Genomic DNA, 144,179 nt, shown 5'->3' with positions numbered 1-144,179 from the left:
TCCATGCCCCGGGTTGCTGTCCATCTAGGAGAAGCAATCACATGACCCAGCCTCAGCATTAGTGAGGTTGTCCACAGCGATCATATGTGTTTGTCACATGATCGCATAACCAGAAAGTCGTCAGGGCACTTGCACAAAACGGTGCCGACGACAGCGGGCGGAGGAGTGACAAAGGAAGGTGAGTATGGTGAGTTTTTCATTTTATTGCTTATAAGGGACAGTATTACCAACTGAATGGGGCAAAAGGGGAATTACTACTGGCAAATGGGGACAAAAAAGGGCATTATTATCAACTGGGGTAAAAGGGGCAGTATTACTGGCAAATGGGAACAATATGGGGTATTATTACCGGACGGGGCAAAAGGGAGCATTACTATTGGTGAATGGGAGCAAAAAGGGGCATTATTATCAACTTGGGCAAAATGGGGTAGTATCCCCAGCAATCAGCTGATTTTGCCGGAAAAAAGCTGCAGCCAACCACACTTATTAATAGACGTGGGAGAAACAGAGTTAAGAAGTAAGAAGGGAAGGAAATAGAGTGGATAAGTAAATTAAAAACGCTAGCCCGTAATGCAGTGCTTACCACCTGGAGTGCTGCAGTTCCCAGGCTGGGAATAACTCAGTCGACATTAAATGGGTTTTCCAGGATACCCCACAGCTCCAACACCTCTGTAGTGGTTGGTGCTTGTAATTGCAGGCACAGCTCTCATTAAAATGAGCAGGAGCTTCACTTATAATTGCAGGCTGGGTCTCCTATTGATTTCAATGGGAGCTGTGCCTGCAATTACGACCGCCAGCCACTACATAGGGGTTGGAGCAGCGCATCCACTCGGACTATTCCCGCAGGCGCTGTCTGGAACACTCCTTTGGGCTGGGTCCACATGGGGCAGATTTGCCACAGAATTTCCTTGTGGACCCTCCACGGCATTAACAATGGCAGCAGAGTGAATGAAATTTTGAAAATCGTGTCCACGAGCTGCGGAAATAATCCCCAAGACCCGTGTGAAAATAGACATGCGGTGCAGAATTTAAGTCCACAGCATGTCAATTTTATTGAGGGGTGAACCCCACACAAAAATACGCAATAAAACCCGCACCAAATAGGGTGGGTGTTGAGTCAGACATTCTGCAGCAAATCAGCCCCGCGTGGACCAGCCTGAGGGTACGTTTACGCTGCAAAATCTGGAGAATTTCCGCAAAAGACACAGAGCCAAAATAAGGTGTGGATTTTGACTCGAAATCCGTGGCGCTTCCGCAGCTGATTTCAGAAAATATGGCTCTCCCTCTCACCTCTAAAGTCTTCGTGCTCCTAGCGCCTTCTACCGTGTTTCCCCGAAAATAAGACAGTGTCTTATATTAATTTTTGTTCAAAAAGGTTTAACTTTTTTTACATGTATAGCTGCCTGGACACTATTTAAATTGACTTTTTAAATTAACTGTTAGCAGGGCTTAATTTTGGAGTAGGGCTTATATTTCAAGCATCCTCAAAAAGCCTGAAAAATCATTTTGCATCCTCAAAAATTCTGAAAAATCATGCTATGTCTTATTTTCAGGGTATGTCTTATTTTCAGGGAAACAGGGTACACTTATATTTTGAGTTCCAGTGCTGTTTCATTACTCCAGCTCTCTTCCTCTGTAGAGAAAATGTAGTATTCTTGGACAGTTATTCACAAATGAATGCCCGTCCTCAGCTACAGCCTTAGGTTAGATGGCACCCTGTGTGGAAATTATTATTGCCCCCCCATCATGATAAGATAAAATGATATATAGTATATATTACACTGATATGCAGTCTGCCTGTATTCTGCCTGTGGAGACAGACGTTAGTAGCATACCCATCCCAGAACAGCTCAGTGAACAAGTACTGTACCAGAACCAAGCTCATAACATAAATACTGCATAAACCACCCAAAATGCATATATAAGTTGCCAGAAACAAACTCACAACATAAATGTAGCCTCATAACCAATCTCAAAACTTCAATCCAGTGCCATAACCAAGCTCGGTATAATAATACAGCATCAGAAACAAGCTAAGTGCATTAATACAGTCCCAGAAACAAGCTAAGTGAATAAATGCAGCGCCAGAAATAAGGTCAGTACATAAATACAGCCCCAGAAACAAGCTGAATGTAAGGTCGCTACTCATGTCTGCTGCCCTCATGCAGTTCCAGGCAGCTGCAAGCATCGCTCTTCTCTCCCTGTCTGCTTTCGTCCAGCACTGCGAGAGTTAACCAGCTCTCTGGCTCTCAGCTCATCTGTGGGGTTAAATAAGCGTTACTCCTCTACTTAAGCTGAGCTGTGGCAATTCCTCTGGACCTCAGAATTTGTGTGTGTTAGGTTCTGACACTCAGCTTTCTTTGGTCACCTACTTCTGTCTGAGTTCTGTCTGTGCTGTCTCAGTTCTGCTCCGCTCTCTAAGTTCTGTGTTTGTAGTCTGAGTTCTGTCTGTATTCCTGAGTTTAAGTTTGTTTTGAATTCCTGACTGATCTGTGTCTTGTCAGTCTCCTTCAGCCTCCCTGTGTTGGGTCTGTTCTAGGCCTTCTGATCTTTCTGAGGCTTCTTGTCCTTTCCTGCATCTGTGTGCTCCTCTGTCTGCTGTCAGTTCCTATGCTTGTTACCCCATCAGGAAAAATCAGACCCAGGTTCCAGAGCAGGGCCGCCCTTATCGAGGCGATCGCCTTGCTTATAGGTAGGGGCCTTTCATTTTCTCTGCAGCCAAAGATCAGTCTCCCTTTCCCTGGCAACAGTCCCTTTATCTGAGTAGTCAACTGCCAATCACTCCAGGACTGGTCTAGGCTTGGTTGTTTGGTCCAGTAGATCTACAATCCGTAACACTGACAAGGCCAGGAGGAGGAGGATTCATGTCTCTATTATGTAAGTTCTCCTTCCTGTATTATTATCTCAGTCCGCAACCACGAGTTGTAAACCTCGGCTAACCAATCCAGGTCCTTTGGCATAGTGCTTCCTTATACAACAGGCCTGTTCTTCCACTATTCTCATGCCTAGTGTTGTACACACTTAACATTAGAATTGAGGTTGGCCTTACTTACAGTATTGTCGGCTGGGAATCATGACTGCTACCGACTCCTGCTTGTCTGAAATGGGGAACACAACTCTACCACACTATCCTCCACAGTCTCTTGTCACCATCCAGCTGTCCCCCACCAGGTCAGGGCAATAACGCAGCTGCTATGCTCCTCTCTGCAGAAGATAACCTCTGGTTCTCAATCACAGTGCTCTAGGTGCTCTCCAAGCAGTCCTCTCTCAGTCGATTCTGCTGCCCTCTCTTAAACAGGCATCAGCTTCCTGCTGGCCATTGCGCCTCTTTCCCCACCTCTTCAGCAGCACCTCCAGCTCCCTTACATCCTCCCTGCGCTCTGCTCTTGTTCAGTAAGACACAGTTCTTTTAATCAATAACTGCCCCTCAGGCATGCTCAGTTTTTCCGTTCCAAAATTTGCGCACATTTTGACACCCATGCTAATTTGGTGCCCTTTTTGATGCACCACCATAGCAAGCTTTAAACCCTTCCAGAGTGACGCACAGTGGAAAGAGTAAAAAAAAAGTCACCTACACCTATTCAATATTTCCAATGCTGATGGTTTCCCTTTAACAATTGACTATCTCAATAAAAGGGGTTTTCCCGTTACTTAAAGGGGTTGTCCCGCGCCGAAACGTTTTTTTTTTCAATAGCCCCCCCGTTCGGCGCGAGACAAACCCGATGCAGGGGTTTAAAAAAAAAAACCGGATAGTACTTACCCGAATCCCCGCGCTCCGGTGACTTCTTACTTACCTTGCGAAGATGGCCGCCGGGATCTTCACCTACGGTGGACCGCAGGTCTTCTCCCATGGTGCACCGTGGGCTCTGTGCATTCCATTGCCGATTCCAGCCTCCTGATTGGCTGGAATCGGCACACGTGACGGGGCGGAGCTACGAGGAGCAGCTCTCCAGCACGAGCGGCCCCATTCAGAAGGGAGAAGACCGGACTGCGCAAGCGCTTCTAATCGGGAGATTAGACGCTGAAATTAGACGGCACCATGGAGACGGGGACGCCAGCAACGGAGCAGGTAAGTGAATAACTTCTGTATGGCTCATAATTAATGCACGATGTATATTACAAAGTGCATTAATATGGCCATACAGAAGTGTATACCCCCACTTTGTTTCGCGGGACAACCCCTTTAAAGTTACATCACAAGCACTCTGTAGTTCCTGGTTGCTGCTGACCAGGACATGTGACAGCAGTGACCTTCTAAAGGCAGTGATTGGCTGCAACAGTCACATGACCTGGTCAGCAGTCAGAGTGGTTGTGTAGAAGTTGTAGGTAGTGGAAAACCCCTTTAAGAACATACTTGTACAAGATGGTCGCTTCCTGCTGTTTAATTTCTGCACTTTTTGCTTAAAAGATTGCAATTATACAGATGTAAATGATCATGTTGCCAGGCAACATTACGGGTGAAAGGAAGTTTGGCATAATTGTCTTAAAAAATAAAGCCAACAAAAACACAATAAAACCTGCCTAAATGTAGTAAATCTACGGGTGACGCATCACAAGAAGCATTAATTCTATATATAAAATCATAAATTTATTACGTTTAGTTCGACAACAATTGTTTTATAGAGTTTCTGGTTTCATTTTAGATTTATTTTGCCCGAGTCTCCGTATATCTGCAGTGCTCATGTCGTACCTAGCATCCCGTCCTGGACAAACCAAAATTGCCACATCGCTTCTCGGACTACCTCGAAGTCTCACATACTACAGGCTACGCTGGTTGGCCAGTGCTGCTCACATGACCAGCACTGGCCAATTAGAGCAGTGTACAATGTCTTTGACTACCAATGCAATACTAATACACTGTGTACAACAAGTAGTCAGAGAAGCAGTGTGGCCATCTTGGTTTATACAGGACCAGAGAGTGGCTTTAAAGGGGTTATCCAGCTAGGCAAATAAATGACCTATCCTCAGGATAGGTCATGGCTACCTGTCCACCCAGGACCCTCACTGCTGTTTGCCGGGTCACTGTGTCAGTGGTACACAGTGGTCCAGTGGTTTAGCATGGCATTGCAGGCACAGCTCCCACTGAAGTGAATGCAAACTGTATTTGGTAGCAGACTACCTGCCAATCAGCAGGGGGTAAGGTTGCCATCTTTGTCACAGAAAAGTACTGGCTAAGGTAAAAGGAGGTGTGGTTAGGGGTGTGGCTTATCACAACATATGTTTTTAACTCTGTTACTCTAGAGGCCCCAGCTAGTAATTGTGCCCCAGTAGCCCCAATAGTAAGTGTTCCCCTTAATAACCCCAGTAGTAATAATGACACTATTAATAGCCCCAATAGTAATAGTGCCTCCAATAGTGGCCCCAATAGTAATAGTGCCTCCAACAGTGGCCCCAGTAGAAATAGTGATCCTGTTAATGGCCCCAGTAGTAATAGTGACCCTATTAATAGCCCCAATAGTAATAGTGCCTCCAATAGTGGCCCCACTAGTAATAGTGACCCCATTAATGGCCCCAGTAGTAATAGTGCCTCCAATATTGTCCCCACTAATAATAGTGACCCAATTAATAGCCCCAATAGTAATAGTGCCTCCAATAGTGGCCCCAGTAGAAATAGTGATCCTGTTAATGGCCCCAGTAGTAATAGTGCCTCCACTAGTGCCCCACTAGTAATAGTGACCCAATTAATAGCCCCAATAGTAATAGTGCCTCCAATAGTGGCCCCAGTAGAAATAGCGTTCCTGTTAATGGCCCCAGTAGTAATAGTGCCACCAATAGTGCCCCACTAGTAATAGTGACCCCATTATTGGCCCCAGTAGTAATAGTGCCTCCATTAGTGGCCCCAGTAGTAACAGTAACCCCCTTAGTGGACCTCCGGCCAGGCAGCAACCTGACACCATCAAGCATTTACCTACTCAGTCTGTAGCTCCGGTCCGGTGGCCACTGCTGCTGTAATCAGGCTGTGACCCCTGACCTCTCCACCTGGCATCTGCATTGTATACAGGATGGGTCTGCATGCAGGAACACAGGATGCCAGGGGGTCATGGGTCACCGCCTGATAACAGCTGCTAGACCAGAGCTACAGACAGAGTAAGTAAAATGCTTGAGGGCGTCTGGTTGCTGCCTGGCCGGCTGGAAGCTGACAATTATTTATATTTTTTTACCAGCTATTAATATGGCTGGTAAAAAATATACAACGGCAGCAGCCTTCAGAAACAATAACCGGCCAGGTTGGTGACTAACTAACCCGGTGACAACCCTAGCTATTGACCATCCTGAGGAAAGATCAGCAATCTTCAGAGCTGGATGGCCCCTTTAATTCCATTAAACTATTGAAAAGAAAGAAGTCTAGAGTAGAAGAACAGAGCAGGGCCTAGGCCAGTGGTGGCGAACCTATGGCACGCGTGCCAAAGGCAGCACGCAGAGCCCTCCCTACTGGCACCCGTCGCCATCGGCCGCTCACCACTCCTAAATCCCGGCAGGGGCCGCGGCTTCCCTACCGGCATACACCCAGCTGTGCTTCTGATTGTCTGGGGGAAGAGGACTGCGGCAAGGCTGAAAACGGCAGGCCCGAGGCTTGGAGCGCCAGAACAGGCAGCACAGGGCCTGGCCAGCGGCCCCGGCACAGAGGACAGCGGCAGAGGCTGAGCCGCAGGAGGAGAGCGCTCCACAACTGTGAGTGACTGAGTGGGGGGTGGAGAGGAGGCCGCTGTGGGATGTCACTATTACTCTGGGGGCCACCATGGGATGTCACTATTACACCAGGGCCGCCATGGGGTGTCACTATTATACTGGGGGCCGCTGTGGGATGTCACTATGATACTGGGGGCCGCTGTGGGGTGTCGCTATCACACTGGGGGCTGCTGTGGGGTGTCACTATTACACCAGGGCCGCCATGGGATGTCACTATTATGCTGAGGGCTGCCGTGGGGTGTCACTATTACGCTGGGGGCCACCGTGGGATGTCACTATGATACTGGGGGCCGCTGTGGGGTGTCGCTATTACGCTGGGGGCCGCTGTGGGGTGTCATTATTACACCAGCGCCGCCATGGGATGTCACTATTACGCTGGGGGCTGCCGTGGGATGTCACTATGATACTGGGGGCCGCTGTGGGGTGTCGCTATTACGCTGGGGGCCGCTGTGGGGTGTCGCTATTACGCTTGGTCGCCGCTATGGTGTGTCGCTATTGCCGCTAGGGGTGGGTGTGGGGTATCGCTATTACCGCTGGGGGCTGCTGTGGGGTTTCGCTATTACACTGGGGGCCGCTATGGTGTGTCGCTATTGCCGCTAGGGGTGGGTGTGGGGTATCGCTATTACCGCTGGGGGCTGCTGTGGGGTTTCGCTATTACACTGGGGGCCGCTAGGGAGGGGGTGTCACTATTATCGCTGGGGCTGCTGTGGGGGGGTCCCTATTACTGCTGGGGCCACTGGGTGGGGGGGGGTTCACTATTATCGCTGAGGCCGTGGAGAGCGGGGTGGTGTCACTATTACCGCTAGGGTATGTTTACATGTGGTAGAAATGGGCAGGGCTGTTTCAAAATAGACGGGGTGCGGATTTTGACTACTTTTTGGACGTGGAAATGCTGTAGAATTTTCCACAGAAATTTCCGCTGATGACATTTTGCAGTATTTCCGCATCCAAAAAGCAGTCAAAATCTGCACCCCGTCTACTTTGAAGCGGCCCTGTCCTTTTTATAATGACGGGGGTAAAATCATACGTCGTGATAAGCCCCGCCCCCATGACGTGTTGGCACTTTGTAGTAAATAAGTGGGTTTTAGGTTGCAGTTTGGGCACTCGGTCTCTAAAAGGTTCCCCATCACTGGCCTAGGCATTTCCACGCAGTCTGGGTGACTAAGTGGTCATAGAGCCATCACTGGTAAAAATGGCGTCATGTTAGCTACTTCTACAAGAGATCAGACTGACATGGAAGAAGGCGGCGCTAGAAGAGTGCACAGCTTTGTACATGCGTGGGGTAGGATATATAAGGCCTCCTGGCCGAAGCGGTAATATTCTGCTCCTCTCCGCACGGTCTTACGCTTTTAAAAGCCCCTCATCTTCTTATTCAAATAGTTCCATTTTCGCTCCGGTCGGTTTCAATAATTCATGTGGCGCATTGTCTTTAAGCTATTTAACTTTATAATCAAATCAGCTCGGCTGCGGTTCGCTTCTCTGTCGCTCAGAAGCGCTTCACTGCGGCTCCTGTCATTTGTTGTAACCGGCGAGACTAATTAGCAATCTTATTAGTAGCAATCAATGAATCAGGCTTCTACTGATGGAGCATTTCCAGTGCAGCAGAGTTCTGGAACTTGTATATCCTACTGCAGTAAAGCCTACGAAAAGCAATGTAAGGTCTACGCTAAAACATGGGTGATTTCTAGTATGAAGATGCCCGGGTTATACCAGCGTGGTCTACATCACTATATATAGGATATGCATAACATATACCAGCTGTACATATATATTCATATACAGGTGATACCTGGGTTATACCAGCATACTCTATATCATGATATACAGCAGATGTATACCTTATACCAGATGTACATATATAATTATATACAGAAGATACCCAGGTTATACCAGCATTCTCCATATCACTATATACAGGATGTATAACTTATACCAGCTGTGCATATATAATTACATACAGGAGATACCCAGGTTATATCAGCATGCTCCATATCACTATAGACAGGAGATGTATAACTTACACTAGCTGTAAATATATAATTATATACAGATGATGCCCACACTATGCCAACCTTCTCCATATCACTATATACAGGAGATACCCAGGTTACACCAGTACGGGCCATATCACTATATACAGGGTGTATAACTTATACTAGCTGTACATATACAATTATAAATAGAAGATACCCAGGTTATATCAACATCCTCCATATTACTATTATACAGGAGATTTATACCAGCTGTACATATATAATTCTATACAGAAGATGCCCAGGTTATACCAGCATAGCCCATACCACTCTATACAGGATGTATAACATACCAGCTGTACATATATAATTATATACATGACATATCCAGGTTATACCAGCATGCTCCATATCACTATATACAGGATGTATAACTTATACTAGCTGTACATATATCATTATATCCAGAAGATACCCAGGTTATACCAGCAAGGTCCACATCACTATAAACAGGGAGATGTATAGCTTATACCAGCTGTACATATATACGTATACAGGAAAAACCCAGGTTATACCAGCATAGTTTATATACAGGAGATATATAACTTATACCAGCTGTACATATATAATTATCTGCAAAAGATACCCAGGTTATATCAGCATGCTTCATATCACTATATACAGGATGTATAACTTATACCAGCTGTACATATATAATTCTATACAGGAAATACCCAGGTTATACCAGCATGGTCCATATCACTATATACAGAGAGATGTATAACTTATACCAGCTGTACATATATAATTATATACAGGAGATACCCATGTTATACCAGCATGGTTCATATCACTATATACAAGGAGATGTATAACTGATACCAGCTGTACGTATATAATTATATACATGAGATACCCAGGTTATACCAGCATGCTCCATATCACTATATACAGGGAGATGTATAACCTATACCAGCTGTACATATATAATTATATACAGGAAATACCCAGGTTATACCAGCATGCTCCATATCACTATATACAGGAGATGTATAACTTATACCAGCTGTACATATATAATTATATACAGGAAATACCCAGGTTATACCAGCATTCTCCATATCACTATACACAGGATGTACAACATACCAGCCATCTCCGGCCCTCTATGAGGGTGTTCTTAGGGTGAACTTGAGTGATGACTGTAGTTGCACGTTACATCTCGCTCGACTAGAGACTAGAACGTCTATGATCCTCTTCCTGTCACTTCGGCTGTTTGTAGCAGAACACTTGTTATACCCTTGAGATATTAGGGGATATGAAGAAAACAAGTGGATTGAGAGAACGGTAGACATAACACGACGCGGGGGAGTGTCACCCACACCATGTGTGTTTGCAAGTGGAGAATTCTGTAAAGTGGCCGAGTTTGTTCTCTGCAGGACGGATGAATGAAAAGAAACTCTCAATGCTGATATTCCAGCAGGGAACGGACTGCACAAAACTCAGCAATTCTGTGGATCTTCTACACCGAACCGTTATTATTGTTCAAAGAATGGTTGGATCGTGCAAAATCACACGCTAATCGTTCAGTGTAAACACGCTAAAGATTCTACATGGGTTCATGCTCTTTCTGTTCGCCGTTAATTTTATGCAGGCCTGTTTGCACATTTTTGCGTTTAAACAGCGATCATCCAGTCGTTGGCGTTCTGGTACAATGATTTGTGAGTAGAGATGAGCGAACCTACTCGTTTCGAGTAATTACTCGATCGAGCACCGCGATTTTCGAGTACTTCCGTACTCGGGTGAAAAGATTCGGGGGGGCGCCAGGGGGCGTGGGGAGGCGTGGTGGAGCGGGGGTAGCAGCGGGGAACAGGGGGAAGCCCTCTCTCTCTCCCTCTCCCCCCCCACTCCCCGCTGCAACCCCCCACTCACCCACGGCACCCCCCGAATCTTTTCGCCCGAGTACGGAAGTACTCGAAAAACGCGGCGCTCGGGCGAAAAAGGGGCGTGGCCGAGTAGGTTCGCTCATCTCTATTTGTGAGCGAACAATTTATCTGCCTGTTTAGACAGGCTGCACTCCGCCATCGTTTGCTCGTGCGAACCATAAATCGCTTTGTATAAAGGGAGCCCAATACGTACGTATATAATGTGCTGTACAGAGGAGCGGGTCACCTATGGAGATGGCAAACTGTTCCAGGAGCAGAAAACTGCCTCAAAGTTATCCATAGGAGACACCAGAAAAACCAGGATAGTTGTCCACTGTTGGCCAAAAGCCATCTTTCTGGAGTCGCCCAAGAAGATGCGTATTGACCCTGGCCAAACATAGAAGATATTTAGTTGTGGATGTGAGATCAGTGGCCGCCAGACTCATCTGACTCTGCTTATCTGTTGGGGAAAAAAAATCTGCAATTGAAATTTAACATGTCCAGCCATTATTTCCACAGTAGAAGATATTGGGTGCAGTGGTGTAATTATAAGGGGTCACAATTGCAAGCGAGCCCCTAAGCCAGGGAGCCCAACAAATGTCTCCTTTTGATCAATGATTAAAATCAGCAGGAGGGCTCCAACATTATCTACTGTTTTCTAAAGGCTCATTTACACGCAAAGACAATCTTTCAAATGACTGGAAGATTGACAATTCTAGGGATCGTTTTGCACAAAAGTACTAATGGGCACTAATGCCCAGCAGCACTTTATCAGCTTTATTTGCATGTAAATGAGCCTCCCAGAGCTGCTTGCGGAGCACAGCAGGTGGTCTGAGCTCTGCAATCAGCTCCTTTGTTCTCCTATGGGCTGTCAGCTAAATACAATGTAATCAGCTGCCCCCATGCAGAACACAGCATGCGGTCTGTGTTATCTACTCTCTGGATGAAAGCTCACTTTAAAATTATCCTTTACCAGAAGAGTGAAGGATAGTAGCATTTACACACAACAATTATCGCTCATATGCCATTGTTTGAACGAATTTTGAGCGATAATTGTTGCGTGTAAATGTGGCTTAAAATGTTGTTGTGGCAGTTACTATGCCCCATTGTGGACCAGCAGACCACACTGCTCAGCCTTGTTACAAAGAGAAGTGTCTGATTGTTTCACCTCTCTATAAATATTTTTGGTTTCTGCAGTGCAGTGCGGTTGATAGCTGTGACGTGTTCCATCTTGTTTTCCTTGTTCTAGTTCTAAGTACCTAGTTGCATTTGTATTTTCACTGTGTCACTATGTGCTTCGTATCTATATTTTTTTTTTTGCAACGTCCAGTTGCTACGCTGTCTGGCCCAAATGTAAGTCCTGGGAACACACTGTTAGTACTTAAGAAAGGTGTCTACTAAAGCAGATGCTGATTTCTGCTATTTGGCATCCAGCTGGCACTGTGACACCACCATCATGTTACCCCAGTAATACTTCTGACTTTTCTGGCTGTCTTAAGGGCCCCGCAGAAGGCTTAATGAAAGGGGTGCACCTGTGCCCTCTAGTTCAGTCCAAGGGGCCCTTTAAAACATTAACGCGTACCTGAGTTTTCAACAAGTTCTCTAAAGTACACCAGGTTCCACTTACCCACATTTGCTGCTATTTGCATCCTGTTTCATGTTTGTAGGTTCTGATTTGCAGGTGGTTTCCCCATTTTTCTGTTCTGCTGTTTGCAATCCAATTGCAGAAAGGGGACCTGTAGCAAGCCTAGCATTCTTCCATAAGTTCACTGTCTTGCACTTTCTTGCCCTTACTTCCCATGCTGCATTGCTTATTCTGTGGTCCAATCAGGAAGATGACAGTATCTGAATGCCCATCCCTCTGCTTTCCCAGGACAATTCAGGCATTCTGGCCAAATGGTGAGCAAACCCAATGTAACGTGCATACACACAACCAGGAGACTCAGAGATTGTTATCACAATGTCTGCAGATCTGTCAGCCTGCAGCGTCTAAGTGCATAGGAGCTGCCTGTGAAGATAGCAATGGGGGAAGGAGCTAAGGAAAAGGAACTGTGTCCTACAAGCTACAGAGGCTCTAAACCTAACAACAAACAGTGGATTGCAGAGAAGCTGGAAGAGAGACCCCCTAGTGGCAGCCACTTCAAACATAATTAGTGGTAAAGCAACAACATTTTTTATGCAAGTATATTACAAAAATGATGAGATTAACACAAGATAGTAGATGAGCAGAAGTTGTCTGAAAAGTTATAACAGACAAAGTTAACAAGAAGGGGGTGGAGTCAGGACTAATATTTTGTAGGATGCAGATGTAGTTTCAGCTTTAGTTGGTCTATTGAATGGACTGCATCATTAGTTTGGGGTTGAAAGGGTATCTGTGAACAACGACTCTTTGGCACTATCTGGTTGAGTGTTGGGGCCACCCCTAGTCTTCCACACAAAAAGATACTGTAAGTGGTTGTCAGGCTTTGAAACCCCCATTTTATGTTCAGGGCCCCTTCTGGATACTGTTTCTACTAGGAGCAACATCCCCACCAATATGGCCATAACATGAGCTCCACATTTTTGAGGGAGCCCTACACCAAGCTCTACCGTCTCTGGGGCTCTCACCTTGTTCCTTCGAAGGACCACGTTACCACAACACCCCCGGGGAATCACCAAAGTCCTAGTAACACCTACTCAATCTAAATACACCCGCAAAACACCCGCTGTGAATGATCGAGAAAAATATTTACCCGAGTGAGGGGAAAAATGATTAAAAACACGCAGCTGACACAAAAATATGTAGCGGTGCCGGAGCTATGTTGACATTTAAAGGGTTAATATATATGTATAATTATGTTGATATTGCCTGACATGAAGCAAACAGGATCGGCATACAGCGGGGCACCTGTTGCCATGGAAACAGAAAGCTTTCGCTCCCCTCGCTGGGAGATATACTCAGTGTAATCATAAAAACATAAAAACAACATTTTTTTCTGTTGTGATAACAGAGAGCGCTCGCCTGGATATACAAAAGGACATTTTTACCCCCCCCCCCCCCCCCCCCGTTTAATTGGTAGTCTGCCCATCTTTGTTCACTCCGACACATATTTTATTTATACAGGGTTTTTTGGAACTGGATTTTTGGTGCCCAAAAGAAAAATAAAATAAATCAATAAAAATGAAAAACAAAAAACAATGAAGGCCAAAACCCTCCTCCTCCTCCTCACATCTTGTGTTTACCAGAAAAGAGAAGAAACATTAAAAAATACTCCATTTTTGGAATTGCTTTTTGTTTTTTTTCCGACAAATCTGTCTGTCTCATGGCTGAAGGTCCGGCCACCACCGCTCCCGGCTGTAGACGGTACATTACGGCAATGCTCTGGATTTGCTCCCTTTACTAACGGGCGTAATCCAAAAAAAGGGAACAGAGAAAATGAATGGCTTGTTGTTACTTGGTCTCGGCAGGCAAATGTCAGGGCCCACAGGACTCGAGGCCCAACGCTTACCTCCCAACTTCTGAACAATGAAATGGGGGGCACTGTTAGTAGTGCAGATAGTGGGGCATGGTAAATGCTTTTGTTAGGACACACACCTTTTAGGCTAAGCTATTCCCTTTGTGTACCCCTCACAGTAATAGTGCTCATTAGTGACCCTCTCACAGTAATAGGGCTTTTTAGTGAACCTCTCACAGTAATAGTGCTCATTAGTGACCCCCTCACAGTAATAGTGCTCATTAGTGACCCTCTCACAGTCATAGGGCTTATTAGTGAACCTCTCACAGTAATAGTGCTCATTAGTGACTCCCTCACAGTGATAGTGCTTGTTAGTGACCCCCCTCACAGTAATAGTGCTCATTAGTGACCCCCCTCACAATAATAGTGCTCTCTAGTGACCCCCTCTCAGTAATAGTCCTGGCTAGTGACCCTCTCACAGTAATAGTGCTCATTAGTGACGCCTTCACAATTATACTGCTCGTTAGTGACCCCCCCAGAGTAATAGTGCTTGCTAGGGACCATCCCACAGTAATAGTGCTCATTAGTGACCCCCTCACAATAACAGTGCTCTCTAGTGACCCCCTCACAGTAATAGTGCTGGCTAGTGACCCTCTCACAGTAATAATGCTCATTAGTGACCCCCTCACAGTAATAGTGCTGGCTAGTGACCCTCTCACAGTAATAATGCTCATTAGTGACCCTCTCACAATAAGAGTGCTCTCTAGTGACACTCTCACAGTAATAGTGCCCGTTAGTGACCCCCTCACAGTAAAAGCGCTCATTAGTGACCCTCTCACAGTAATAGTGCTGGCTAGTGACCCTCTCACAGTAATAATGCTTGTTAGTGAACCCCTCACAGTAATAGTGCTCATTAGTGACCCTCTCACAATAAGAGTGCTCTCTAGTGACACTCTCACAGTAATAGTGCCCGTTAGTGACCCCCTCACAGTAAAAGCGCTCATTAGTGACCCTCTCACAGTAATAGTGCTCATTAGTGACCCTCTCACAATGATAGTGCTCGCTAGTGACCCTCTTACAGTAATAGTGCTCGTTAGTAACCCCCTCACATTAGTAGTGCTAGCTAGTGACCCCCTCACATTAATTGTGCTAGCTAGTGACACCCTCACAGTAATAGTGCTCGCTAGTGACCCTCTCAAAGTAATAGTGCTCACTAGTGACCCTCTCAAAGTAATAGTGCTCACTAGTGACCCTCTCAAAGTAATAGTGCTCACTAGTGACCCTCTCACAGTAATAGCACTTGCTAGTAACACTCTCACAGTAATAGTGCTCGTTAGTGACCCCCTCACAGTAATAGTGCCCATTAGTGACCGCCTCAAAGTAATAGTGCTCATTAGTGACCACCTCACAGTAATAATGCTCGTTAGTGACCCCCTCAGAATAATAGTGCTCGTTAGTGACCCCCTTACAGTAATAGTGCTCGTTAGTGACCCCCTTGCAATAATAGTGCTCATTAGTGACCCCTCCCAATAATAGGGCTCATTAGTGACCCCCTCTCAATAATAATGCCCGTTAGTGACCCCCTCAGGGTAATAGGGCTTGCTAGTGACCATCTCACAGTAATAGGGCTTGTTAGTGAACCCCTCACAGTAATAGTGCTTGTTAGTGATTTATTCACAGTAATAGTGCTCATTAGTGACCCCCTCACATTAACAGTGCTCTCTAGTAATGCCCTCATAGTGCTGGCTAGTGACCCTCTCACAGTAATAGTGCTCATTAGTGACCCCCTCACAATGATAGTGCTAGCTAGTGACCCTCTCACAGTAAAAGTGCTCTCTAGTGACCCTCTCACAGTAATAGTTCTCACTAGTGACCCTCTCACAGTAAAAGTGCTCGCTAGTAACGCTCTTACAGTAATAGTGCTCGTTAGTGAGCCTCTCACATTAATAGTGCTAGCTAATGACGCCCTCACAGTAATAGTTCTCACTAGTGACCCTCTCACAGTAAAAGTGCTCGCTAGTAACGCTCTCACAGTAATAGTGCTCGTTAGTGACCCCCTCACAATGATAGTGCTAGCTAGTGACCCCATCACAGTAATAGTGCGCGCTAGTGACCCTCTCACAGTAAAAGTGCTCTCTAGTGACCCTCTCACAGTAATAGTTCTCACTAGTGACCCTCTCACAGTAAAAGTGCTCGCTAGTAACGCTCTCACAGTAATAGTGCTCGTTAGTGAGCGCCTCACATTAATAGTGCTAGCTAATGACCCCCTCACAGTAATAGTTCCCATTAATGACTCCTTCACAGTAATAGTGCACATTAGTGACCCCCTCACAATAATAGTGCTCATTAGTGACCCCCTCAAAGTAATAGTGCTCGTTAGTGAACCTCTCACAGTAATAGTGCTCGTTAGTGACCCCCTCAAAGTAATAGTGCTCGGTAGTGAACCTCTCACAGTAATAGTGCTCGTTAGTGACCCCCTCAAAGTAATAGTGCTCGTTAGTGAACCTCTCACAGTAATAGTGCTCGTTAGTGACCCCCTCACAATAATAGTGCTCATTAGTGACCCCCTCCCAATAATAGTCCTGGCTAGTGACCCTCTCACAGTAATAGTGCTCATTAGTGACCCCCTCACAATAATAGTGCTCGTTAGTGACCCTCTCAGAGTAATAGTGCTTGCTAGTGACCATCTCACAGTAATAGTGCTCACTAGTAATGCTCTCACAGTAATAGTGCTCGTTAGTGACCCCCTCACTATAATAGTGCTTGTTAGTGATTTATTCACAGTAATAGTGCTCATTAGTGACCCCCTCACAATAACAGTGCTCTACAGTAACGCCCTCATAGTAATAGTGCTGGCTAGTGACCCTCTCACAGTAATAGTGCTCATTAGTGACCCCCTCACAATGATAGTTCTGGATAGTGACCCTCTCACAGTAATAGTGCTCACTAGTGACGCTCTCACAGTAATAGTGCCTGTTAGTGACCCCCTCACATTAATAGTGCTAGCTAGTGACCCCCTCACAGTAATAGTGCTAGCTAGTGACCCCCTCACATTAATAGTGCTCGCTAGTGACCCTCTCACATTAATAGTGCTAGCTAGTGACCCCCTCACATTAATAGTGCTCGCTAGTGACCCTCTCACAGTAAAAGCGCTCGCTAGTGACCCTCTCACACTAATAGTGCTCACTAGTGACCCTCTCAGTAAACGTGCTCGCTAGTAACGCTCTCACAGAAGTAGTGCTCGTTAGTGACCCCCTCACATTAATAGTGCTCGCTAGTGACCCTCTCACATTAAAAGCGCTCGCTAGTGACCCTCTCACACTAATAGCGCTCACTAGTGCCCCTCTCACAGTAAAAGTGCTCGCTAGTAACGCTCTCACAGTATTAGTGCTCGCTAGTGACCCCCACACAGTAATAGTGCCCCTTTGTGACCCCCTCAGAGTATTAGTTCCCATTAGTGACTCCTTCACAGTAATATGGCCCATTAGTGACCCCCTCACAGTAATAGTGCTCATTAGTGACCCCCTCACAGTAATAGTGCTCATTAGTGACCCCTCTCACAGTAATAGTGCTCGTTAGTGACCCCCTCACAATAATAGTGCTCATTAGTGAACCCCTCACAGTAATAGTGCTCATTAGTGACCCCCTCACAGTAATATTGCTCATTAGTGACCCCCTCCCAATAATAGTCCAGGCTAGTGACCCCCTCACAATAATAGTGCTTGTTAGTGACCCCCTCAGAGTAATAGTGCTTGCTAGGGACCATCCCACAGCAATAGTGCTCACTAGTGACCCTCTCACAGTAATAGCGCTTGCTAGTGACCCCCTCACAGTAATAGTGCTCTTTAGTGACCCCCTCACAGTAATAGTGCTCGTTAGTGACCCCCTCACAGTAATAGTGCTCGTTAGTGACCCCCTCACAGTAATAGTGCTCATTAGTGACCCCTCTCACAGTAATAGTGCTCGTTAGTGACCCCCTCACAATAATAGTGCTCATTAGTGACTCTCTCACAGTAAGGGGTCTTTCACACGACTGTATATCAGCCGCTGTTTTCACGGCTGGCCTATATATGGTGCATTCCATGGTAACGGACAGTACACGCACATGCAAATTTTTTCACATTTTTTATTTTTTTAAATATATTTTTGTTTGAAACTTTAAAAATAGCTATAGGTAGTTAAACTATGCACTGTGACAAATGTATCTATGTCATACCTACCTCCCAACTTTCTTTCAACTCTTAGTAAATGACATGTGACTTTTAGTAACAGACAGGACATGCAAATGAATAGCAATTGCAAAATGCTTGTTTTTTCCAAAATTTCTGTTCTCCTAGTTAATATATAACCAAGACTCTTTCGCATTATTTTCAGTATAGTCTTAAGAGATTGTCTGTTTTGTACTTGTTCTGATCTGTTTGTTATAAACACCCCTAATTTATTTTTTCATATGGTAACAGACAGGACGTACAGGTAACAGACAGGACGTGTTTGAATGTAAACTTACTAAAAATAAGAAGAATCATTTTTTTTAGATGTTTTATTCAGTAACAGGTAACGGCACTATATATGAACCTTATAAGACTTAAATTAACACTGATACATTTGACAAAATTTTTATTGAAAAAATAACATATGAGGAAGTTTCTAAACATTTCTCAAATACGTAACGGTCGCGACGTAGAACTGGTGTATCAAGGTTTTGCAAAACGTTCTCTTTTGCTTCCCAGCTTTTATCCTTAAAGGGGTTGTCCCGCGCCGAAACTGTTTTTTTTTTTTTTCAATAGCCCCCCCGTTCGGCGCGAGACAAACCCGATGCAGGGGTTTAAAAAAAGCAAACGGATAGTACTTACCCGAATCCCCGCGCTCCGGTGACTTCTTACTTACCTTGCGAAGATGGCTGCCGGGATCTTCACCCTCGGTGGACCGCAGGTCTTCTGTGCGGTCCATTGCCGATTCCAGCCTCCTGATTGGCTGGAATCGGCACAAGTGACGGGGCGGAGCTACGAGGAGCAGCTCTCCAGCACGAGCGGCCCCATTCAGAAGGGAGAAGACCGGACTGCGCAAGCGCGTCTAATCGGGCGATTAGACGCTGAAAATTAGACGGCACCATGGAGACGGGGACGCCAGCAACGGAACAGGTAAGTGAATAACTTCTGTATGGCTCATAATTAATGCACAATGTACATTACAAAGTGCATTAATATGGCCATACAGAAGTGCTGAACCCCAACTTTGTTTCGCGGGACAACCCCTTTAATGTTAGGATGCCCGACCACAGTGCCATTTTGATCTAGCTTGCGTAAACAGTCTACTTCATATTCTTCCCCATCAATATCTGTGATAATAGCGCAGAACACTTTGCTCGACTTGTCTGATCTGAAAGTTACTTTAACAAAATCCCCTACCTGAAGCTCATCTGTGGAATTCACAACAAAAATTGGAAGCATTTGGTACGTTGTATTCTGGGTGCAGAGAATGATATGATTCATTCACAGACGAAGAATAATACTTCCATTTCACAATGTATCTATCTGTCATTCAAGAACTTAGTATGTGTCATATTTAACTAAAATAGTCTTAATCGTTAGACCAAAGTGCATCCGAAATTTCTCATGATTTTCTTTCTTGCATTTGCAGTAATTTACAGCAATAAACATTATCCAGGTAACAGACAGGACAGAGCCAACAGTCCTGTCTGTTACCATTAAATTGTTGTTGCAGCCGTTCTGAGGTTCCCACCTTGCTTTCAGGCCAAACCAGGGTTTAGCAGCATTCCTACCTCTCCTGGAGCTGAGGGGTGTGGAGGTTGCAAGATTAATGTCAGTCAGCACCTGGCGCTAAGTAGCTCTGCTGCTATTTAAGCAGGGTTAACTGTTACTCCTGTGCTGGTCAATGATTCACTGCAGTTCTATGTTGGACAGCGACGGAGCAACACAGAGTGGTGGAAGCTCTGCTGGATAAGCTAAGTTCTTTGCTGTTTGGTTTGGTTTTGTTCTCCTTTTATTTTGCGCTAGGGCTCCCAGTTAGGGACTGGTTAGTGGCCCAGGTTCGAGTGCAGGCTCGCACTTATCAGCGCGGTCAGTCTGCTGAGTAGGCAGGGTCCCCTCCCGGGTTAGGGGACGATAGGGAGAGCATTCCCCTTTATTTTTTGTTTCCTATTGCACGGTCGTGCCTTTGATTTATGTTATTGAGGCTGCACGTTCTTAGGACGCAACAATTGTCCTGTCTGTTACCCCATAACTCACTTGCCATTTAACACAAAGAACTGATTTTTTTTTTTTTGCAGAAGTTTGTCTTCCTGCCATCTTAAAGAATAAGAACTTTTGTTGTAAATTATAATGACCATTAACTAACAGAACGATTAATTACACTTTCTTGGTAACAGACCGGACATCTAGTTGGTGGGCTATTGATTCTACTATAAATTACATAATATAACAAATATAATTTACATTACCTCACTGGCTTATTTTTGGTCACATGTGTTAGTTAAAAACATCTATTCACTTCTATACTGAAATGCAGACTGAATAAATCTTTCTCTTCAATCTGTCAAAACTTGTGGAAACACGTGGAAACTTGCATGGTCAGTATTAGATATGATTTTGTTAGAAGAAATGTTTGAGAATAGTAAAATATACTCTCTAAGGGTGCATTCCCACGAACGTATATCGGCTCGGTTTTTACGCCGAGCCGATATACGTTGTCCTCGTGTGCAGCGGGGGGAGGATGGAAGAGTCGGGGGCAGGAACTGAGCTCCCGGCCCCCTCTCTGCCCCTCTGCACTATTTGTAATGGGAAGAGGCGGGACGGGGGCGGGGCTAAGTTCCGAGAATTAGCCCCGCCCCCGTCCCACCTCTCCCCATTGCAAATAGTTCAGAGGGGCGGAGAGGAGGCAGAGAGGGACGGGAGCTCAGTTCCTTCTCCTGGCTCTTCCATCCTCCCCCCCCCCCCCTGCACACGAGGACAACGTATATCGGCTCGGCGTGAAAACCGAGCCGACATACGTTCGTGTGACTTCACCCTAAGAGTCATAAAAACATAAATCATCCAAAAATATTAACATAAATATATTTTGATTTTTTTTTTTCAAAAATTCCCTCTTTAAATGGAGTGAGCCATATGCTACGTGACTGCTAAACTCCCTCCCCCTTCCCTCCTCCCCTCTGGCTGTTTGCAATGGAAGGGGCCGGACGGCTGTGCCATTGCTGGCTGCGGACAAAGGGTGGGGTGGGGGCTTTGCAAACAGCTGGAGAAGAGAGGTGGTGAGCCGGAAAGGGGGAGATAGCTAAGCTGTCTCCCCATGCCCAACGGCATTGTGGCCTTGGCATATATGCGCCGGGGCTGTGCTGTCTGAACGGGTGCACAAACGTTAGATTTGTGTGCCCGTTCACGTGTTTTTATGGCGCCGACGGGCGCTCATAAAAACGCCAACGGCCGTGTGAAAGAGCTCTAATAGTGCTCGTTCGTGACCCCCTCACAATAATAGGGCTCGTTAGTGGCCCCCTCACAGTAATAGAGAATGTTGGTGACCTTCACAATATACTACCCGCTAGTGAGTCCCTTACAGTAGTAGTGCCTAATGGTGACCCCTTCATAGCAATAGTGCCCCTTAGTGACCCCCTCACAGTAATAGTGCTAGTTAGTGACTCTGTCACAGTAAGGGTACCCCCAAATGTCCTCAGTAAAAGTGCCCATTGGTGACCCCCTCAAAGTATTAGTACCCCTTAGTGACCCCCCTCACAGTAATTGTAATTTTCACACAGTAATACTGCCAATTAATGACCCCCTCACAGTAATAGTGCCCATTAGTGACCCCTCACAGTAATAGTGCCCATTAGTGACCCCTCACAGTAAGTGCTCATTAGTGACCCCTCCCCACAGTAATAGTGCTCATTAGTGACCCCCCCACAGTAATAGTGCTCATTAGTGACTCCCTCACAGTAATAGTGCCCATTAGTGACCCCTCACAGTAATAGTGCTCATTAGTGACCCCCTCACAGTAATAGTGCTCATTAGTGACCCCCTCACAATAATAATGCTCATTAGTGACCCCCTCACAGTAATAGTGCTTGTTAGTGACCCCATCACAGTAATACTGCTTGTTAGTGACCCCCTCACAGTAATAGTGCTCATTAGTGACCCCCTCACAGTAATAGTGCTCGTTAGTGACCCCCTCACAGTAATAGTGCTCATTAGTGACCCCCTCACAGTAATAATGCTCATTAGTGACCCCCTCACAGTAATAATGCTCATTAGTGACCCCCTCACAGTAATAGTGCTCGTTAGTGACCCCCTCACAGTAATAGTGCTCGTTAGTGACCCCCTCTTAATAATAGTCCTGGCTAGTGACCCTCTCACAGTAATAGTGCTCATTAGTGACCCCCTCACAATAATAGTGCTCGTTATTGACCCCCTTAGAGTAATAGTGCTTGCTAGTGACCATCTCACAGTAATAATGCTCACTAGTAACCCCCTCACAGTAATAGTGCTCGCTAGTGAGCCTCTCACAGTAATAGTGCTTGTTAGTGAACCCCTCACAGTAATAGTGCCCATTAGGGACACCCTCACAGTAATAGTGCTCGTTAGTGAACCCCTCACAGTAATAGTGCTCGTTAGTGAACCCCTCACAGTAATAGTGCTCGCTAGTGAGCTTCTCACAGTAATAGTGCTCGTTAGTGAACCCCTCTCAGTAATAGTGCTCGCTAGTGAGCTTCTCACAGTAATAGTGCTCGTTAGTGAACCCCTCACAGTAATAGTGCTCATTAGGGACACCCTCACAGTAATAGTGCTCGTTAGTGACCCCTTCACAATAATAGTGCTCATTAGTGACGCCCTCCCAATAATAGTCCTGGCTAGTGACCCTCTCACAGTAAGGCTGCATTCCCACGAACGTATATCGACTCGGCTTTTACGCTGAGCCGATATACGTCGTTCTCCTCTGCGGGGGGGGGGGGGGGGGAGGATGGAAGAGCCAGGAGCAGGAACTGAGCTCCCGCCCCCTCTCTGCCTCCTCTCCGCCCCTCTGCACTACTTGCAATGAAAGGAGGCGGGGCAAAGTTCCTAGAATTAGCCCCACCCCCGCCCCGCCTCTCCCCATTGCAAATAGTGCAGAGGGGCGGAGAGGAGGCAGAGAGGGGGCGGGAGCTCAGTTCCTGCTCCTGGCTCTTCCATCCTCCCCCCCTGCACATGAGGACGACATATATCGGCTTGGTTTTCACAGAATTGTGACTGCAGCTCTGCAGCAAAATATAGTAACTATTTTGAATTAGTACAGGATAAGTAATGTATGTACACACCGATTCCACCACCAGCAGAATAATTAGTGCAGCTCTGGAGTATAATACAGGATGTAACTCAGGATCAGTACAGGATAAGTAATGTATGTACACAGTGACTCCACCAGCAGAATAGTGAGTGCAGCTCTGGAGTATAATACAGGATGTAACTCTGGAGCAGTACAGGATAAGTAATGTATGTACATAGTGACTCCACCAGCAGAATAGTGAGTGCAGCTCTGGAGTATAATACAGGATGTAACTCAGGATCAGTACAGGATAAGTAATGTATGTACACAGTGACTCCACCAGCAGAATAGTGAGTGCAGCTCTGGGGTATAATACAGGATGTAACTCAGGATCAGTACAGGATAAGTAATGTATGTACACAGTGACTCCACCAGCAGAATAGTGAGTGCAGCTCTGGAGTATAATACAGGATGTAACTCAGGATCAGTACAGGATAAGTAAAGTATGTACACAGTGACTCCACCAGCAGAATAGTGAGTGCAGCTCTGGGGTATAATACAGGATGTAACTCAGGATCAGTACAGGATAAGTAATGTATGTACACAGTGACTCCACCAGCAGAATAGTGAGTGCAGCTCTGGAGTATAATACAGGATGTAACTCAGGATCAGTACAGGATAAGTAAGGTATATACACAGTGACTCCACCAGCAGAATAGTGAGTGCAGCTCTGGAGTATAATACAGGATGTAACTCAGGATCAGTACATGTAGACTAATCCCTGTATATAAACTGTAAATTCCTTAAAGGTGGACATGCCCTTTAAGTATTCAGTAGGGTGGAGCCTACTTAATGGCCAATGATGAGTTTAGTTTTGTCTACTAGACATGTCTGCACAAGTCCCTGGGACGGAGTTACTCCAGGCCTTCTGCCGTTGCTATGGGCATCTTATAAACATCCTCGTCACATTACATCTTCTTGCTTTTACACACGGGTCAATTTTGGGACAATAAAGGAGTAATCCGTGGTAAGTGGGCACAAATGTCCCCCATTGTGCTGTCTATTTCCCCAAGTACGAGGTTGCTGGTTTTCCTTCTCACACGTTATCATTCACCATTAGAGAAATGTCATCAACATCAAAGGAGAAATTACAACTCCTTATGAATATTCCTTTTATAAAAGCATCAAAGCTGCGAGAATCAGACGGGTGATGCAGTAATTACACCTGAGCTGAATGTCAATTTAACTTCTTCTGAAGCAACCACCAGTACGCATCCATAATACACAAGAACTGAGCCATGTAACATGGATCCCCCATAACAGTGTGTCCTCCACAGATCCCCATAACAGTGTGTCCTCCACAGATCCCCATAACAGTGTGTCCTCCACAGATCCCCATAACAGTGTGTCCTCCACAGATCCCCATAACAGTGTGTCCTCCACAAATCCCCCATAACAGTGTGTCCTCCACAGATCCCCCATAACAGTGTGTCCTCCACAGATCCCCCATAACAGTGTGTCCTCCACAAATCCCCCATAACAGTGTGTCCTCCACAGATCCCCCATAACAGTGTGTCCTCCACAGATCCCCCATAACAGTGTGTCCTCCACAGATCTCCATAACAGTGTGTCCTCCACAGATCCCCCATAACAGTGTGTCCTCCACAGATCCCCCATAACAGCGTGTCCTCCACAGATCCCCATTACAGTGTGTCCTCCAGAGATCCCCATAACAGTGTGTCCTCCAGAGATCCCCATAACAGTGTGTCCTCCAGAGATCCCCATAACAGTGTATCCTCCAGAGATCCCCATAACAGTGTGTCCTCCAGAGATCCCCATAACAGTGTGTCCTCCAGAGATCCCCATAACAGTGTGTCCTCCAGAGATCCCCATAACAGTGTGTCCTCCAGAGATCCCCATAACAGTGTGTCCTCCAGAGATCCCCATAACAGTGTGTCCTCCAGAGATCCCCATAACAGTGTGTCCTCCAGAGATCCCCCATAGCAGTGTGTCCTCCACAGATCCCCCATAGCAGTGTGTCCTCCACAGATCCCCCATAACAGTGTGTCCTCCACAGATCCCCCCCTAAGTGTGTCCTCCACAGATCCCCCCCTAAGTGTGTCCTCCACAGATCCCCCCCTAAGTGTGTCCTCCACAGATCCCCCCCTAAGTGTGTCCTCCACAGATCCCCCCCTAAGTGTGTCCTCCACAGATCCCCCCCTAAGTGTGTCCTCCACAGATCCCCCCCTAAGTGTGTCCTCCACAGATCCCCCCCTAAGTGTGTCCTCCACAGATCCCCCCCTAAGTGTGTCCTCCACAGATCCCCCCCTAAGTGTGTCCTCCACAGATCCCCCCTAAGTGTGTCCTCCACAGATCCCCCCTAAGTGTGTCCTCCACAGATCCCCCCTAAGTGTGTCCTCCACAGATCCCCCCCTAAGTGTGTCCTCCACAGATCCCCCCCTAAGTGTGTCCTCCACAGATCCCCCCCTAAGTGTGTCCTCCACAGATCCCCCCCTAAGTGTGTCCTCCACAGATCCCCCCCTAAGTGTGTCCTCCACAGATCCCCCCCTAAGTGTGTCCTCCACAGATCCCCCCCTAAGTGTGTCCTCCACAGATCCCCCCCTAAGTGTGTCCTCCACAGATCCCCCCCTAAGTGTGTCCTCCACAGATCCCCCCCTAAGTGTGTCCTCCACAGATCCCCCCCTAAGTGTGTCCTCCACAGATCCCCCCCTAAGTGTGTCCTCCACAGATCCCCCCCTAAGTGTGTCCTCCACAGATCCCCCCCTAAGTGTGTCCTCCACAGATCCCCCCCTAAGTGTGTCCTCCACAGATCCCCCCCTAAGTGTGTCCTCCACAGATCCCCCCCTAAGTGTGTCCTCCACAGATCCCCCCCTAAGTGTGTCCTCCACAGATCCCCCCCTAAGTGTGTCCTCCACAGATCCCCCCCTAAGTGTGTCCTCCACAGATCCCCCCCTAAGTGTGTCCTCCACAGATCCCCCCCTAAGTGTGTCCTCCACAGATCCCCCCCTAAGTGTGTCCTCCACAGATCCCCCCCTAAGTGTGTCCTCCACAGATCCCCCCCTAAGTGTGTCCTCCACAGATCCCCCCCTAAGTGTGTCCTCCACAGATCCCCCCCTAAGTGTGTCCTCCACAGATCCCCCCCTAAGTGTGTCCTCCACAGATCCCCCCCTAAGTGTGTCCTCCACAGATCCCCCCCTAAGTGTGTCCTCCACAGATCCCCCCCTAAGTGTGTCCTCCACAGATCCCCCCCTAAGTGTGTCCTCCACAGATCCCCCCCTAAGTGTGTCCTCCACAGATCCCCCCCTAAGTGTGTCCTCCACAGATCCCCCCCTAAGTGTGTCCTCCACAGATCCCCCCCTAAGTGTGTCCTCCACAGATCCCCCCCTAAGTGTGTCCTCCACAGATCCCCCCCTAAGTGTGTCCTCCACAGATCCCCCCCTAAGTGTGTCCTCCACAGATCCCCCCCTAAGTGTGTCCTCCACAGATCCCCCCCTAAGTGTGTCCTCCACAGATCCCCCCCTAAGTGTGTCCTCCACAGATCCCCCCCTAAGTGTGTCCTCCACAGATCCCCCCCTAAGTGTGTCCTCCACAGATCCCCCCCTAAGTGTGTCCTCCACAGATCCCCCCCTAAGTGTGTCCTCCACAGATCCCCCCCTAAGTGTGTCCTCCACAGATCCCCCCCTAAGTGTGTCCTCCACAGATCCCCCCCTAAGTGTGTCCTCCACAGATCCCCCCCCTAAGTGTGTCCTCCACAGATCCCCCCCCTAAGTGTGTCCTCCACAGATCCCCCCCCCTAAGTGTGTCCTCCACAGATCCCCCCCCCTAAGTGTGTCCTCCACAGATCCCCCCCCCTAAGTGTGTCCTCCACAGATCCCCCCCCCTAAGTGTGTCCTCCACAGATCCCCCCCCCTAAGTGTGTCCTCCACAGATCCCCCCCCCTAAGTGTGTCCTCCACAGATCCCCCCCCCCTAAGTGTGTCCTCCACAGATCCCCCCCCCTAAGTGTGTCCTCCACAGATCCCCCCCCCTAAGTGTGTCCTCCACAGATCCCCCCCCCTAAGTGTGTCCTCCACAGATCCCCCCCCCTAAGTGTGTCCTCCACAGATCCCCCCCCCTAAGTGTGTCCTCCACAGATCCCCCCCCTAAGTGTGTCCTCCACAGATCCCCCCCCCTAAGTGTGTCCTCCACAGATCCCCCCCCCTAAGTGTGTCCTCCACAGATCCCCCCCCCTAAGTGTGTCCTCCACAGATCCCCCCCCCTAAGTGTGTCCTCCACAGATCCCCCCCCCTAAGTGTGTCCTCCACAGATCCCCCCCCCTAAGTGTGTCCTCCACAGATCCCCCCCCCTAAGTGTGTCCTCCACAGATCCCCCCCCCTAAGTGTCTCCTCCACAGATCCCCCCCCCTAAGTGTCTCCTCCACAGATCCCCCCCCCTAAGTGTCTCCTCCACAGATCCCCCCCCTAAGTGTCTCCTCCACAGATCCCCCCCCCTAAGTGTCTCCTCCACAGATCCCCCCCCCTAAGTGTCTCCTCCACAGATCCCCCCCCCTAAGTGTCTCCTCCACAGATCCCCCCCCCTAAGTGTCTCCTCCACAGATCCCCCCCCTAAGTGTCTCCTCCACAGATCCCCCCCCTAAGTGTCTCCTCCACAGATCCCCCCCCCTAAGTGTGTCCTCCACAGATCCCCCCCCTAAGTGTGTCCTCCACAGATCCCCCCCCCTAAGTGTGTCCTCCACAGATCCCCCCCCCTAAGTGTGTCCTCCACAGATCCCCCCCCCTAAGTGTGTCCCTCCACAGATCCCCCCCCCCCTAAGTGTGTCCTCCACAGATCCCCCCCCCCTAAGTGTGTCCTCCACAGATCCCCCCCCCTAAGTGTGTCCTCCACAGATCCCCCCCCCTAAGTGTGTCCTCCACAGATCCCCCCCCCTAAGTGTGTCCTCCACAGATCCCCCCCCCTAAGTGTGTCCTCCACAGATCCCCCCCCCTAAGTGTGTCCTCCACAGATCCCCCCCCCTAAGTGTGTCCTCCACAGATCCCCCCCCCTAAGTGTGTCCTCCACAGATCCCCCCCCCTAAGTGTGTCCTCCACAGATCCCCCCCCCTAAGTGTGTCCTCCACAGATCCCCCCCCCTAAGTGTGTCCTCCACAGATCCCCCCCCTAAGTGTGTCCTCCACAGATCCCCCCCCCTAAGTGTGTCCTCCACAGATCCCCCCCTAAGTGTGTCCTCCACAGATCCCCCCCTAAGTGTGTCCTCCACAGATCCCCCCCTAAGTGTGTCCTCCACAGATCCCCCCCTAAGTGTGTCCTCCACAGATCCCCCCCTAAGTGTGTCCTCCACAGATCCCCCCCTAAGTGTGTCCTCCACAGATCCCCCCCTAAGTGTGTCCTCCACAGATCCCCCCCTAAGTGTGTCCTCCACAGATCCCCCCCTAAGTGTGTCCTCCACAGATCCCCCCCTAAGTGTGTCCTCCACAGATCCCCCCCTAAGTGTGTCCTCCACAGATCCCCCCCTAAGTGTGTCCTCCACAGATCCCCCCCCTAAGTGTGTCCTCCACAGATCCCCCCCTAAGTGTGTCCTCCACAGATCCCCCCCTAAGTGTGTCCTCCACAGATCCCCCCCTAAGTGTGTCCTCCACAGATCCCCCCCTAAGTGTGTCCTCCACAGATCCCCCCCTAAGTGTGTCCTCCACAGATCCCCCCCTAAGTGTGTCCTCCACAGATCCCCCCCTAAGTGTGTCCTCCACAGATCCCCCCCTAAGTGTGTCCTCCACAGATCCCCCCCTAAGTGTGTCCTCCACAGATCCCCCCCTAAGTGTGTCCTCCACAGATCCCCCCCTAAGTGTGTCCTCCACAGATCCCCCCCTAAGTGTGTCCTCCACAGATCCCCCCCTAAGTGTGTCCTCCACAGATCCCCCCCTAAGTGTGTCCTCCACAGATCCCCCCCTAAGTGTGTCCTCCACAGATCCCCCCCTAAGTGTGTCCTCCACAGATCCCCCCCTAAGTGTGTCCTCCACAGATCCCCCCCTAAGTGTGTCCTCCACAGATCCCCCCCTAAGTGTGTCCTCCACAGATCCCCCCCTAAGTGTGTCCTCCACAGATCCCCCCCTAAGTGTGTCCTCCACAGATCCCCCCCTAAGTGTGTCCTCCACAGATCCCCCCCTAAGTGTGTCCTCCACAGATCCCCCCCTAAGTGTGTCCTCCACAGATCCCCCCCTAAGTGTGTCCTCCACAGATCCCCCCCTAAGTGTGTCCTCCACAGATCCCCCCTAAGTGTGTCCTCCACAGATCCCCCCCTAAGTGTGTCCTCCACAGATCCCCCCCTAAGTGTGTCCTCCACAGATCCCCCCCTAAGTGTGTCCTCCACAGATCCCCCCCTAAGTGTGTCCTCCACAGATCCCCCCCTAAGTGTGTCCTCCACAGATCCCCCCCTAAGTGTGTCCTCCACAGATCCCCCCCTAAGTGTGTCCTCCACAGATCCCCCCCTAAGTGTGTCCTCCACAGATCCCCCCCTAAGTGTGTCCTCCACAGATCCCCCCCTAAGTGTGTCCTCCACAGATCCCCCCCTAAGTGTGTCCTCCACAGATCCCCCCCTAAGTGTGTCCTCCACAGATCCCCCCCTAAGTGTGTCCTCCACAGATCCCCCCCTAAGTGTGTCCTCCACAGATCCCCCCCTAAGTGTGTCCTCCACAGATCCCCCCCTAAGTGTGTCCTCCACAGATCCCCCCCTAAGTGTGTCCTCCACAGATCCCCCCCTAAGTGTGTCCTCCACAGATCCTCCCCTAAGTGTGTCCTCCACAGATCCCCCCCTAAGTGTGTCCTCCACAGATCCCCCCCTAAGTGTGTCCTCCACAGATCCTCCCATAACTGTGTGTCCTCCACAGATTCCCATAACTGTGTGTCCTCCACAGATTCCCATAACTGTGTGTCCTCCACAGATTCCCATAACTGTGTGTCCTCCACAGATTCCCATAACTGTGTGTCCTCCACAGATTCCCATAACTGTGTGTCCTCCACAGATTCCCATAACTGTGTGTCCTCCACAGATTCCCATAACTGTGTGTCCTCCACAGATTCCCATAACTGTGTGTCCTCCACAGATTCCCATAACTGTGTGTCCTCCACAGATTCCCATAACTGTGTGTCCTCCACAGATTCCCATAACTGTGTGTCCTCCACAGATCCCCCATAACTGTGTGTCCTCCACAGATCCCCCATAACAGTGTGTCCTCCACAGATCCCCCATAACAGTGTGTCCTCCACAGATCCCCCATAACAGTGTGTCCTCCACAGATCCCCCATAACAGTGTGTCCTCCACAGATCCCCCATAAGTTACTTCCACAGATCCCCATAACTGTATGTCCTCCACAGATCCCCATAACAGTGTGTCCTCCACAGATCCCGCATAAGTGTGTTCTCCACTGATCCCCCATAACAGTGTGTCCTCCACAGATCCCCCATAAGTTACTTCCACAGATCCCCATAACTGTATGTCCTCCACAGATCCCCATAACTGTATGTCCTCCACAGATCCCCATAACAGTGTGTCCTCCACAGATCCCCATAACAGTGTGTCCTCCACAGATCCCCCATAACAGTGTGTCCTCCACAGATCCCCATAACAGTGTGTCCTCCACAGATCCCCCATAACAGTGTGTCCTCCACAGATCCCCCATAACTGTGTGTCCTCCACAGATCCCCCATAACTGTGTGTCCTCCACAGATCCCCCATACTAGTGTGTCCTCCACAGATCCCCCATACTAGTGTGTCCTCCACAGATCCCCCATAACTGTGTGTCCTCCACAGATCCCCCATAACAGTATGTCCTCCACATGACGAGTGGTCCGTGTATGAGGCGCGGTGTGTATCTACACATGTGATGTATACCGGCCGCTCCCCACCACCTCACACACTAGTGATGGGATTCCTGTGTGTTTTCTGCCGTCTCCAGATGTGATAGGAGGTCAGCGTCCTCGCAGACCTAATTACCTCGTTACCCAGCGGCATCCTCCTACCAGCCCCCGCTGACAAGTAGCCACTGCTCTGGGGGCCATGTGGGGAACTGCGGGACCACAACCCACACGGGGGGCTCCCTCTGTAGACAATATACCATACCGGCCTGGATTGGCCCCCGCTGGGCCCTGAGCCAGGAGTGCGCCCCCAGGCCCTCCGCACTGCACTCACCACCATATATACTGGGGGGCAGACTACAGCGCCTTACACCGGTAATACATCCCCCAGTCCGATACTGATATGCCCCACCTGTATCTGCGGTCACTCGCCATATAGGTCGGGCTCAGACAATCAATATACGGCCGCCTTCGAACGGTCGCGTTGCGGGGAGTGTGATATTGGGCGCAGAAACCCAGAACGGTATCACACTTGCAAAAATGTAAAAAATAATTGCATCGACCTTGCGTGATGATGCGATTTTTCATGATTTTTATTTTCACTGTAGATATAACGTGGTTTTCCCGTGTTTCATGGATGTTACAGCGGCACGTGCAGAGATGGGAGGCGTTTTCTTGCAAAATACATTGCAATCGCGTGGAAAAACGCAACGCGATACCAGTGCAAATATCTCTGACCGATATGCGGACGTGATATCTGCGATAGCGATCCGGTCAGACATCAGGCGTGCGATTGACCAACGGATTTACATTCACACAAGCGATTTCGCACTCGCCCATGTGATGCGTCCAAAGGGGAGGAGAAATGATGACACAATGTAACATGAAGTCTCCATACAGAAAGCCCTGTCTATGTTGATCTCCCACCAGTCCGGTGGAGCGCCCCCTAGTTTGTCTTTCACCTGAAGTTCTGGTCTCAGCTGTAGCTTAGGGCGAGCCAGGCTTGTGACGTCACCAGCGCAGCTGGACACGTGGTATACAGGGAGACACTGGATAGCTCAGCGGGCGGATGACGTCACTTCCGGAAAGATGGCGGCGCCCACAGAGCGCTCCACGCCGGCCGAGTCCTGAATTCTAGCGTGTCCACCTATAGCGCCGCCACCTGGGAGACTGCAGAGTGTGTAACTGCATGCATACGGTTATTACTGCTCCTTCTATATGTGTCCCGTCGTTATCATTACTGCTTCTGACTTCCATGTATATGTAAGATTGTCTCTGCCTGCTGACGCTTTCCTTACACACAGCGGATTCCTTCCCCCGCCTGCTGACGGTTTCCTTACACATAGCGGATTCCTTCCCCCGCCTGCTGACACTTTCCTTACACATAGCGGATTCCTTCCCCTGCCTGCTGACGGTTTCCTTACACATAGCGGATTCCTTCCCCCGCCTGCTGACGCTTTCCTTAAACATGACAGATTCCTTCCCCTGCCTGCCGACGCTTTCCTTAAACATAGCGGATTCCTTCCCCTGCCTGCCGACGCTTTCCTTACACATAGCGGATTCCGTCCCCTGCCTGCCGACGCTTTCCTTACACATAGCGGATTCCTTCCCCTGCCTGCCGACGCTTTCCTTACACATAGCGGATTCCTTCCCCTGCCTGCCGACGCTTTCCTTACACATAGCGGATTCCTTCCCCCGCCTGCTGACGCCTTACTTACACACAGCAGATCCCTTCCCCCGCCTGCTGACGCTTTCCTTACACATAGCGGATTCCTTCCCCTGCCCACTGACGCTTTCCTTACACATAGCGGATTCCTTCCCCTGCCTGCGGACGCTTTCCTTACACACAGCGGATTCCTTCCCCTGCCTGCGGACGCTTTCCTTACACATAGCGGATTCCTTCCCCTGCCCGCTGACGCTTTCCTTACACATAGCGGATTCCTTCCCGTGCCTGCTGACGCTTTCCTTACACATAGCGGATTCCTTCCTCTGCCTGCTGACGATTTCCTTACACGTAGCGGATTCCTTCCCCTGCCTGCTGACGCTTTCCTTACACATAGCGGATTCCTTCCCCTGCCTGCTGACGCTTTCCTTACACATAGCGGATTCCTTCCCCTGCCTGCTGCCGCTTTCCTTACACATAGCGGATTCCTTCCCCCGCCCGCTGACGCTTTCCTTACACATAGCGGATTCCTTCCCCTGCTTGCTGACGCTTTCCTTACACACAGCGGATTCCTTCCCCCGCCTGCTGACGCTTTCCTTACACATAGCGGATTCCTTCCCCTGCCCGCTGACGCTTTCCTTACACATAGCGGATTCCTTCCCCTGCCCGCTGACGCTTTCCTTACACATAGCCGATTCCTTCCCCTGCCCGCTGACGCTTTCCTTACACATAGCCGATTCCTTCCCCTGCCCGCTGACGCTTTCCTTACACATAGCGGATTCCTTCCCCTGCCCGCTGACGCTTTCCTTACACATAGCGGATTCCTTCCCCTGCCCGCTGACGCTTTCCTTACACATAGCGGATTCCTTCCCCTGCCCGCTGACGCTTTCCTTACACATAGCGGATTCCTTCCCCTGCCCGCTGACGCTTTCCTTACACATAGCGGATTCCTTCCCCTGCCCGCTGACGCTTTCCTTACACATAGCGGATTCCTTCCCCTGCCCGCTGACGCTTTCCTTACACATAGCGGATTCCTTCCCCTGCCCGCTGACGCTTTCCTTACACATAGCGGATTCCTTCCCCTGCCCGCTGACGCTTTCCTTGCACATAGCGGATTCCTTCCCCTGCCCGCTGACGCTTTCCTTGCACATAGCGGATTCCTTCCCCTGCCCGCTGACGCTTTCCTTACACATAGCGGATTCCTTCCCCTGCCCGCTGACGCTTTCCTTACACATAGCGGATTCCTTCCCCTGCCCGCTGACGCTTTCCTTACACATAGCGGATTCCTTCCCCTGCCCGCTGACGCTTTCCTTACACATAGCGGATTCCTTCCCCTGCCTGCTGACACTTTCCTTACACATAGCGGATTCCTTCCCCTGCCTGCTGACGCTTTCCTTACACACAGCGGATTCCTTCCCCTGACCGCTGACGCTTTCCTTACACACAGCGGATTCCTTCCCCTGACCGCTGACGCTTTCCTTACACACAGCGGATTCCTTCCCCTGCCTGCTGACGCTTTCCTTACACACAGCGGATTCCTTCCCCTGCCTGCTGACGCTTTCCTTACACACAGCGGATTCCTTCCCCTGCCTGCTGACGCTTTCCTTACACATAGCGGATTCCTTCCCCTGCCTGCTGACACTTTCCTTACACATAGCGGATTCCTTCCCCTGCCTGCTGACACTTTCCTTACACATAGCGGATTCCTTCCCCTGCCTGCTGACACTTTCCTTACACATAGCGGATTCCTTCCCCTGCCTGCTGACGCTTTCCCTACACATAGCGGATTCCTTCCCCTGCCTGCTGACGCTTTCCTTACACATAGCGGATTCCTTCCCCTGCCTGCTGACGCTTTCCTTACACACAGCGGATTCCTTCCCCTGCCTGCTGACGCTTTCCTTACACATAGCGGATTCCTTCCCCTGCCTGCTGACGCTTTCCTTACACATAGCGGATTCCTTCCCCTGCCTGCTGACGCTTTCCCTACACATAGCGGATTCCTTCCCCTGCCTGCTGACGCTTTCCCTACACATAGCGGATTCCTTCCCCTGCCTGCTGACGCTTTCCTTACACATAGCGGATTCCTTCCCCTGCCTGCTGACGCTTTCCTTACACATAGCGGATTCCTTCCCCTGCCTGCTGACGCTTTCCTTACACATAGCGGATTCCTTCCCCTGCCTGCTGACACTTTCCTTACACATAGCGGATTCCTTCCCCTGCCTGCTGACACTTTCCTTACACATAGCGGATTCCTTCCCCTGCCTGCTGACGCTTTCCTTACACATAGCGGATTCCTTCCCCTGCCTGCTGACGCTTTCCTTACACATAGCGGATTCCTTCCCCTGCCTGCTGACACTTTCCATGCATATTGCTATTAGACTATAGAATGGGGCGGGTAGGCTGACTGGCGTCTCTTATTTCCATGGCCCACATCATGGTGTGCTGGGAGTTGTAGTGTCACATGGCTCGCCCTGTTGTAGCCCAGGGCAGATTTGTGGTCGGTTCTGTACGGTATAATATTCCGTGATGTCATCCTTCCTCGTAGACGGGCCGGTCGCTGACCAGTGAACCAGACATGGACGCCCCGTCTAGCATGAAGAGCGCAGGCTTGAAGTTTGCAGAAGAACACATGCAGCGGCACGGCTGGACGGAAGGTAATCCTCGCTCTCTGCCAGTAAAGGTTGGAAAGTCTTCAGACTCCCTCACTTTTTTTTACGGATTCTTGTGAAAATTAGAAAGAAATCTCCAGTTTTCCCCATAATGACAAAGTGACGACGGAATGGTAGAAATCTATGTAAAAAATGTAAAACTAGCATTTTGCAAAAGTCTTCACACCCTTTGGTATGACTCCTGCTATTTAGCTCTGGGGCCGCTGCCATCAGGACGGCGCTATCTGCGTCCAGCACTGTCGACACTGATAGTGGGACCGATGATCAGCTGATTGGCAGGGGTCACCTGCTCAGTGCCCTCGCCAGTCAGATATTGGTGACTATCCTGGGGACAGATCATCAGTAGTAAAGGCCCCCAAGAATAATTGGATATTTCACCTGCGCCGTTTTGTGTAGATGTTGGTGCGTTTTACCATCTGTGCTCTTCTTCTCTTCAGGAAAAGGTCTTGGAAAACGTGAGGATGGGATATCTGAAGCCATTAAAGTGAAAGTGAAGTGTGACACAGCAGGGGTAAGGGGCGCCCGTGTATGCCCTCCTCTTGTAGGGTCACAGTGCTATGATGCCTGATACAATGGTCCTCACAATGGTGGCATCATGATGCTAAGATACTGCCCTGACGCACAGTCTCTGAGGGGGTGGTCCCCGAAGCCTGGAGGAGGGGTCCCTTGTGAGCATTTCCACAGGAGCCCCCTCCTCCTTTTTCTCCAGGCATGGGTGCCCAATTCCCATGGGGGACTCTTTCTACTCCTCCTGACATGGCGGCCCAAATACCACAGAGGACCCTTCCACATCCTCCTCTTCCTCCAGGCATGGAGGCCCAATTCACATAGAGACTCCCTCCTCATCCTCCTCTTTTTTTGGCCATTGGGGTCCAATTCTCCTAGGGAACCCCTCCTTGGTATTAGTGTATCTTGACTCCACCGGAAGCTAGGGGTTTGACAGGAGCAACGCCTCTCTCGCACCCCTAGCTCCTGATAGGGTCATTTCTGTAAAGTCCTAGGAGCACGCTGTGTAGAGATTGTAGCCAGGGCTGCGGTGTTAGGGTTACGGATTACTGTACATGTAGGTTTACATAACCCTCCTGGGCAGGCAAATATGTGTACAGCAGCTGCAGAATCTGTCTCCCTGTAGCTGCCGTCCCCCTTCCATGTCCCCATGGCAAACACTGGCTGCGGACAGAAGGGAGACGTACAGCGGGTATGAGCAGCAGCGGAAAGGCGCTGGACTACAGTGTCCTGCCGCCGCTGCGGCTCCATACACTACACGTGATGCCGCCGGCACTCGGGAGATGCACAGCGGGGAGCGGCGGTGAACGGCTGGGAAACACACATCAGCACAGGTCAGCAAGCCTTACACCTGGGGAGGCTGCTATACTTACAGCAGCGGAGCGTAAATCTCGGCTGCCACGGGGAGACATGACGCAGTGAGAGCAGCAGCGGGGAGGACAACTGTGGCCCAGGAGCAGGGACGGCAGAAGTATACTGGCCTGCCAGGAGCTCCTATACTTGCAGCGGTGAGCTCGGGGGCCCTGGGAAAGAAAAGTGACAGCTGCAGCGGAGAGCAGAACTGTGTGGAGGGAGCAGGGACGGGAGAATTCCAGTGGGCTGACAGGACCTCCCAGGAAGCTTTCTCAGCAGCCAATCATGTACAGGGTGCGTCACCAGGCTGTTACTGTGGTCTCCAGCAGTACTTCCTGGTGGAGTCAAGATACACTAATACCTCCCTCCTCCAGGCATGTTGTCCTCTTACAGTGGGATACTGAGGACCCTAATCATGACACTAGTGCCCCGACACACGCCGATTCCATGGGGATTGTGCCCGATGCCTGGAGCAGGAGGAGGCGGCGGCGGCGAGGTTCTCCGTGGGAATGGGAGGAGGGGTCCCCAGTAGAACAAGATCTTTGCACCCCTGAACTGATTAAATGTTTTACATTCCAATATTCTTGAGGACCCTCTTACGAGCCATTATAGTGATGCCCCCTGAATCTCGCCCTGTAGGTGGGACATAACTCCGCAGAGCAGTTCACTTTCCATTGGTGGGATCATGTGTTCAATAAAACCGCTTCCAGCATCGCGGTGGAGCCCAATCAGGTGAGAGGATGTGCGAACCATTCCGTCATCTTCATACAGTCTTAAAGGGACGGTCCCTGCCGTTCTATCTGTAAATAAAGCTTGTCGTATCGTTTCTACAGTGTTCTGATATATTTAAAGTGACAGTGTCACAATTAACTAGCTGCAGCTGTTTTGTCTTCAGGATGGTGTTACGGTTAAGAAACTCTCTGAAGATGATGGCGCCGTGTCCAACAAGAAGCCTCGGAAGGCAATGCTGAGCACTAACATGCTGTACGGACGCTTCATTAAGGTTCGTCTCCGAGGAAGATGCTTATTATATGAGAAATAATCAAAAATGAATGCAAATTCTCAGCACGATGAACGTACACAATGGATTGGGCCCTGGATTTGCTGTATCTTCCCCCAAAGTCCACTCCAGCAGCGTAACTTTCTTTAGTCTGCTCTGTGCATGTACTCTTCCATGGAGATGAATGGGAGGTTCCCTTTTAATAGCCCAATGGAGGGGTCTCCTGCTCCTGCAAAGAGATTACGAGATGCTGTTCTTTTGTCAGGGCAACTTGAGAGCCTTGTGAAGGTCCTCCGATCTGTCATGGCTGTTTGCCTATTAAGCTCTGCCTATGGAATGGCTTAATAGACTACCTGCAAAATACCGCAATACTTAAAGGGAGCCGATCATGTACTTTCTGCTGTCCTCAGAGGGCAATATAAAGCAGGGACAGACATGCTGATGTCAGCGGTGTGTCACTTAGGCAGTAAAGTGCAGTGGTTTTTAAGAATTTTCAGCATGGTTTTGCCTGTCCCAGCAAGAGATGAGTCCACTATAGTTACGGGGACCCAGTAGCCCTGCAGTGTAGTAACTAGCAGACTGCCAATCAGGGCTGATGGGCGGGGCTAGCAGCACTCTAAGAGTAAATTGGACTCCTCTCTTGCTGGGGCCTGCAGAAACATTTTAAACAAATTATAAGGACTAATGTCCACGGGCGCGTTTGATTTTTGGAACCCGCACGGGATATCTGCAAATCAAACCGCCCGTGGGTAGACAGGGGCGTCCGCAAATTAATTTAAGCATGCGTATTTAGTTTAAGTACGGCATGCTCGATCTTGGAGCGTGCTCTCACATCACAGCGCCTATTGCTTCCAATGGGGCCGGCGGCAGCATCACACCACATGCTAGGTGCATGCAAGGCAAGGTCTCCCATTGAAAACAATGAGAGATACTCCGCTGCAAAGTGGTTTTGACATTGACGGAGAGCGTGATATCGGGCCGTGATGCACTTTCGTCATCACTCGCTTGCGTGACCAATAAATTGTTCCACGTGAAAACCCCCTCAGAGCTTACTCAGATCGCGGTATGCGCAAAAACACTCGCCGCGGTGCAACGGTTTTGCACATGAACAAGGTTTTTGAGGTAGATTTGCGTGCGTATCGGCGCAGAGTACTGTACGTCCTGTGCAGGCAGGGCCAGTTCACACGTGGAATAAAAGGCTAATTATCCTAACGAGGTCCAGATGCGTTCTTCTCCCTGTGCTTTCCGCTTGCCCTTGTGTGAAACCATACGGGGGATAAAATATGTACCGCATATTATCTGTGTACGTTAAATCCCCCGTAGCCTATATAGAAATCAATGGGCTTTTAGCAAGGCGTATTACGTATGTGAAAAATACGCGTGTGCCCTTACAATGCTGGCGGAAGTTGATTTAAAGTAGAATTAGGCCCCACCTACTTAGCAAAGCTCCTCCTCTTTTTGACGCGCTAAGCTGAAACATGGAGCAACCAATGACCACCTCTATGCCGTCGGCAGCTTTGGATGTAAATGGAGTATAAAGCATCTGCCGCAGTGATCTATATTGTGGAGCGGTGGCGTAACCCTTTGTTTTCTGTTGCATGGTCTTCGCAGTCGGCCACACTGACCTCAGGTGGGGAGGAGCTGGTGGAAAAATCGTCTTCTTCAGATGACAGCAGCAGCAGCAGCAGCGAAGATGAGGATTTAAAATTCGACTTATCATCTGCGACAAAGTATGTTGTGACACGGTGATGGCTCGTGTGTGTGTTGTCCTAGACTGCCCGATTATTTGTGTTCCCCGCACTGTAGAGGTATTGTTCCGTCATGATGGTGACAATCCAGTCTCAGGCAGGTCAGGATGGCCACACTGCTTCTGATTACCTGATGCACACTACATGCTGCTCTAAATGGTCAGCACTGGTTTTTAACCCTTTCTGCCTTTTCCTTTACACATTACATAGCGCTCAATTAGCGCTATGTAATGCATAGAGATTCCGGCCGGCGATCATGTGACCGCCGGTGTTACCCGACCCCCGGCGGTCACATGAATGCCGAGCCGGGAGCCTGCACTGTGGGAGGACCTGCTTACCTGACCGGCGTCTTCCGCATTCTCCTTCTGTCTCCCGACCCAGCGATCATGTGACCGCCATGTGCCACCTGACCCCAGCGGTCAGATGATCGCTGAGTCGGAAGGGAGAAGGAGAATGCAGAAGACGCCAGACAGGTAAGCAGGTCCCTCCCTGCACCCTCCTGAACTCAGTTCAGGAGGGTGCAGGGAAAATGTATTTTTCTCACCCATTCTCCCGAGCTCCAATTTATTTGGAGCTGGGGAGAATGGGTGAGAAAAAATAAATGGATTGGAAAGGGTTAAATATCATGTGATAGGTCATTGAGCCCTTTTAGATTTAAAGGGGGGCCTATCCCAGTAAGCTCCATTCCCAGAGTCTGCAGTTGGGGGACCGAAACTTAAGCCTATAGATAGGTAAGCAGCAGTGCTGAAAGGGATTATGTGATCGGTTTGTGTTGCAGATAGTCCTAGACGGATCTACATACCGATGCAGTAGTGGTAACACATCCCGCATTAGGTGCTACTGAGTAAATGAGTTGTGACTTAGGCCAGCTCCCCTATATGAATGGCGGCGGCCATACTATGCAAAGAAAGTAGCTTGGCTTAAAGGTACTGGACAGTCTGCATTGCAGATGTAGCAGAGCTGTGCTTAAAGGATAGCACACTAGATCTGTATAGTGTACACTATGTTCTGCTTCCCAAATCAAGTCTTAGAGGGTCATTTTGTGGGCGCAGTATTTGGAAATCTTCTACACAACTTTATTTGAAACAAATACGCACTCCTTTGCTATCCTGTGACAATGAGAAAACCGCTAGGGGGGGGGGCTCCTCCATATATGACCTCCAGCAAAGGCTAGAATGGCGCTGCTTCCACACTCTCTCTTGGGCATTAACCTGTAAACTTTTGGCTTTCAAATAGGTTGTCTGATGAAGACCTCGTGAGGATCTGCGGTGGCCGGACAGCTCACAAGTAGGTTCATCAGCTCTCTAGTGAAGGTGTAGTTTGAGACTATCATTAATGGTGTCAATAGAGGAAATCTGTTGAGCTGCAAGTCAATGTTTTGCTTTCTGTCTCCACAGAGGAGCGAGGCACGGATTGACGATGAGTGCCAAACTATCTAGAATTGAAGAGCAGGAGAGAGCATTTATGGAGAAGTACGGCAAGAAGGAGACAAAGCTGCAACCACATAAGGCAAGTCCTGAAGAGCTAGATGGTGAGAAGAGCAGGGCTAAAAACAAAAAGAGGGAAGAAAAGGACAATCCAGCTGATAGCAAAATACCAAAGAAGAAGAAAAAGAAGCACAAGAAGGGAGTGGAGGAATATGTACCCACTAGTCATGACCAAAACCATGTTCCTTCTATGGAGGAAGATACAGTCACCTCAAAGAAGAAAAAGAGGAGCAAAGTTCGAGATAACGTAGAGGTGGCTGAAGAAGTAGAGATCCTCGGCGACCACAAAAACTGTTTTTCGGCAGAAGTGGAAAACACCAGACCTGCAAAGAAGAAAAAGAGGAAAACGGAGGGTGAAGAGTCCATCATGGTCAACAGTCCCACAGAAGATGGAGAGTCCAGGCGTGAAAAGGAGGACAAAGCATATGAAAATGCAGAAGAGGAGGCAAGAAAGTCTAAGAGGAGGAAAAAGAAGAAAAATAAAAAAACAGAAGACGAAGAAGAGTTGGCCAAGGCTGAAGAGGACACAACATGTGCTGAAGAGGAACAGTCAAATCTGAAGAAGTGGAAGGTTGCTGAGGAAAATGATGGAAGTGTGGAAGAAGAAGAAAGATCAAGAAAGAGAAAGAAGAAAGTCTTAAATAATGAAGACAAGGGTATGGATGAAGACAAAGACGCCAAGAAAAAGTCAAACCGCAAGCACAGAAGAGACTGAGCCGTGTCCTAGAAGCTCAGATAAGTGTAGAGGTGGTGCGACATCGGGAGGGTGTTTAGATGTGGGCCTATAAAGGGACAGAGCTGCCTGTTGTGTGTCCACCACCCCGGCCTCAAAACTCTGTCCCAATGGAGGTCGGGGAATTATAATCTCTGGCCTTGAGGACTTGGTACCAGAGGAAAAGTAGTGGCCTATTGCTACACAAGATCTATAACTAGTAGAGAGAATTCAAAATGGAAGCCAAGGAAGGTTCGGGTCATTGTGTGACCGGAGGCTGAGAAACTTTTAGTATGCGAAATGTAAAAATTGTCATACTGTAATAAATTTATTGCATTTCCCCCCAGCGACACTCTGGCCCACAGACTGTTGGATATGGCTTATTTAATAGGGCCCAGCTGCAGTACCAGACACAGCCTACACCCAAAGGGGTTTTCTGGCTTAAAGGGGTTGTCCCGCGCCGAAACGTTTTTTGTTTTTTTTTCAATAGCCCCCCGTTCGGCGCGAGACAAACCCGATGCAGGGGTTAAAAAAGAAAACCGGATAGTGCTTACCTGAATCCCCGCGCTCCGGTGACTTCTTACTTACTTGGTGAAGATGGCCGCCGGGATCTTCACCCTCGGTGGACCGCAGGGCTTCTGTGCGGTCCATTGCCGATTCCAGCCTCCTGATTGGCTGGAATCGGCACGTGACGGGGCGGAGCTACGAGGAGCCGCTCTCCGGCACGAGCGGCCCCATTCAGAAAAGAAGAAGACCGGACTGCGCAAGCGCGTCTAATCCGGCGATTAGACGCTGAAAATTAGACGGCACCATGGAGACGGGGACGCCAGCAACGGAGCAGGTAAGTGAATAACTTCTGTATGGCTCATAATTAATGCACAATGTACATTACAAAGTGCATTAATATGGCCATACAGAAGTGTATACCCCCACTTGCTTTCGCGGGACAACCCCTTTAATTAGGTTACAGAATGTGGTTAAAAACAAACAAGACAGGCATATACCCTCCTCTGCCCGCTGTGTCCTGTACTGCCACTGTAGCACTTCCCTCTGATGTAAAGTTTTACAGGATGTCACAGGTGCTGCAGCCAATGACAGAGCTCAGCAATCGAGCTCTACATTGGTTGCAGCACCTGTGACGTTTTGTAAACAGGGCGGCACTGTAACCAATCACGGAGCAGTGCTCTGGGACACAGCGGGGTGGCACGATTATATACGCTCCTCACATTACCTCATTTCTAAGCATTTATTGGTTCTCTACAAGGTGCTCGCAGTCAGGGAACAGATTGGAAGGAAGCGGCTCTCTAAACACTGGGTGCTCTTGTAAGTCTTGAGTTGCTTCTGTCTTTGCAGGTAAGGGCCGTCGTTCTGCTGTGTCTTCAGAGGAGTCTGCGGACACAGTCTGTATCAGGGTAGTCTGGGAGACTGAGGTTGTACTTCTTCTGTAAGGCCACGGGCACAAATCGTCCGCCCAGGTAGTGGTAGCGTCCAGAGAAGTGAACAGCTGACAGTTTGGGGGCAGTCAGGGAGATGAGCATGTCTGGCTGCAGACCATCTGGGTTTCCTTTCTCCACATCCCATCCTTAACATAAAATTCATAGTGATTAGTAGGCAAGACTGAGAAGTGAAGGTAGGGGGCAGTAATGGCATATAGGCTGTTGTGTACCATGGCAAATATACAGTGGAAGGTCCAGAGCTGCACTCGCTATTCTGCTGGTGGAGTCACTGTGTACATACATTACTTATCCTGTACTGATCCTGAGTTACATCCTGTATTATACTCCAGAGCTGCACTCACTATTCTGATGGTGGAGTCACTGTGTACATACATTACTTATCCTGTACTGCTCCTGAGTTACATCCTGTATTATACCCCAGAGCTGCACTCGCTATTCTGCTGGTGAGGTCACTGTGTACATACATTACTTATCCTGTACTGATCCTGAGTTACATCCTGTATTATACTCCAGAGCTGCACTCACTATTCTGATGGTGGAGTCACTGTGTACATACATTACTTATCCTGTACTGCTCCTGAGTTACATCCTGTATTATACCCCAGAGCTGCACTCGCTATTCTGCTGGTGAGGTCACTGTGTACATACATTACTTATCCTGAGTTACATCCTGTATTATACTGCAGAGCTGCACTCCCTATTCTGCTGGTGGAGTCACTGTGTACATACATTACTTATCCTGAGTTCCATCCAGTATTATACTCCAGAGTTGCACTCACTCTTCTGCTGGTGGAGTCACTGTGTACATACATTACTTATCCTGTACTGACCCTGAGTTACATCCTGTATTATACTCCAGAGCTGCACTCACTATTCTGCTGGTGGAGTCGCTGTGTACATACATTACTTATCCTGAGTTACATCCTGTATTATACTCCAGAGCTGCACTCACTATTCTGCTGGTGGAGTCACTGTATATATAGATTACTTATCCTGTACTGATCCTGAGTTACATCCTGTATTATACCCCAGAGCTGCACTCACTCTTCTGCTGGTGGAGTCACTGTGTACATACATTACTTATCCTGTACTGCTCCTGAGTTACATCCTGTATTATACTCCAGAGCTGCACTCACTATTCTGCTGGTGGAGTCGCTGTGTACATACATTACTTATCCTGTACTGCTCCTTAGTTACATCCTGTATTATACTCCAGAGCTGCACTCACTATTCTGCTGGTGGAGTCACTCTGTACATACATTACTTATCCTGTACTGCTCCTGAGTTACATCCTGTATTATACTGCAGAGCTGCACTCACTATTCTGCTGGTGGAGTCACTGTGTACATACATTACTTATCCTGTACTGCTCCTTAGTTACATCCTGTATTATACTCCAGAGCTGCACTCACTATTCTGCTGATAGTCACTGTGTGACTTCCCCTCTCCAAATCCCTCAGCTTCTTTGACCAGATTCACAGAGGTGTATGCATATTTTAGGTGCATTTACAGAATGGGTGTTGCGCATAAGTGCATTTTCCACTGTCCTTTTTCCGCGTGCCAATAGTGTACATTTGCGTGTGCAAAAAAACAAAAAAATTGCAACGTTTCTCTCAGCCATTAAAATGGCAGATTACAATTGCGGTTTTTTTTTTACGGGATTGTCGCTGGGACTGTCTAATGGTAAGACGCATCGCACGTTTGTGCATTAACATTAGAAAGTCCCATTGACAATCACATGAAAAAAAACGCAAGTGTGCCGGAGCCCTAATGAGTCCATTATGCACAGAAAACTAGAGAATGCTGCGGACCGTTGGCCCGACCGAAGTGTGAACGCAGAATACGTGCTTGTGAACCAACCCATTGAAAGTAATGGGGGTCTGTTCTCCGTAATGCGCGCGTGAATCCGGCCGTACAGCAGATTTATGTACGGTGCCGACCTGCAGACCCTGAAGTCTCGCTCCACATCCGGGGCGCTGCGTGTAAGACGACTGCTTGGCTGGAGGACCCGGTACAGACGCCGAGTCGGTTTCTACAGTTCTAGGCTAGCCTCCATCTTCCTGACTTACGCAGTGGGTAAGTAGTAATGGTATACTTAGACCAAGGAACCATTCAGGGTTCCAGGAAAGCTAGGTGGGTGGCTGACTTACCTGAGGGGATGTCCACACTGGCGATGGGTAGGCTGATGCGTTTCAGAATATTCAGGATGTTGGCAAAGGGTTCTCGCACCGCGCCCTTGAAGCTGAAGCCAAAAATGGCATCGATGACCAAGTTGTATGTCCCATCGATGATCTCCGCCTGGAGGAAGAGGAACGAGGCGAGAGAACTCAGACCCTGACTGTTTAACCCTTGAAGGCCTGACACTTCTGGATTATCTTTTTTTTTTTCCTGCCTCTGAATATCTAGAACTTTTTTTTATTTTTCTGTATGGGGACTTGGTTTTTGCGAGAAGAGCTGGAGTTTTTATTAGTATCCTTTTTGGGTACATAGGACTTTTTTTTGTTGGGTGAGCATGTGCCGAAAATGTAAACTTTTATTTATTTTTTTTAAACCGTGCACGATAGATAACGCAGTAGTTTATACACTTTTATGGACGCAGCAATACCAATCATGGTTTTAACCCTTTCCAATCCAATGTCGGGCCTGCCCCGACATCATCATTTCCCTCCACAGCTCCGATGTCGGGGCAGGCCCGACACTGCAGTGCAGGAGTGGATCTGCACCCGATCGTCAGACACATATCGGGTGTAGATACACTTGTGCACTGGTCCCCATCGAGGACCCCCTAGGAGAAGGCAGAAAGGGTTAAAAACCCTTTCTGCCTTCTCTTTTACACATTACATAGCGCTCAATTAGCGCTATGTAATGCATAGAGATTCCGGCCGGCGATCATGTGACCGCCGGTGTTACCTGACCCTCGGCGGTCACATGAACGCCGAGCCGGGAGCCTGCACTGTGGGACCTGCTTACCTGACCGGAGTCTTGCGCATTCTCCTTCTGTCTCCCGGCCCGGCGATCATGTGACCGCCATGTGCCACCTGACCCCAGCGGTCACATGATCGCCAAGTCGGGAGGCAGAAGGAGAATGCGGAAGACGCCGGACAGGTAAGCAGCCCCCCCCCACGGTACTGTGTCAGTTCAGGAGGGTGCAGGGAAAAGGTATTTTTTCTCACCCATTTTCCCCAGCTCCAATTTATTTGGAGCTGGGGAGAATGCGTGAGAAAAAATAAATGGATTGGAAAGGGTTAAGTTTTGCTTTGCTATTTGTATGCAGATATTAGTAAAAAGGAATTTTATTTTTAAGTTTTTTTTTCAGTTCCCATAGCAGACTTGAAGTTCTGATATTCTGATTGCTTGTACAATATACTGCAATACTTCTATATTGCAGTATATCATACTTTTACTGGCAGCCTATTAAGCCCTTCCACAGGTAGGGCTTAAACATAGCTTCCATAAGTTTTCTAAAATCCCCCTCCTTACCCTCATTTACTGCTGTTTGCACGGTTTCATGTCTAAATTCTGACTTGCAGGTGGTTTTCCCCCCATTGTTCTGCTGTTTTCAATCTACTATCAGGAAGGGTGGGTGGAGCAAGCCTACCATTCTACCTGTAGTTCCCTGTTCTGACTTACTCGACCTTACTTCCCATTCTGCATCACACTGCGTCTGGTCCACTCGGCAGGTAGGCAGTATCTGAATGCCCGGCCCTTCTACTTCGGCTGGAAGATTCAGGCATTCAGAAACTTTCTGCTCAAAGGGTTAGTAAACCCACTAGAATGTGTGTACAGACGCGCACACACTGTAAGAACAGAAGGAGAAACTGTAGACATTGTTATCACAGTGGCTGCAGACCTGTCAGTCTGCAGCCTCTGAGTGAAGGAGAGCCACCTGTTATGGAAATGTTCCTGTATACTATATTTTATTGTACCAAACAGACAGTGGAATGCAGAGAAGCTAGAAGGAAGACCCCCTAGTGGCAGCCACTTCAAACGTGATTTACAGTGGTAAGGCAAGACATCCACATCAGTGGTCAGAGCTGGAAGAGTAAAAGAAACACTTTGCTCGCTTTGAAAATCAATGGGAGTGATGCCTTCCATGACACTTTTGGCTCCGCAGCACTGACAGCAAGCCGAAGGATCAGCTGGGATCATGAGTGGTAGACCCTGCCAATCAACTACTGATAACCTATGCCCAGAATACTCCTTTAGATTGGGGGATGACAAAGAGCATTGGAACAAGCTCCTCTGAGAAGGTTGCCCAGTATGAGAAGTGACCACCACACACGCCTTTATACTACATAGAAAAAAAACTAAATTACCTCTCGTGGGAATTCCGACAGGAAGGGGATGTCCATTTTCTGGCACTGCGTGGTTAAATTCTCAAACAGGGTCTTGTTTGGTCGCTTTGGGTAAAATATGACTGGCTCATAGCCCTGCGGAGGAAGAAGGACGAGACGTCATCTAAAGGAAAGCAATGAGGCAAATCTAGAAGAGCAGGAAGTGACAAATGGTCCACTGCCCCCTGCTGGCAGTCCTGTGAACTATTACTACACTGGTGACATCACACTGACTACATGGGAGGAAGTAATCAGTATAATGGTGGGGTCACAGATGTGTTATCAGGGGTACAATATAAGCATCTTATTACCATGATATATGTAGAATGGGTGATATTACAAGGAATCTGCAGATACCGGAGTCCAAGTGATCATTAAGCTGCATTCACAATTCTGCAGGCTTCAAAGCTAAGGTCTCCCAGGATTCCTTCCTTGCTCAGGGTCTATACACAGTGACTTCATCAACAGAATGGTGAGTGCAGCTCTGGAGTATAATACAGGGTGTAACTCAGCATTAGTAAAGGATGAGTAATGTATGTATACAGTGACTCCACCAGCAGAATAGTAAGTGCAGCTCTGGAGTATAATACAGGATGGAACTCAGGAGCAGTACAGGATAAGTAATGTATGTATACAGTGACTCCACCAGCAGAATAGTGAGTGTAGCTCTGGGGTATAATACAGGATGTAACTCAGGGTCAGTACAGGATAAGTAATGTATGTATACAGTGACTCCACCAGCAGAATAGTGAGTGCAGCTCTGGAGTATAATACAGGATGTAACTCAGGATCAGTACAGGATAAGTAATGTATGTATACAGTGACTCCACCAGCAGAATAGTGAGTGTAGCTCTGGGGTATAATACAGGATGTAACTCAGGGTCAGTACAGGATAAGTAATGTATGTACACAGTGACTCCACCAGCAGAATAGTGAGTGCAGCTCTGGAGTATAATACAGGATGTAACTCAGGAGCAGTACAGGATAAGTAATGTATGTACACAGTGACTCCACCAGCAGAATAGTAAGTGCAGCTCTGGGGTATAATACAGGATGTAACTCAGGGTCAGTACAGGATAAGTAATGTATGTACACAGTGACTCCACCAGCAGAATAGTGAGTGCAGCTCTGGAGTATAATACAGGATGTATCTCAGGATCAGTACAGGATAAGTAATGTATGTACACAGTGACTCCACCAGCAGAACAGTGAGTGCAGCTCTGGAGTATAATACAGGATGTAACTCAGGATCAGTACAGGATAAGTAATGTATGTACACAGTGACTCCACCAGTAGAATAGTGAGTGCAGCCCTGGAGTATAATACAGGATGTAACTCATGGTCAGTACAGGATAAGTAATGTATGTACACAGTGACTCCACCAGCAGAATAGTGAGTGCAGCTCTGGAGTATAATACAGGATGTAACTCAGGGTCAGTACAGGATAAGTAATGTATGTACACAGTGACTCCACCAGCAGAATAGTGAGTGCAGCTCTGGAGTATAAAACAGGATGTAACTCAGGATCAGTACAGGATAAGTAATGTATGTACACAGTGACTCCACCAGCATAATAGTGAGTGCAGCTCTGGAGTATAATACAGGATGTAACTCAGGATGTATGTACACAGTGACTCCACCAGCAGAATAGTGAGTGCAGCTCTGGAGTATAATACAGGATGTAACTCGGGAGCAGTACAGGATAAGTAATGTATGTACACAGTGACTCCAGCAGCAGAATAGTGAGTGCAGCTCTGGAGTATAATACAGAATGTAACTCAGCATCAGTAAAGGATAAGTAATGTATGTACACAGTGACTCCACCAGTAGAATAGCGAGTGCAGCTCTGGAGTATAATACATGATGTAACTCAGGGTCAGTACAGGATAAGTAATATATGTACACAGTGACTCCACCAGCAGAATAGTGAGTGCAGCTCTGGAGTATAATACAGGATGTAACTCAGGATCAGTACAGGATAAGTAATGTATGTACACAGTGACTCCACCAGTAGAATAGTGAGTGCAGCTCTGGAGTATAATACATGATGTAACTCAGGGTCAGTACAGGATAAGTAATATATGTACACAGTGACTCCACCAGCAGAATAGTGAGTGCAGCTCTGGAGTATAATACAGGATGTAACTCAGGATCAGTACAGGATAAGTAATGTATGTACACAGTGACTTCATCAACAGAATGGTGAGTGCAGCTCTGGGGTATAATACAGGGTGTAACTCAGGATCAGTACAGGATAAGTAATGTATGTATACAGTGACTTCACCAGCAGAATAGGGAGTGCAGCTCTGGAGTATAATCCAGGATGTAACTCAGGATCAGTACAGGATAAGTAATGTATGTACACAGTGACTCCACCAGCAGAATAGTGAGTGCAGCTCTGGAGTATAATACAAGATGTAACTCAGTAACCGTAATGCCAAGATTTTCCATAGTGACAACTGTTGCTGTGGATAATATGTAGGTTATACATTTATGTTCCAACTTGAATTTCCCATACATCCCATGACTTTTGCATTACAGCAGAGCTTGGATTATTAGGCATGCGGCCGTTCTCCATACGTTCTGCACTGATTGGCTCCCCCTGAGCTCTTTGGCGCGGAGAACATTTCTTAGTTGCATTTAACAAGCCGGGAACAACTTGTATTTCCAGTCAAGTGGCCTTTTAAGTCGGCGGAGCACTCAATATTTATCCTGGCCTATACTTTCTCCTCCACACGATGTGCCCGCTCCCCGCTCCCTGTTATTTCACCGGGGGCGGCTGCTCTCCTAATACGACGTGTCCTTGAAAAGCAGCAGCGCTGCTGGGAATAAGCAGTCAGACACAACAACAACTACCGCAGCCATTTATGTGTCAAAGTGGCCGGTGGGAGTGGTAGTAATTCTCCTCCGTGGAAGGGGGTCACTAATGATGGCGGACCACCCCCAGGAGGCACATGCTTATTTACTGGGACAGGGAGATTGTGCAGAGCAAAGTCAGGTCAACACCTATGAAAAATGGCATTTTACTGATGGAGGCGGTGTAATGGATTGTCCAGTATCAGGCGCAAAGCCTCAGTGGAGAATGAAAACTTCTGCAACTTTCTAGTCGACTTTTTGTATTGATGCCATTATTTCAAGATCTCTGCTTGCCGGCATTGAACAGAAACCACCTTATTCACTATCCAGGCAAGACAATCCTCTGTGAGCTCCAGGCTGATACAATGTAACAAACAATCAGGACAGGAGAGATATTTGTGGGGCTGATGATTATTTCAACTGGATACACTGTAACAAGCCCTCAGCTGTGAGAAGAATCAGGTCTGTACGGGTCTTGGTTTTTTTTAACATCTGGAGGTCAACAAGATTACCACCATTCACTTACAGCAAGCGGAGATCTTGAAAATGGTGACGAACAGAAACACAAATATTTTAGAAAGTTGCAGAAGCATTCAATGACTAAAGGGGTCTTCTGGGTCATAAGTAGTTGATCAGTGCGGGTTCGCCGTCTGGGAACTCCGCCTCTACTAACACCTGTGATGTCACGTTCATCCATCATACGGCCTGTGAGCTGCTCATTCCCATTTAAGTCAATGGAACTGAACTGCTATACCAGGCGCAGCCATTATACAGTGTACGGCGCTGTGCCTGGTAAGGACTGAAGCGACAGTCGCACTCACTTGTTGTCCCTTCAGTCATCTATTTGGTGGGGATTATGTGTGGCAGACAGCTGGCAATCAACTATTGATCACCTACTTAAAGATACCGTGTTTCCCCGAAAATAAGACAGTGTCTTATATTAATTTTTGTTCAAAAAGGTTTAACTTTTTTACATGTTTGGCTGCCTGGGCACTATTTAAATTGACTTTTTTAGTTAACTGTTAGCAGGGCTTAATTTTGGAGTAGGGCTTATATTTCAAGCATCCTCAAAAAGCCTGAAAAATCATTTTGCATTCTGAAAAATTCTGGAAAATCATGCTATGTCTTATTTTCAGGGTATGTCTTATTTTCAGGGAAACAGGGTAGTTAGTCAATGGTGTAGTCCCAGAAAACCCATTTAAAAGGGCTGTCTCCTGCGTAAAAATAATAAACAGATATACTTACCCCTCCATGGCCGTCAGGATCCAGCGCTGAAGTCCCAGTGATTGCTGTGACAGATTATGTCAAATGAAATCAGGTGACCCCACTGCAGCCAATGAGAGGCTACAACATCACCACCCATTCTCCTGGCAGCGACACTTATCCTGAGCTCCATGATGCCAGGAGTTCAAGAATGTGACAACACACCGCGGGACTGCAGACGGCTGCAGCGCTGGATCCCCGCGGCTACAGAGGGACAAGTATATTTCTGTTTTTCTTCACACAGGGGTCCTAGTGACAGGGGGGCTGTCCTGTAATTGGACAACCCCTTTAAACTCGAGGTTAGGGCTGCACAATGACTTATCGCCGCGACTGGGTTGCACAGCCAATGATCGCTGCATAGCCCAGAGAGTTTGCACTCACTAAGGCCAACGGGGTTGCGGTGTAAGTTGCCACGACCGCAGGTTGCAAAAAAATCCAAGCTTGGTGGATTTTTCTGACATGTGACCAGTAGTCGTCGCAACCGAGACCCCACTGACCTCCATGACAGTGCGAGTTGCAGGGCTACATAGTGATCTTAGGTCGCGCACCCCCAAAAGTCATAGCATAGCCCTACGGTGCCCCTTCACGCAGCACTTCTCTAACACCGGGTCTCATCATACTGTGACAGAAAATCCGCCCGTGTGACTGCGCCCGTGTGACTGCGCCCCTAGGGTGCGTTTCCATAAGGAATGTGGCCCAAAATCCGTGCTGAAATCAGAACCATCACTGCAGATTTTGAAGCAGATCCGCTGCAGACTTCACCGCTTTAATGAAAAGGTTAAATCAGCCGTGGATCCGCGTCAACATCTGCGCTATGTGTGAGTGTGATAATCACCTACAGGGCGCATTGCGCCCCCTGCTGGTGACAACTATTAATTATCTTGGTTTTATGAAATGTGAAAAAATTCCCAATACTAATAAAAAAATGACCCTTGGTGACGATTGTAAGAGTGGCGGCGGGTCGTGTATTCCTTCCGGCCCAAGGTATTATGTCACCGGCACACAACGCAGGCCACCATACTGTGAGATTTGGCATCGTGTGTTCGTAAGTCGCATCTTCAGGGCACCTTAAAGGGGTATTCCGCTCCCGGTGATTTCAGTTGGAGTGAAGCCGACTATTACACTTGAACACCAGTGACGGCATCCAGCAATGACAGCGGGCTCACTGATCAGCTGATCGACGGGGATCCGCGGGCAATCAACTATTGATGACCTATCCTAAGGATCAGCCATCATCAGCAGAAGCCCAGCATACCCCTTTAAGGGGGCAACACCTGCTCTGATCACAGATGAAACCTTCTACGATATGACATTCCTATACGGCCAAGTTAAAGGGGAAGTCAGAGTCCAAAACTTACGAAGAGCTTGAGATGCCGGGCGCACACCAGTCCGTCACCGCCGTTGTTCCCAGGACCACAGATAACCAGCACGGTGGGCAGGCTGGACGTGAAGGAGCTCACGGGATAAGCCTGCAATACGAGACACACAGAAAACAATCACACAGAGCAGCCTGACAGCAAGCAGAGGTCTTGAAATGGTGCGGATCGCATACACAAAGTATTTTAACCCCTTCCCGCTCCAAGGTTTAAATGTACGCCCAGGGTGGGAAGCAGTTCCCGCAAATGGGCGTACATTTATGCCCCGAAGATAGCGGCGGGAGTCAGCTGGAACTGATAGCCCAACTGTGACAGCGGGGATCAGTGAGAACACAAAAAAAAAATAAAACCTTTTTTGCGCAGTCTCCCTTTTGTTTAAACCCCCCCCCAAAAAAAACACCCATATTTGACATAGTCACGCCCGTAACGACCCGTACAATAGACTGAACACACCTTTTTCCTTGCACGAAAAACAGTATTTTTAAAAAAAGGAGCCAAAATGTTTTTTTTGATCATTTCACCACTCTCAAAAAAAAATTTAACAAAAAACGACTTTATACGCAGCGATGCAGAAAACAAAAATAGGATTTTACTGTGCAAAGAGCTTAAAAAATATATACAATTTTGGTATTATGGGAATCGTAACAATCCACAGAAAAAAATGCATCATGTCATTTATTCTGCATGACTGACGCTGAAAAGGAACAAAAAACTGCCAGAAAACTTTTTGCCTATCAGCCCTTCAAAAAAAAATAAATAAACAAAATAAAAATTACTAAAAACTTAAATAATATGTACCCCAAATTGTTAGTATCAGTATAAACTACAGCTGGCCACGCATTAAACCAAGCAGCCCCCATACGGCCGTGTCAATGGACAAATAAAAAAGTTATGTCTTTTGAAAAGTGGAGATGAAAGTCCCATAAAAATCATCGGGTCCTTATGGCCAAAATCGGCCGCGTCCTCAAGGGGTTAAAGTTGGGGACCTTCTCTGTGCACAATGACTAAGTTGTAGGTACATACAACTATAACAGCATCTCCCCTCCCCCGCTCTCAGACTGCTGACAGGGCGGTTGTAGAGGTGCTGCGCACCATCCCGTCTGTCTGTGTTAGTGTACAGATGGATGCACGGAGCAGAAGCCGCTGACGTCTCCGCCAGCAAAAAGTGCATCACGAAATAAATCACAAACCCTCTAAATCACAACGTGGAGACGTCTACTAATGCTTTATTGCTCCTATGGAACAACTTGGATAAATGTGTCGCGCCGACCCACGCTCCACAGACCCTGCCGACCCACGCTCCACAGACCCTGCCGACCCACGCTCCACAGACCCTGCCGACCCACGCTCCACAGACCCTGCCGACCCACGCTCCACAGACCCTGCCGACCCACGCTCCACAGACCCTGCCGACCCACGCTCCACAGACCCTGCCGGCTCGCGCCGACCCACGCTCCACAGACCCTGCCGGCTCGCGCCGACCCACGCTCCACAGACCCTGCCGGCTCGCGCCGACCCACGCTCCACAGACCCTGCCGGCTCGCGCCGACCCACGCTCCACAGACCCTGCCGGCTCGCGCCGACCCACGCTCCACAGACCCTGCCGGCTCGCGCCGACCCACGCTCCACAGACCCTGCCGGCTCGCGCCGGCCCACGCTCCACAGACCCTGCCGGCTCGCGCCGGCCCACGCTCCACAGACCCTGCCGGCTCGCGCCGGCCCACGCTCCACAGACCCTGCCGGCTCGCGCCGGCCCACGCTCCACAGACCCTGCCGGCTCGCGCCGGCCCACGCTCCACAGACCCTGCCGGCTCGCGCCGGCCCACGCTCCACAGACCCTGCCGGCTCGCGCCGGCCCACGCTCCACAGACCCTGCCGGCTCGCGCCGGCCCACGCTCCACAGACCCTGCCGGCTCGCGCCGGCCCACGCTCCACAGACCCTGCCGGCTCGCGCCGGCCCACGCTCCACAGACCCTGCCGGCTCGCGCCGACCCACGCTCCACAGACCCTGCCGGCTCGCGCCGACCCACGCTCCACAGACCCTGCCGGCTCGCGCCGGCCCACGCTCCACAGACCCTGCCGGCTCGCGCCGGCCCACGCTCCACAGACCCTGCCGGCTCGCGCCGGCCCACGCTCCACAGACCCTGCCGGCTCGCGCCGGCCCACGCTCCACAGACCCTGCCGGCTCGCGCCGACCCACGCTCCACAGACCCTGCCGGCTCGCGCCGACCCACGCTCTACAGACCCTGCCGGCTCGTGCCGACCCACGCTCTACAGACCCTGCCGGCTCGTGCCGACCCACGCTCTACAGACTCTGCCGGCTCGCGCCGACCCACGCTCTACAGACCCTGCCGGCTCGCGTCGACCCACGCTCTACAGACCCTGCCGGCTCGCGTCGACCCACGCTCTACAGTGCTTTATTTGGTCACCTCGTCTCCGAGAAAAAAATGTAGTAATAGTGATCAAAAAGTAGAGCGTCCTCCAAAAAGGTACCAATAGAAACCACAGATTGTCCGCATAAAACGAGCCCTCGCACAACCCCATCGACGGAGAGAGAGAAAAACAGTTATGGTGGGCAGTAGGCGGCGACAGAAAATGGCATTTTGCTTTTAAAAAGTTTATTTTTTAAAAGCAGTACAGCAAGAAAAAATAAAATTGCAATATATATATAATATATATAATTTGGTATTGCCATAACCGTACTGACCGAGAACATTATATCTTTTTTGCTGCAGTTTTTATACCAAATATGGCACAATCACTTTTTTCTCGCATTTCATTCCACATAAATGTTTTAAATACGGTAAACCTCACTTGCGTGTTTCAGATTAGTGCAGTCCGTATTCATGAGCTACGAATATAGAGAGAATTTGCCTGCCCCCCACCCCCTCCCCCGTTATATACAAGACCCACCTTGGCGATGGCAATGGCACAACTTAGACCCGCCAGCTCCATCAGCTGGTCCACACTGAACTTGTAGTCATTGAACAGCTCCTCGTCCACTGCTTGCGCCTCCTCCTGGCTGATAAAGGGAAAAGCAGAGTTACCTTCACCCACTGAGAACAAAGGTCCCACCCCAATTTTGCTCTAGAAAGAGGACCGTGACCACAATGGACTAATAGAAACCTATAGATGAGGGTACAAATCATTTTTAGAGTCCCTTTAACAGCCCCAGCCCCTTACAAGAGCAATGTTGATTGTGGCATGTACAGGGTTAATAAAGGGAAGATGCCATCAGCGCTATGCCATGAAGTTGTGGAGGGTTGATGGGCGATCATGGCAATCAGAAAGCCAGTCAATGACATCCGGGTCTGTGATCGATACGATTAGTGATAATACACTGCAGTAAAGAAGTACCGCAGTGTATTATGAGATTGCAGGTAAAATAGCAGAATCTGCAGGTGACACAAAACGATGTAACGTTATTAACACAAGAGAGGATGCAAGGGGATTGTAAGAGGATCTGGGAACATTGGGGGCAGAAAAGTGGCAAATTAGGTGTAACACAGATAAATGTGCGGTTCTGCACATGGGCAGAGGAAATCCATGTCACCATTACACACTAAAAGGGAAACCACTGGGGAACACTGACATGGAGAAGGACTTGGGGGTTTTAGTTAACTGTAAGCCTAACTGGAGCAACCAGTGTCAGGCAGCTGCTGCCAAGGCAGATAGGATCATGGGGGCATCAGAAGAGGTCTAAGGGCAGATGACGAGAGCATTGTTCTTCCTCTTTACAAGGCTTGAGCAGGTACAAAGGCGGCAACTAAAGAAATCAGAAACGCTATCTTTTCTCCTTAGGGAGAGCAGCTAGACGGTGAGTGAGGAGACTCAAAAGGCCATTCATGGTCCTCTAGGTAATATGCAAATAAGGGAGATGGAATAATACCTCCACAGTGCCACCTATTGGAAGGCAGCATTTCTTCAAGCCAAAGTAATGGAATGGGTGGACTACAATATATCCAGAGGGATTATCAAAATTGGGTTTAGAAAAAAGATGGCCGAGGGGCGCTTAAATAGCTATGTATAATATATCAGGGGTCAGTACAGAGATCTCTCCCATCATCTATTTATACCCAGGACTGTAACAAGGGGGCGCTTAAATAGCTATGTATAATATATCAGGGGTCAGTACAGAGATCTCTCCCATCATATATTATACCCAGGACTGTAACAAGGGGGCGCTCTAATAACTATGTATAATATATCAGTGGAGAATACAGAGATCTCTCCCATCATCTATTTATACCCAGGACTGTAACAAGGGGGCGCTCTAAGAACTATGTATAGATATATCAGGGGTCAGTACAGAGATCTCTCCCATCATCTATTATACCCAGGACTGTAACAAGGGGGCGCTCTAATAACTATGTATAGATATATCAGGGGTCAGTACAGAGATCTCTCCCATCATCTATTATACCCAGGACTGTAACAAGGGGGCGCTCTAATAACTATGTATAATATATCAGTGGACAATACAGAGATCTCTCCCATCATCTATTATACCAAGGAGTTTAACAAGGGGGCGCTCTAATAACTATGTATAGATATATCAGGGGTCAGTACAGAGATCTCTCCCATCATCTATTTATACCCAGGACTGTAACAAGGGGGCGCTCTAATAACAATATATAATATATCAGTGGACAATACAGAGATCTCTCCCATCATCTATTATACCCAGGACTGTAACAAGGGGGCACTCTAATAACTATGTATAGATATAACAGGGGTCAGTACAGAGATCTCTACCATCATCTATTATACCCAGGAGTTTAACAAGGGGGCGCTCTAATAACTGTATAAATACATCAGGGGTCAGTACAGAGATCTCTCCCATCATCTATTATACCCAGGACTGTAACAAGGGGGCGCTCTAATAACAATATATAATATACAGTGGACAATACAGAGATCTCTCCCATCATCTATTATACCCAGGAGTTTAACAAGGGGGCGCTCTAATAACTATGTATAAATATATCAGGGGTCAGTACAGAGATCTCTCCCATCATCTACCGGTATTATACTCAGGACTGTAACAAGGGGGCGCTCTAATAACAATGTATAATATATCAGTGGACAATACAGAGATCTCTCCCATCATCTATTATACCCAGGAGTTTAACAAGGAGGCGCTCTAATAACTATGTATAAATATATCAGGGGTCAGTACAGAGATCTCTCCCATCATCTATTATACCCAGGAGTTTAACAAGGGGGCGCTCTAATAACTATGTATAAATATATCAGGGGTCAGTACAGAGATCTCTCCCATCATCTACCGGTATTATACTCAGGACTGTAACAAGGGGGCGCTCTAATAACAATGTATAATATATCAGTGGACAATACAGAGATCTCTCCCATCATCTATTATACCCAGGAGTTTAACAAGGAGGCGCTCTAATAACTATGTATAAATATATCAGGGGTCAGTACAGAGATCTCTCCCATCATCTATTTATACCCAGGACTGTAACAAGGGGGCGCTCTAATAACAATGTATAATATATCAGAGGTCAGTACAGAGATCTCTCCCATCATCTATTTATACCCAGGACTGTAACAAGGGGGCGCTCTAATAACAATGTATAATATATCAGAGGTCAGTACAGAGATCTCTCCCATCATCTATTATACCCAGGAGTTTAACAAGGGGGCGCTCTAATAACTATGTATAAATATATCAGGGGTCAGTACAGAGATCTCTCCCATCATCTATTTATACCCAGGACTGTAACAAGGGGGCGCTCTAATAACAATGTATAATATATCAGAGGTCAGTACAGAGATCTCTCCCATCATCTATTTATACCCAGGACTGTAACAAGGGGGCGCTCTAATAACAATGTATAATATATCAGAGGTCAGTACAGAGATCTCTCCCATCATCTATTATACCCAGGACTGTAACAAGGGGGCGCTCTAATAACTATGTATAATATATCAGTGGACAATACAGAGATCTCTCCCATCATCTATTATACCAAGGAGTTTAACAAGGGGGCGCTCTAATAACTATGTATAGATATATCAGGGGTCAGTACAGAGATCTCTCCCATCATCTATTTATACCCAGGACTGTAACAAGGGGGCGCTCTAATAACAATATATAATATATCAGTGGACAATACAGAGATCTCTCCCATCATCTATTATACCCAGGACTGTAACAAGGGGGCACTCTAATAACTATGTATAGATATAACAGGGGTCAGTACAGAGATCTCTACCATCATCTATTATACCCAGGAGTTTAACAAGGGGGCGCTCTAATAACTGTATAAATACATCAGGGGTCAGTACAGAGATCTCTCCCATCATCTATTATACCCAGGACTGTAACAAGGGGGCGCTCTAATAACAATATATAATATACAGTGGACAATACAGAGATCTCTCCCATCATCTATTATACCCAGGAGTTTAACAAGGGGGCGCTCTAATAACTATGTATAAATATATCAGGGGTCAGTACAGAGATCTCTCCCATCATCTACCGGTATTATACTCAGGACTGTAACAAGGGGGCGCTCTAATAACAATGTATAATATATCAGTGGACAATACAGAGATCTCTCCCATCATCTATTATACCCAGGAGTTTAACAAGGAGGCGCTCTAATAACTATGTATAAATATATCAGGGGTCAGTACAGAGATCTCTCCCATCATCTATTATACCCAGGAGTTTAACAAGGGGGCGCTCTAATAACTATGTATAAATATATCAGGGGTCAGTACAGAGATCTCTCCCATCATCTACCGGTATTATACTCAGGACTGTAACAAGGGGGCGCTCTAATAACAATGTATAATATATCAGTGGACAATACAGAGATCTCTCCCATCATCTATTATACCCAGGAGTTTAACAAGGAGGCGCTCTAATAACTATGTATAAATATATCAGGGGTCAGTACAGAGATCTCTCCCATCATCTATTTATACCCAGGACTGTAACAAGGGGGCGCTCTAATAACAATGTATAATATATCAGAGGTCAGTACAGAGATCTCTCCCATCATCTATTTATACCCAGGACTGTAACAAGGGGGCGCTCTAATAACAATGTATAATATATCAGAGGTCAGTACAGAGATCTCTCCCATCATCTATTATACCCAGGACTGTAACAAGTGGGCGCTCTAATAACTATGTATAAATATATCAGGGGTCAGTACAGAGATCTCTCCCATCATCTATTATATCCAGGACTGTAACAAGGGGGCGCTCTAATAACTATGTATAAATATATCAGGGGTCAGTACAGAGATCTCTCCCATCATCTATTATATCCAGGAATATAACAAGGGGGCGCTCTAATAACTATATATAGATATATCAGGGGTCAGTACAGAGATCTCTCCCATCATCTATTATACCCAGGACTGTAACAAGGGGGCGCTCTAATAACTATGTATAGATATATCAGGGGTCAGTACAGAGATCTCTCCCGTCATCTATTATACCCAGGACTGTAACAAGGGGGCGCTCTAAGAACTATGTATAGATATATCAGGGGTCAGTACAGAGATCTCTCCCATCATCTATTATATCCAGGACTATAACAAGGGGGCGCTCTAATAACTATGTATAGATATATCAGGGGACAATACAGAGATCTCTCCCATCATCTATTATATCCAGGACTATAACAAGGGGGTGCTCTAATAACAATGTATAATATATCAGAGGTCAGTACAGAGATCTCTCCCATCATCTATTATACCCAGGACTGTAACAAGGGGGCGCTCTAATAACTATGTATAGATATATCAGGGGTCAGTACAGAGATCTCTCCCGTCATCTGTTTATGCCCAGGACTGTAACAAGGGGGCGCTCTAATAACTATGTATAGATATATCAGGGGTCAGTACAGAGATCTCTCCCATCATCTATTATATCCAGGACTATAACAAGGGGGCGCTCTAATAACTATGTATAGATATATCAGGGGACAATACAGAGATCTCTCCCATCATCTATTATATCCAGGACTATAACAAGGGGGTGCTCTAATAACAATGTATAATATATCAGAGGTCAGTACAGAGATCTCTCCCATCATCTATTATATCCAGGACTATAACAAGGGGGCGCTCTAATAACTATGTATAGATATATCAGGGGACAATACAGAGATCTCTCCCATCATCTATTATACCCAGGACTGTAACAAGGGGGTGCTCTAATAACAATGTATAATATATCAGAGGTCAGTACAGAGATCTCTCCCATCATCTATTATACCCAGGACTGTAACAAGGGGGCGCTCTAATAACAATGTATAATATATCAGGGGTCAGTACAGAGATCTCTCCCATCATCTACCGGTATTATACTCAGGACTGTAACAAGGGGGCGCTCTCTACATCTAGAAGCAAGAGGGTTTCTGCACCAGCACAGAAGGGGGTTCTTTAGGCCGCCTGCGCACGGGCAGATTTACATAGTGGGATCCGGAGCGGGCGGACGCTTTTGGATTCCGCAGCAGATACCACCCATAGCATGCCATTGGAAAAGTGATTCTTCATGCACTGAGCGGACGCCAACTGTGGTTTCTGCTCACGGAGGGAAAAAAATATCGCAACCAGCTCCATTTTTGCGCGGATTCCGCATGGACGGCTTTCATTGAGGTCAATGGAAGCCGTCTGATCCGCGGCCCCTCCACAACGGCATTGCGGTAAGCTTGTGGCACGTCACATGACGCTGCGGCGCATCACGTGCTCTATTGCGCGTGCGCGCCGAAGCGTCATGCGGGACGTAGGACTCCGGATCCGGAGGTAAGTATTGGGGTCTCTGGGGGGCGCCGTGACAGCCCGTGTGAAGCCGGCCTACGGGCTTATTTACACGAGCGGCCGATATATGCTCCCATCTAAGCAGCCCCCCTTCCCATCCATGCAGTTTGCAATGCTAGTGGGCGGGGTGGAGGCGGAGCTAAGCTCCCATCCCCACCCCTTGTCCATAGCCAGCATTGTGAGTGGGCGGGACAGAGTGGAGCTTAGCCCCGCCCCTCCCATTTCAGATGGCGGAGTGGAGGAGAGGGGGGAGGATTGCTCAGATGGAAGCGTATATCGGCTGGCCGTGAAGGATATACACTCCTGTAAATAAGCCCCAAAGGGGAGCAAAAATTCTTGTGTACTCCAAAAAACTACGGCTCGTCACGCAAAACACAAGCCCTCGCACGGCTACAAATAACGTGGAATGGAAAATCCCCCCAAAAATGGTGTCCAAACCCCCCCATCAGAGGGTAGAAGGGCGTGTGATGCAGCCGCCGTCCTCCCACTGCGGATGGGATTCGAGGGCTGCGCTCACTCCACAAGTACAGCGCCCTCTACAGGCGCAGCGCCCATAAAGAAAGTTACAAAACATCACTTTATTAGTTATTGGAATGACTCAGATTTGCATATTTACTGGGCGGCTCTGTTGTTACAAGCAGCTGCACACGTGACTCATGTCAGCCAATCACATCACCTCTATTAAAAGCTGGAAACCGACTGGTTGCTATGGGCAACCCCTCTACTAGTCCCAGGATTGGGGATGTAGTACTGGGAGCAGCCACTTGGAGCAGCAGAGAGTAGATCCAGAAGTCCTCCCCTCACCTGAGGTACTTCATTCTCCCCGCCATCGCTGTCCCGGTTCGGTATTGCCTGCACTGCGCTCTCTCGCCTCCGACAGTCCGCAGACAGCTATCCGCCCTCACACCCAGCCGAGCGCCCCCAACCAGCAGGCCGAGGCCGAATACTGCACGGAGCCCGTACATCCGACACAGGCCACGCCCCTCTGGGCGCTGTGGCAGCGGTTTCCGGGTTTGTCTAGAACGCATGCGCAGGTGGTTCTGTCAGGTTATAGTCACCATTTGCGCATGCCCGAAGAGTGTATGAATCGTGTAGTCGCCTTGCGCGCATGCGCGTTGTGCAGGAGGCTCATGGTAGTCACTGGTGATTGTGGATTATCATTAGTAATAATTTATATCTGTAATTCCAACCATTTTATTTCATGTTATTAGAGATATTCTCATATAATCTTTAATATTGTATATAGAATTCCGTTAATTATACTCTACCTTTAAATCATCCATTATTCCAGCTCGTTGCCGTATTATTCTGTAGTCGTCTCTTTTTCTGTTATTATCATATACCGAATACTATTTTATTATCTATTATTCTATTTTTCCTTTCAGTATTCTTATTATTGATGTTTTTGGATATTAGTCGCGGTTCGCATCAGCATTTTTAATTTTTTGTCTGCGGAGCAGGAAATTGGAAGAAAAAGGTCCCTTTTACGCCCTATTCATTTCAGTGGGATTTTCTGAACTTCATTTAGGTCGATAGGAAGTCAAGCCTGAGATTCTCATGTGCGGCTTTCATCGCGCAGAACACGGACACTGCACATTCGCCTGTACTATTCTCATGCGAGGCTCGTACGAAAATAGCGCTGCAATAGAGAAATCGCCCGGGTATAGGCTCAGCGCAAACGATGGAGTCTATTTTCATGCGTCTTATTATGGAACAGGGAGTCCGGGGTGCTGTATTTTATATCACTGCGCACCCCGTTACTGTGCGGTGTCCCCGCAAGGCTGGCGCACACAGATAGCGCAACTCTTTTCAGACAGCTCTGTGCGCGAGATCTGCAATAGAGATGAACGGGAGAACGCGGGCACACAGCCTTCGCAAGAGAGTCACCATATGTATGCACCGCCGCTGCGCGGGGACACTGCACAACAATGGGGTGCGCCGTGAGTATAAACACCGCACCCCAATCTTTATCAGCTCACCTGTAACATGCTTTATGGGGCTCCAACGTGTCGACAGGTTTCCTTTAGGCTGGTGTTACACGGGCATAAGCGCATTTGCACTGTGTATTTGCGCAATGGGTGTAGCGTGTGAGTGAGGCCGGAGGGGGCACCATCACGCCGTGCCTCTCCTGATCTCTGATAAGGGTATGTGCAGCTAATACCCCACAAGTGCGGGCGCCCCCTGCTGGAGTCTGGAAGGAGTATTATTTTGCGCCATTGTGGGAGCAGGTAGATTGGGACTGGCGTAAGGGACATCCATTCCGGCCCCCTGATTAAGGCCGCCTGCACACAAACTGATTTGCCTTGCGGAGTCTGTGGTCGGCGTCCGGACCGCGGTTCCGTAGCAAATACCGTTCACAGCATGCAATGGAAAATCGCTTCTTCCTGCAACCTCACAGAAACGAATTGCGATCAGAAAAAATTGCAGCACGCTCTATTTTCCCGCAATGTCCGCACGGACGGCTTCCATTGAAGTCAATGGAAGCCGTCCGACCCGCAGCCCGTCTGCAATTGACATTGCCGATAGGTCGCAGATTCCGTGTCATCGCCTAGCGAAGGCGCGAGAAAAATTAAATTAAAAAAATCTATACCGTGCATGTCCGATGGCGGCTGACCGCGTCCATCCACAGTACAGACTATGAAGACAGGTACGCACGGACGCTGGCGGACGGAATCCGGCCCATTCGCGTGCAGGCGGCCTAACCCTATGAAAGGAAGCCAAAATATATAGAAATATTGCAAAATATAGATTTTTAATATACATTCAATAAGTACATTTTGTGTGCAAATCACAGCGACAAGACGTAAAAATGTGCGATGTAAACACTTTGTGCGCAGTTTTGGTATTTACAACATAAGTAGGAGGAGCCGGCCGGGATGTAAACCGAGATATTAAAGCCAGAGATGTAACATCTGTTGACCGCAGTGTCCGTGGCGCAAAAGGTAAGCTGTATTTTTTTTTTCATTTTTTTATGCAGCGTACATCTTCTAGTACTTCGCACGTAGCCGACCGCAGTGTAAATCGTACGCCAAAATCGCCACGGCTGCAGGGTGAAATTTGCTGAGGAGCCGCGGAAAAAACTGCATCAAAATATGCTACGGATTTTGGTGTGATCGCTCCCTTAGGCTGGGTTCTCACAGGGCAGATTCTCTGCAAAAATCTCGCGGTTTGGCCGCAGCGAAAAACCGCGAGATTTCCGCCAGGAGAACCGCTACTGCAAAACCCGCGCGGCTTTGAAGCGGCCCGGACGCTCCCATAGAGGAGAGTGCGGCCGCAGCGGGAAAAAAAATGGACATGCTGCGGTCGGCAAATCCACACCGCAGCAGTGGATTCTGCCGGCTTAGACCTAGCGGATTTGCTGTCCCGTGTGGACGAGATTTCTGGCTAATCCCGGGATTAGTGTCCGCATGCGGATTTGCCGCGGCGAAATTCCGCATGGAATTTCCGCGGCAAATCCGCCCCATGTGAACCCAGCCTTAGGGAATTGTGAGTATGTATGTGAGGGGCTGTCCACTATGGACAACCCCTTTAAGTGTTATATCCCTGAGGCTGCCTTCATACTGGCGATAAAAATCGCGTGAGGCGAGTGTGAGTGAGATTTTTGCGAGTGCGTTTTGCGATTTTTAATTTTTTTTTCAGTCCATGTTTCCCTATGCAGCCTCCGATTTATCGCATCGCGACACACCACCTCGCTCAAAAATCGCCTGAACCACGCCTCCATTTTGCCATTGCCAGTATGAAGGAGCCCTAAGAAGGCGCCCCCTCTGAGGCGCGGTGTTCCTCATATATTCATGCCAGCATTAACCCCACTGATAATATGGCGCCTTCCGTGTGCCTCGGGGAGATATCATGAGCGCCGGTTTCCATTTGTCGCCGCCATGACGGGTGATTTTCTCCAAGAACCTCGCACTGCCGCCCTGACTGAAATAAAAACCGGCAATCAACCATAACAGCGAATCCCCAATCGCCTCTCCAGCCAGGACCCATCTTTTCAATCCTGCGCCCACATTAGTACAGCGCAATTTTCTACTTGTTTTACAAATGAATGCCCTTTTTTTGCGGGCCTGGAAATCACTCATCTCCTAAATTGACCAATCAGCCGGAGCCGGCCGTCCGCCAATCATGATGCGCGCAATATTACAATGGCTGAAAGCTTCCATATCTAGGAGACGAGTAAATGATATATTTATCACGGAGATCGAGGTCACGGGCGATGAGACCGCGGCCCGGAGCCCTCATACGTCTGGGGGGAGGGCGATGGCGACAAACCTGCCCGATAGAGTATATGGTGGCAGCCATTTTGAAAAATAAATACTGTACTGCATACCTGTAAAAAACGACTTCAAGGGGACTGCAGATGTAGGAAGGGACCGTTCACACGGGACGGAATAGGTCACATGACGCACTGCGAGCCGCGGCGCGGATTTGCCGAACGCAGCATGTCTATTTTTTTTCCCCGCTGCGGCCGTGCTCTCCTCCATGGGAGCGCCGGTCACAGCGGAAAAGCGAGCGGCCGGACCGCTTCAAAGCCTCCGCGGCAGTTCTCCCACGGTTTTTGCTGCGGCCAAACCGCGACATTTCCGTCAAGGATCCGCCCTGTGTGACCGTGGCCTTAGTGTCAACAGTAACAACCGCAGTACACAACATTAAGAGCGCTGTGCCAACATAACATTGGCGCTGTGCCAACATAACATTGGCAGCCATAGTGGCAGCGACAGGTCAGGACCTTTAAGGGTGCGTTCACATATTGCGCAAATGTTGGAGATTTGTTGCAGAATTTCAGCAGCGGCTCCACAGCAAAACCTTAGGGGACTTGAACTTCAGCTTAATAGCTTCTACAGTATACTGCAATACTTCAGGATTGCAGTGTATGTTATTTCTGCAGATATTCTATTAAGACAAGCCACAAGCTCATCTTAATAGACAGAAATACATGGCAGCCCTGGGTCCTGTAGAAGGTCCTTAGCTGTCATGACACCCAAACGGCACCTCATGACCTCTATAATAGTAAACATTTCTGCTGCGGTTTTCCCGCAGTGTTTCCGCAATGTGTGAGCGCACCCTAAAATAAAAACACCTTCACAAAAATATATCTATACTATATACAACGAGAGGGCCGATAACTATGTACAAGATGCCCGAGTTATTGCAGAGGTCCATGTAGTGCTTGGTCCAAGTCCATGCGGTTGGTGACTGGCAGGCGGGCCCACTGTGCCCACAGGGCCCTGTCACCTCCCCCGGTCTATCGATGAATCAGCCGCCATAGTGAAATCACATGGTGATGCGGGACTGTGGAAGAAGAGGTAGACGTATATTCCCCATGGCGGCCTTTTATAGTCATTTTTGGATGCTGGTGGGGTTTTTGGCGGCAGAACTGAAGGTCTTGTTCATGAGACTTGACAGTCACGGTAATGGAGGTGGGAGGGGTCACATGACGTTACACATCCTAGATTGGAGTCGGGATCTTCTTGGCTTGTCAAGATGTTCTGGTCTGGGTGCGTGAAGGCAGTCCGAGGACTCGCTCCTGAAAATAGATATCGCCAAGATGAGCGGAAATTCCACCAATAATGAAGAAGATGGGCGGTACACAAGGCCGGGCAGTGAAACGCGTCTCCGGCTAGACCAGATGCGGGATTATGAGCAGACACGCGTTTCAGAGCCAGTCCAGCACCCGATCTTCCTAGTGCTGACTCAAGATCTGTAACACTGCAGGGGCTATACAACACTTCTAGGGTACAGAATGCATTATAGTGCAGAGCTCAGACACAGGATGTAACTCAGGGTCAGTACTGAATAAGTAATGTATGTACATAGTAACCCCACCAGCAGAATAGTGAGTGCAGCTCTGGAGTATAATACAGGATGTAACTCAGGATCAGTACAGGATAAGTAATGTATGTACACAGTGACTCCACCAGCAGAATAGTGAGTGCAGCTCTGGAGTATAATACAGCATGTAACTCAGGAGCAGTACAGGATAAGTAATACATGTACATAGTGACTCCACCAGCAGAATAGTGAGTGCAGCTCTGGAGTATAATACAGGATGTAACTGAGGAGCAGTACAGGATAAGTAATGTATGTACACAGTGACTCCACCAGCAGAATAGTGAGTGCAGCTCTGGGGTATAATACAGGATGTAACTCAGGAGCAGTACAGGATAAGTAATGTAATGTATACAGTGACTCCACCAGCAGAATAGTGGGTGCAGCTCTGGAGTACAATACAAGGTGTAACTCAGGAGCAGTACAGGATAAGTAATGTATGTATACAGTGACTCCACCAGCAGAATAGTGAGTGCAGCTCTGGAGTACAATACAGGGTGTAACTCAGGAGCAGTACAGGATAAGTAATGTATGTATACAGTGACTCCACCAGCAGAATAGTGCGTGTAGCTCTGGAGTACAATAGGGGGTGTAACGCAGGAGCAGTACAGGATAAGTAATGTATGTATACAGTGACTTCACCAGCAGAATGGTGAGTGCAGCTCTGGAGTATAATACCGGATGTAACTCAGCATCAATTCAGGATAAGTAATGTATGTATACAGTGACTCCACCAGCAGAATAGTGAGTGCAGCTCTGGAGCATAATACAGGATGTAACTCAGGATCAGTACAGGATAAGTAATGTATGTACATAGTGACTCCAGCAGCACAATAGTGAGTGCAGCTCTGGAGTATAATACAAGATGTAACTCAGCATCAGTACAGGATACGTAATGCATGTATACAGTGACTCCACCAGCAGAATAGTGAGGGCAGCTCTGGAGTACAATACAGGGTGTAACTCAGGAGCAGTACAGGATAAGTAATGTATGTATACAGTGACTCCACCAGCAGAATAGTGAGTGCAGCTCTGGAGTACAATACAGGGTGTAACTCAGGAGCAGTACAGGATAAGTAATTTATGTACACAGTCACTCCACCAGCAGAATAGTGAGTGCAGCTCTGGAGTACAATACAGGGTGTAACTCATGAGCAGTACAGGATAAGTAATGTATGTACACAGTGACTGCACCAGCAGAACAGTGAGTGCAGCTCTGGAGTATAATACAGGATGTAACTCAGGAGCAGTACAAGATAAGTAATGTATGTACACAGTGACTCCACCAGCAGAATAGTGAGTGCAGCTCTGGAGTATAATACAGGATGTAACTCAGCATCAGTACAAAATAAGTAATGTATGTACACAGTGACTCCACCAGCAGAATAGTGAGTGCAGCTCTGGAGTATAATACAGGATGTAACTCAGGATCAGTACAGGATAAGTAATGTATGCACACAGTGACTCCACCAGCAGAATAGTGAGTGCAGCTCTGCAGTATAATACTGGATGTATCTCAGGATCAGTACAGGATAAGTAATGTATGTACACAGTGACTCCTCCAGCAGAATAGTGAGTGCAGCTCTGGAGTATAATACAAGATGTAACTCAGCATCAGTACAGGATACGTAATGCATGTATACAGTGACTCCACCAGCAGAATAGTGAGTGCAGCTCTGGAGTATAATACAGGATATAACTCAGGATCAGTACAGGAAAAGTAATGTATGTACACAGTGACTCCGCCAGCAGAATAGCGAGTGCAGCTCTGCAGTATAATACAGGATGTAACTCAGGATCAGTACAGGATAAGTAATGTATGTACACAGTGACTCCACCAGCAGAATAGTGAGTGCAGCTCTGGGGTATAATACAGGATGTAACTCAGGATCAGTACAGGATAAGTAATGTATGTACACAGTGACTCCACCAGCAGAATAGTGAGTGCAGCCCTGGAGTACAATACAGGGTGTAACTCAGGAGCAGTACAGGATAAGTAATGTATGTACACAGTGACTGCACCAGCAGAACAGTGAGTGCAGCTCTGGAGTATAATACAGGATGTAACTCAGGATTAGTACAAGATAAGTAATGTATGTACACAGTGACTCCACCAGCAGAATAGTGAGTGCAGCTCTGGAGTATAATACAGGATGTAACTCAGGATCAGTACTGAATAAGTAATGTATGTACATAGTAACCCCACCAGCAGAATAGTGAGTGCAGCTCTGGAGTATAATACAGGATGTAATTCAGCACCAGTACAGGATACGTAATGCATGTATACAGTGACTCCACCAGCAGAATAGTGAGTGCAGCTCTGGAGTATAATACAGGATGTAACTCAGCATCAGTACAAGATAAGTAATGTATGTACACAGTGACTCCACCAGCAGAATAGTGAGTGCAGCTCTGGGGTATAATACCGGATGTAACTCAGCATCAATTCAGGATAAGTAATGTATGTGTACAGTGACTCCACCAGCAGAATAGTGAGTGCAGCTCTGGAGCATAATACAGGATGTAACTCAGGATCAGTACAGGATAAGTAATGTATGCACACAGTGACTCCACCAGCAGAATAGTGAGTGCAGCTCTGCAGTATAATACTGGATGTATCTCAGGATCAGTACAGGATAAGTAATGTATGTACATAGTGACTCCAGCAGCACAATAGTGAGTGCAGCTCTGGAGTATAATACAAGATGTAACTCAGCATCAGTACAGGATACGTAATGCATGTATACAGTGACTCCACCAGCAGAAGAGTGAGTGCAGCTCTGGAGTACAATACAGGGTGTAACTCAGCATCAGTACAGGATAAGTAATGCATGTATACAGTGACTCCACCAGCAGAATAGTGAGTGCAGCTCTGGAGTACAATACAGGGTGTAACTCAGGAGCAGTACAGGATAAGTAATTTATGTACACAGTGACTCCACCAGCAGAATAGTGAGTGCAGCTCTGGAGTACAATACAGGGTGTAACTCATGAGCAGTACAGGATAAGTAATGTATGTACACAGTGACTCCACCAGCAGAATAGTGAGTGCAGCTCTGGAGTATAATACAGGATGTGACTCAGGATCAGTACAGGATAAGTAATGTATGTACACAGTGACTCCACCAGCAGAATAGTGAGTGCAGCTCTGGAGTATAATACAGGATGGAACTCAGCATCAGTACAGGATAAGTAATGTATGTACACAGTGACTCCACCTGCAGAATAGTGAGTGCAGCTCTGGGGTATAATACAGGATGTAACTCAGGACCAGTTCGGGATAAGTAATGTAGGTGCACTATTATTTAATTGTTTATTTAGATTCATTTTTATATATGAACAGTACACTCCTGTTCAAAAGAGGGTATTCCCGTAAAGTTACAATAATTATGGCCTTACCTTTCCGCTTCCAGTGTCTTCAGCTTTAGCGTTTCATAGTCATGGTTGCCTGATACGTACAGAAACACAACATGTCAATAAACTTTCTGTGATGATGTTACCTTATTCTATGTCACCTGTCTTACATATTCCCACAATAAGGGCTTATTCAGATGACCATATATCGGCCGGGTATTCACAGTGTCCTTCTCTGCAGGGGGAGGAGGCTGGAAGAGCCGGGAGCAGTGCTCCTCGCTCCCGCTCCCTCTCTGTTTCCTCCTCGCTCCCGCCTCCTCTCATTGCAAATAGTGCAGGGGGGGCGGGAGCTCAGTGCAATGCTCCCTGCTCTTCCAGCCTCCTCCCAGAGAGGGACACCGTATATCGTCCTGGCATGAATACCCGGCCGATATATGGTCGTCTGAATAAGCCCTTAGTAACATAAATCTGATCACACAGGATGGCCTACAATTTGCGGCATTACATCAAACTGACATCAGAATTGGAGGCATGTTCACACGTGGCAGATTTATTGCAGATTTTCAACAGCTGAAAAAAACGAAGCCAATCTGCAGCAGGAGATCCCTAACTGAAGGAGTAAACTCCTTAGTGAATCCGCACCATTTGGTCCCATCACATGTGAACATACCTTTAGATCATTGTCACACATGAACGCGGCAAAGTGCCAGGATTTTAAACGTGACTCTTTGCCGCGATTTTACTTTCGTTTTCCTCCGCAGCGGCCGACAGCAAGTTTTAGCGCACCCCTTCATTGTCATGGGTGATGAGGTGCGCTAGACGGACAAATATAGAGCGGACTGCTTGAAAATCGCGTCGCTAGAAAGCGCCGTCCAGCGCTGCGATCGAACGCATGCCCTATTGACTTCAATGGGAGCATTATACCGCGATTAACGCGACGTTCAAAACGCCGTGTTAACCCTTTGCAATCCAATTTTGGATTCAGGGTTTCCTAGGGGTCTTTCTCTTTCTGCCATTACACAATGGCGCCATCTGTTGGCTAGAGCCAGTACTGCAGTATGGGACATGCTGGAGAGGCCCCCGACAACAGAGCGGCCAGTAAGATACAGTAAGAATACCCTGCTGGATGTCTTCCGACATTGGAGCTGTACAGGCTTCAATCAGAATGTCTTTAGACATCAGACAGTGGATTGAAAAGGGTTAAAGGGGTTGTCCCGCGGCAGCAAGTGGGTCTATACACTTCCGTATGGCCATATTAATGCACTTTGTAATATACATCGTGCATTAATTATGAGCCATACAGAAGTTATTCACTTACCTGCTCCGTTGCTGGCGTCCTCGTCTCCATGGTGCCGTCTAATTTTCGGCGTCTAATGGCCAAATTAGACGCGCTTGCGCAGTCCGGGTCTTCTTATCTTCTCAATGGGGCTCCGTGTAGCTCCGCCCCGTCACGTGCCGATTCCAGCCAATCAGGAGGCTGGAATCGGCAATGGACCGCACAGAAGCCCTGCGGTCCACGGAGGGAGAAGATGCCGGCGGCCATCTTCACCGGGTAAGTAAGAAGTCACCGGAGCGCGGGGATTCAGGTAAGCGCTGTCCGGTGATCTTTTTTAACCCCTGCATCGGGGTTGTCTCGCGCCGAACGGGGGGGGGGGGGGGGGGTTGAAAAAAAAAAAAACCTGTTTCGGCGCGGTACAACCCCTTTAATTGCGGTAAGAAGCTGATATTTTCATTCATTTAGAATGAGTTTTCACGGCTGGGGTTACGCTCATCGCTAACCTACTGATACATTTGTGAAAGTACTAAGATGATCTGTGTTCCACTTGTTATTCAGGGGTTCATACAGTTTACTCTGAAGCTCATGGAAGCGGTATAACCTGGACTCTCCTTGATACTGGGGGTTGAGCGGTTCCTGGAGACCATGTTTAGTCCTTGTATCAACATTCCTTACTTTTGTCACTGTAGGTAATGTATGCTCACCTCCCTTTATGTATTCTATTGTCAGTACTAAACTTTCATAATTGTTTGCTACTTTTCGCCTGCTACGATAGTCAGTAAAAAAGCAGAATATGAAATAACGATCTACAATGGTTTCCTTCCCATCTGCGATGTTTTTACTGATGCAATGTTGAGGGGATAAAAATTAGTGGCTTGTCCTATCTTTCTGCGATGTGCGATTTTTTTATTTATTTTTTTTTAAACCTCCCTTATATTCCTATGGAGGCTTTTTTTATCGCATTGCAACGCTACAAACGCATCGTGATGCGATTTTAACATTACAAAGTCCCATCGACTTATGCGATAAAAAATTGTGCAGATTCGTCGCGCACTTCTATCACGGGCGGCATCGATGCGATATTATTCTCCATAAAAAGCGTCAAAATCGCGAACGCCCGTGTGGAGCCGGCCTTAATAGAAACGTCACCGGTTGTAGTCAGATTTGGTCCCTGTTGTGTGCTGAGACGGATGCTGTGACATTCCCACCAGGTGTGATGTGGGGAGACGGGTGTACAAGTCCGGATTCTGGGGAGATGTCCAGCCCGTCTGATAAGCCACACTTTCACACAAATCAATGCCAGTTGGCAGAGGTGCCCCTTTAATAGCTCTCACAATACTGGTACTCACTTTTCTGGGTGGTCTGTAGTCCGCAGTTCTGGTAGAACGGCTCGGGGTGCAGGTACGTATTATTCAGATTGCTAGAAGAAAGGGTAACAGATTATTGAGGATGTACAGAGGGTACAATGGTCTCTCTCACGTGTAATACGTGGCAAAGTATGCATTCTTAGCCGGTGCTCCATTCACAATGACGTCACTGCGGGGTAGAAACGACCCTTGCGGTGACGGGCAGTGCAGGACATCTGTTCTCGAGATCAGCAGATAGAGCATAATTTGCAATTGTGGTACAACCTCCTTAACAATGGCACTGTTAGCTAACAATGGCACAAAGTGGGCACTATTACTTAAAGTGGTGGGCAAAAAGTAGGCATTATTACGCAACAATGGCACAAAGTTGGTACTGTTACATAATGGGGGGCACAGAGTGGGCACTATTACCTTACGGGGGAGAAGGGGAACAAAGGCATCAATACTACCTTGTGGGGGCACAAAGTGGGCACTATAATGGTAGGAACTAAGGAGGAATTATAATAATAATCTATTTGTGTAGCCCCAATTTATTCCGCAGTGCTTTATCAGTTTGTGGGGACATAAAGAGGGGATTTTCACCGTGTAGAAGGGGACACAAAGATTATTATTACTGTGTAGGGAACACCAAGAAACGCGGATGTATCAGCAACATGGGGAGTCTCCAAACATCCCTTTAATTTTAGCATCCTTGTTGCAAGGGGTGTGGGTTGGAAATAGAGGATGTACCTTGTAAATAACGGGTGTGTTCATTGAAAAGGGGGCATAACCTACAAAAAAAAAAAGAGAATGGGTCTCTCTGTCCAAAGTGAAAGCTATTGAAGTGGGGGTTGAGACCATATCCACTGCAACAGCTGCAAGATACACCACATATACTCACTGGCATACATGGTGGCATCCTCTGATAAACGCTATTTAAGTATTTTTGGCCATTCAGAAACAACAGAGCCAAAATAGCTGCCTGCCCTATTCGGGTCTGATGGGGCAGAACGGGCAAATGCCCTAGGGCCGCTACCACCCAGTAAAACCTCTGTTACTCAGCCACTGCCATGCAAAAGGAGCCCAAAAAGTTCAACCGTGTCCGCTCCAAGGAAAGTCAGTGTCCATAAAGCAATCTAATTAACCTGCCCTGGGTATTGTATTGCAAACAGATTGTCCCCATTGTCTTGCCTAGGGGTGTCACATCCTATGTGGAGCTTAATTGTGTAGCTCCAAACTGAAGGCCCAGTATTAGCCCCTTGAGTGGCACGCCCGGAAAATTTCCGGGACGAGCTCCACTGCTCATAGCAACATAGCCCGGAAGATTTCCGGGCTATGCATCACTATGGGAACTGCAGAGCACAATGCCACAAGCTGTGACAGTGTGCTCTGCCTGCACAGACCCACAGAGAACAAGACAAGGGCTTTGAAAAACCAGCAGAAGATATTGCCGATATGTCGGCAATCTCCTGCTTTGTTTACAGGTTGCCATAGAGACCATCGGCTTGTCAGAAGCAAGCCGATGGTTTCTGTGGCAGGGAGAGCTGGTTGTTAGCTGTCAGAGGACAGCTAGGTACCAGCTCTTACAGCAGAGATCAGAGAAAACCTCCGATCTCTGCTGTGTTAACCCTTTACATGCTGCAGTCTATGTGACTGCAGCATGTAAAGGGCTGTCACTGCAGCATGTAAAGGGCTGTCACCATCGGACCCCCGGAATGTGATCAGGGGTCCTGATGGGTCCCTGTGGAAGTCCCCTAAAGGGACAAAAAAAAAATAAGTTAAAAAATTATAAAACAAATTATAAAAACACTTGTCTCCCTTTACTTTGTAAAAAAATAAAAAATACAATCACACATGTGGTATCCATGCGTCGTAATGACCCAGAGAAGGAAGTTAATACATTATTTAACCCCTTAATGACATGGCCCCTTTTTTTCTTTTTTCCCCATTTCTTTTTTTCCTCCCCCCTGTTTAAAAAATCACAACTTGTCCCGTAAAAAACAAGCCCTCATATGGCCGTGTCAATGGAAAAATGAAAAAGTTATGGCTCTTGAGACGCAACTGCAAAACTAGTTGAAATTCAATGATTAGACCATTTTAAAAAACCTGCCCTGGTGGGCACGACAGGGTGGTAGGAAACCCGCCACTCAAGGGGTTAGGTGCCACTATTTCAGCATTAATGCAGGAGACAAATCGGCATCAAAAACTAACAAAAAGGACAATTTCTCTCCATTTATGGCGTAATTGCTCATCTTCATCCTGTTTTCATCTTCATCATGCACGCCTCCCAGAGCGATAAGTGATTGAACCAGTTGCATTACCTGTTGGCATGAGGATGATTTGTCGAACAGGCAGCGGCGGTGTCGGCCTCCTCGCAGTCCTCGGAGTACGCATTAGTCACCACTGTGAGGGTGTCTGAGTCGTCCTCCTCCCCGGCTCCGTCTGTAAAATAAAGCAGCGGGTCTTCTACAGCTGTTCTCTTTGTTTGGAGAACAGATCGATGTTCTTACCAGAGGAGGAAAGAGACAACAGTAAAATCACACCGCGAAGCAGGTGCAAAGACAAAATCTACCGCAGGTGGAGCAGAAACATTGCTACTGGGAGAAGTGACAGCGCGCACCCTTAAGGTAATTTGTGAGATGCCCGTCGCCTCCCAGTGCGGTTCCCTAAATTCGCACCTGCAGTCATGTTAGATGTGTTTGTTCTTCTACTTGATTGGTTAAAATATACTCATTGCAAAAAAAAATAATGCACCAAGAAGTTGTTAGAATTGGATGAAACTTTCTATGTGTGATTGTAGTGATATGAATGATTACAATATTAGAGCCAAAGGAGAAGTCCACTGGGGAAAACTGTACAATTCAGAGGAGGCTCCAGTACCCTGCTGGGCCGCCTCCACCTTGGATACATGATGAGATACAGACGGACATGGAGGCTCTAGTACCCTGCTGGGCCGCCTCCAGCTTGGATACATGATGAGATACAGACGGACATGGAGGCTCTAGTACCCTGCTGGGCCGCCTCCAGCTTGGATACATGATGAGATACAGACGGACATGGAGGCTCTAGTACCCTGCTGGGCCGCCTCCAGCCTGGATACATGATGAGAAACAGGTGGACATGGAGGCTCTCATACCTTGCTGGGCCGCCTCCAGCCTGGATACATAATGAGAAACAGTTGGACATGGAGGCTCTAGTACCCTGCTGGGCCGCCTCCACCTTGGATACATAATGAGATACGGGTGGACATGGAGGCTCTAGTACCCTGCTGGGCCGCCTCCAGCCTGGATACATGATGAGAAACAGGCGGACATGGAGGCTCTAGTACCCTGCCAGGCCGCCTCCAGCCTGGAAACATGAAGAGATACAGGTGGACATGGAGGCTCTAGTACCCTGCTGGGCCACCTCCAGCCTGGATACATGATGAGAAACAGGTGGACATGGAGGCTCTCATACCTTGCTGGGCCGCCTCCAGCCTGGATGCATGATGAGAAACAGGCAGACATGGAGTCTCTAGTACCCTGCTGGGCCGCCTCCAGCCTGGAAACATGATGAGATACAGACGGACATGGAGGCTCTGGTACCCTGCTGGGCTGCCTCCAGCCTGGATGCATGATGAGAAACAGGCAGACATGGAGGCTCTGGTACCCTGCTGGGCTGCCTCCAGCCTGGATACATGATGAGAAACAGGCGGACATGGAGGCTCTAGTACCCTACTGGGCCGCCTCCAGCCTGGATACATGATGAGAAACAGGCGGTCATGGAAGCTCTAGTACCCTGCTGGGCCGCCTCTAGCCTGGGTACATGATGACAAACGGGTGGACATGGAGCCTCTATTACCCTGCTGGGGTCTCTAATGATGGTGCCTGTGTCTGGATAGTAGACAACGAAATTTTTGGGTCTACTCGTGCTTATGGCGGATCAAATGACCGTCTCTACTGGTGATCTGTTCGCCATGTGTGCCCTTATGTAACTCTCAACACCTCCTAACAACTTGGTCAGAACAGCATAGATGATGGACAAATCATCAAAATGATCATCCTGCTTCTCTCATCCCAATAACGCGCCTCCTCTCAAATTCTGTTAACTTGGCATAATCTCTTTGAGTGCATCGCAGAGGCGTCTAGTGGTCAATGATCTCTCAATAAGAGGTCACTAAACACAAGGAGCCTCTAAGAGCCTTTTTATAGGGCAACCAAGGAAGCACCTTTTAGGACCTCCGGTGACAAGACCGCTCATCTAATCAGACCACAACTCATCATTTCCAGATCTGACTGAGATGGAACCGCAGGACGAGCTTAGGAGGAAAATGACATTTCTATCTGCGTGCATAATTTTTATTGTCAATGAGTGTATCTGAGATCCAGAACGAGGACTCTTCCAAGTGGTACATTACATATTAAGGGGTTGTTAAAGTCCTCTACCTCTTGAAAGTGCGAATCGCTGGCATCCTATACTACCAGTCTGAAGACTGTTAAAACATACAGACTATACAAGCAATTGGTGGGTCCCAAAAGGGTTAATAATCAGATCCTGTTTGCCCGTGTAGTGAGGGTCAGCCAGGGCAGGAGAAGTTCATCAATTGCTTGTATAGCCTGTATGTTTTAGACATCAGCTGAACTGATGAAGGGATTTTCCCGAAACGCGTTTTCATAAGCTGATCACGTACTTTACTAAATAAAAGGAGAAGTTTCACAAGCCTTTGGTCACTTCCTATTTGCTTTAACCTGGAGTGTTGCGCCTTCTCCAGTGCCAGTTTTTTAGTCCTATTCTCTTGCTCTGTCACGCCCCCCGGTGGTGCGTCATGTGGACAGGCAGCACCTCCATTATTGAAGTTACCACTTCACTCTCTTCACCACGTATGTAGTATCATTGTTCACAACAAACACAACTGTACGGGTTTTGCTCCACCCCTCTTTTTCCTCCTCATCCAGCAGTAATAGTGACCCCCAATAGTTGCCCCAGTAGCAATAGTGACCCACAATAGTTGCCCCAGTAGTAATAGTGATCCACACTAGTTACCCCAGCACAAATAGTGACCCACAATAGTTGCCCCAGTAGCAATAGTGACCCACACTAGTTGCCCCAGCACAAATAGTGACACCCAATAGTTGCCCCAACAGTAATAGTGACACCCAATAGTTGCCCTAGCAGTAATAGAGGCCCCCAATAGTTGCCCCAGCAGAAATGGTGACCTGTAATAATCACCCCAGTAGTAATAGTGACCCCCAATAATTGCTCGAGTAGTAATCGTGACCCCCAATAGTTGCCCCAGTAGCAATAGTGACCCACACTAGTTGCCCCATCAGTAATAGTGACACCCAATATTTGCCCCAGCAGTAACAGAGACCCCCAATAGTTGCCCCAGTAGTAATAGAGACCCCTGAATAATTGCCCCAGCAGTAATCGGGACCCCAATAGTTGCCCCAGCAGAAATGGTGACCTGTAATAATCACCCCAGTAGTAATAGTGACCTCCAATAATTGCCCCAGCAGTAATAGGGACCCCCAACAGTTGCCCTATCAATAATAGGGACCCCCAATAGTTGCTGCAGTAGTAATAGTAACCCCCAATTGTTGCCCCAGTACTAATGGTGACACCACCAGCTCCCCCCTGACACTGTCCCCAGTAGTAAGAGTGAGCTCACCCGCCCACCGACACTGCCCCCAGTAGTAAGAGTGACACCACCCGCCCCCCGACACTGCCCTCAATAGTAATGCTTACCCTTCAGCTGATGACAGTCGGCCGGTGGACGCTGCTGTCAGGATTGAGTGCGGACTTCTAAGTGAACTGCGCATGCGCGAAGACGCGTGTTCCCAAAAGCGGACAAGTCAACAAGCGCTACTGCGCCTGCGCGACGAGAGAGGAAGACCGGCTTGAGAATTTGTGGTATCGGGGGATGACGGAGTGGTAAGCATAGGGGAGGGGGCACCTGTATAGGTAAGTATATAACTTCTGTATGGCTCATACAAGTGCTTTGTAATAGCCATACAAAAGTGCTTACATACACTTGTCACGGCCGTACAACCTCTTTAAGTCTCCTCTCAGCCTTCTCTTCTGCAAGCTAAACATTCCCAGATCCTTCAACAGTTCCTCATAGGACATGATTTGCAGACCGCTCACCGTCTTGGTAACTCTTCTCTGAACTTGCTCCAGTTTGTTTGTCTTTTTTACACTATGGTGCCCAGAACTGGACACAGTATTCCAGATGAGGTCTGACTAAGGAAGAGTAGAGGGAGATAATGACCTCACGTGATCTAGACTCTGTGCTTCTCTTAATACACCCCAGAATTGTGTTGGCCTTTTTTTGCTGCTGCATCACATTGTTGACTCATGTTCAGTCTATGGTCTATCAGTATACCCAAGTCTTTTTCACATGTGCTGCTACTTAGCCCAATTCCTCCCATTCTGTATGTGCCTTTTTCATTTTCTTTGCCCAAATGTAGGACCTTGCATTTCTTCTTGTTAAATACCATTTTACTGCCATGTGTCATCCAACTTTTTTCAAGCATTGCTTAGCAATGATGTGTGAAAAACAGAATGCAGCAGATGCCATCTGTGTGCTCTTTCTTTTTCTTCTTGCACGCCCATTGACTTAAATGGGTTACTGTTGTCTAAGAAAGCAGACCAGAAGAGGAAAAGCTGCAATTTGTTTCACACGGACCACCGGGTCATTCCCGCATTCGAGTTGATTGGTGTGCAAAAAAAGGAGCACATGCATGATATTTTTCATGGGTCATTGCTTAAAAACTAAAAAAAAAAAAAGGCTGCCTATTCCATTTTTATTGCATGTGATAAAAATAAATAGTTGAAACGGACACATGCATACGGATGCAACACAGACCTGCACTTTTAGTTTGGTGACAACCTGCCTTGCAGTAAGGACCTGACTACTAGGGAATTACTGTCTGACAACCCCATGTAAAAGGCTGTACGTTCACTGACATTACTTAGGACCTCAGATCCAGGTGGAATTCACATTACTCATGCAGTTTTAGTAATCAGATTTTTCTGAACTACCTCCGATTTGGACGACCTACCTGATACTCTGTTTTCTGAGGTTGGTTGCCCATTGGGTCTGGTGGTGACCCTGGTTTTAATGGTTGCATACGTCTCTTCAGGCTGTGGTGGTTGGCTCGTTCCCCTGCACGGTCTCCGATAGCTGAATGTAAATGAAGATTATTAACCCATTAACGACACGGCCCTTTTTTTTCTTTTTTCTCCCCACTTTCAAAAATCATAACTCTTTTATTTCTTAATTGATCACCATCGCTGTCTGAGGGCTTGTAGTTTTTTGTGGGATAAATTGTATTTTTCAATGGTACCATTTAAGGTACCATAGAAAGTACTGAAAAACTTCAAAAAACTTTTAAAAAGTGGAGTCAAATGAAAAAAATTACAGTTCCGTTATCTTTTACAACGTACACACTGCAGCAAAAATAGCATGATAACTTAATTCTGTGGGTCAGTACGACGACGGCCATATCAAATTTATATATGTGTATGTGTATATAATATATATATATATATATATATATATATATATATATATATATGAAATATATTTTTTTTATTTATTTTTTTATTTATTTATTTTTGCTGCAATACATAAAAAATTTTGGGGGAAAATTAAAATTATTTTTTGCTGCCATAAACTACAAATTTTTCCATAGATACAGTTGTGCAAGGACTCGTTTTTTTGCGGGACGTCCTGTAGTTTCCAAATTGGTACCTTTTGAAGTTAATGTGACTTTTTGGTCGCTTTTTATTACAAAAATTTTTTATTGGAGACGGGGTGACTAATAAAGCGTAATTCTGGCATTGTGTGTTTTTTTTTTCCAGTGGATGTTAACTGTGTGGGATAAATAATGCGTTACTTTGACAGATTGGACTTTTACGGACACAAACGCCAAGTATGTTTTGGGTTTTTTTCTCTTGATTTCGTATTATAAAACAAATGGAGGAGTTAAAACTCATTACTTTTTTTATTTCTAATACTTAATACATTTTTTTTTCTTGTCCCTATTGGTGACTTGAACTTGCAATCATTTGATCACTCATACAGTATAATGTAATACCATAGTATTGCATTATACTGAGTGGCTGCCTATCAAAACATGCCACAGGCATGGCTTAGTAACATAGCAAAATGGCTTGATAGGCAATCAGCCATGACAGTCTGGGGGCTATTCAGAAGGCTCCAGGCTACTGTGGCAACTCAAGGATACCTCACGATTTTATTACGGGGGGCAAGGAAGAAAAAAACGCTCAAAGGGGTATTTAATCCAGTGCAACATCCTCGGGATAGGTCATAAATGGTTTCGGCAGGTGTCCGCCACTCTCGACCCCTGGCGATCAGCTGATCTTAGCCCTCCCACTCACGGCAGTAGGGTCAGACGTCTGTATTGCGTTTGAAGCTGGAAGTGCAATCGACCGTATAGCTCTTATTGATTTTAGTGGGAGTGAAGCTGTCCATTACACTTCCGGCCCTGACCACTGCTGCACTGACAGCGGGCTGGAAGATCAGCTGATTGGTGGGGATCTCAAACAGCAGGTCCCTGCCAATCAACTATTGATGATCTATCTATGCGAGGACAGGTCATCAATATAGTTAATGCCCAGAAAACCCCTTTAACGCTGCCCCCCCTTCGTAAATTGAAGATCTGTACTCACATTTGGGCACCTTGAGAAGACATGTGCATCATGGCGGCATACTCTGGGTTCACGACTGAAGGGTGTCTTGCAACCTTTGCCCCAGTGATCTTCCCAACGGAGCCTCTCTAGATAATGTAATGATTGACCAATAGAAATAGTGTTACCGCTAGACGCAAACAGTCACCTGAAAACATCACAGAGACGTCCTCATGGGGCTTCTACTAGCCACTATTAGTTATCTTGGTCCCATCCTTGGTACCAGATTCTGAGTGACGACTAACGTCTGCCATTTCCCTCTCCAAAGGTGAGGAATCATCTGCACCGCTAGGGGATGTAATTCTGCAATTCAGCATCAGGACAGCGATATAAGTCAGAAATGGCTGGACTGACACTTTATTAGAGACCCCAGCTAGCATCACGTTGGACCTCTTTGGGCTTCAGAACCACAGCAATTCGTACCAGAGCACCAACGCTGTATCTGGGTTCTCCTGACTGTGTAGCGCCTGTTGGTCAGAACGATTCCTGACATCCTCCTCTGACCCCTTATGGCGGTGAGTTGTTTCCATCCATTCTACTGGATGTTTTCCTTGATCACACCATTCTCTGTATACTCTTCACATGGTTATAAGAGAAGCCCCCCCCACCCCCACCCCCACCCCACGGTTGGCAGTGATTTGCAGTCATTAAAGTCCCATCAGACGCTCTTCGGGCAGATTGTGGTTTCAAGGTTGTATAGTTACTAATCAGGGAATGTGATGAGGGGGAACCACCCACAGCGCAGCCCGGGATGTACTCACCAGCGGGGCGGCCGGGGGTAACCCTCTGCCGTGGCTGAAGTGCCGGTGGTTTACAGCCAACTTGTACTGGAGGGCGTCCGTCAGCTTATTCACTATACGTTCCTGAGCGTTGTCAGAGTCCTCCTGTAAGACCAGAGACAATAGCCCGTGATGCTCCTGATAAAGTGCGCCATGTTCAACCCTTCGCGCCCCATGACATATACGTACAGAGGGATTTTAAGTGCGGTGGCATCTTCATTCTCCGAGGTCAGATCATAACCTAGCAATAAGCCATCAATGGCGCCCCTACCATGAGGTGACCTGCGTCTGCTGCCTCAGGCGGCAGTCTGCAGAACCTCAGAGGGTGTGGCGGGTTGCTGCCCAGCCGGTATTTATTTTTTACCGGCCATATTAATTAGCCTGCGAGCCGGCCAGGCAGCAACCCAACAAGCATTTAACTCACTCCTGGTCCGGAGTGGGCCAACCGCTGCTGTAGTTGGATTGTTACCCCTGACTTTTTCCCGGGGCGTCTGCATTCCTGCACATAGATGCCAGCCTATACGTAGTTCAGATGCCAGGTGGAGAGGTCAAGGGCCACACTATAATTACAGTATCAGCAGCAGCCCCCTGGGCCAGGACTGCAGAGCAAGTGAGTTAAATGCTTGTCCGGATGCCGCTCAGCTGGAGTTCACTATTAGACTCACTATGGGGGTCACTATTACTACTGGTGCTGCTATTATTGGGACCACTATGGGCGTCACTATTACTACTGAGGCTACTATGGGGTCACTGCTACTACGAGGGCCACAAACAGGGGCTTTTTTACTACTAGGGCCACTATGGGGGTCTCTATAACTACTGGGGCAACTATGGCGGTCACTATTAGTATTGGGGCAACCAATGGAGTCACATTTACTTCTGGGGCCACTGGGAGGCTACTATTACTACTCGAGCCACTGTTGGATTCAATATTACCATTAACGGGGTCACTATTAATATTGGGGCCATTAAGGGGTTCCCTGTAAATTTTGGGGACACTAGGTCGACACGTACTATTGGGGCCACTACTGGGGGCAGTATTATTCTGTCACTTCAGACAAGTCTCAATAGTTCAAACATGTGTTGGGTATCTTGTGTACTGGCGCTTTCAATGCCTGTAAAATGAGTGTTTTTGTTTCTTGGGGGGGGGGGGGGTGCCATGTCACACTGCACCTCAGGAAGCACAAAGGCTTGGGGTACCCTGATGCCATCATTTTACAGGATGGGCGTACCCCTTTAATACTGTCGCTGGTCGATCTGACCTTGGCTCTGGAGAGGAAGGCCAGCGCCTGCTTGTAGTACAGAACGGCCTTCTCCGGATCCCCCAGGCGGAATCTGGCTGCTCCGAGTCCTTCACATGCCTGCCACTGGCCATGGACATCATCTAGTGGACAAGAAGGACAAATATCAGAGCTATCGGGGGGCTGCAGAACGTCAGCTCATCGTCGCCATCATCCTGCATCCAGAGGGGACTCTAATACCCCGTAACAGGAGGGACGAATGGCCAACATCTTCATATACAGGGGCAACCGAGAGTTCTGGCTGCAGAACAGAACTTGTCTGATAATATGAGGGTCATTGCTATGAGCGCACTGTGTCAGTGTGAGGCCTTAGTCACACGGGCGTTTTTTCACGCGATTTGCGGATCGCATGACGGATGCGCATCCGCAAATCGTGTGACCGGTGCGCGCAAGTCGCCCGCAAATCGCCCGAAAATCTGCTCCTAGCCGCGTTTCATTAGAAACGGGCCGGAGCTGTCCAGCGCATTGCATTCAATGGAGACGGCAATAGAGCCGCCTTCATTTAAAGCAATGCGCTGCGGGCGAGCCTGGGATGAATTGTCGGGAAGGGCTTAAATATATAAGCCCTTCCCTGCAATTCATCCAGAAATGTGTAAAAATAAAAAATATATATATATACTCACCTTCTCCCGGCAGCTGGAGCTCCACGCGGCCGTCCTGCAGTGGGTGTGAAGGGGGTGTGAGTCAGACCTGCCCCCTGATTGGTCAAAGCTGAGAGGCAGCAGTCACTCACCCAATCATGAATTCATGAATGGGTGCGTGAGTGAAACCTGCCTCTGATTGGTCAGGGCTGTGACCAATCAGAGGCAGATCATTCAGCAGGCGGGGATTTTAAAGCCCCGCCGGCTGAATAGTGCCGAGAAGCAGTTCAGGAGAACTGACAGCGGCCGCGGCTGGACTCCGGCTGCAGCGGAAAGGTGAGTATACAATTTTTTTTTTATTTTTACACATTTTAGGATGAATTGCAGGGAAGGGCTTATATATTTAACCCCTTCCCGACAATTCAGCCCGCGCACGCCGGCAGCCCATTGCTTTCTATGGAGCGGCTGTATTGCCGGCTCCATTGAATTCAATGGACAAACATCGTTCTTCTCTGCCACGGCTGTTACAGCTGTGGCAGAGAAGAATGATTTGTCTTCTATATGTTCTCAATGGGGTCGGCGCTGAAGAAGAGAACAGGAATCGCAGATAGGTGCGATCTGCGATTTCTCTTCTATAATTTATCGGACAAGCGCATAAAAAGCGCTCATGTGTCCGATACCATTGCAAAGCAATGGTTTTATAAAATCGCCGGACGCATGCGCATGCGCAAATCGCTGCTAAAAACGCCCGTCTGACTAAGGCCTTAGGAGGGATAACGAGGTTATCACAATTATGGGGACACTGGGATTATGACATATGCGAGCACTATGGCTATGACTGTTGTAGGGGCACGGTGGCTATCACTATTATGGGGGCACTGGGACTATTGTGGTTATGGGGGCACTGCATTTATCACTGTTATGGGGGCACTGTGGTTATGGGGACACTAGTTATCACTGTTAGGCTGCCTGCAGACGGCCGGGTCAGATCCCCTGCAAGAATTCTCGCAGCGGGATCTGACCCACGCCCCTGCAGGGCCCAGTGCGGCTCTCACCTGCTCCCGCGGCTCCGGCTCTGTGATGTGCGGGCTGCCGCCCCAGCCGGCGCATTAGCAGAGCGGAGCCAGCGCGCTGGGAGTGACATTTCTGTGCGGGTCTTGCAGAGTAAACAGAGCATGCCGCGATTTGTTTTCCTCATGTATTTTCACGCGGACAAATCGCGGTCGTCTGCATAGGAGTGCGTTCCACCCGCGTGCAGGGGGCCTTATGGGGGACACTGCGTTATCACTGCTATGGGGGACACTGTAGTTATCGCTGTTATGGGGGACACTGCGTTATCAATGTTATGGGGGACACTGTGGCTATCGCTGTTATGGGGGACACTGCAGTTATCGCTGTTATGGATGACACTGTGGCTATCGCTGTTATGGGGGACACTGTGGCTATCGCTGTTATGGGGGACACTGTGGCTATCCCTGTTATGGGGGACACTGCGGCTATCGCTGTTATGGGGGACACTGCGGCTATCGCTGTTATGGGGGACACTGTGGCTATCGCTGTTATGGGGGACACTGTGGCTATCGCTGTTATGGGGGACACTGCGGCTATTGCTGTTATGGGGGACACTGTGGCTATCGCTGTTATGGGGGACACTGTGGCTATCCCTGTTATGGGGGACACTGCGGCTATCGCTGTTATGGGGGACACTGCGGCTATCGCTGTTATGGGGGACACTGCGGCTATCGCTGTTATGGGGGACACTGTGGCTATCGCTGTTATGGGGGACACTGTGGCTATCCCTGTTATGGGGGACACTGTGGCTATCGCTGTTATGGGGGACACTGTGGCTATCGCTGTTATGGGGGACACTGTGGCTATCCCTGTTATGGGGGACACTCCGGTTATCCCTGTTATGGGGGACACTGTGGCTATCGCTGTTATGGGGGACACTCCGGTTATTGCTGTTATGGGGGACACTGCGGTTATCGCTGTTATGGGGGACACTGTGGCTATCGCTGTTATGGGGGACACTGCGGTTATCACTGTTATGGGGGACACTGTGGCTATTGCTGTTATGGGGGACACTGTGGCTATTGCGGTTATGGGGGACACTGCGGTTATCGCTGTTATGGGGGACACTGCGGCTATTGCTGTTATGGGGGACACTGCGTTATCCCTGTTATGGGGGACACTGCGTTATCCCTGTTATGGGGGACACTGTGGCTATTGCTGTTATGGGGGACACTGTGGCTATCGCTGTTATGGGGGACACTGTGGCTATCGCTGTTATGGGGGACACTGTGGCTATCGCTGTTATGGGGGACACTGCGGTTATTGCTGTTATGGGGGACACTGTGGCTATCACTGTTATGGGGGACACTGCGGCTATCGCTGTTATGGGGGACACTGCGGTTATCACTGTTATGAGGGACACTGTGGCTATCCCTGTTATGGGGGACACTCCGGTTATCGCTGTTATGGGGGACACTGTGGCTATCCCTGTTATGGGGGACACTGCGGCTATTGCTGTTATGGGGGACACTGCGGTTATTGCTGTTATGGGGGACACTCCCGTTATCGCTGTTATGGGGGACACTGCGGTTATTGCTGTTATGGGGGACACTCCGGTTATCGCTGTTATGGGGGACACTGCGGTTATCGCTGTTATGGGGGACACTGCGGTTATTGCTGTTATGGGGGACACTGTGGCTATCGCTGTTATGGGGGACACTGTGGCTATCACTGTTATGGGGGACACTGCGGCTATCGCTGTTATGGGGGACACTGCGGTTATCACTGTTATGAGGGACACTGTGGCTATCCCTGTTATGGGGGACACTCCGGTTATCGCTGTTATGGGGGACACTGTGGCTATCCCTGTTATGGGGGACACTGCGGTTATTGCTGTTATGGGGGACACTCCCGTTATCGCTGTTATGGGGGACACTGCGGTTATTGCTGTTATGGGGGACACTCCGGTTATCGCTGTTATGGGGGACACTGCGGTTATCGCTGTTATGGGGGACACTGCGGTTATCGCTGTTATGGGGGACACTGCGGCTATCGCTGTTATGGGGGACACTGTGGCTATCCCTGTTATGGGGGACACTGTGGCTATCGCTGTTATGGGGGACACTGCGGTTATTGCTGTTATGGGGGACACTGTGGCTATCGCTGTTATGGGGGACACTGTGGCTATCCCTGTTATGGGGGACACTGTGGCTATCGCTGTTATGGGGGACACTGTGGCTATCGCTGTTATGGGGGACACTGCGGTTATCACTGTTATGGGGGACACTGTGGCTATCGCTGTTATGGGGGACACTGTGGCTATCCCTGTTATGGGGGACACTCCGGTTATCGCTGTTATGGGGGACACTGTGGCTATCGCTGTTATGGGGGACACTGTGGCTATCCCTGTTATGGGGGACACTGTGGCTATCGCTGTTATGGGGGACACTGTGGCTATCGCTGTTATGGGGGACACTGTGGCTATCGCTGTTATGGGGGACACTGTGGCTATCCCTGTTATGGGGGACACTGTGGCTATTGTGGTTATGGGGGACACTGTGGCTATCCCTGTTATGGGGGACACTGTGGCTATCCCTGTTATGGGGGACACTGCGGCTATCCCTGTTATGGGGGACACTGTGGCTATCGCTGTTATGGCGGACACTGTGGCTATCCCTGTTATGGGGGACACTGTGGCTATCGCTGTTATGGGGGACACTGTGGCTATTGCTATTATGGGGGACACTGCGGCTATCCCTGTTATGGGGGACACTGTGGCTATCCCTGTTATGGGGGACACTGTGGCTATCGCTGTTATGGCGGACACTGTGGCTATCCCTGTTATGGGGGACACTGTGGCTATTGCTGTTATGGGGGACACTGCGGTTATTGCTGTTATGGGGGACACTGCGGTTATCCCTGTTATGGAGGACACCGTGGCTATCGCTGTTATGGGGGACACTCCCGTTATCGCTGGTATGGGGCACGCTGCGGTTATCACTATTATGGGGTCATGGTGACAGCCTATAAGGCGTGCCCTGCACTACTGTTATTGGGGTGCTGGTGCGATCATTTATCTCTCTCCATCCTCACTTCTGGATGTTCGCAGCGGTCGGTGGACACGTTGAGTACCTGAATCTTTAAATGCCTGTAGTGAGTGCAGATAGTATTCTCCGGCCGCCTCGTGGTCATCCAGTTGGCTCAGTGCATAGGCCAAGTTTCCAAAACACTGTCCTTGTGCCCTGCGGTTACCAAGGAAGCCTGAAATAAACACCATGACGTTACACAGAGCGCCATTCATGGTCACTAAGTAACGGGTATTATGATACACACTGCTGGATGTTACTGTAACCCCACAGTGTGATCACTGCCTGATATCGGATATAGACTGCTCATATGGCGCCCTCTGGTGGTCACATCATATCACTACATCTCTGCTATGAAGTCAAATACCAGTATATAGCGGTCCACTATGGGATAGTACTGGCACATTTTTTTTTATCACTATTGGACATTTAACCCCTTCAGGACCAGAGATTTTTCATCTTTGTCACTTTTTCGTCCCTGCCTTCTAAGAGCCATAACTTTTTGATTCTTCCATTGTCGTAGTGGTAGAAGGGCTTGTTTTCAGCAGGACGAGTTCTCTTTTTAATGGCGCCATTTCATTTACTATATAATGTAAGGAGAAACTTTTAAAAATTTGAGGGGAGAAATTTTTAAAATTCCACTGCGCCATTTTTGGGAGGGTTTCGTTTTTACAGCCTTTAGAGTGCAGTAAGTGACATAAGAACTTTCTTCTGTAAGTCAGTATGATTATCGTAATACTAACTTTATATCATTTTTTTCAAATATTTTTCTAAAAGATGATATAAAAAGTGATTTAACATTTTTTTCTTAAACAAAGGGGAACTTTTAATTTTTCTTACTGTTAAAAAAACTTTATTACATTTTTTTTACACTTTAATTGTGGGGACTTGAACTTGCGATCCCTTTATTTCTTGTACTATATACTGCAATACTTCAGTATTGCAGTACATATTGATTTTTGATGTTGCCTATTAAGCCCTGCCTCACAACATCTATGCTTGGCAGTCCTGTGAGCCTTCAGTAGGCTCCGTCTGCCATACTAGCCCATTCGCACCCTCTGATCACATTATGGGGGTGCCGATGGTGTAGATGTGTGATCAACCTTGACTGCGGCAGCTAAAGAGTTAACTGCCGTAATCAGAGCTAACTTACCATACACCTTCATGACCGTCCAATGTAGGTTTACCATCAGCAGTTGTGAAGGGGTTATTATCTAGTAAAATGTGGCTGAAAATCCCAAACGGGTCTATCATAGATGTAATGTACCCAGATGTCAGGAATCATCCCTTACTGTGTAATGATGAGGCCCTCCTGTGATAGTTCAGCCCCTCCTCATATTGCTCCAGTGTGTTGTATGCAGCCCCCAGGTTCTGTAGTACCACCGCCTCCTTATATCTGTCTGCTTCATCCTCCTGGCAGAGCGGCAGCGCCATCTGGAAACACTCCACGGCCAGGGCAAAGACCTTCAGCTGGGCAAAGCTCAGACCGATGTCATTATACAGCTTAGCTGCAAGATAGTCCCACAGAGAAGGCTGAATAAATGGAACGTAATACAATGTATACTAGATGTAATTATATACAGGAGATGCCCAGGTTATACCAGCATGCTCCATATCACTGTATACAGGAGATGTAGAACTTATACCAGCTGTACATAAATAATTATATACAGGAGATACCCAGGTTATACCAGCATGGTCCATATCACTATATACAGGAGATGTATAACTTATACCAGCTATACATACATAATTATATACAGCAGATACCCAGGTTATACCAGCATGGGACATATCACTATATACAGGGAGATGTATAACTTATATCAGCTGTACATATATAATTATATACAGGAGATACCCAGGTTATACCAGCATGCTCCATATCACTGTATACAGGAGATGTAGAACTTATACCAGCTGTACATATATAATTATATACAAGAGATACTCAGGTTACACCAGCATGGGACATATCACTATATACAGGATGTATAGCATATACCAGTAGTACATATATAATTATATACAGGAGATACCCAGGTTATATCAGCATGCTCAGTATCACTATATACAGGAGATGCATAACTTATACCAGCTGTACATATATAATTATATACAGGAGATACCCAGGTTATACCAGCATGCTCCATATCACTATATACAGGATGTATAACATATACCAGCTGTACATATATAATTATAAACAGGAAATACTCGGGTTACACCATCATGCTTCATATTACTATATACAGCTGATACCCAGGTTATACCAGCATGCTCCATATCACTATATCACTCCACATCACCATATAACACAGGTTATACCAACATGCTCCATATCACTATATACAGTGAGATGTATACCTTATACCAGCTGTACATATATAATTATATACAGGAGATACCCAGGTTATACCAACATGCTCCATATCACTATATACAGGATATATACCTTATACCAGCTGTACATATATAATTATATACAGGAGATACCCAGGTTATACCAACATGCTCCATATCCCTATATACAGTGAGATGTATACCTTATACCAGCTGTACATATATAATTATATACAAGAGATACCCGGGTTGTACCAGCATGGTCCATATCACTATGTAAAAGAGAATGCTTATCTTATATCAGTTGTCCACCATAAGACTATGATGATGCATTATCTACCACTAATAATGATCATACCGAGCAGGTCTTTTCTAGTAACTTGATCGCACACCAAACGGGCCTCATTAAGTATTTGGAGGACATGTCCTGAATCGTAGCATTGACTTTGTAGCATGTAGTTGGCGGCCTCATTGAGTGCTATGGCAGCCATATCTAGCCTCTGAACTTCCATGTAGGAATCTGCAGCTTCTTGGAAGCATTGAGCCGCTCGTGCCTTGTCCTTCATGCTCACGTAGCAGTACCCCATCTTCATGTGGGCGTCAGCTTCGTTCCCAAGCTGAGAGGGCTTGTAGAGGACTACCGCTTTCCTAAAATGTTCAAGTGCCCTTGGGAAATCTTGTAAGGATTCATAAGCCATGCCAAGGTTGAAATAAAGGTCTCCATTGGGTTCTTCTTCTTCATCCTTTGGTTGGGACTTCAAGAGGAACTCAAGTCCCTTCTCTGGTTTCCCGGTCTCTACATATACAGCCCCTAGGTTAAAAGCACAGGCCCTTTGGACGACCTTTTGTTTAGTGTTAAGTGACAGTAGGAAAGCCTTCTTGAAACAAGACATGGCCACCTGGAGGTTCCTAGAAGTCAAGGCCTTGTGCCCAGCCTTGGTCAAATCTTCTATCTCGGCTTGAGAACTTGAAGAGTCCCCATCTGTCCTCCTGCCCTCGCCGACGAATGGTTTCATCTCCTCTTTTATCTTCTTCTTTTTCTTCTTCTCGGGACGAGGCTCCGGTGGTGGACCAGGGTTTTCTGGATTTGGTGGCTCAGTCTGCAAATCTCCAGAAGCCATGACTGATATCTAAAATATGGGAGAAAGAAGGATGGTCAGTCATGGTGCCAAGCTTTCCTACAAAGTCTATCCGTAAATCTGCCTAGTTATGAACAGACAGATCTCTTGCTTCCACAGGGCTGTATAACCTTCATATGAGCAAGCCATTAATTCAATCTACGCAAAACAGTCGCGAGTGCCGATACGGCTGTGCGAGAAGTTTTATGTAATAGGTACATCCATACACCAGGCCATGTGCATGTGGGATGTTATACGTATGTACTTAAGCAAATATGATATTTGACTCTAGGACCCCAGCAATGCAAGGCAACAGTGCTAACCACCGAGCCACATTCATTGAAAATATACTATCACCACCCCCTTCTGGAGGGCAATTTAGTCATCCCGATTTTTACTCCCATTGACTTACATGAGAATCGGGATTGGATTGTCCTGATTATTTTTCGAAAAACTGTACCATTGAGGGCTCAGTCACACGGGCGTTTTTTTTAAAGCAATGAGCTGCCGGCAAGCGCTGGATGAATTTTCGGGGAAGGGCTTAAAATATAAGCCCTTCCCTGAAAAGCATCCTGAAATGTGTAAAAAAAAAAAAAAGTATACTCACCTTTTTTCTGCAGCCGGAGTTCAGCCAGCCAGCAGTTCTCCTGAGCTGCTCTCTGTAGTATTCAGCAGGCGGGGATTTAAAATCTCCGCCTGCTGAATGGGCTGCCTATGATTGGTCACAGCCCTCAGCCAATCAGAGGCAGCTCTCACTCACCCATTCATGCGGCACATCCGCATCAAAAACGGACATGTGACCGATCCCATTGCTATGCATTCGGTCTATCAATCTGCAGATCGCAAGCGCGCCTGCAAATCGGACCCAAAAACGCCCGTGTGACCGAGGCCTCATTCTCAAGAAGATTACTCCAATAATTTCTCATCACGACCCAAAAATACACTGCATAATTTGTACTGTCATAAACAGAGCCCACATAAAACTGGCATGTGATACCAACATAACAGCATCCAAATATTAGCGCTATACGGTGCCTAAATATAATAGTATGTAACTAATGTTAACAAAAAGTGCTAAGTAGCAGTATACAGTACCCACATCATACTGCATTATGGTGCCTACGTATACTTTCAGTACAGGGAATCCATAATATCACCCATATAACAGTGCTATATAGTGCACAAAAATATACAGCGCTTCTATAAAATGCCCAAAACACATCGCCTAAATATCCCCATCATACAACACTAAAAAAGCCCACATGATACTGATGCATCATATCCAATAGTATCCAAATAATACTACTATATCATGCCCAACTATAATGGCACCTAAATAATATCCCCATAAAACTCTAAGTAAAACCACCCATACATTGTCCACACCATCCCGCTGTATAGTGCTTATATGACATTACAAGACAGGGAACACGTGATACTGCTACAGTAACAGTGCTTTGTATTGCACATATCATACAAATCCCATATAACGGTAGTATATAGTGCCTAAATATCACTGCTACATAACAAACAAAAATACAAGGCCTTATCACCGCCAGATAGGAACAAGTAGTAATACCATCCCTCATAATCATAGTGCACGATGCCACTGCCTATAGTGTCTAAATAATAGTGCTATATAAATGTCCAAAAAACACAGTTCCTATATTATACTACCGTGCAGTGCCAATTAACTAACCTTAAAAGATGGGACATAATACTGCCAAGCAGTGAAAGCCCAAATAATGCCTTGACATAATAGTGACTAAATAATAATACCACCATACAATGCTAAGTAACATTACACACATTATACTGCTCTTTGGTGCCTACATAAATGTATACTATAGTGAACGCATAATTGTGCCTAAATAACAAGGACAAATAAATAAAGCCGCCTAATACTTTGAGTACGTCTTTAATAGATTTCGTGGTTTTACAGCTCCTCTTAGCTTCACTACTAGTCCTTAACACTTCAAAATACACCACTGCCTAAATAATACCGCCATACAGTGCCCACTTAATACCATAAAGTACCCACATAATAGTGCCATGAAGCAGTACCATAGAGTACCCACATAACAGTGCCATAAACAACCTGCATTATGTGCCATACAGTAACAGTACCCAAGAAATGTTTTATATATCACACGAATAATACCGCAGCAGGTGCCATGATGTCAGTTCACTGCATGTCACCAGGGAGGAGGATACAATGGGTGACACATGGCAGGAAGCAGGTGATAGAGATCCCTAAGCAGTGCAGGCCTACCAACCCGGATACATTTGCCCCTCTGCCTTTGTATCATGCAGGATATATATACTTCTATACAAAGTGGCACAATGGGCAATGATCCCTGGCACGGTAAGCAGGGTGCCACACACAAGTTACGGTATTGTTCTATTACATAATATAGCACGGCACCATGGCACCACATACCGGTGGGAATCCTACTGTCCTGGCAGGAAGGCAGCCGTGTCTCACGCTCAGACTGAAGGCCTCTATGGCTGAACCCTATTAAGTTTCTAGGAGGAGATCATCTTCCTTTGTCAAGGTCTCCTATGGTAACCTGGATCAACAATACAGAAGCCACCCCCTTCCTCTTACCATTCATCCCGGAGAGGCCGCAGCGGCCTGGGGATACCCGCACACATCACTACCCTTTAACCCTTTCAAATCCAGGCGGTTTGTCTTGAACTGATTGTTACCCAGACTCTGAATCTGCATTATCATAAAAGGTTACAACTACCCTCTCTACTTTTGCTTGTTGTATTGGCTGCATGTCAGTTTCCACTAGAGTTCTGGAATTATATTCATGGACCAGGAACCTCAGGGTGAATGTAGCAATAGATTACTTCTATACAAGGGTGTGCAGCACTGTATGGGAATGACATATAGAAGGGAATTTAAAATAATCTTCTATATAGGGAACAGTATTATAGTAGTTATTGTCTTGTACATAGGGGGCAGTATTATGGTAGTTATATTCTTGTACATAGGAGGCAGTATTATAGTAGTTATATTCTTGTACATAGGGGGGCAGTATTATAGTAGTTATATTCTTGTACATAGGGGGGCAGTATTATAGTAGTTATATTGCTGTACATAGGGGCAGTATTATAGTAGTTATATTCTTGTACATAGGGGGCAGTATTATAGTAGTTATATTGCTGTACATAGGGGCAGTATTATAGTAGTTATATTCTTGTACATAGGGGGCAGTATTATAGTAGTTATATTCTTGTACATAGGGGGCAGTATTATAGTAGTTATATTCTTGTACATAGGGGGCAGTATTATAGTAGTTATATTCTTGTACATAGGGGTAGTATTATAGTAGTTATATTCTTGTACATAGCGGGCAGTATTATAGTAGTTATATTATTGTACATAGGGGGTGGTATTATAGTAGTTATATTCTTGTACATAGGTGCAGTATTATAGTAGTTATATTCTAGTACATAGAGAGCAGTATTATAGTAGTTATATTCTTGTACATGGGGAGCAGTATTATAGTAGTTATATTCTTGTACATAGGGTGCAGTATTATAGTAGTTATATTATTGTACATAGGGGGTAGTATTATAGTAGTTATATTATTGTACATAGGGGGTGGTATTATAGTAGTTATATTCTTGTACATAGGGGGCAGTATTATAGTAGTTATATTCTTGTACATAGGGGGCAGTATTATAGTAGTTATATTCTTGTACATAGGGGGCAGTATTATAGTAGTTATATTCTTGTACATAGGGGTAGTATTATAGTAGTTATATTCTTGTACATAGCGGGCAGTATTATAGTAGTTATATTATTGTACATAGGGGGTGGTATTATAGTAGTTATATTCTTGTACATAGGTGCAGTATTATAGTAGTTATATTCTAGTACATAGAGAGCAGTATTATAGTAGTTATATTCTTGTACATGGGGAGCAGTATTATAGTAGTTATATTCTTGTACATAGGGTGCAGTATTATAGTAGTTATATTATTGTACATAGGGGGTAGTATTATAGTAGTTATATTATTGTACATAGGGGGTGGTATTATAGTAGTTATATTCTTGTACATAGGGGGCAGTATTATAGTAGTTATATTCTTGTACATAGGGGGCAGTATTATAGTAGTTATATTCTTGTACATAGGAGCAGTATTATAGTACTTATATTCTTGTACATGGGGAGCAGTATTATAGTAGTTATATTCTTGTACATGGGGAGCAGTATTATAGTAGTTATATTCTTGTACATAGGGTGCAGTATTATAGTAGTTATATTATTGTACATAGGGGGTAGTATTATAGTAGTTATATTATTGTACATAGGGGGTGGTATTATAGTAGTTATATTCTTGTACATAGGGGGCAGTATTATAGTAGTTATATTCTTGTACATAGGGGGCAGTATTATAGTAGTTATATTCTTGTACATAGGGGGAGGTATTATAGTAGTTATATTCTTGTACATAGGCGGCAGTATTATAGTACTTATATTCTTGTACATAGGGGGCAGTATTATAGTAGTTATATTCTTGTACATAGGGGGCAGTATTATAGTAGTTATATTCTTGTACATAGGGGGCAGTATTATAGTAGTTATATTCTTGTACATAGGAGCAGTATTATAGTAGTTATATTATTGTATATAAGGGGGCAGTATTATAGTAGTTATATTCTTGTACATAGGGGGCGGTATTATAGTAGTTATATTCTTGTACATAGGGGGCAGTATTATAGTAGTTATATACTTGTACATAGGGGGCAGTATTATAGTAGTTATATTCTTGTACATAGGGGCAGTATTATAGTAGTTATATTATTGTATATAAGGGGGCAGTATTATAGTAGGTATATTCTTGTACATAGGGAGCAGTATTATAGTAGTTATATTCTTGTACATTGGGGGCAGTATTATAGTAGTTATATTCTTGTACATAGGAGGCAGTATTATAGTAGTTATATTCTTGTACATAGGAGGCAGTATTATAGTAGTTATATTCTTGTACATAGGAGGCAGTATTATAGTAGTTATATTCTTGTACATAGGAGGCGGTATTATAGTAGTTATATTCTTGTATATAGGGGCAGTATTATAGTAGTTATATCCTTGTACACAGGGGCAGTATTATAGTAGTTATATTCTTGTACATTGGGGGCAGTATTATAGTAGTTATATTCTTGTACATAGGGGGCAGTATTATAGTAGTTATATTCTTGTACATAGGGGGCAGTATTATAGTAGTTATATTCTTGTACATAGGGGGCAGTATTATAGCAGTTACATTCTTGTACATGGGAATTAAAAAAGCACAGATAGGTGAGGATTCAGGCTGTGAGAACCAGTCTGTACTCTGTTGTCTGCTCTTCAGTGCAGGCAGACAATTGAACAGAACTTGCTAGTGACAAATAGACTGTTCACTGTGGGGTTAAACAGCTTGTGAAGGAGGGCTGGGATCTCCAGTATATTACCGCCCATCTGTGCACAGGCTGGGGAGGGTGGAGCCACACTATAAACACAAAACACTTGCAGAAGCTGCATCCGAGCAGGAAGAGATAAAGAGGGTGAAGACCTGGTGAGTATGTGTCCTACCCACCCCCTTCCTATAATTGTATCTATATATACATATGCATGTGACAGTTGTGCGGCATGCCGCCAATACACATTGCCAACTTGTTGTGGGTCGTCACCCTACATGCACTGTCTTGGCGTGTAGTATGTGCAAAGGTACAACATGCTGCGATCTTTATTGTGCGCAATATGTTTGATCACATGGGAGCCTATGGCAGATTTATATAGTGTATACCGCGTGCAGAATATACTGCAATGATATGTTTGTATCTGAGCCCACTGTGTTATCAAAGTTGCTTTTAGAATATATATAATATACCTTCTTTGTCAAAGCTAACTCAAGCACCTAGACGAGCTGTTGAGCAGTAAAACCCGGCATGCAGTTCCATCTCAGGCAGATCTGTAAATGATGAGAGTTGTGGTGATTAGATGGACGGTCTTGTCACTGGAGACCCTAAAAGTGGTTCCCCCCTCGGCCTATAAGAGGCTCTCGGAGGCTCCTTGTGTGTAGTGACCTCTTCTTCCACTTGTTGACCACTAAACGCCTCTACGCTGAGTCTGAGAGGGGCGCATTATTGGGATATGAGAAGCTGGATGGTCGGATCGACGAATTGTCCCCCACCGGTACATTCTGACCAGACTGTTAGGAGGTGTTCGGACCAGTGGATGGAGGCACACAAGGTGACTGGACTCAGGACGCCCCCTACAGACCACCAGTAGAGAGGAGTGTCTGACCAGACTGTTAGGAGGTGTTGAGGACCAGTGGGTGTGTGAGGGCACACAAGGTGACAGGACTCAGGACGCCCCCTACAGACCACCAGTAGAGAGGAGCATCTGACCAGACTGTTAGGGGGTGTTGGGACCAGTGGATGTGTGAGGGCACACAAGGTGACAGGACTCAGGACGCCCCCTACAGACCACCAGTAGAGAGGAGCATCTGACCAGACTGTTAGGGGGTGTTGGGACCAGTGGATGTGTGAGGGCACACAAGGTGACAGGACTCAGGACGCCCCCTACAGACCACCAGTAGAGAGGAGCATCTGACCAGACTGTTAGGGGGTGTTGGGACCAGTGGATGTGTGAGGGCACACAAGGTGACCGGGCTCAGGACGCCCCCTACAGACCACCAGTAGAGAGGAGCATCTGACCAGACTGTTAGGAGGTGTTGGGACCAGTGGATGTGTGAGGACACACAAGGTGACCGGGCTCAGGACGCCCCCTACAGACCACCAGTAGAGAGGAGCGTCTGACCAGACAGTTAGGAGGCGTTGGAACCAGTGGATGTGTGAGGGCACACAAGGTGACCGGGCTCAGGACGCCCCCTACAGACCACCAGTAGAGAGGAGTGTTTGATCGTTCAATAAGCACCAGCAGCTCCAACTGTATCATTGTCCACCATCCAGAGAGAGGGGGCACCATTGTTACACCCCATGTGTCTGTTGGAACCATTTCCAAGTGCTTGGCTGAAGGACATTTGCTCTTACGGCCCCCATTACATGTACGGCCTCTGACACCCACCATCACCTCCGTCTGCAGTGGTGTTGTGAACGATGAAACTGGTTGCTACGGAGGGGAACCGGGTTGTCTGCAGTTATGAATCCAGGTTTAGTTTGGGTGCTGACGACGGCCATGTTCCTGTCTGGAGACCTCGGGGTGAGCGCCTCAATCCTGCCTTTGCTGTGGAGCGGCACACTGCCCCCTGCTGGTGTGATGGCCTGGGGGTCATCACATACGGCAGTCGCTCTCCCCTAGTAATGGTATGAGGGACACTGACAGCTCAGCGATATGTTCAGGACATCCTGCAGCCACATGTGTTCCTCTCATGGCGGCTTCCAAGAGGCATTTTCCGTTGGCATTGTGGGTCCTTGCCCGCTGTCACATCTGTGTTGAAACATTCAGCGCTTTTTCATTGGTCTAAAAGCTGGGCACCTCAGCAGAGACTGAACAGACCCCATTAGGCTCGAAGGGTCCGTTCGGTGCTGCTCGGTTCTGTCCGTTCGGCTGCAGGGATTCACCTTTCCTGCTCCCTGGATGGAGCAGGAAAGCAGAACCCCGAGCTCAGGTGTGAATCCCCGTAAGGCCGGTCTTACACGAACGTATAACGCGCATAATAAGTGGTGAATGGATCCAATGAAAGGGCATTGATTGTCATCGATCTGTTGACATTTGTGTATATTCATTGTGTACAACACGCGCGTAAAAAAGAACGCAGCATCTTCCACTTTACAGCGTGTTGTGCGTGATGGCGCACTATTATTTATGGGCGTGTAATAAATGCAGTGCATACGCAATTACATTACAATGCATATGTGCGGCGTTTATATTTTTTAAAAATGGCGGCTCCCACAGCGGTAAAATACTGTTTTATACGTGCAGCATTTTACGCATATGCTTGTGTGCAGATTCAATGTTTTTTTTTTAATGTATTTTTGTGTAAAAGTAGTAAAAAAAAAAACAACCATCTAAAAACTTGGTATTGCAGCAATTGTGCTGATCCAGATGAGGACTCGTTCAGGTGACCTTGGTTTTCGTGCTGCTAGCAGCGCACAGAACGCGCTTCTGTAGGGAACCAATAGGCTCCTATAGCAGCGTTCACATGGATGATTGTAAGGCGCATTTAACTGCACTGTCTTAACAAAAATAGGACATGTGACTGCAGGTCGCATATAACTCTGTGGTGCGCGGAAGGATAGGACCTGTCCTACCTTTGCTGCATGCTTCCCATAGACTCCCACGGACTCCCATAGACTTCCGCACCTCGGATCGTGTGAACGGGCTACTTCAAGTAGCAGGAATTAACCCGCTCGCACGATCTTTTTGCGCGGCTATACTGCGCGCCCAAAAGGCTTGTCTGAACGATCTCTAAGAGTCATCATGTTCTTTTTACTGAATGGTGTAAAAACATACTCCTCTCCCCCCCCCCCTCAAAAAAAAAAAGGCTTAATTTCTGGACATTTTTTTTCATCTCCTCCCCAAAAGTGTAATAACAGTTCTACAACACATTATACGTACCTTTCTGTTCAGCTATATCATCGAGTTATGGCTCTTGCAATGAGACAATGAAAATCACTAGGTCCTTATGGCACAAAACACAATGGATAAAAACACGAAAGGGGATCCTGTGGATGAAAACTACTCTTCAATGAAAAGGGGTCAGAGGAGGATGTCAAGAATCATTCTCAACAACAGTCACTGCAAAATCAAGGAAATTACAGCCAAATACAATGCTGCTGCTCCAACTAACTTGTTGGAATGCGACAGGCGATATATATAAGGCAGGGGCGTAACTATAGGGGATGCAGGAGATGCGGTGCAAGGGGCCCATAAGGCCTATTCTCCATATAGGGAGCCCAGTACTATGAATAAAGCATTATAGTTGGGGGCCCAGTTACAGGTTTTGCATCGGGGCCCGGGAGCTTCAAGTTCCGCCTCTGATCGGAGGCATGGATGAAGAGTATACCTCCAGTCTATTCCACTGTAAAGCCATACAGTGGCATGCAGTACATTGGCTACAATGTTTCAAAAAATGACCCCCCACGGCCTATGTCTTTTCATGGTTGCACTCTGTATATCAATGTGCAGTCCACTGCATTTTCCTATACAGTATATATAAAAGGTACATCAGTACATATCACCACAACGGAGACTGAAAGGACACAGTAATCGCCTCCGTTGGGTGAATGAAGGCCTATGGATATATTCGGCGCATGCTGCAGGCGGTTTCCCGGGGTATACGCTGAATGCTTACATAGGACACGGTGAGCACACAACACAACCATACGTCGTACGTGTGTCTGGGCTGTTGTCACACATCTACTCACAAAGTCTTCTGTGTACATAATCGGGTGTTTATTAAAAAGAGAGGTACACATAAAAAAACCCCCACAAACAGACGAGTACAGATAAAAATGTCCGCACGTATCTGTATAGGCATCTAAGAGAACATGGACAACAGTTATGTATTAAGCATTGCAGTGAGTTCCATGTACTGCCAGCAGAGGGCGCAGTGTAGAACCGTTGTCACTGCTGTCTCACAGTAGGGTTACTGCACTGTCCATTCTCTACCATGAGAGGACCTTCTTCATGGATGGGGAGGAGTGATTGCAGAAGAGCGAGAGGTCCAGGATCTAACATAATGATGTGTCTTCTCTTCAGATATGCAAATATGAAGATCAAGAACAGAAAATATCAGATATTCTGCATGGAAACAAATAAAGGTAAAATCTCTCTAGGTCACCAATTTTATCCTACAGCAGCTTACACCTCAGCTTCATACATGACACTGTTCCTACAAGTATGCATATACCTGTATTATATATGAGCTTCCCATGTGATTAGCTCTGATAGGCAGGGGTGGGGCAAGGGGTTTAGGCTTACTGTGCAGTTAGTAAATCTCACCCCTAACCACTACTGTCACTTGGGGTCTACACTTGCCTGAGCATTGCCCCAGTTGATGGGCACAGTGATTTTCATTGACTGCACTGATTGACCAGGGATGGACAGATAGCACCGCCCCAGAGCAGCCAATATTTAACTATTAGTAACTACTATTCTTATTACTGCATGCTTTGAAAGTTATTGTGCCATTGTATGTTCTTAACCTGTCATGAAGACTTCATATTTCCACTTCACTCCCCTGCTTGCCTCTATAAGACCAAGGCTTTATTCTGCTTGGTTAGCCAAGACTATGTTGCAAATTATGTTACTACGAGCTCCTTGGGGGTGGAGACAGTTTTGACCGCTCCCCTGAGCATATGTTCTGACCCCTCCCCTGAGCACATGTTCCTGATTCCATTCACTGCTAGAAGCAGAAAATGTAATTCTACCTCGGGGTAATGTAGCACTTTGGAGCCCCCACAGTGCTATCCCTATCAGTGGGGGGGGGGGGGGACGGGACCATGATGGTTGCGTTGTACCATACCACTAGATAATCCCTATAATCAATCGGCGTTATGGTTTTTCTGTTCTAGAGTTTAGAAATGCTTTGGACACTTGGAGTTTGATGGAAGAGGCCGCCTCAGGATCCTGTGTCCCTGACTTCATCCAGGGAATGGCAGCTGAAGATCTTATCACCTATGTATACGTCTTTAAGAAAGCAATTCTGAGTGAGCGGGTGAGGAGAATAAGAATTCTTATACCCCATAAATCTATGCAAGTGGGCTATGACGAGCCTAACATCATTGGCGGCAAGTGACAATGCCTTTGAGCTTACCTTAGAGGAAACCCACATTTCAATTAAGGTTGCATTAACCCTTCATGTTCTGCGCTCATTACGATTGGATTAGCAGATTTGGGTGGTGTTTATATACCATTTCCCATCACCCATCCATCAGCTCCTATTCTTCTCCTTCTATTCCAGTTACTACCTGGAGACAGCATCGCCATTTGCCGCTTCTTCATCAGCGTCATCCAGTACAGAAAAGACGCGGCATATTACATGAAGGAATATATGGCCAACGTGCTATGCGAGCACATGAAGACGGAGTACATGGTGACTATGGCGTCTTGTGGCTTTATAAAACCGTAGTCTTCAATGCGGATCATGGACGTTTATAACCAACCGCATCTTTTCACTTACAGAAGGGACGATACTCCTCCTACGTCATGGCCAAGAAGGTTCTCATCTGGCTGAGCATCCTCTATCTCCGAGCGGTGGTCAGGGAACTGAGATATAATATCCTCTATGAGGAGTTAAACGCTGCCATCATCGATACTCTGACAGAAGTGACATCTCTTTGTAGTAAGTGATTTTTTTCTTTTTTTTTTTTTTTAAAGGGAAGCAGTCATCCGGTTTTTACAATGTAATCTGCAATAAACCGCTAACAGCGCTGCTAATGAGTTTTTCTTATAAATTAGTTCTGTACTCTGTGCCCGGTACCTTTTATAATCTGCTAATGAGTTTTTCTTATCATAATTAGTTCTGTACTCTGTGCCCGGTACCTTTATAATCTGCTTATGAAGTTTTTACGTGCTGTATTAAAATGAGATGAGGAGAGTCAAATATTTTCCGGCAAGCCCTGTTCTTGATCGGTCTGCATACTGATTTTCTATCTTCACTGTAATCCCGCGAACATCCTCCAGTGGGAGCAGATCTCACAGGCATTTCCAACATATCCCTTACATGTTCAATAGGGTTAGCCTGGTGAGTTTGGGGGCCAAGGCAGTGTGGAGAATTCAATGTCATGTTCCTCCAACCAACCTACTGATCCAAGATCGATGATATGGAGCGTTGTCCTGTTGATAGATGGCGCTGTGCTTAGGGAAGACTTCCTGAACATACGGGTGTAGATGGTCAGCTAACAGGTCACTAGCATTCACCATTCAAGGATTGTGGTATGATAAGTGTCCTAGACCATGCCAGGAAAACACTCTGCAGATCATCACACTGCTACCACAGACTTATTGAACCCAATGGTGCATCTATGGGATAGAGCTTCATGCTGTTTATGCCAGATAAAGAATGAACCAGCCGTATGGTTCAGCAAGAAATGGAACTCGCCATTTCAGTCAACCTTCTGCCATGTGTCCAAGGTCCACTGACGTCTTTTCTGGGTCCATGCAAGGCGTTCTTAGCAATGGTGTGGAGTCATCAGAGGAACCCTAGTTTGTCTAGAGCTATTGAACCCTAGTTGACACAAGGTATTCGGCATGGTCATTGTGCTTAATGTTGTATTGCTGCGTCATTGGTCCAGTATGGCACATCATTGCCGAGATACTAGACATGCCACTCGACTCTTACCTCTAGGACTGACCACGCCTGCCGCTGTGTAATCTTCTGTCCGATGTCCGTCTATGGTTCATCCAAGTCTTGGTACACTCTTTGTATCGTGGTTCAGAAACAGCCAACAAGTGTGACTGTTTGAGAAATCCTGGCACCACAGCTTCGGGCACCAACAATCTGCCCGCGGTCAAAGTGACTCAAGTCACAACATTTACCCATGACTCCCAAATGTTGCTTTGTGCTGCACAGAGGAGAGGTCAGCAGATCATGAAGTGCCCATCACGGTACGGATCAGAAGATGTCGTATGCCAGCTGTTCCTAATGCAGCGATCGTTCAGTGTATATCTCCAATTCATATGACCCTACGGACAGATCTTCAGCCCATATGTAAGAGACTTGCCTTCAAGCTCCAATGTCTTGTACCCTCCTTGTAGAGAACTCGCCTACCCGCGCAATCTACTGCTAGCCGGACACAACACTGTATAATATACGTTTTTTATCTTCTTCTCCCGACAGCCAAAGTTGTCATCCCGCACATCGTGGATCTGCTGCCAGTAATGAGCCGAGTGGTAAAAGACGCTCATGACCAACCATCTAAGGAGACGTTGTGTTATGGTGTGTATGACGCCCCATCACCTCATAGTCCTCTTGTATATGGTTATAATCACACTTACTGCAGTAAACACAATGGATACAATGTAGTCCTCTACCGACAGTACTGTAAGTGGGAGTGCAGGAGGTCCTAGGCTAGAACTACTTACCTAAGGATTGACCGCTGGGGTTATAGTAGTCACGGCAGCCCTTTTTATATGTGCTTCTCCTCTACAGCTATAAAGCGTCTCTCCGGCAGCGTCCAGAAATATATGAGAAACGATGACCGCTACAACAAGCAACTTATGACCGTCATGTGCAACATCAAGACCAACACCTCCACCTGGCTGCCCGATGTCCATGGGGAGGTAAGAAGAGCTCCTTATAGGATTGAGATAGGTTACATTTGGGGCATTCTCGACCAGATCCCTTAATATGTAATGGAAATATACAAAAATATGCTACTGTCTTCTAGAGCAAAAATGCTCGTGGCTTCAGTCCTGGTCTCAAACACCAGGGTCTGGGCTTGTGGGGTAAAGGGACAGTCGGGTTATTAGTTGGATGCGAGGGTGGGAAATGGATTGAGGTTTTATATAGTGTCAGGATCAGTGGATATGGACCCGCTGTACCACACACTGGTTTGGCTTGGGACCAGAGGTGACACCCGAAGAGTCCTGGTCTTCACCCTTTAATCCCACCAATTGGGATGTGGACTTTACTTTGGGGTCCCCAGGCCGTTACTCTGGAATTCTTTCCAAAAATGTAGCAACAGTGCTACTATAGACCAGTGTGCGATACCTGAGGGTATTAACCGGAGCGTAGTCAGGCGGTCTGGGGTTGGGAAAGGCAGCACCGTTTCATAAGGAGGAACAAGCTGGAGGTCCGGACACGCAGAACAGGTTCAGTACGGTATAACAGCTCGGGTCATGGAGAACAGGTTCAGCATGGTACAACAGGGCAGACTGCAGACAGAAGTGTGGTCAGTATAATGAGCCAGGAACTGGAGAATCTGGATACAATTGTATGGCATTGTAAAGGGAACCCGTCATGACCCTGTTCTAGCACTGCGCCCCTGCGAAGTTGCCGGACGCTCTCTTCCATTCACCTCGATGGCAGTAAGTGCACACAGAGTGGAGTGAAAAGAGTCACACTGTGTGTATACAGCAACTTTGCGGGAACACAGTGTTGGAACGGGGCGCCCATCCACTAACCTTCGAGCCCTATAACATTTTATGGGGCCCAAAGTTCAAGCCAGGTTCTATTTAAGCAGGACCAAAAGACCACAAACTCAAGTATCATCCATAGAGGGAAGGTGTCTGATCAAGCCAGGGGTACCATATGATTGGTGAGGTAGATAGACGCATCAAGATGTGACCTTGTGTGGCCTAACCCTACAATAACGTATTATATCTCATATCTTGGGCTGTGGTCATAGAGCTGCGTAAGAATTGGGTTATCATTAGCATATTAGAATATTAACATTTATAACATAACAGCTTCAAGACTCCACTAAAGCCGCTCTGCACCCGTTTACGACTCCTGACCCATCAGAGGATCGGCCGGCTGAGTCGTATAATGACGAGTTACCGACCTTTCCGCACACCACGCTCCTAGAAATGTACAGGTAAGAAATAGACCGCGGCTGGTCCTCCATTATCAGTGAGAAGAACCTGTCAACCTTCATAGCTCCCTATAATGTTCCTCTTCATAACGATATTTCCCTGTTACGTCTCCAAGGCCACGAGTTCTCCTTCAGTTCTGCTCTTTAATTAATGGATTTCTTCTTAATTTCAAAAAAGGGATCTAATGCTGAAGGAGCTGAAGAAGGCGGTAGATGCAGAGAAGCAGCAAACTGAGATGAGCGCGCTTGTCATGTAAGTTCTGCCATTATGGAGTCTGATGAAGGGTCAGCCATTATTGTTACTGCTCTAGCTGAACTTCAACCCCAAATATACGGTGATACAATGAGTTATATTGGGAATGATGGGGATACCGTCTAGGCGTAACATGATGTCTATGATGGAGCTGTTACGGCAAATGTATGATCAACACGATGTTACTCCAGGATCCTCGTAGGAGGGGCTTCCTGTTGAACATCCCTCCTCTGAGCACCTAATTATCCAATGCTGGGGGAAATTCTAAGGGTGTGTTTATCAATAATGTAACAATTAACTTTTTTTTATAACTTTTCACATTTTTTACAGATCTCTGCTATCTGGCAAGAAGATAACAAAAGATTTCCTGCAGTTTTTGCTGAAGAATGCGGCCCCAAAGACCAGGATGACAGCGATTATATTCTTCAGTGAGGTGAGATGGCGGTATCAAAGTCTTCTTCTGTACCAGCCAAACACAATACAACTTCTGTACAACATCTGTAGTTCTGGTTTCCACCGTCCATTGGTTTTGCATTTGGGGACAGGTAAGATGTATCATTGGAGTCTCTGACCATTGTCTTTAGGCTTTGAAACATCATAGATTGATGAAGGAGAAAGACCAGAAGAGCGCAATGCAACATCTGCTGAAAATCATAGAAGACAATGATGACCTCTTGTGTAGCCTTGCCATAGAGGGACTGGGTAATGCAGTCACCGGAGCCCCAGGACTGGTACGTATGTCCCACCACTATGGCATTACCATCAGAGAGCACAGGTCTATGGTATATGACCTCATATCCTGTGTGTTATTGCAGGTGGAGAGATACAAGAAGAAGATCATTGCCTGTCTGGAGCTCAGACTATCCAAGACGACCAACCCCAAGGTCATCATGGCGGCACTGAGAGCGCTGTCCTCCATCATTAGATGCCTGAAGCTGTCTGTCCTTAGTCGACAATTCATTAATATATGCCGGGAGCACATGGCCTATGTAAGATCTATGACAGCCACTGCTATAAGCATCAGCTCTGTGTGTATATATGGTGTATCTGTTGTCATATACTACTGTTATTATAACCTGGACTCTTATTTGTTTTGTAGCCAGATGAAAAAGTCCAGATTGCGGCCATAAATCTATTAAGAGACCTGACAGAGAGCTGCCGCCTCCCGCTATTTGACTATTTTACCGAGGAAGTCCGAAGCTTTATACCAACTTTGCTACTGAAACTTCATAGTGACAACCAGGAGATGGCAGCAGTGAGTATAGGGGATGGTAACAGTGCAGGGGACACATAGTTGATGGTTCTCCAGAGCACCTATACATACTTGTATCAAACGGAAAGACGGAACAATACCTCTACAGCGCCACCTACTGGAAGGTTGCATTCCTGCAAGTCAATGTCAGACCTTTTAACAAGGACTGTGAATATAGGACAGACTTTTGGGGGGGTTTTGCCCCTCCATCAGTAGTTTTCTGGCTTGGCTAGTGAGAGGCCTATAGACATGAGTGAGGAAGGAGAAACAATACCCTTCCCGACCCACATCTGTAGGCCTCTAACAAGCCAAGCCAGAAACCTACTGCACACTGATGGGGGACATTACCCTGAAACAGCTGTCTGTATATGGTTCGCTCTTCCTCCTGGCTTATATTCCCAGTCATTGTTACAAGGCTCATTAAAAGGTTGACATACAGGAATGCTGCGTTCCAATAGGTGGCGCTATAGAGGCATTCTTCTATCTTTTCATTTGCATATTTCCCAGAGGAGCATGCATGGCCTTATAAGTCTCCTCCCACCTTCTAGGTGCTCTCCCCAAGGAACTTCTATCATGAATATTACCATAAACCCGTGTTTCCTCTCCTCACCAGGCCAGTACTTCTTCTCTGCAGAGCTGCCTATCCTACATCAAAAGATCAAGCATTAAAGGATTCTTCCGGACAGAAAAATCTCTAACCATCAGTGACCGGGAATCCATCTACATCTATCTGGTAAGTACCAGCCCCTTCTCAGTAATTGCCTCTGCCCCCTACTGGACAGAGTTGTAATACAATCTACTGTATATTAGAAATTGTGATTAGGGTTCTTGAGGAGATCCCCTATAAACCAGTATATTTATGTATCTCTTGCAGGCACGTAGTCACCCTAAACTGATGAAGGCCTTGCTTCTCCAGACGCCGGACAATCTCGCCAACACCGAGGACAAGGAGGCCGTAGTCACACATGTAGGTGAGTAATGTGACCCTTTGATGTCATCGCTGTAATGACAACTGACTCTTCATGCCTATCAAATAAAGGCTGGAGCTCTGGGCAGGACAACTGTATGTTCTATAGGTTACCAACCCCAAAGCGGACCGTGCCTGTGGATCCTCAAATAGTATGCGGAGCAGTGACCGAAGACAGGAGTAGTTGTAGAACAGAACCTCTAATGAATGTCAGGAGCACAACTAGTACCAGCAAATAGTCCAAGGGGCGAAGCAAAATGTGGAGTCCAGGAGCAGATCGAAGTCAGAACCAGGCGGACAACAGGTATCAGCAGAAAGTGCTAGGGCAAGACAAAGGGATCGGAATCCAGGGACAGGCAGAAATCAGAAGAACCAGTGGTAACAGACTAGACAGGAGAGGTGGGGCAGGGCGGGGCTAAGTTCCAAGAATTAGCCCTGCCCCTGCCCCGCCTCTCCCCATTGCAAATAGTGCAGAGGGGCGGAGAGGAGGCAGAAAGGGGGCGGGAGCTCAGCTCCTGCTCCTGGCTCTTCCATCCTCCCCCCTCCCCCCGCACACGAGGACAATGTATATCGGCTCGGTGTGAAAATCGAGCCGATATACGTTCGTCTGAATGCAGCCTTTGGTATGACACCTGAAATTTAGCTTTGGGCCTCCTATTTCTCTTGATCATCTTTGAGATTTCTTTGCACCTTGATTGGAATCATCTGTGGGAAATTCATTTGATTGGACAGTCACGCCTGGTGGAGCATCATGCTGGGGGAAACTGGTCAGGGTGGGTGGAAACCAGGCGCTGCTCATCACCAGCCCAATACCCTATAGTGAAGCCTGCTGGTGGCAGCATCATGCTGGGGGAAGGGAGACCGGTCAGGGTGGGTGAAAACCAGGTGCCGCTCATCACCATCCCTACAGTGAAGCTTGGTGGTGGAGCATCATGCTGGGGGAGGGGAGGCCAGTCAGGGGGGATGGAAAGCTGAATGGGGCAAAGTACAGGGATAATGACAACCTGGTCCAGAGCACGAGGGACCTCAGACTGGGCAGAAGGGTCACCTTCCTACAAGACAATGACCCTAAGCACACAGCTAAGCCAACATAGGAGGGGTTTAGGGACAACTCTGTGACTGTCCTTGAGTGGCCCAGCCAGAGCTCGGAATTGTACCCAATCCAACATCTCTGTAGAGACCTGAGAATGGCGTCCACAGACGGCCCCCATCCAACTTGACGAAGGGTAGAAAATCCCCAAATCTAGATGTGTAAACCTTGTGGCATCATAGCAGGGAGACTGGAGGCTGGAATCATTGCCAGAGGGGCTTCACCTGAGTCCTGAGTACAAGGTGGGAATACTTGGGTCAATGCAAAATGGTAGTTTTTTGTCATTTTTGCTATATTTTTATGTTTTACAGTATTTCTAAAAGATGTAATTGACCAGGATGTTCTGCAGGACACAGATGTAGACCATCTCAGCCAAGGTAAGGGGTGAAGTGCAGTAACAAAAGGGTTGTTAATATTAGGGGATGGCCGTGGTGTGTACCTACCTGTATCTCTCTTCTGTGCTATGGTCAGTAGGTCAGGCCAACGGGACAACAACTCTCCATTTTCTACAATCGCACATCCGTAGCGACATGATTGACCCCTTGATAATGAGGGGACATCTCATGTAATTGGGTCATTCTACCCGTAACATTATGGTCAAGACTACGAAATATCTTCACCATGTTGAAAAGCTTGCTGCAGTCTAGTGACGCCCCTACTAGACCGCCGTCCCCGACCGTCTCCTCACTTCTCCTCGCTCTTCTTTCATTGCAGAGCTGGCCAGACTGCACAGCGAGGGCTTCCCAATGAACGTAAGACAAGCCACTGAAGAGGCCATCGGCATCCTGGCCACCAAGTGGTTTCACATCGGCTATGCCAACAGAATGACAGGGTTGACCCCCTAAGGACAAAGACATCAAGGCGAGCGACATCTTGGATCATGAACTTCAAAACCCAACAACTTTCTTCCTCTTCTTCGTCTTTTTTGAAGCTTCTGCTTCGGGGACAAAACTAGAAAGGGCTGGGCGCCAATTATGAAGGGGGGCCCCTTTAGAGCGTGAACATTTACCAGCCACATGAAGAACTTCATATGCAAGAATAATACCCCCATATGGTTACTGAATAAAGACCACTGCAAAGATGAATGGTGCAATAATAACACTATATGAGGTCCACAGAGAGCAATATTACCGCCATACAGTGACCATACTGCGGTATATACCAGCTCTACACATGGGTTCTGCAGACCGTATAAGTGATTAAAGTACCGTTATATTGAGTGATCACAGTTGACGTCTTGTCTTACTAAAGTCATTCACTTTTCCCATCTCTTCCATCTGGCCAGGATCGCCATGACCACTTCTCCCGAAAACAACTAGTCTCCGCAAAATTTCATATACAGACATTAGCTGATCTTTTTTCAGCACCCTCCTATGGTTTCCCCACTTTTACATAATCTTCCCAACCATAGCGCCCCAGATAGTAATAATGTCACCCCGTGGGCCTCATACCATAACAGCATGCCCCTTTTGTGCCCCCCTGTAGACTCCACACAACAAGCACAGCTTTTCCTGCCCCACACACAATAAAAGTGCCTCCTTGTCTCCCTGCAAAGTAGTAATGCCCTCCTTATATCCCCACTCAGTACTTGTGGCCCGCTTTATGCCCCCAACTCAGTAGTTATGGCCGCTTCATTCCCCTTTTCAATACTCCCTTCTCCTCCCAACAGCTGGTCATGTTCTCAGATACACGTGACAGCTCAGGCCAATCCCTGGTCTTCTACTACTGAGGCTGGGGATTGGCCGCAGTGGTCATGTGCCATCACGTGACTGGCTGCTAAGAGAGCAGAGCGGCAGGGACAGTGGAGCTGCAGAGAGAGTGTAAGAGGGACGAGTGTGCTGTCCTTTATTTTTACAGCAGTCGCCCACTTTTAGGCATTGTCTCATGAGGGCGTGAGCTGCCGGTACGGACCCGGGGGTTCCCGGAGGTGCAGGCCCTGCGGCAGCCACTATGACAGCAGTTACGCCCCTGTTCTTGTTTATCCAGAAGAAGTGAGTCATCCTTAAAGTGACTCTTACTATAAGTCCCTACCTAATAAGACATAGTAGAAATTGATGTTTGTTCCATCTTTCCTTCACCTTCTGGTGTCGACCTTAATACATCATACATGCCATTCAAGAGGTTTTCTGGGCAAACACTATTGATAACCTCTCCTTAGGATAGATCATCAACAGCAAATCGGTGAAGGTCCAGTGCTGTGGACCCCGGACAGTCAGCTGATAAGCCACCGTCTACCGGTCATAAGACTCCTAAGGCTGCCTGTTGGGCAGTAGCTGAGTTTGGTATTGCAGCTCTCTTCAATTGAAATGAATGGGAGAGAGCTGCAATACCAAAGCAGGCCACTGCAAATGGACAGCGTTGTTGAGCCTTCCAGACAACTTGCAACACATTCTTATCAGCTGATTGGCAGGGGTCCAGAGTGGTGGACGTCTGCCAATCTGCTATTGGTGAGCTACCCTAACCCAGTAAACCCCTGTAACAGTATCCGTGAAACCATTTAAGAGACAGGGTAATTTGGCACAGAGGTTGACCCAGACAAGCTACCTTGTCTGAGGGCTGGGAAGCTCCACAAATCTTTCCATTGGTTCTTGATCTTCTTTCGAGGTGCTAACAATGGTGTTTCTTCTTTACCCCACTGATTGTATGGCCCTTTCCATGAAACGTCCAATGGATATGAAATTTTTCATCAAAGGTCAAAGATCCAACGGTTCCATCAACCGTACCATCACAGCTAGCTGAAGACCGCCTGAGGTGCAGCTCTGTCGGAGCATGGAGAGGGATAACACTACTCTTGTATAACAAGATGCTAAGCAAGGTCAGGGGACCAAGAAGAAGACTAGATCCTTGGCCGGACTGCTGCCCAATCTCTGTGGCCACGACTTAGGAGCAATAGCTTAGCAGGTGAGATAGTAATGGAGATGAGACCACCGCTGAGTGAAGACCAATGATGCCGATGGTACAGCAGAGACTGATGTCTACCCCCTTCCTCTCCATCAATGGACTATATATTAAAATGTGTTACCTGGACTTTGCCCTTCTTTCTTTGACTCTGCAGCCATATTGGAGGAGGCGAAGGTAACGAAACACGCCCTAGTATTCAATATTCCATGCCCATTGAAAAGTGCAGTCATAGTCTAAACTATCAATCCGGAGAGAAGAACGTGGAACAGCGGAAGTTAAAGGGCTTGTCTGAAACTTGGAGTATTTTTGCTACTGATGACCTATCCCCAAGATTGGCGCGGGTCTGCCCCACCGATCAGCTGATTCCCAGCGCCGCTGTCAGCACAGGGAGTCGATTGCCCGGTCCGTAGGGCAGCAGCCCGGGTTGGTACATCACCCATGGAATACAGCGTGAGTTGTGTCTGCAGTACCAAACCAGGCCACTGCAATGCTTCCAGCGCTATCTACCAACCACACCGACCGCGGTGAGCCTGGAATCAGCTGACTGGCAGGGATCCGAAGTGGCCGACCAAATTCAGTATTTCTGTACTCGTACGGACCTGCAGTTATACTGCACAGTGAATAGAATGCAAAAAATAATACAATAATGTCCGAGTTGCGGTTTTCAGCCCCCAAAACGCGCAATAAAAATGAGAAGGTCGTCCGCAGCGCAAGATGGGACCAATGGAAATGTAAGCTTGTCTGAAACACCGAGCCCTTGCATCGCTCCATAGACGACAGATTAAAGTGCCGGCGCCCCGACTATGGCGACAGAGATGGCGGGAAAAAAAGAGTCGCGTTTGTGCAAAGCTAGTAAAAGGTACAAAAACTACGTAAACAAGTCCTGTAACCATAGCGACCAGCCGGATCAGGGGGACTTGTCAGTCATAACACGGTTAAACAAACCAATGCCGAAACTCCTGCTGCTCATCACCGCCCAATAGCAACAGAAGGAGAGGAGAACGTCATGTGATCCCCAAAGTAGTATCCAGACGTCCGGCAGGGTATTCTTACTGTATATTACTGGCTGCTCTGTTGTCGGGGGCCTCTCCAGCATGTCCCATACCGCAGTACTGGCTCTAGCCAGCAGATGGTGCCATTGTATAATGGCAGAAAGAGAAAACCCCCATAGGAAACCCTGAATCCAAAATTGGATTGCAAAGGGTTAAAGCTACATTCACGCGGGAGAGAATGTCATGCGAGTTTTGCGCGTTGTCAGCCGCACGGATATAAACTCTGTTCTTTTGAATGGACTTATTCACATAAGCAATTTTTTTCACTTCAGAGCGACGCTACAAACCGCAGCATGTTGTATCTTTGGCGTTCTCGCGGAACGCCTCGCCGTTGTTTTCAATGGGACCTTAAAAGGCATTCCATGCCGCGTGATGTTCGTGGTGCGTGATGTTTCCCATTGACCCTGTGAATGTATACTCCCGTAGCGCTACTTCACACGACCGTATGTTTACCGCGTGATACGTGGGCGCTGTACGCCTGTGTGATACGCTGTAACTCGCAGGCAGTTACATTGACTTACAGAATTCCACTCACGTTAGCGTGATACACAAGCGCAAATGAGGGCTCATTCACACGGGCGTATGCGTACGATGCCGCGGGTCTCCTGCAGCGTCCTACACATCGCAGCCCATATAGTCTACCGGCAGAGACCGCGTAGGGCTGCGACTGGCGCTGCGCATGTCCGGGAGCGATGCGATGACAGACAGGGGCAATGTGACGTTTATGTATTTCGATGTGTGTGGAATCGCCGGCCAGTCGCCGTGTATTGTGTCCGCAGCGCATACAAGTGTATGGGGGTTACGCTGCGCGGTCCGCAGAGACCTAGAGCGTGCTGCCATGTGTGCCAGCTGCGTATCACACACAGCGCCCGCATGCTGGTGTGAATGGCTGTTAGCTTTTATGGCCTCCATTCACCGCATCTTATGCGCAGGATATACGTGTAATCTGTGGTAGCCGTACAACCGTGTGAACGAGCCCTAAGAACGCAGCAGGTGGGATTATAGGATAGAGCCCGGGGGTCTGTGTGAATGTATACACTAGCCCCAATGTTCCCGGCGTCATCCCACCATTTCCTTCATCACACAGGATGGGATTAGATACAGCTGCCCCATGAGAAGAATCACACATGATGAGATTAGATACAGCCACTCCATGAGAAGAATCACACAGGACGGGATTAGATACAGCCACTCCATGAGAAGAATCACACGTGATGGGATTAGATACAGCCACTCCCCTTAGAAGAATCACACATGATGGGATTGGATACAGCCACTCCATGAGAAGTATCACACATAATAGAATTAGGTACTGACACCCCATGAGAAGAAACACACAGGACGGGATTAGATACAGCCACTCCATGAGAAGTATCACACAGGATGGGATTAGATACAGCCCATCCATGAGAAGAATCACACGTGATGGGATTAGATACAGCCCATCCATGAGAAGAATCACACGTGATGGGATTAGATACAGCCCATCCATGAGAAGAATCACACGTGATGGGATTAGATACAGCCACTCCATGAGAAGAATCACACAGGATGGGATTAGATACAGCCACTCCATGAGAAGTATCACACAGGATGGGATTAGATACAGCCACTCCATGAGAAGTATCACACAGGATGGGATTAGATACAGCCACTCCATGAGAAGTATCACACAGGACGGGATTAGATACAGCCGCTCCATGAGAAGAATCACACATGATGGGATTAGATACAGCCACTCCATGAGAAGAATCACACAGGACGGGATTAGATACAGCAGCTCCATGAGAAGAATCACACATGATGGGATTAGATACAGCCACTCCATGAGCAGTATCACACAGGATGGGATTAGATACAGCAGCTCCATGAGAAGAATCACACAGGACGGGTTTAGATACAGTTTTTGAGCAGTCAGTATCACACATAATATTCGTTTAGTATCACATGAAAGATTAGACTCAGCGGTCGGTATTAGATAGCATATTACAGGTCAGCCTATAAGTGGAACTGCCAGAGCCCCGCCCACCGACCTCCGAAGACCCCGCCCACACGCAGCATCCCATCTTAAGTCCCCGCCCACCGATCAGATGTCTCAGACGCCACGCCTCCTCCGACGTCATTCCCGGCCTCTTTTCGTTGTCGTCGTCGGTTGGGCGCCATTTTGTTTCCCGTGCCGGCTGCCGGGTTGAGAGGTGTGCGGGAGCTGCGAGGACTGGAGGGGAAGCTACTCATGTCGTCTGACTGGACGGTGGGGCGTCACCTGTTTTTCCTGTCAATCCCACTAATACACTCAGCCCCGCCCCTGTCAGCTTCACTAATGTGCTCAGCTCCACCCGTTGGTCCCGCCCCTGCTGAGCCCCGCCCTCTGGCAGCACCACTGCACTCAGTCTCGCCCCCTGTGGGTAACACAACTGCTTAGCGCCGCCCCCTATTAACTCCACCAATGTGCACAGCCCTTTTCCCGGTCAGCCACACCACTGCTCAGCCCCGCCCCCTGTCAGCCCCCATCTCCGTCAGTAACACCTCTGCGCTCAGCCCCGCCCCCTGTCAGTCCCACCAATTTGCCCAACCCTGCCCCCTGTCATTCCTCCCACTGCACTCAGCCCCCACCGCTGTCAGCCCTACCATTGCCCAGCCCTGCCACTGCTAGTCCCACAACTATGCTCAGCCCGCGCCCCCCTGTCAGTCCCACCAATTTGCCCAACCCTGCCCCCTGTCAGTCCCACCACTAAGCTCAGCCCCCGCCCCCCTGTCAGCTGCACCAATTTTTACTTTATTCAACTTTTCTCAACTTTTTCGAGATCGCCGTTTACCACCGGTACGCAGCGATCACGGGTCTGGGGACCTGCAGGTCGCCGGGAGACGGGAAATTTAAAATTTCCCGGGCGATCCTGCCATCTGTGCATGCGCCACCATTTTTTCCCTGGCGCGCATGCGCAGAATACGGCGGGGGGTCCATTACAGCGCCGGGGACCTAGGTGAGTAGTTTCAGCACCCCTTATGGTTGCGATCCATGAGGGGGGCTGAAACGCCCTCTTTTTTTCACTTTTTATTTACTTTATTGCGATTGGCGCTATCCTCGCATTGCCGGGGGGGACTGCCCGCAGCCCAGGATGACAGCTCCATGCTGTCGGCTACCTGCAGGCACCGACAGCATGGAGCTGTCACGTCCAGAGCCTGCAGGGCTTTAATCCAAAAAGGATGCATGTTTTTACGTCCTCTAGGATTAAAGCCCACTTAGGCAGGACGTAAAAAGGCAATGGGGCCGTCACTAAAGGGTTAATGCTTGCATGGAAAAACAAGATGGCCGCCCTCATCTGCAACCCGCAGACAGTTTAGGGTTTGGTCACACGTAGCGGAAATGCTGTGGATTATCTGAAGCGGAAAACTGCTGAAATCCACAGCGTTTCCACATCAAAAACCGCGTCAAAATCTGCCCCATTGGCGCGGAATGTGACACGGATTTAGGGGGGATTTGCAGCTGATCTCACCCTCCAATAGAAGGTAAAGTCTGCGGCAGGGCCTCACGTTTTTGATGTTGTACGTGTAAACGTCCCCTTGTGTTGGTGGCGGCAGAGTTGTCACATGACATTATCCACCGTCTCTGACATGAGGAGGATATGAGCTGTATCTGTAGTGACCGTTTCACTGTGTACCGTATTTCCCCGATAATAAGACGGCGTCTTATATTAATTTTTGTTCAAAAAGGTTTAACCTTTTTTTACACGTATAGCTGCCTGAAGACTATTTAAACTGACTTTTTAAATTAACTGTTAGCAGGGCTTAATTTTGGAGTAGGGCTTATATTTGAAGCATCCTCAAAAAGCCTGAAAAATCATTTTGCATCCTCAAAAATTCTGGAAAATCATGCTAGGTCTTATTTTCAGGGTATGTCTTATTTTCAGGGAAACAGGGTATAATCACTGTTCTTCCGTTTTCTAGCGCCACCATCAGGGAGGGCAAGATGCCGCGGAGAGGAGAGAAAAGACCGAAGACAAGTAAGAGCGCCGTCTACTTACAGACTTGTCAACTTGTGAGGGAGATTCTGAAAACTGGCACATGCAAAATTATTGTATGACCCCACCCATTTATACAAGACCCCCCCCCCAATTCTGACCAGACCCCCAAAACATATACAGAGCCTAGCCCATCTAGAGTAATACAGACCCAAGATCTCCTAAAGTAATACAGACCCCAGACCAGACCCCCCTGAACTAATACCGACCCCAAAAGAGACCCTTTAAATAAATACAGATCCCAGACCCTCCTGAAGTACCCCAGAGCATAACTTCTAAACAAATATAGACCCCCCCCCATAAAGTAATACAGACCCCAGACCAGACCCCTCTGAACTAACAGACTCCAAAAGAGACCCTTTAAATAAATACAGATCCCAGACCCCCCTGAAGTACCCCAGACCAGAACTTCTAACTGAATGTAGCTCTCCTTTTCCCCTGACTTTCCTGTATACAACGGGGGTTGAACAGTCTGATCTACTGTGTGGAGGCTTCATGTCCATCAATTCCAATCCCACTATCACTACATATCTACAGTGTTTCCCCCTAAAATAAGCCCTACCCCGATTTTCAGGGTGATTGGGCTTGAAATATAAGTTCTCCCCCCAAAATAAGACCTAGCTAAACTACATGAAAAAAAAAACTAATAGTCACCTAGCCGGCGGCGTCTAAGTCCCTTACTCTGGTCTCTGGCACTGCGGCAGGCTGCCATGCCTTCAGCGTTGACACAGCACTCTCTTTCTGGTGACGAAGCTTTAAATACCCCGCCTTCAGCCAGCGAGTGCTGTGATTGTGTGATTGGATCACGAGCTTTGCTGGCTCAGCCAATCAGAGCCGGCACTCGATCATTCACAGCCATTCAATGAATGACATCACTGAATGGCTGTGATTGGTTCATCGAACGCCGACTCTGATTGGCTGAGCCAGCGGCGCTCGTGATCCAATCACAGCATTCGCTTACTGGAGGCGGGGTATTCAAAGCCCCGTTACCAGAAAGAGAGTGCTGTGTTAATGCTGAGGATTACACTACAGCCTGCTGGAGACCGGCGCGAGGGACCCGGATGCCGTGGGCCAGCTAAGTAAAAGACCCCCTTCACCCCGAAAATAAGACCCAGTGCTTCTTTTGGGGGAAAAAATAATATAAGACAGTGTTTTATTACCTGGCGTTATGTACATGTGGGGACATCCGTGTACTCGGTACAGCTTATCATATCTCCCGGTCTGGTGGATGGAGGTGTCACGTGTATAGATGGATCCCACGGTAAGTGACCCTCTGGATCCTTCTCTCTTCCAGCTCTGAAGCGGATCTGTGCGTCCTGTCTCCCCGACATCTGCTTCCGCTTTCTGTACAGTGGCGATGAAGAGTTTAAGGTGTCAAGGCTCTTCCTGGCGGTCACGTTCGGATCCATCCTGGGACTTGGTAATGATGGAGGTGTCTGATGATGACATAGGAGGATGATGTATGGATGATCATGCTGCATCCCTGTGCTTGGCATGTTTTATGTGTGGTCATACATGTATGCCTCCTACCTGCAGGAGGGTGTGCCTCCTTAGAATATGACACCTGCTCTATATTTACCTTTTCAGGTGTCTACCTCTTGTTTATCCATCCAATGGTTTTGCATGAGGCTCAGAAGATAAACCTCATGTTTGGGCTGTCAGGTAAGTTCTCCATGTGACCGTTCATTGGACACTTCTCCTCAGAACATTCCCAACATTCTTGTTAGGCATTGATACATTTAATTTTAAAACATGAACTCATTTAGAAATTGATGGCAGCAACACATCTCACAAAAGTGGGGGCGGGGCCTGGTCTACCATTGTGTAGCATCCCCTCTTCTTTTTTGCTGTAAACATATGGGAAGTGAGGAGACTAGAGATGAGCGAACCTACTCGTTTCCAGTAATTACTCGATCGAGCACCGCGATTTTCGAGTACTTCCGTACTTGGGGGGAAAAGATTCGGGGGGCGGGGGGAGGCGTGGCGGAGCAGGGGGTAGCAGCGGGGAGCCCTCTCTCCCTCTCCTCCCTGCTGCAACCCCTCACTCACCCACGGCGCCCCCCCGAATCTTTTCGCCCGAGTACGGAAGTACTCGAAAATCGCGGTGCTCGGGCGAAAAAGGGGCGTGGCCGAGTACGCTCGCTCATCTCTAAAGGAGACCAATTTCTGGAGTTCTGGGAGAGGAATGTTGTCCAATTCTTGTCCCATGTAGGTTTCTAGCTCCTCATCAGTCTTGGGTCGTTTTTACGGGATTTTTTGTTGCGCCAAATACTTTCTGTTGGTGAAAGGTCTGGATCGTAGACAGCCGGTTCACCACCCGGGCTCTTCTGTGAAGCCATGCTGTTGTGATGGATGCAGTATGTGGATTAGCATTGTCTTGCTGAAATGTGCAAGGCCTTCCCTGTAAGAGACATTGTCTGGATGGGAGCATATGTTGTTCTACAACCTCTATATACTGCTGAGCATTGATAGTGCCTTTCAGAATGTGTAAGCTGCCCATGCCATACACAATGTAACCCCATACTCTCAGATTTTAACTCATTTGGAAATTGATGGCAGCAACACACCTAACAAAAGTTGGGATAGGAGTAAAAAAAGGCTGGAAAGAAAGTGGTACTAATGAAAAATAGCTGGAAAGTCAATTTTCTACTAAGTCACATGGCTGTATTAAAAGAGCATGTTAGAGAGGCAGAGTCTCTCAGAAGCAAAGATGGTCAGAGGCCACCAATCTGTGAAAAACTGCAGCTAAAAATTGTGGACCAATTTCATAAAATGTATCTCAACACAAAAATGCGAAGAATAGAATATCCGATCTACAGTACATAATAAGGCTAGTGAACTGTGCGCCGATAACAAACTGAGGCCCTCTCCTCTTGAGTCTGTAGGACACAGCGTCCATGGTTTCCAAAAAGAATCTTACATTTTGATTCCTCTGACCACAGAACAGTTTTCCATTCTGCCTTAGTCTTTTTTAAGTTCTCTTTGGCCCAGAGAAGACGTTGGCATTTCTGGATTGTGTTGCTATATGGCTTCTTCTTTGCATGATACAGCTATAACTTGTATTCGTGGATTGTAGGACGGACTGTGTTCACAGACAATGATTTCTGGAATTATTTCTGTTTCCATGCAGTGATCTGGATTACAGAATCATGCCTGTTTTTAATGCAGTGCCGCCTGAGGGCCCGTAGATCTCAAGCATGCCTTGCTCCTTGTGCATATGAATTTCTCCAAGTTCTCGGAATCTTTTGATGACATTATGTGCTGTAGATGGTGGGATATTCAAAGTCTTCACAATTTTACGTTGAGGAACGTTTTTCTAAATGGTTCCACAATTTTTAGCTGCAGTTTTTCACAGATTGGTGACCTCTGACCATCTTTGCGTCTGAGAGACTCTGCCTCTCTAACATGCTCTTTTATACACAGTCATGTAAATTAGTAGGAAATTGTCCCTCCAGCTGTTTTTCATTAGTACCACTTACGTTTGCAGCCTTTTGTTACCCCGTCCCAACTTTTGTGAGATGTGTTGCTGCCATCAATTTCTGAATGAGTTAATTTTTTTAAATTAAATGGGAAAATGTCTCCCTTTCACCTTCTGATATGTTTAATTGTGAAGAAAATAGATGGGATTTTCAAATCATTGCATTGTTTATTTCTGTACATTTTACACAGCGGCCAACTTTTTTGGAATTGGGGTTGTACATGGTCACATTGAGTCCTTCAGAGCAGGAGCTGCTCTCGGTTACAAACCCTCACCTCTGGCTAGTAGAAAGGGGTCCTGATCCAGAGACCCTTCCCTTCCCCCTTCCTCTATGATGTACACCGAACAGCCCCTTTATTAGAGCCACCGGCCCTCTCACAGTTGGAGATACCTGCTTGTAAACTATCCCTGTGACCCCGAAGTGCAGGACAAAATCACGTGACAAGTTTTCCGTTGATCAGTTTCTGTTGCGTTCAATAAACGTGCAACCTCAATAACATAAATCAAAGGCACAACTGTGCAAAAGGAAACAAAAACTAAAGGGGAATGCGCTCCCTATCGTCCCCTAACCTAGGAGGGGACCCTGCCTACTCGGCAGACTGACCGCGCTGAAAAGTGCGAGCCTGCACTCGAACCTGGGCCACCGACCAGTCCCTAACTGGGAGCCCTAGCGCAAAACAAAAGGAGAACAAAACCAAACAAAACAGCAAAGAACTTAGCTTTGAGATGCAGAGCTTCCACCTCTGTGTGTTGCACCGTCGCTGTCCAACATGGAACTGCAGTGAATTGACCAGCACAGAGGTCAAAGCTAGCACAGCTTAAATAGCAGCTGAGCTAGTCAGCAGCAGGTGCTGAATGACATCACTCCTGCCTCCACCACACCCCTCAGCTCCAGGAGAGGTAGGAACGCCGCCAAACTCTGGTCCAGCCTGAAAGCAAGGTGGAAACCTCTGAACGGCTGCAACAGTTTCAGTGTGACTCCACATTAGATGGGAAAATGCAGCGATCTGAGTGACTTCCAATGAGGCCTGGTCATAAGTGCTAGACTAGCTGAGGCCAGGATGTCACTGCCAACCGCGTGGGGTTTTCTCATCTAACTGTGTGGAGAGAATGCAGAGAATGGCATAACTGAGAAAAAACATCCAGTGAAAGGGGATCCTGTGGACGGAACTAACACATCACTAAAAGGGGTCAGAGGAGGATGTCAGGAATTGTTCTAACAGGCGCTGCACAGTCAAGGAACACAACACTGGAACTCCAACTAACATCTCCGAAAAACACAACTTGACGTTCCTCAGCACGGATGAGATATAACAGCAGACGACCAGTTCCAGCACCATTGTGTCTAATAAAAACAGAAAAGCGAGACTCCAGGGGGCAAAAGAGCTCAAACATTGTATCACTGAGCAGCGAAAAAACATCCCCTGGTCAGATGGATCCAGATCTCTGTTGCGCCGTGCTGATGGGAGGTCAGAATTTGACACAAGCAGCATGAATCGATGACCCCTTCCTGTCAGCTGGTCAGAACATATCAGCACCACCATCCAATCTGCAGCAACTACAAGAAGCTTCCTGTCCGCAGGGGCCGATATTCCTGCAGAACAATTTCATCAGTGAGTGGAATCTACACCACGAGGAACTGCTGTAGTTATAGAGCCCAAAGAAGGTCCAACGAGCTGCTACATGGGGTCTCTAATAAAGTGTCCCTTTGGTGTATATCTGCTCTGCACCTGGCCAGGCAGGACCTTCTGTGATTCATGACGTTACATCTATGGAGCAGTTTTCTTGATGGACTCAGGTACAAGATATTATGTCTTCCAGCCGCACTTCTTCAGGCCCATCAGACATGTTCTTCCGCTGCCTAGGAACTTCTATCTCATTGTCTTTCCTCAGGGACATTTGCTTTCGGATGGGCAACCTCATCGTACTTCCGGTGCTCCATGCTGATTGCTGTCCTAAACATTCTAGGGAAGGAGGGCCGCACGTTCGTAGTCATCCTCGCGTTAGCCGCAGTCTATGCAGGTAATACATAATCTCAGTTTATTCCCTCTTCGGATTATACGTTTCATTCAGCAAGGACACGACGACTTGGGCTTTTTTGTCTTCAGGGCCGGTTGCAAATATGGGGCAAAATATGGAGAAAATTGTGGCAACTATGAGCTGCAATGTGGAGCTCCAGATAAACCAAACTAAACTGCTCTGGAGGGGTATGACAAAGCCCCTGAGGAGGATCTTCAAACATCTGACGGTGAGTGAGCGGGTCGATGCTTTGGGGTGGAAAGACCCTCCGAAAACAACCAGAGGGTATTGCCCCCCCCCCCCCCCCCCACCGATCCTGGACTGTCCAGTGATGTGTGAGCATTAAGAGTAAAGGAGAGGGTCACACTTTAAAATGTCATCATTTGCTATGTGTGTCCCAATATTTCTGTCAGCATAATGTATGTAATATCTAATTAGAAATAACAAGACATTTCCATCAGGCTGCACCACTGCCACCAATTTGAGGCCCAGAAATAGGGACATGGATGACTCTCATGAAGGGTAACCGTTGATTTTTAGGGAGTTTCCAAGGAGATTAAGAATAGAAGCAGTGACACCTTATCACAGTTTAAGGAAATGGAGGATCAGGTGAAGAGCACTGATGGCTACAGCAGAATGAAGGAGGAGGAGATATCGAGTCAGCAGAAGATCAGGTCTACACAGTGGAAGTTTGAGCTGAAGACCAAGCTGCGTTGTGAATGTGAGTATATGAGGCCGGCAGTTCCAGCTGGACAGTTGTATTTGTGGAGTGATGATGCCTTCTCTGTGCAAATAGTCATTCTATCCCGGTTGCCGAACAGCACCTGGTACAGCTGATCATAGCATGTACTGGGGGAACATAATTTGTCTTATCAGGCACCAGAGTAGTTGTCCCACCCCTGCCCATCAGCCGCTAGTTGTCGCACCCCTGCCCATCAGCCGCTAGTTGTCCCACTCCTGCCCATCAGTCGCTAGGTGTTCCACTCCTGCCCATCACCCGCTAGTTGTTCCACCCATGCCCGTGAGCCGCTAGTTGTCCGACCCCTGCCCATCAGCCGCTAGTTGTCCCACCCCAGCCCACCAGCTGCTAGTTGTCCCACCCCTGCCCGTCAGCCGCTAGTTGTTCCACCCATGCCCGTCAGCCGCTAGTTGTTCCACCCATGCCCGTCAGCCGCTAGTTGTCCCACCCCTGCCCGTCAACTGCTAGGTGTCCCTCCCGTGCCCACCAGCCACTAGTTGTCCCACTCCTGCCCATCAGCCGCTAGTTGTCCCACTCCTGCCCATCAGCCGCTAGTTGTCCCACCCCTGCCCATCAGCCGCTAGTTGTCCCAATCCTGCCCATCAGTCGCTAGTTGTCCCACCCCTGCCCATCAGCCGCTAGTTGTCCCACCCCTGCCCATCAGCCGCTAGTTGTCCCACCCCTGCCCACCAGCAGCTAGTTGTCCCACCCCTGCCCATCAGCCATAATTGTTCCACTCCTGCCCATCACCCGCTAGTTGTCCCACCCCCCCTGCCCATCAGCCGCTAGTTGTCCCACCCCTGCCCATCAACCGTTAGTTGTCCCACCCCTGCCCACCAGCTGCTAGTTGTCCCACCCCTGCCCATCAGCCGCTAGTTGTCCCACCCCTGCCCATCAGCCGCTAGTTGTCCCACCCCTGCCCATCAGCCGCTAGTTGTCCCACCCCTGCCCACCAGCAGCTAGTTGTCCCACTCCTGCCCATCACCCGCTAGTTGTCTCACCCCTGCCCATCAGCCGCTAGTTGTCCCACCCCTGCCCATCAGCCGTTAGTTGTTCCACTCCTGCCCATCACCCGCTAGTTGTCTCACCCCTGCCCATCAGCCGCTAGTTGTCCCACCCCTACCCATCAGCCGCTAGTTGTCCCACCCCTGCCCATCAACCGCTAGTTGTCCCACCCCTGCCCATCAGCCCCTAGTTGTCTCACCCCTGCCCATCAACCGCTAGTTGTCCCATTCCTGCCCATCACCCGCCGCTAGTTGTCCCACCCCTGCCCATCAGTTGCTAGTTGTTCCACTCCTGCCCATCACCCGCTAGTCGTCCCACCCCTGCCCACCAGCCACTAGTTGTCCCACTCCTGCCCACCAGCCACTAGTTGTCCCACCGCTGCCCATCAGCCGCTGTTTTCTCTTTCCTGACAGATATTATTGAACTCGGCATCAACAAATGCAAGGATTGGTTCGCTCAGAAGCATGAGGAGTGCATGCGTATCATCTGGCTGCCCATCCTGAACAGTCTGCTCTGTCTACCAATGAAATTCACATTTTTATGCAACATCATGTACTGTGAGTAGTAGCAGGTTGTCAGACGGTCTGTCCACACCGCACCAATGCTCCAGAGGCTCCTGCTGGACACGGGCCATCACTTTAACTCACTGTTTGTCTACACTTCTCTACTTCAGATCCCATTTAGTCCTACAGGTCACTATGTGACAGCTGCCACATATGTGGTCTAGGTTGACATATAGGTCCAGTTTTGTAGCGTCAGTATAGATGTAGCCAAGTTTAACTTGACTGGGATTGTAAAGAAGTATGATACCGGAAGATTCACTTATCTTTGCACGTCAGCTAGTGTTCTCTGGTATCAGCTATTCTCTGAGCGGGGAGTGTTTACACGCAGTGAGGAGTCCGTGATCCAGCGATGATTTTTATGCTGACTGAAAGTCAGTGATAGCGAAAAGTGAAAGAATAGTAAACTATTTTATTTGCATTTACACGGAACGATTATCGCTCATTTTCATTCATTGGAATGAATTTTGAGTGATAATCGTCCCGTGTAAATGGTCCTTTAGTCTCTGAAATGAAACACGGCTAGCAATCAAAGGAGAGATTAATAATAAATTAATAATAAACTTTAATAATAACGTTTTTCTTATTGGTAGTCGGGGAGTCACATGGCTGTCCAACTCTGGGGAAGAGGAAGTAGAGAGAAGTGAAGAGAACTGCGTCCCTGGGGCCTGGGACTCAGTGGCATCGAGAAGTGTTGCTGAGTGCCAGGCCAGAGGCCAGATGAGTGGCCAAGGACATTGTACAGCTGCAAGAGATAAGGGACAGCTTTGTCATTGCCTGAGCTGTCACTGCACCAAGGAAGCTGACTGAACTGAGTGTGGATCCTGGAGATCTGCAGTGGAGTCACACTCAGAGCATTGAGGGAGTACTGTGTTTTTCTGAGACAGTTTTGAACCGGAACTAGAAAAGTCCATTAGAAATGCTTTATCTCTGAGTTGTAAGTGAGGACGGTCCTCAAAAAAAAGCAAGTGTGTGCACACAAGTGAATAGTGAACGACAGTAAGCAGGCCTGCTAGAAAGAGGTAGACATATTATGCTATACAGACAAACATGATGCAGAAGATAAAACAGAGCTTCGCTTGAACTTTGTACCAAACACCTGTCTATTTGCCTTCTGTGGACAAAATCCTCGGAATATTCCTTTGTCAGATACAGACTGTGTGCGGCAAACTGCCACCTTTGAGTTCCCAGCTTCTGTAGAAACGTGATAGAGCTTGTTGTACAGAGAATGTTATTGTAAATAGCTTAATGTGCATATTAAAGGGGTTGTCCCGCGAAAGAAAGTGGGGGTATACACTTCTGTATGGCCATATTAATGCACTTTGTAATGTACATTGTGCATTAAATATGAGCCATACAGAAGTTATTCACTTACCTGCTCCGTTGCTGGCGTCCCCGTCGCCATGGTGCCGTCTAATTTCAGCGTCTAATCGCCCGATTAGACGCGCTTGCGCAGTCCGGTCTTCTCCCTGGTGAATGGGGCCGCTCGTGCCGGAGAGCTGGTCCTCGTAGCTCCGCCCCGTCACGTGTGCCGATTCCAGCCAATCGGGAGGCTGGAATCGGCAATGGACCGCACAGAGCCCACGGTGCACCATGGGAGAAGACCCGTGGTGCATCGTGGGTGAAGATCCCGGCGGCCATCTTGCTAAGGTAAGGAAGAAGTCGCCGCAGAGCGGGGATTCAGGTAAGTACTAAACTTTTTTTTTTTTAACACATGAATTGGGTTTGTCTCGCGCCGAACGGGGGGCCTATTGAAAAAAAAAAAAACCCGTTTCGGCGCGGGACAACCCCTTTAAGTCTTGTGATAGTCAGCTAGCGATAGTCAGGGCTGTAGGAGTTACACATCATTTACCCACTGCTTCCCATCCTTGCTTACATATATTTCCCTGCTGTTATTAGTTAGAATAAAAATTCAATATTTTGTGTGTTTGATGTCCACCTCGTATCTTGAGCTTGCTGTCACAGTTGTGCAATCTCCAGAACATGTGGAAATACATACCCGCTTGCCTACTCATATTTCACATAGGATCTTTATGTTATGACGGCCATAAATTTTTGGAACTATTCATAATTCTCTCTATCATAAATAAAACCCGAGTTCCAGCAGCAAAAGTAACAGCCCCAAAGTCTAATGCTGCTTTCACCATCTTCACTGCGGGTTGGCTTTGTACCACACTTACTTTTTGGAATTATGGCTAAAAAGTCCAACCTCGGTCTCATCAGACCGTAACTTGTTCTTATACAGACTTCTGGCAGACTTGATGGAGGTTTTGGTAAAACATAGACGGACTTGGATGTCTTCTTTGATAGAAAAGTCTTCCGTTTTGCCCCTCTACCCCCCAGCCCAGACATATGAAGAACATGGGAGATGCTTGTCACATGTACTACACAACCAGTACTTGCCAGAAACTCCTGCAGCTCCTTTAATGTTGCTGTCGGCCTCTTGGCCGCTTCCTGGACCAAGTTTATTCTGGTCTCTTCATCAATTTCTGAGGGACGACCAGTTCTTGGTGTAGTCCACTGTGACTTGTGGAGGCTACAATTCCACTTTCTGTGGGTATGGCCGGAGGCCTAGTCCTTGTCACGGTGTAGCCAAGTGGTAGCACGTAAAGGAATGTTTGTAGAAGTATATATCATGTCGTGACGCCATTTTACTTGAAATAAACTTTGCAAAAACAGGCAGTTACAGGTACAATTCACTTGCATTAAATTACAGGCAGAAGCTCAGAGCTTGGGAGGAAACACAGGAACAATACGGCCCTATAGTCCACGTTATCTATATGTCACTCGTCCTGGAAATTGGGTATACTACGGAGGAGGTAAAAGATAGGGGTCTCTCCGCATACACTCTGGCAGACAATTATTGAAGAAAGGCCTAGCCTAGATGCACCCCGCAAATCATCCGCGGGGGTGTCACAATTCCGTACCTCTGTGTGGTGATCCTATTGGCAGACGGCCACACAGGAAAAATTATGCCTGTAGTGTGAATGGGTACCTGTTTCCTAGGAAGTTAGGGGTAGTGCGCTCTCTCTCTGGTAGGGACTCACTCCTCTCACATCCACTTTCTAGATGCTACGGGTAGTCGCTCCTCTTCCTCCATCTTCACCCACTTGGAAGCTAAAGGTGCTCTCATGCGGCTCTGTGTTAGTCCCTAGTAGCAGGTAAGATGGAACCCTGCTCCAACACGGATTGAAGAAGACCCCTTCCCGCTCTCTGACACTCACATTTATAGTCTCACTTGTACCCCATGACAGGCAATGATTTTAGGGGAGTTAACCCTTTAGACGCCACAGCTGTGCAACACATTTACAGAAGATTGACATGACAGTTTTGCACAATGCATCCACATAAGACAATACATGTATGACAATTATGGAGAGGACCAGGATGGTGTTCTGGGACGCTACATTGGGAATGTCACTATTGTGCCAGCTGTAACTCACTTCTTGCTGACGGTCTCCCCTGTGCCCCATGGTAGATGTAATGTCTTGGAGATGTTTTGGCCTCCTTCTCCTGACCGACACCTTCCAACAATCAGACTCCTTTGATGTTCTTTAAGATCTTTACTGAACAACTAAGGAAATGTCAGGAAAAACCTCCTAGAAGAGCTCAACTTTATATGGGGGAACCAGAATCCCTGTAAATCATGGCAGCGGGGTGCAGACTACTAGTTATCAGGAGATTACACGTGATTGGCTAATTCTGAACCCAATCCTATCCCGAATATAAGAGGGTGTAAACACTTACGCAACCACACTAAGGCCGGCTGTCCACGGGTGATGCGGTATCCTGCGGCGAAGCTCCGCCACGGGAGCTGCCGTAGAATCTCTGCCGGTCAGCCCTATCTAATAGATAGGCTGACCGCGGAGAATCAGGGCAATTCGCAGCATGCTGTGAATTGCCCGCTGTGAGCGGAGAATGGCAATGATTCTCCGCTCATGGACAGGTGTTGGTGCTTTCCATAGCAATGCTATGGACAGGGGGCCTAAAAGATTTTAGTTTGTTTTTCAGTGGAGTACCAAGTAGCAGCATGTGAGCTGCCTGGTGCTGTATTCAGGGAACAGACCTCCCGCTGTTTACTCATTACTTTTGCTTTGATCTGACAATGTTATCAGCCATAATCAGCTCTGTGCGGGCAGAGCACAGCCTGCGGTCCTGCTTATCAGCTGTTCCACTGAACGCTGTTTTTTTAAGCAGAACTGAAAACCGTCGTTCGGCAGAAAACTGAAAGATCGGCACATTTAGACACAATGATTATCGCTCACAAGACAGCTGTTGAGCGAATTTTGAGTGATAATCATTGTGTCTAAATGGGCCTTAAAGGGGTTGTCCCGCGAAACAAAGTGGGGGTATACACTTCTGTATGGCCATATTAATGCACTTTGTAATGTACATCGTGCATTAATTATGAGCCATACAGAAGTTATTCACTTACCTGCTCCGTTGCTGGCGTCCCCGTCTCCATGGTGCTGTCTAATTTTCAGCGTCTAATCGCCCGATTAGACGCGCTTGCGCAGTCCGGTCTTCTCCGTGTTTAATGGGGCCTCTTGTGCCGGAGAGCTGCTCCTCGTAGCTCCGCCCCGTCACGTGTGCCGATTCCAGCCAATCAGGAGGCTGGAATCGGCAATGGACCGCACAGAAGACCTGCGGTCCACCGAGGGTGAAGATCCCGGCGGCCATCTTCGCAAGGTAAGTAAGAAGTCACCGGAGCGCGGGGATTCGGGTAAGTACTATCCGTTTTTTTTTTTCAACACATGCATCGGGTTTGTCTCGCGCCGAACGGGGGGGCTATTGAAAAAAAACAAAAACGTTTCGGCGCGGGACAACCCCTTTAAGTCTTTGACGATCAGTTGAAAGGGTAAATGAACCGTGGCACAGAAAGTTATCTGAACATGTTAAGGCCTCATGTCCACGGGGAAAATCAGGCCCGCTACGGATTCTCCATGGAGAATCCGTAGCGGGTCCCTCCTGCCCCGCGGACATGAGGCCTAAAAAGAAGAATAAACTTACCTCTCGCCCGCTCCGGATCTTCCCTTCGCCGCGGTGTCATGTTCTCTGCGTCGCGGCCCGATCTTCTTTTTTCAGCCCGGCGGATGCGCAGAGCACGTCGGTGACGTGCCCCGCGCATGCGCCGTCTCGAAGAAAAAAGATCCGGCCGCGACGGAGAGAAGCCACGGCAAAGGGAAGAACCAGAGCGGGTGAGTAAATTCCGAATTTTGTCTCCCGCGGATCCGGACGGCTTCCATAGGCTTCAATAGAAGAGACCCGCACGAAAATGGAGCATGGTCCAGATTTTTTCATGCTCCATTTTTTTTTAAATCACTTTTATTGACGATCCGCGGGTATTTATCTACCCCGCGGGTGGTCAATGCATCCCTATGGGGTGCGGATCCGCGGGCGGGAGAAGAGTTAAAATCCGCTGCGGATTTTAATTCTTCTTTTGCCCGTGGACATGAGGCCTAAGAGTCAAGTTAAACTGGACTCCATCTATACATCTGGTGATGAGAAGATCACAGGTGTCATTTTATCTTCTCAGTAATGTGCAGCTCAGCATTTACCTTTTTTTTAGTATTTTCTTCACTCTTTGTGGATTGACATGAAAAACAAATGTATTTGGCTGCAATACTGAGGATATAACGTTTCCCGGATCTTTCCTTTCTTCACTATATTTGTACGTGCTGCTATCTATGGAGCTGTGGGCCGGGGCTGCACTGATAAAGTCTCTCTTCTAGTGGCCGAGAAGTGGTGCAAGAAAAGAATCCCAGTGGCACCAAACTTCGGGAATCACTTTGACCTGCTAAACAAGACGGTGTATGACCTCGGTAAAGACTTCACCAGCACCATAGTGGTGAAGGTCAGTGTCTCCTCGTGTCAGCATAGACATAACACTGTACGCTGGAGGGGTAATGGGCTAGATCAGAGGTTCCCAAACTTTTTTGCCCCGTAGACCATTTGCCGATTTTTTTGTTTTCCATAGACCCCATACTTGCCTAATATTGAAATCTCCTAAACTTATTAAAGTCAAACTGTTTTTTCCCAGCTGACTCAGTGCTGCTCACGTAGATGGGTATTTGTAGAGTGGACAATTCAAGGAGGTCGGTAATTTCTATGTCTATGATAAGTATCATGTGCACAATCTGTGTAAGGTGTATTATGTCATTTACAGAACGCCTGAATGTTGATGATGACCGCCTATATGGAGTCCACTTACGTGGACCCCCATTTACATCTTGTGCACCCCCCAAATTTTTTTTTTTGCTTACATGGACCCCCAGCAAGTCAAAATCGACCCCTGGAGGTCCATATAGACCACTTTGGGAACCTCTGGTCTAGATCTTTTTAAACATTATTGTCTCCATTTCCCATGCCTCATTTTTTTCCTTTCCCTCATAAAAAAAAGAGAGAAAAGCTGAGCGCATTGTCTGGAGTCAACATCTCCCAACTAAGCATAACGGAGGAAGCTATGGAAGCCGTGAGGAGGAAGCAGGTATGGGTGCTGAGAAAGATGTCCTACATCAGCATCATCATGTCCTGCATCTTCATCTTCATCTTCACCTCGTAAGTGTTGAGAAGAAATGAAATTCCCCTTGATTAACGCTTCATGACAAGGTTTTGTTGGTGGCCATATAGAAAAGTTCCCGCTTGGGTCTTTGGTTTCCTCAAGTGCTGATTCTAAGATTGCTGCTCGGTGATAGGTGTTTGTGAGCTTGCTTCCCACTCTTAGTTAAGTTTACATCCTGGCTGGGAAGGGGTTCCCGCAAATTGACGTACACATACGTCCTATTGATATCACAGGCTCAAAAGCTGAACCCGCACCATCCGCAATGGGAGCCAGCTGCGACTGACAGCCAGCCTCCAACTGCAACAGCAGGAATCAGTGAGAACACCGATCCCTGCTGGTAACTCCTTACAGGCAGCGATTAATGTTGATCATAGCATGTAAAGGGGTTCACAGAGGGAGGGCGCTCCCTCTGTGATGTCATCGGCATTCCACCATGTAAGTGCGATAGGTTGCCATGGAAATCGGACACCAGACAATGGCGTCTGTGTCTGCCATGGCCTGTAAATCATATCAATAGCAAAGAAATACTGCAGTGTATTATTAGAGTGATCAAAGGATCTCAAGTTCAAGCCTTCTATAGGGGCATAAAAAGTGTGGAAAGAAAAATAAGTCAAAGTTGTCAAAAGACATAAAAAGTAGTAAAAAAAATCTAACCTTTTTACACACTTTCCCCTCTTTGTTAAAAAAAAATTAAAAACCCACATTTGGTATCGTCAACATCGGCCATTACCCATACAATAGGTTAAACACACTTTTTATCCCGCTCGGCAAATGCTATAAGGAAAATTTAAGAAAAGAGGGCCAAAATGTTTCTTTTGTGCATTTCGCCCCCCCAAAAAAGCACAATCAAAGTGATCAAAAAAGCCATATATATCCCCAACTACAACTCATCACACAGAGTCCATCAATAGAAAAATAGAACAGTTATAGGACTTTGGAACGATGCAAAAAAAAATTAAAAAAATGTATTAATTTCTAAAAAAAAGATTTTATTTTGCAAAAGTGGAAAAAAAATTTAAAAAATATATAATTTTGGTGTCGTTGTAATAATATCAACACGCAGGAAAAAAATGTAATAAAAGTTATATACTATATTATATGAACCCAAAAAATGGTCCCAAAAGAACTACAGCTCGCAACGCAAAAAACAAGCCCTCATACAGCCATGTCGACAGAAAAGTAAAAAAAAGTTATGGCTTTTGAAAAGTAAAGATGAAAATCTACTAAAAATTGGCACATCCTTATGACCAAAATTGGTGGCATCACTAAGGGGTTAGTAGATCTGCAGACTTAACAGGATGGAACCACAGCACTGCAAGTGTTGATTGAGGGCCTACAACAGAATGGGGCCCCACTTTGACTTTGAAGTGTAGACTACATAGCTGGCTCAGTTGTAGGGTTGTGATGTATATGGAGGCATTACCCATGTCTTCCACATGGAACCAGCCTCACAGTTATGTCATCCAGCAGGTTTATCTCCTCCCTAAGGGATTTACACTTTACTCTTCTCCTCACTCAGCGCTTTCAGGTACACCATCAAGTATAACACCAACATCCACCATGACAACAAGTATATCACCACCTACTTCCGGCAGATTGACGCTCATCGGAGAAAACTGGTGAGTCTCATGGAGATAACTGGGGTCAGTGAGTCAGCGATGTCCCATTGTAGATCCATAAGGTGGACTCACGTTAACCCTTTCCAATCCAATTTTGGATTCAGGGTTTCCTAAAAGGCTTCCTCTTTTTTGCTGTTATAAAACGGTGCCATCTGCTGGCTAAAGCCAGAGTGTGTGCGTCAGAGAGGCTCCGACAGTGGAGTGGCTGGCAATAGACGGTAAGAATACCCTGTCGGACGTCTTCTGACATTGAAGCTTTACAAGCTTCAATCAGAATGTAGGAAGACGGCAGCAGTGGATTGGAAAGGGTTAAAGGGCTTGTACCAGGATCCACTTTTATCACCTCTCGCTCTTTATTTACCGGAAACATGACACAGTTGACTGGAAAGTAAAGTGTCAGACAAATCTTGTCTCTACAGAGAAAGAAGTATTTGCTGCCTCTACGGAACAGGGAGAAGGCGAATGTTGTGTTTCCGTTCAGTCTATGCTTGCAGAAAACTGAGACTGGGACGCTGGTGAGTGGGTAACACTGAAACACAGGAACAGGGAACACGAGTGCCGGTTGAGGGACACGGTGGTCACCAAATATGCTTGTTCTCTCCATAGATGATGGAATTATTGCAAAGCATTCCCTGTTTCATCCTCCTCATCTTGTCAATCTGCCTTGACCGACTTCTTATCCACATCTTCCAGGTTATCCACAAATATGTGCGGGACTCCAGTGTCTCCATTAGTGAGTCCTATCAGTGATCAGCAAGGGGCGGTCTACTGGAAGACCAATGTTATGTGTTGTCTGAAATGGAGTGTTGATGTGCATTGGACTGGGGGGTTATAGATCATATATGTTCTGTGGTGTCTTCACAGTGCTGGTCTGTCGTGAAGGACTATGGCTATATCAGAGATGGTAGATGTAGACAGTGCCAGTGAGAAAGACTGGGCGCCATTATAACTTTTTGTGCATTGATCTGTGATAGGTATTCTTCTTTTTGTCTACAGTTGAACACAAGCTGAATATAGTAGTGAGAGGAGACACCATCATTTCCCGGCTTCTGCAAGAGACAATAGACGCATTTAACAGCACATTCAGAGTTGACAAACTCGACGATAAAAAGAGTAAGTGAAGATGCAGCGTCCTAGGAGCGGGCCCACGGCCGAGGAGATAGCCGGGTAGATTGGGGCTTTGTCACGGGGCTCTACCATCTCCTCCCCTTGGGTTAGCAAGGGACCCATCCAAGTTACTGCTGGGGTAGTTTCACAGGGTAACTCAAGTGGTGGTTTACATTAATGTCCTTTTGTCACTTGTGATGTCATCGTTCCTTCCTCTGTGGTGAATTCTGATGTTGCAAAGAAAGAGTCCACACACAGAGGTAACGTTTTCTGAGCAGAACCAGGAATGGTGAGTTAAGCCCATTTACTGGTGTTAACGTTCAACAGTCCAAGCAACTTGATATACACATGCCATCAGGACACTGGTGCAAACACATTAGTGGTGTGACAGGGAGGAATCACAGGATTACAGACGAGTCCACAGTCCAAGTTATCTGCGGGGTTCTGTTCCCGGCCACTCTCCTTCTCTCACTCTCTACCGCTCAGCACTCACATTTAAAGATGGGCATTCAGCGCTGCATGGCGGCTCCTCTCACTCTCTCAGTCCTCCAGGTCAACAGCAGGAAGGCCTGGGTGAATTGGGCCCAGGGAACACACAAGGCAATCGCTCAACCTCTTCCATCTTAGGGCTCCTTGTAGGACAAAGCACAAGTTCTCCCACTCACCAGAAGTCTTTCAGCCAACTTGCAGACTAACCTTTGCAAGAAGAACCACTAACTCACTCTCCCTCTCTAACTCTCTTAGACCACCTTGCATACACCTTGCAATTATATATATATTACATGGTCACAACAAGATACATTTTTGCCTTCTGCATCCAGCTGTTTATTTCAATAGATTTTTATTTGGACGAAGAGGCATATTACAATAATCAAACAAAAGGTGCATCGCATATGTTAGTACAATCAATATGTATACATACTTTATGGTGCGCCCACTTTCCCACTCCACTACCTCGCTTCTGTGGAGTTCGTTGCTTGACTGCCTCCGCCCAACCTTTTTCTTTTAACTAACAAACATTCAATCCCACCTCCAGGTAGGGGTCCGCGAGGTGGAATAGATGGAAACAAAAAAAAAGGAAACGAGAACAGAGTTATACGAGGAAAGGGCTCCGAAGAGCTCCTGGGGGGGGGGGGGGAGGGGGGGGCTGGGGAGTGAGTTGTGACCACTTTTTTAAAAAAAATTTTATTTTAATTATTCTTTAGAGGCCAGTTTGCGCGGAGCCTTGTGGTTTGGTTTGGGATCTCCATGGGTGGGTGGGATCCGGTGTACTCCTATCTGATCTGATGTCCTCTTGTCCTCTGCACCAAGGGGAGGGCAATATTACCCATTTGGCTCACAAGAAGCTATCCAGATACTGAGTGCCTCCTGGAAATCCAGTCTCCCAGACTGGGAGACAACCTAAAGTCTAACCATGGCTTTCATGTTGCATAGAACTTCTCCACCGTGGCGTCCTCCTCTGCCCTCATCTCTTCGAATCTACATCCAGCTGTTTTCTGCACGGAGCGCCCGGCTGTTATACAGCTGAGCGCTCCAAGCGGAGGATGCAGAAGACATGCAGATGTTTCCTGCATGGAGCGCCCGGCTGTTATACAGCTGCGGCTGTGTTATACAGCTGTTATACGGCTGTGTATCCTGCTGTGAATCCCGGATAAGGCTCATTGTCATCTTTTAGCACGCTGAAAGATGACGATGAGCGTCAGGATAACGAAAACTACACAATGGAAGGGCAGTTACACACAACGATTATTGCTCAAAAGACGGCTTTTAAGCGATATTCATTGTGTCTAAATTGGCCTTAAAGTGGACTGAAAAGAGAATACATCACTGTAGCTAAACAAAAAAAAAAAAAGGGGTGACGGGCAGGTTTAAAAAAAAAGAGGTAAGTGGAATGACCATCCCTTCTTCTGAAAAACTACGTAAAGGGTGGTAGCTAGACGTCAATACCCCTAACCGAGTTGACTAGAAAAATCATAATGAGGCTGTATCCCCTGTAACATAGTACCATAGTTTGCTAGGCCGAATGAAGACAACGTCCATCTAGCTCAGCCTGTTATAGTTCCTACCTGTCTGTAAGACCCTGGTCCACAACCCGCTGCTCCCCTAAAATTTATATCCTGTAATATCCTTCCGCTCTAGAAAGACATCTAGTCCCTGTGACAGAGGAGATAACAGACTGGCACTGGGACTCATTAAGTGGATTAATGGAGACATATAAACCTGCAAAAATTATTTGCATATAATCACTCAAACCTACACAAGCACAGTGGAAATGCAAACTGTACTTGAGAACTTCCATTAACCTCCTGCACATTACTTGAAAACAATTACACTATACAAATTTTAGAATAACGCCTTATATCAAACATTTTCAAGCTATGGAAGGGGAATATAATGGCTTTTTAGTCCTTTTTGGGGCTTAACTGGGGAAACATAGAGCAGAGTCTCTGAAACAAATGTCCACATGGCAATACGGGAGTCCATTAGCACCAGGTTACCTTAGTGTAAACTGTGTAGGAGTGGGGTTGGTGCTCCAAGAGTCCACTCCAAGGGACAAGCATAGGAAAGGGCTCCTACGCAAGAAGGCCTTCGCTGCAAAGTCCCTTTTGTCTTCCGGATCTGCTGCCAGCTCAGTGATGAACATGCTTCAGATGACCTCACAACATTCTCCTCCAACACTTGAGGCAACGACAGGGGTTGCCGCAGATTTGCCAGCCAGTCCATCATGGTAGCGTACTGCTTCCTGGCTCCTCCTGGTACATGCGGGTGAGTAAGAGTCCATCCCCGGGGTATCTCCCTGGCAATAACGTATGGGGGCCCTGGGAAATGTTCTCTCCCATTATCCAGAAAGATGAAGTTAAAGAAGTTAAAGTATCCGTATTCCCGTAAAGAGGGTAGCAGGTGTGGTGGCAAAAGATTCCTGGCCTCCTCATGATCCCGGTGGAGCAAAATCCACGGGGAGTACCGGCTTTCCACATAGCCGTCACCATTATGGTACCGCTGGGGTTTCCGCAGGCTTTCTCTAGCAAACAGGATAGAAGTAGAAGGGGCACCCTCGGTTAGGATAGGGTCCCATTTTGAAGGCTCCCTCAGGCGGTCTTATGGTGGTAAAGAAACAGGTGTAGGTGGTGGAGGAAGTCCTTGGAGCTCTGGCTCATCACCCCAGTAAAAGCGACGTCTGGATGAAGGATATCCAGCAGGGACTCCAACAACAACTTTTGTGGACATCTCTAATGGAGAGTATCATTGAACCAGATCTGAGCAGTGGAAAGTGCTGCAAGCCCGGAGATAATGCTACAACTCTAAGGAGTGGGCATGATGGGAACTGGAATAAAAGAATAGAATAATACAGGGGTGCGACGCGGCCGAATCGTGGAGAGAAACAGAGTCACAAGTGCAAGTCTGACTTCTCTAAAAAAAAAGGGCGCATGACTAAGCCACACTCGAACTGGGCGAAAACGTGTGTATCTGGATAAATAACTGTCTCAGGAATAGAAAGCAGAGGGTGGTAATAAACGGTTCATACTCTTATTGGGCCACCGTCGCTAGCGGGGTGCCACAGGGTTCAGTATTAGGCCCCATTCTGTTCAATATATTTATCAATGTCCTGATAGGGGGATTGTACAATAAAATATCAATATTTGCAGATGATACAAAATTATACAATATAATTAATGCAACGGAGGACAATGTGCGGCTGCAAACGGACCGAGATAAGCTGGGGGCTTGGGCAGAAAAATGGCAAATGCAGTTCAATGTTGATAAATGTAAGGTTCTGCACATGGGCAGGAGAAACGGATGTCAGCAATATACACCAAATGGGGTACTGCTAGGGAAAAGGGATATGGAAAAAGACCTGGGAGTACTAGTGGATTGTAGATTAAACTGGAGTAACCAATGCCAGTCAGCTGCTGCAAAAGCTAATAAAGTCAGGGGTGCATTAAAAGAGGTATAGGGGCGAAGGACGAGAACATTATCCTTCCATTATATAAGGCACTTGTCAGGCCTCACATGGAATACTGCGTACAGTTCTGGTCACCGGTGCTCAGGAAAGATGTTACAGTGCTGGAGGGGTTCAAAGAAGGGCAACTAAACTAATACATGGAATGAAGGGACTGGAATACCCAGAGAGGCACCAAAACTGGGATTATTTACTCTAGAAAAAAGACGGCTAAGGGGCGACCAAATAACTGTGTATAAATACATGAGGGGACAATACAAGGATCTCTGCCATGATCTGTTTATACCCAGGACTGTGATGGTAACAAGAGGGCATCCGCTACGATTAGAGGAAAGTAGGTTTCATCACCAACATAGAAGGGATTCTTTACTGTAAGAGCAGTTAGACTGTGGAACTCTCTGCCTGAGAACGTAGTGATGGCAAAATCCATAGAGGCATTTAAAAGGCGACTTGATGTCTGGAGAGGAAGGATATTACAGGATATAAATCTTAGGTTAATTGTTAATCCGGGTATACAGGCAGGTAGGAACTATTAGAGGTTGATCCAGGGAACAGTCTGATTGCCATTAGGGAGTTGGAAAGGAATTTTTCCCCAAAAGGGCTAATTGGCTTCTGCTCTTGGTTTTTCTTTTCTCTTCCTTCCTCTGGATCAACAACACAGGAGAATAAATAGCTGGACTAGATGGACATTGTCTTCATGGACATACTATGTTACTATATGTTACTCCGAGGACAGTATGTTGTATGTGTTATATGTATAGTCTGATGTTGGGACTCACAGTTCTTCTCTTCCTCAGTCTGTCTTCGAAACCCAACCATCTTGAGCTTCACAGACTACGTGAATTGCTGTTTGCCAACAGTCGGGCTCCTGTCTCTGTGCTTCCTCCAGGCGTACGCTCAGCGTCTACACAGAGTCATCGCTTCTTACTTCTTCCCAAAAGTAAGTCAGACCCTTAGGCTGGTGTCACACGAGCAACATAATCGCATGATTTTCCCGTGATGCGACAGCGCTACAAATTACATATATATGAAGCCCCTGCTTTCCAATGGGTTCCTTCACATTAGTGATGTTTTGTAGGCTGCTACATTGCGAGAAAAGAAAGTCGCAGCATGCTGAATATTTGAGCGATTTGCGATTTTTGTTTTGTAGCCCATGTTTCCTTATGGAGCCTCTTTGTTTATTGCATCGCATCTCACGAACTAGAAATTTTTGTGAGATGCAATACATTTCCCTACTCCTAAAATAAGCCCTACCTGCATTACCCCCCCCCATCCCCCCAAAAAAAAGGAATACTTACCTATCAGGCTGGGTCCGGGTCCTCCTGCTTTCCGGAGCTCTGCTTGGTATCCTGCAGTCCTTGTTCGCCCACAGAAGATCACTTCCTGGTCGCAGGATTCATAAATCCCGCCTCCAGGAAGCGATGGTTTTGATTGGTTTATCCTGCGCTACTCAGCCAATCAATGCAGCGCTCAATGAACCAATGCTAATGATAACTCCCACCTCCAAAACGTGTCGCATATTTTTCCACGCAACCAAAATACATGTGCAAATTAAGCACATGAGAATAATCCCCTTGAAATCAATGGGTTCTATTCACTGCATATTGTGCAGCTTAATATGCAGCCAAATCCGGCTGTATGAATTTGGACTTCGGGTGCATTCTCACGGACGAGCTCGATATAGGTCCAAGAAACTTGGACAGATATTGCGCTTGTAAAATTGCGACGTTCACTGTATGCATTGTGATTTGTGAACCAATCGCTTTGCAGAACGTGCGTTTTGAAAATCGCATGTATTTTCAGTAGGAAATATTAAAAATCACGTTCGCATGAAACTCGTAGTTCCCTCCCCAGAGTGTACACTTACGCCCTATGGCTGGCACGGTCTGAGCCTGTACCATCCACAGCGGGAGATGGATCGCGGCATGTAAAGGGTTCACAGAGGGAGGGTGCTCCACCTGTGATGTCATTGGCCTCCGCTATGTAATCGGAGGGCCGATGGGTTGCCATGGGCTATGATCACTATTATAAGAGATAATATACTGCAGTACAGAAGTACTATTGAAGCCTATGGAAGCCGTCTGGATCTGTGGGAGACCCGTAACAAAATTAAACTCACCTGCTCCGGACAATGCGGTTCTTCCCTTCTTCGCGGCCGGATCGTCTTTCTTCGGCCCGGTGGATGTGACCGGCGCATGCCATCGGCGTGCCGAGCACATCCGCCGGGCCGAAGAAAGAAGACCCGGACGCGCAGGAAGGAAGATCTGCATCGTGCGGAGCAGGTGAGTTTATTCTTCTTTTTAGGCCTCATGTCCGCGGGGCAGGAGGGACCCGCTACGGATTCTCCATGGAGAATCTGTAGCGGGCCTGATTTTCCCCGTGGACATGAGGCCTTATATTGTATGATTAAAGCTGTAGGAAAAAAATGGAGAAAAAAAAAAGCCAGATTTGTTTTTTTTTTTCCCCCAAAAAATCGACACGTCTTTATGCCCAAAATAGGCTGCGTCACTAAGCGGTTAAAGAGACCAGTTGAGCATGGAGTATGATCAGCAATGCTTCATGGGAAAAGACCATGCAAATTAGCTTTCCTCCAGGAGGAAGAAAACTCTCACTAGTGCCATCTATTGGCAGTAGCTACCCTGCAAGTCAATGTCCGACCCTTAAACAAACCTCTAACTTGGCTGAGAGTCCAGCGGACACCCATCTGTAGACGGCTGCTTCGGGGTCCCTGTCTCTCACCAGTACAGATCAGGGTTCTATAAACTTGGCACTTCCATCACCAGTTATCACCTTCACTCCTTTGATGCATCTTTGTCAAATTTGTCATAATGACTCAGAACAAGATTAAAAAAATAGCGCCCATCTCCTACAAGCATGGCGCAGGTCACTTGCAGCATCTTCTAATATGTTACTCCATGTGTCTCCTTGTGTCTTTGTCCCCTCAGAGAGAGAAGATCCGGGTGATCTCACTTTACAACTTTTGTGTAAGGAAGAGGAAGTTGGACCTTCATCAGCTACACTTGGAAGTGATGAGGAAATGCAAAAGCCGACAGCTAAGGGTGAGATGTTAATAATGTGTGACCCTAACCATTACCCGGAGACGTAATTTGAAGCTCCTGGGCCCCAATGCAAAACCTATAACAGGGTCCCCAACTATAATGCTTTATTCATAGTACTGGGCTCCCTATATGGAGAGGAGAGGCCTTATGGGCCCCCTAAGGCTCCTGGAATCCAGGTTCAACCACATCCCCTTTAGTTACGCCCATGACTTCCTGCACCCCACCTTACCCTGAATGCCTCTAATTCCAAGCACAATCTCAATTCTTCTCTACTTCATTGGCTAAGAAGTCTGATAGCGGTTCTATATGGGGCAATATTAGTTTCCTTCTCTGATGTTATAGTAGCTATTCTGCCTTTATTTCCTCTTTTGGCCACTTTCTTCTCTCCGCTCCTTACTGTCCTTCCCTATAGACAACCTCCATGTTGAGACCTGCAAGTCTGACCCGTACATTTCTATTTTCTTGGCCAGGAGAGGAGCTTTTGGGGAAGATTCCGTAAATGCTGCCGTTGGACAAGACTGGTTTTTCCCTGGCGCTGCATTGTCTGTAACGCAAAGAAAACCAGGGAGTCCCACGAGTGCAGAACCCCCGGATGCGGTACCATATATTGTCATGAGTGCTGGTGGGAAATGCAGCAGTTCTGCTGGGCCTGTGTACCTTATGAAGAATACGTTACAGAAAATGAATATTTTGCCACGTAGGGCGGAACTTGATGTGCTGTGATTATTGCTTCATCCATCATTGTAATGGCTACTATTATTAGTCCTATTAGTATTATTATTACTGCTATCATTGTTTAATGCTGATGGTAATTATTTTTATTGCACTTAACCCCCTTCGTGACCTAGCGGCCTATTTTGGACACAGGGATGCAACAATTTTGGGGCGGGATTTTCATCTCCACTTTTCGAAAACCATAACTTTTTTATTTTTCCATCGTCTTGGCTGTATGGCGGCTTTTTTTTTTTTTTTTTTTTGCTTGGCCAGCTGTAGTTTCTATTGTTACCATTTTTGGATACATATAATGTGTTGAATGATGGTTAACCATTCCATCGCTGCCGACTTTGGGTCACCGTATGGATCAGCTCTCACCATTTTTGTCTATCAGGTACAGCTTCTTTTAACTGGCCAATAGTCATGCCGGTGTCTGCCATGATTGTGTCTAAGCAGCGAGTTCTTTAACGACCTCTTCTTCACGAACCCCTGACAAATCCCAGTCCATTTGCTCGAGTGTTGTGTTGTATAACTTTTTTATAAATTTTTTTGGGAGGGCAGGAAGAAAAAAAAAACACCTTAATTCTATCGATGTTTTTGGAGGGTTCTTTTTTACAGCGTTAATCATGCAGCATAGACGACCGTATAACGGCTGGGTTTTCACGCCGAGCCGATATACGTCGTCTCTCTCTGCAGGGGGGGGAGACTGGAAGAGCCAGGAGCAGTGCTCTGAGCTACCA

General features: G+C 47.5%; 5 protein-coding genes across 8 annotated transcripts; 3 read left to right on the top strand and 2 right to left on the bottom strand.

Moving 5' to 3' along the window:
• The first annotated feature begins 32,212 nt into the window (after positions 1-32,212).
• LOC136633408 (G patch domain-containing protein 4) lies at positions 32,213-42,127 on the top strand. 2 transcript variants are annotated; one of them, XM_066609122.1, is made up of 8 exons: positions 32,213-32,316; positions 35,348-35,456; positions 35,909-35,982; positions 37,470-37,562; positions 37,726-37,833; positions 39,442-39,560; positions 40,815-40,865; positions 40,976-42,127. In XM_066609122.1, exons 2-8 carry the CDS (start codon positions 35,378-35,380, stop codon positions 41,778-41,780), a joined length of 1,329 nt encoding a protein of 442 aa, XP_066465219.1. In that variant the 5' UTR covers positions 32,213-32,316; positions 35,348-35,377; the 3' UTR covers positions 41,781-42,127. The 2 variants fall into 2 exon arrangements, with proteins under 2 accessions (XP_066465219.1, XP_066465217.1); XM_066609120.1 differs by having other exon boundaries at positions 32,219-32,337.
• Positions 42,128-43,009: 882 nt separating this feature from the next.
• NAXE (NAD(P)HX epimerase) lies at positions 43,010-62,879 on the bottom strand. Its single transcript, XM_066609119.1, has 6 exons — positions 62,672-62,879; positions 55,977-56,085; positions 53,046-53,156; positions 47,551-47,664; positions 45,385-45,532; positions 43,010-43,359 (listed from the first exon to the last, which is right to left on the bottom strand). The coding sequence occupies exons 1-6, from the start codon at positions 62,830-62,832 to the stop codon at positions 43,157-43,159; spliced, it is 846 nt and encodes a 281-aa protein (XP_066465216.1). The 5' UTR covers positions 62,833-62,879; the 3' UTR covers positions 43,010-43,156.
• Positions 62,880-64,643: 1,764 nt separating this feature from the next.
• On the bottom strand, positions 64,644-119,798 carry TTC24 (tetratricopeptide repeat domain 24). 2 transcript variants are annotated; one of them, XM_066609116.1, is made up of 12 exons: positions 119,777-119,798; positions 91,820-92,591; positions 90,411-90,626; positions 89,165-89,293; positions 84,402-84,523; positions 83,122-83,244; positions 82,343-82,449; positions 80,710-80,831; positions 75,991-76,111; positions 73,673-73,743; positions 71,093-71,141; positions 64,644-67,391 (listed from the first exon to the last, which is right to left on the bottom strand). In XM_066609116.1, the coding sequence occupies exons 2-12, from the start codon at positions 92,580-92,582 to the stop codon at positions 67,295-67,297; spliced, it is 1,920 nt and encodes a 639-aa protein (XP_066465213.1). In that variant the 5' UTR covers positions 92,583-92,591; positions 119,777-119,798; the 3' UTR covers positions 64,644-67,294. The 2 variants fall into 2 exon arrangements, with proteins under 2 accessions (XP_066465213.1, XP_066465212.1); XM_066609115.1 differs by lacking the exon at positions 119,777-119,798 and adding an exon at positions 95,020-95,087.
• LOC136633404 (uncharacterized) lies at positions 98,081-111,536 on the top strand. 2 transcript variants are annotated; one of them, XM_066609117.1, is made up of 17 exons: positions 98,081-98,153; positions 102,305-102,366; positions 103,120-103,262; positions 103,509-103,640; positions 103,730-103,889; positions 105,387-105,485; positions 105,699-105,829; positions 106,958-107,085; positions 107,261-107,335; positions 107,666-107,768; positions 107,920-108,066; positions 108,151-108,324; positions 108,435-108,590; positions 109,201-109,320; positions 109,462-109,558; positions 110,956-111,021; positions 111,359-111,536. In XM_066609117.1, exons 2-17 carry the CDS (start codon positions 102,315-102,317, stop codon positions 111,487-111,489), a joined length of 1,914 nt encoding a protein of 637 aa, XP_066465214.1. In that variant the 5' UTR covers positions 98,081-98,153; positions 102,305-102,314; the 3' UTR covers positions 111,490-111,536. The 2 variants fall into 2 exon arrangements, with proteins under 2 accessions (XP_066465214.1, XP_066465215.1); XM_066609118.1 differs by having other exon boundaries at positions 98,095-98,157.
• DCST1 (DC-STAMP domain containing 1) lies at positions 116,796-143,426 on the top strand. Its single transcript, XM_066572515.1, has 17 exons — positions 116,796-116,848; positions 118,543-118,598; positions 119,911-120,036; positions 120,204-120,278; positions 123,988-124,116; positions 124,203-124,342; positions 124,654-124,834; positions 126,271-126,414; positions 132,150-132,271; positions 132,818-132,975; positions 134,499-134,598; positions 135,018-135,113; positions 135,205-135,331; positions 135,595-135,711; positions 140,464-140,606; positions 142,612-142,725; positions 143,196-143,426. Exons 2-17 carry the CDS (start codon positions 118,565-118,567, stop codon positions 143,424-143,426), a joined length of 2,037 nt encoding a protein of 678 aa, XP_066428612.1. The 5' UTR covers positions 116,796-116,848; positions 118,543-118,564.
• Positions 143,427-144,179: the final 753 nt, after the last annotated feature.

Source organism: Eleutherodactylus coqui, chromosome 6, assembly GCF_035609145.1.
Source record: "Eleutherodactylus coqui strain aEleCoq1 chromosome 6, aEleCoq1.hap1, whole genome shotgun sequence".
NCBI lineage: Eukaryota > Metazoa > Chordata > Amphibia > Anura > Eleutherodactylidae > Eleutherodactylus > Eleutherodactylus coqui.
Note: the sequence above shows the minus strand (reverse complement) of the source record. Positions and strands in the feature narration are given on the sequence as shown.

Bases quoted from the DNA above. Each gene is read 5' to 3' on its own strand.
- TTC24 (XM_066609116.1), bottom strand. From the start codon at position 92,582: ATGGCTTCTGGAGATTTGCAGACTGAGCCACCAAATCCAGAAAACCCT. The intron at 84,524-89,164 runs GTACTCAACGTG...CTTGTCCACTAG, and splicing joins ACAGGCATTTAAAGATTCAG to ATGATGTCCATGGCCAGTGG. The intron at 73,744-75,990 runs GTAATGCAACTG...CCTTTCTTCTAG, and splicing joins AATCATCCTCATGCCAACAG to CAATCTGAATAATACGTACC.
- DCST1 (XM_066572515.1), top strand. From the start codon at position 118,565: ATGCCGCGGAGAGGAGAGAAAAGACCGAAGACAA. The intron at 120,279-123,987 runs GTAAGTTCTCCA...GTCTTTCCTCAG, and splicing joins CCTCATGTTTGGGCTGTCAG to GGACATTTGCTTTCGGATGG. The intron at 142,726-143,195 runs GTGAGATGTTAA...TTTCTTGGCCAG, and splicing joins GCAAAAGCCGACAGCTAAGG to GAGAGGAGCTTTTGGGGAAG.
- LOC136633404 (XM_066609117.1), top strand. From the start codon at position 102,315: ATGAAGATCAAGAACAGAAAATATCAGATATTCTGCATGGAAACAAAT. The intron at 105,486-105,698 runs GTGTGTATGACG...TCTCCTCTACAG, and splicing joins TAAGGAGACGTTGTGTTATG to CTATAAAGCGTCTCTCCGGC. The intron at 108,325-108,434 runs GTAAGATCTATG...TTTGTTTTGTAG, and splicing joins GCCGGGAGCACATGGCCTAT to CCAGATGAAAAAGTCCAGAT.
- LOC136633408 (XM_066609120.1), top strand. The intron at 35,983-37,469 runs GTAAGGGGCGCC...CTCGCCCTGTAG, and splicing joins TGAAGTGTGACACAGCAGGG to GTGGGACATAACTCCGCAGA. The intron at 39,561-40,814 runs GTATGTTGTGAC...GCTTTCAAATAG, and splicing joins GACTTATCATCTGCGACAAA to GTTGTCTGATGAAGACCTCG.
- NAXE (XM_066609119.1), bottom strand. From the start codon at position 62,832: ATGTACGGGCTCCGTGCAGTATTCGGCCTCGGCCTGCTGGTTGGGGGC. The intron at 53,157-55,976 runs GTGGGTCTTGTA...CTCGTATTGCAG, and splicing joins GTGCCATTGCCATCGCCAAG to GCTTATCCCGTGAGCTCCTT. The intron at 45,533-47,550 runs GTAATTTAGTTT...CTCTTCCTCCAG, and splicing joins TGTCGGAATTCCCACGAGAG to GCGGAGATCATCGATGGGAC.